The sequence below is a fragment of the Coenobita brevimanus genome, chromosome 84 (assembly GCF_032717465.1).
Source record: "Coenobita brevimanus isolate Jiangsu-jjx chromosome 84, ASM3271746v2, whole genome shotgun sequence".
NCBI lineage: Eukaryota > Metazoa > Arthropoda > Malacostraca > Decapoda > Coenobitidae > Coenobita > Coenobita brevimanus.
In genome coordinates, this window is record NC_137037.1 from 8408376 (window position 1) to 8552554 (window position 144179).

Below are 144179 nucleotides of genomic sequence, written 5' to 3' on the forward strand. Positions count from 1 at the left end.
TTGTAACAGAGGGTTTGGCAGGGTGTGTTGTTTATATTGATGACGTATTAATCTTCAGTGACAACTGGAAAGATCACTTATGCCCTGTCAGTAAATTTCTTGAGCGTTTGGTTCAGGCTAATCTTGTAGCTAATTTATCAAAGTGTGAGTTTGGTCAAGCTAAAGTTCAGTACCTTGGGTACATAATTGGTGATGGGCATGTTGCACCACCAGGAGCTAAGGTTCAGGTTATAAGTGATCTTCCCAGACCTAAAAGTAGGAAAGAGCTACAAAGATTTTTGGGAATGGTAGGTTATTACAGGAGATTTGTTCTTAACTTTTCAATTCTTGTATCACCACTTACAGACCTACTGAAAAAGGGAGTTAAATTTGTCTGGACCGATAACTGTGAATCCTCTTTCAACAAACTTAAAGCTATTCTATTAAGTCAGCCAGTGCTCGCTACTCCAAATTTTGCTAAGCCTTTTAAGATGGCTGTTGATGCAAGTGATACAGGAGCTGGGGCTGTTTTGCTGCAAGAGGATGATCAGGGTATTGAACACCCTGTATCTTATTACAGTAAGAAGTTCACTCCACCTCAAAAGAACTACTCAACTATTGAGAAAGAGCTTTGGCCTTGATTTTGGGTTTACAGCATTTTTCATTTTATTTGTGTTCTGGTTTTGACCCCATAGTCATTTATACCGATCATAACCCACTGAAATTCCTAAGTAAGTTTAAAGATAAAAATCAGAGATTGACAAGATGGAGTCTACTTCTTCAGGAGTATTCATTAGACATACAACATGTCAAGGGGAAAGAAAATGTTATTGCAGGTTGCTTATCTAGACTTTAGACAGATTGTTTTAGAGTAATAAGAAATTTCCTTTGTAAATTTCTTTTTCTTTGTGGGGAGGTGTTACATAGCTTATGATTTCATCATCCTTTGTGTAATTTTAACGCACAGTATGCTGCATGTTTGATCACGAGCGTGTTCTGCCTCAGTCCCCCCTTCTACCGTTATAGTAGAGTAAGTCGTCCTTTCTGTTGTTCAGAGTAGGATTGTCAGCTCTTTGTCCCCTATGGCTTCATTTGCGCGTCCTTCTTACAAGTTGTATCAAGCTCTGATGGCCTCTATATAATGAGCTCAGTCTCTGCATTATTGCCACTTAGATCTACTCCTCATTTTGTTCACATCTCTGTCCTCCCCTGTACAGTTATTATTGTGAGTGCTCAGGAAGTCTCCAACCATCTAGCAGCTGTGTGTAATTTGAGTATAACTGTTAATGCATTTTTTCCTTGTACTGTATAGCATAAGGTATTGATTTGTAGGCCTAGTAATTTCTGTAATTCATATTGTCGGTCATCATTAATAATATTTTGTATCTGTAATAATATATCTTGCATTCACTGAGTATTATCTGCTATCTCATTTTATCAGGGCTGACTTAGATAAATTTACTCTTGCTAATTTCGTGTTAATAGAGGCTATTTGCAGTTAACCATATATTTAACCTGTTTTTTGCCATTACATTATCCTTATGAGTCCTGAATGTTTTGTTGTTAGTTTGAGCATTAAACTTTAACTTGTAATTTTACCTAACTCTTTTGTTTTGAACCTGGAACTTTACGGGACAGTAGTGATTTTTAGTATTCTCACTTAAAGTGTACATTATCTTTCTCTGTTCCGTAACACCATACAGAAGAAGTTGTTTACCTGTGATCGACGGGTCTGCTCACCAACCGGGGTTAAGTAACAACAACAACAAAAACCTGATATGTGGGATGCCAAGCACATGAAAGTAATGCATGCTCTTCTCTTCGAGTTTTGAAATAAATCGCGGCCAACCTGCAACACCCATCTTCCCAGGGCGTCTGATCCCCACCATGACCCACCAACCACCATCACCCCACCCATCCTGTCCACTCCTCTCCACCCACCACAACGTACGATCAACAATGCCCACCATCACAGGCTATGCTTACCCTATCCTGCACCTCACACACATTACACCCATGCCCCCCACTTCACTCCACCCATCCCAGCCAGCAGACATGTGTGACTCGACATAATCGTTAGTATAACCTGATTGGATCAAGCGGATCTGAAGGGATTTGAAAGACCTACATTGTCACAGAGACCACAGCACCGGCAGGCCTGATCTTTTCAACACGTCTACAAAGACATTGTCTGTGTCGATGTACTGTGCACTGACCGAAACTGTTCTGATGGACCTGAAGTGATTTTTGAAGGATCAAAAGTGACTGAAAAAAAAAGGCTTGAACTTATCTGCTAGGGCTGTAATAAGAATCGAAGGAACAGCCAACATTTTTTCACTAAACCAAACAATATTCCAAACCGATAGGAATATTTAGATTCTCTCTCTCTCTCTCTCTCTCTCTCTCTCTCTCTCTCTCACAGACACACTCACACACACACAGACACACATGCACACGCACACGCACACACACACGTGTGTACTCCTCATCGATCTCATATATAACATGGATCCCCAGTCGCTTGTGCGGTTAAGACTTCAATACCTTTTCACTAATGCAAAGTTTCCCTTCGATGTCGCAGCAACAAAAACGCAGTAAGTACAAACGTTACTACTCCAGTGTATTGGTACTCGTTTTGTGCTGCTTTTTAGTGGGAGTTGGGATGAACATTAAGGTAAAAACAGCAGTGGTGGTGGCGGCGGCGACGACGGTGGTGATATTATAATTATTATCTTTATGATTATTATCTTTATTATTATTATTATGGTTATCATCATTCAGAAACAAGGATAATCTACCCTCGAATGATGACATAATTCTTAATCATTTTACTTCTGATATTTGTATACGTTTATATTCAATTAAGGTTTTGCTTTACATTACAAGGGATAATCAATGAACCACTAACAGCCTGACGACGACACAAACCTAACGCTGCCGCTGCCTCCACATAATGTTATTCAGTTTAGGAGATCCACCAAATAGTGAAGGGGTTAATGTTGGCTGTACCCAACCCCTCCACCTCGAAAAGGGTCTCATAAGCTGCGTAGAATCGTCTTAGATGCCAAGAATATCATGAAAAACACGTCACCTTATTCAAGCCTTTAAACTGATACATATACAGCAGGAAAATTGCATGGAAAACCAACGCTGACGTCAGCAAAGAGAATATAACCTGGATTTATAATGATCAATGATACGGGCATTAATGATCTATGTGTTACGTCACAAAATGCAGTTCTAACCACAACACGGGTCACGTGATCATGTTCGGAACGGAATCAGAATCAATCACGCCATGTTGTTATCGTCTGTACATTTCAGCAAGAGTGAGTATAAACCACAAACTTAAAAGCTGACTACAGTATTCGTCGTCTTACTATCCACTGACTATTGATATTTCTGAAATACAGCTGATACTGAGGGAGGAAGGGACCAAGAGGAGGGGGGAGCTCATGAGGGTTGAGGAATGGGTACAGCGGGGAGAAAAAGGAGGGAAGAAAAATGAGGGTAGAGAATGTGGAGTATAAATGGCGGCGAGGGGAAAGGAAGGGGTATTAAGGAGAGGGGGAGAGAATTAGAAGGGCAGAATGATACTGGCAGAGATGGGAATGGAGGAATGATGTTGAGAGGTGACGAGAGGCAGCACCAGTAGACAGAGAGGGTAATTGCAAGTTCTGATCGGCAAAAATATCATACACATTTGGCCTCAATTTTCTGATGCATATCAAGGTCGAGCCGGGGGACACAGACAGCGAGGGGGCCGAGCGCGACGATTAGGTTATGTTGTTCTGGTCAGCTGATGACCACAGAATGCCAACGTTATACACAAACTTTGCTGACCTTAAGTCGTGTAGAGGATTGCTTGTTTTTACACTTATCTTCTCTCATGCAGCCAACAAACTCTTCATAATCAAAGTATGATTATTTATGTAAACAAAATACGAAAACCAAACAATCCATGGTAACAAACATGTGTAATGGAGATCTCTGTATGCTGTAAACTGGCTGGGATCCTTTATAAACACTGACTCAGTTGAGACGCTGTCGCTCATGTCGCTGATCTTGACAGTTGCCTGATGAGCCGCCAACGCTCATTCGGATCTCATTCCCTATGACAGGTCAAGGTCGCCAGATTTTTCTCCTTTGAACAGTTCTTTTCCCACGAGGGCGTAGCGGGTTGATAATGTGCTTGAATCTACGCATACTAACATCTGCCCTGCGTAAATTACCTTAACATATTATCAGCGTTAGCATACGGAGGCCAGATAGTCATCATGTTGCCTTCTAAAGTACCAACACATCATGCAGCCAATGCTTCACAAGCCTATCACCAAACACATATTTCATCAGTGCCCGCGATGCAACAACTCCACTCACCATACAGTAAAATATAGAAAAGATAAGGTATGGTATGGGTGATAGAGCAGAAAGCTTGCAGTGTGGCTGTGTGGTGTTGTGGAGTGGATGAACACACACACACACACACACACACACACACACACACACACACACACACACACACACACACACAGTGAAGTGGTATGGACATGTGGACACATTGATGGAAAACGGGGTAACAAGGACAGTATCTAAGAAAGTTTTTGAGAGTGAGGTGCTGCTGAAAAAGAGTGACGAGAAGAGTGTTTGGGAGTCAGGTAATGATGGGTATTACAGAGAGAAGGACAAATGTTTGGGAGTCAGTGTGACGAGGACAATGTTGAGTTTCGTACAGTATTGGATATCACGGTGACAACACAATGTTTTGGAGTCAAGCAATGCTGGATAACAGAGTGACAGCACAATGTTTGGGAAAACATTACACTGAAGATAAGTACACTAATGAATCAACATTGTGTGCTCTTATACTTACAGATTTTGTCATAACTACAGCAAGAGTAGAAAACAACTTACTGGTACCCGAAAAAAATAATGTAATATTACTAACTGAATACACGTTATTATAATACTCAAAACAGTAATAACTACTTTAGCAATTATTAATTACAAAAATAGCAGCAACATAATCAACTCCAACGTGATAAGCATACTTTTATCTATCTACCTATAGCCAAACGCCTATCATGCAGCGACTTTTTTACTTTCACGCTCACTTCCCTATTTCTTATCACTCTTTCAATGAACCAGCAACTTTTCTTCCCTGCCATACCCTTTCAACCACTTCATCTTTTAAACTTCCATCCTTACTAATCACACTACCGAAGTACTTGGATACACTCACATTTTCCACTTCCTCCTCATCCAACCTCAGTTACCTCACTGTGCAGCGTGCATATAGTGACCTCACTTCTCTCGAAGGCCACAAGTTTACTCTTCCCTACGTTCACTCTTAGATTCCAGTTCTTACATACTCCCCCAAACTCACTCACTAGGCCTTGAAGTTTCCCTTCGTCTTCACTTAACAGTACATTATCATCTGCAAACAGAACAGGAAGTTTCCAAACGCTGTGCTCTCTCATTACAGCCGTTCCAACATCCACTACAGTACCTTGTGTCTTTTATAACGCCATCCATATATAAACTGAACAACCATGGAGACATGACACATCCCTGTTTCAATCCAACATTCAGACAAAAAGTTCACTTAGTTCACCAACCACACGCACCCTAGCGCCCTCGTATATACTCTTCACGACATTCAACAGCTTCCCATTCACTCAATATATGTTTAATATTTTCCATATTCCTTATCTATTCACCCTGTCATGTGCTTTCTCCAGATCCATGAAGGCGGCATACAACTAATCTCCCTTCTCTAGAAACTTTTCCACTAAACATCTTGGGATATAATGAATATCCGATCTACAGAACCTCTTCCCCTTCCTGAAACCTCCCTGTTCTTCCCCAGCTAAATCCTCTGCATTTCTTTTTCCCATTTTCCTTTGTACAGGGGAATAATTTTACCTGACTTACAATCCTCTGGGAATCTATCTTCCTACCAGGTCAGTCTGCACATATTTCGTATCCACTCTAGTACTATCTCTCCCCCATGCTTCAGCATTTCACCACACACTCCATAACTTCCTGGGGCTTTCCCCATTTTGACAATCTTCATTGCTTCCACTACTTCCACCCTACTGATCTGTTCCTCCCTTATCGTCTCTCCTTTTCCCTGCCATTCCCCAGCCACTCATACCCGCGTTACTTTCATTCTCTGTGCTTAACAATTTCTTATAGTGTTCTCTCCATCTGCTCACTTTTTCTCCCTTCTTCATCAGCAACCACAAGTACACACATTATTACGAAACTACATACATTCAAAAACGTTATCATAACATAACATGTGTATGCCATATAAGATATCACAGTCCTATTCTACACAAATGCACAAGCACGGGAAGACATAAACCACACACACACACACACACACACACACACACACACACACACACACGCACGCACGCACGCGCACACACACACACACACACACACACACACACACACACACACACAAGAAGCTAATGAAAATTTTACACACACTAATTTTACCCACTCACAACCAGTATTACTTGCTCACAAGGATTCTTCATTACTTTATAAAAATTGAAAATTAGGCTGCTACTCTTTTAACTGTGCACTGCACGTGTAGTCACCATGAAAGTCCTCTCACCTCTCCTGTTTCTCTCTCTCCATGGACTTTGACAACCAGTGTGGTAAATCTGAAGAAATTGTCACTGACGACAGTGATCTGTGGCTAAATAAAGTCATCAGTGTCAGTTGCTACGGATTAACTACACCCATTTTCAAAGTTCAAAGAATGAAATCCAGGATAGACGACAGAACTTTTGATGCCGACTGTACATAACCATCCCGACCTGTAGCTGATTCCCAGTCTTTGCATCGCACTATATATGATTCATTCTTTCCTTCCATGGAAATAAGCTGGAAATCTATACATTATCTTTCTCATTCCCGGGCAGTCAGCACATCCCAGGCTGCACAGTAACCCATTTCAGATTATATATATATATATATATATATATATATATATATATATATATATATATATATAATCAGCCGTTTGTGTGTCCACTGCAGGACCGGCCGATCCCGACCGAAGTGAGGACCATACAGCCAATGTATCTCTACCATGTAGCTTAGGCTGTCTGGTAGAGATTGTAAGTAAGGTGGGAAGTGCTTGTAAGTGTAACTGTAGTGTTGGAGTGGCTTTGGATGTGTGTGTAGTCTGTGAACCAAGTGTAATCGGCCCGCGCAAGCCGACTGGGTGCAAGCATACTTTACAGTAGGCGACTGGTTCAACCACAGCACCCCTTATGTCCGCCAACCAGTACGTGGCCAGAAGAACGCTCCCAAAGTTTATTACCCTGGCGGGATGCAAACCCTCGTTCTTCAGTGTACGAAGACGCACACTTTACCACTGTACAACAGAGGCTCCATATATATATATATATATATATATATATATATATATATATATATATCTATATATATATATATGTGTTTGTGTGTGTGTGTGTGTGTGTGTGATGTATTTCCTATGCACGCATTTTGCACTGGCTGCTGCTTGACCATGTCCATGAATCGTGATTTAGGGAGGAAATATGGAGCATAAATCTCACGTGACACGGCTCGACTGGGACCCAAGTTACTTTACTGTTTTATGGCTCAGGAAGGGAAGGAGTGGAGAGGATGAGAGAATACAGATGAGAAGGAAGAACGGGAGAGAGGGAGAGAAGGATTAGAAGGAGAACGGAGCGTGGGGCTGCGAAAGTGGGAGGAGGAAGTTGAAAGTAAATCAGCTGTGGTTGGTCTGCATGTTACGTTTCACAGCACATTTAGCAGCAAGGCATAGAAACTGACATATAAGCGTACAATTCTTGTTACGCAAATGAACATTCGAAATTAGAAAGGGACAGAGAAGTACAAAAATGGAAGGAGGTCGTTACAGAAGAGGGAAGGGGAGACAAAGGTAAGGGGAGTGTATAAATAGGAAACAGTACAGACGACGGAGAGAGAGAGAGAGAGAGAAGAATAGGAGCAGAAAGGAAGAATGAGTGTACAGGGGAAAATGAGGGAGAAAGATGGATGCTGGGAGAAAATAAACAGGCACAATAAAAACGACGAAATTCCCCACGTGCCTCATGCCTTCCTCTCTCACACATACTTCCCACCACCACAAACACACACTCAACCAAACACGAAAACTGTCCTCCCTGTATTTATTCTCTTTCCCAGACAAATGAAGACTGGCAAAATGTAACGAATATCTTACCTGGACTGATGGAAGTTCCGAATGGTTCAACTCTTCCGTGATGTGTTCAGCAAATTATGGGAAGGTGTCCATGTACTGTATCTATTTTTCTTAACCCTTTCAGCCCGAGGACGTCTTTTTATTGTATAGCAGCCCACCATATTGAGATGCAGGAGTGTCTCTTGGATCGGCTCATTCAGTCAGTCACGCCCTAAGATTTTTCAGACGCAAGCTGCATCACTTCCGTTGATTTAAGCGACGCCCATGTAACTGTCGTCGTGGTCTCTCACCCATCTCTTGTTTCTGTACTTTATATTTTTTTTAGGGAACACGTCTAGTACTGGAAGGGTCAATGCTGTAAATACAACTACTAGATCGAAACATCTTTCCAAAGAGTATTAAGGGGCAAGAATCCTATAAAACAAACATCTTGGTAGTGAAGGGATACAACAATGAATGTAATAATATCTGGTAAAAAAAAAAAAAAAAAAAAAAAAAAAGCCTACGTGAGGAAGGACTAACTTGGGTCCAGTCGGCAGTATCCTCAATAAAGTTTTCAGTACGTGGGTATCACTCTTCCATATGAACAAAGTTACAGCACTGAAAAGGACTCCTACAATCAAACCTGTGAGAGTGACGGTGTAGGCAGGTCCCTAATTTCGGATGTTCATTTGCGTAACCCAGGCGTGGTAAGTTTTTATGCCTTGCTGCTGAATGTGCTGTGTAACGTAACATGCAGACCAACCACAGCTGATCCTCACAACTGATCCACAAAAGGCGGTCAGAAAATATGGCCTTCTCTTTACTTATACACCAGCAACACAAATGGACAAAGTAATTCAAGTATACCTGGTGACTTTATGGATTGACAGTTCATATACAGGGCTGACACACACACACACACACACACACACACACACACACACACACACACACACACACACACACACACAAAGACGACAACGAAGAAGAAGGAAGGGGAAGAGGAGGATGGAGAAAAAGACGAAGAAGAAGAAAGAAAGAAATGCGATAAATTATCCCCAGCAACAAACATGTGGCCATGTTGAGAGGATGGAGGGTGAAAGACTGACGAAGAGAGTGTATGTGAGTGAGGTGGAGGGGAGAAGAGGGAGGGGGAGGCCGAGGATGAGGAGGAGGGATGGGGTGGAGAGGTATATGAGAGAGGGGTGTGTGATTTGGGAGCGGGGCAGTGAAATGGCGGGGGACAGGGCGACGTGGAGGCGATTTGTTTGTGGCCACCCCGAACGGGATTGAGGCGTCTGGCAATAGATAGATAGAACAAACATAAATCTTGCAGGAAGAACTACACACTCAGCACTCTCCTTTGTCTGGCCTTCCTGCAAAGCTAAATCAGAGTTATGACAAGGCAACGGTGGTAAATTTGTGTGCATGTCTATGCTGATTATAAGCCAATGCATCACTCCATTGGCACCTTCCTGTGTCATAATTGCCACACAAACACATACTCAGTATACAGAAGCACGTCAGCAAACACCTAAGATCATTAAGTACCGGATAGTTAAAAAAGAAAAAAATCCACTTACTCTCCTAACCCTATCAATATGGAGTAATTACTTTACTCTTGCTATCCGGCTAACTTTATTCAAATTATGAAAGACCCCTCGTAGTAAAGGGCCTGCGGACTAGTACCATTAACTGCTTCACTCCAGTGACACATTACATTTCAGTCTTGCTAATTAACAAACACCTGCTGCATCGACGGAATAAAAATCACTGTTTACACACAACTGGCTCATCTAAAAAAATCTTTGGGTCCTTCTAAGTCACACACCCACTTACCCTCCCATATTCCCCGACACACCCACCCACCCACCCCCATCTCCACATACATTATGCAATCACGCATATACACAGGCACACACAACCTATATATACACACAGGAACGCACACACCTGTACATGTTTAAAAAAACATACACGTATACACAGAGAGGATCCAGTATCCCATTAGTAAATATAATCATACAGGATACTGCAATTTACAAAGGTTACTTTGTTTTCCTGTATATTATTGTGCCGTTAATTTTGTGGTTTGTTTTTCTAACTGTATATCCTAGAATGATTTATACCATAATTGCTCTCTCTCTCTCTCTCTCTCTCTCTCTCTCTCTCTCTCTCTCTCCAGACAGAGAGAGAGGAGGACTTTGGAGATAACTGCTACTGTCGGAGGTGTCGCGAAAAAACTGGAGATACATTGCTATCCATCAGCGATTTTTGAGTGAGAGAGAGAGAGAGAGAGAGAGAGAGAGCCCAGTCAGGCTTTATGGTCTTGAACAACCCCTATATCTTATCACGTCTCTTTCATGTCATTCTGCCTAACTTCAGATGATTTTCTTCAGCTTATAAGATATATTCAGCCTGTAGAGTTTAAATAGTCTGCACACACCAATAATAGAATATTACTACAAACACTAATGGTAATATCTACACACACCGTGCACATACAATAATACAATATTACTACAAACACTAATGGTAATATCTACACACACCGTGCACACACCAATAGTACAATATTACTACAAACACTAATGGTAATATCTACACACACCGGTTCAACCCCTTTAGGACGATGCCGTGCTTATATACTATTAATATTACCACCAATCTATTCTACTTTATTAGGAGACATTTCCAAGCTGGTAGAGTCTGCTGAAAGCTTTTAACAGAGTAGTCCGTGAATGTATCTGTAGTGTAGTCTTAATACCTGATGTGTTTAGTTTAGGACAGACCCCTTGTGTTGGAAGAGTTAAATGACCTGTGGCCCACTAAACCTCCTTCCCCTTTCCAGCTCTCTCTCTCTCTCTCTCTCTCTCTCTAATAAACGACCTGTGTCCCACTACACCTCCCTACCCTTCCAGCTCTCTCTCTCTCTGTATAATTATACATACATACATACATACATATATATATATATATATATATATATATATATATATATATATATTGTGTGTGTGTGTGTGTGTGTGTGTGTGTGTGAGGAAGAAGGAACCAAAGGCAACGAGCCCGCAAAACTGTTCCTTCCAAGAGAAAAACAAAATACAAGAGAGAGCCAAATTCAAGATCCATTCATTTCTAGATAGCTGGACACACTGCGTTTGAAAGACTGAGATCATAGGCAGTAGGAAATACATACAGGGAGACAGTTCCAGAGTCGACCTGAAGCATACATAAAGGACTGGGAGTAACGGGTCCGACAATAAGAGCCCACCACAATCCTTCTTGTGATGGGGCTAAGAACAATCTTCAGTCTGCCCCCTTCAGCCAACTAAGCTCTATACAGTTACTTTTTGCTGGCCTTAACTGATTATATTCAGCTTTGGAGACACATCACAACAGTAACGCCTCCAATACAAGAGATTTCCCATAAGCTGAATAAAATCGTTTGGTTGCAACAACAGGATAACACAAAACAAACACTGTACTGAAAGGGCTACAGTAACCACTGCACTACAAGATGTCTTCCCTTAATTGACTAGAAATCGTTTTTTAATGTAACGATAAAACAAGAGACGCCATCGTACTCCGCTGGTCAAAAAACGGAAAATTCAGAAATGCTGAGGCTAATGTGTAAATGTAATTCCAGATTAAAGTTGCTTGCCTCAGTCCCCGAGCTCTGGTCGTCATCAAGATTTTTAAGAATTCTGGGACTAAACTAAAAAATTTTGGTCTTGCTCTTTTTAATCTGAAACTGGGAAGGTTACGTGCAGAATCGCTTGGCATTAATGAAATATACCGCTGGAATTTATCGCTGGATCAATGACGAACTGGAGTCCCGGAATTATATATATATTTTATTTTTCAATAGGACCGCGGAAAGAGTACAGGGAAAGAGTTAGGGAAATATAGACTGAGTTACAGCAGCGGTAACAGAAGTACAATAATATACTGTATGTACAGGAATAGATGCACCACATCGCATCGCAAAAGAATGAACAGAAACGACAGCAACAGAGCCACTGCACAGCACAAACAAAAGCAGCATAGAAACAGAAGCACCGTGAAAGAACGAAGCATATACTGATGAACACAGCACCAGCATACTAACAGAAACACACCAAAAGATGTTCAACAGAAACGTATACAAACAAGCACTGCATCACAAGCACATTAGCTGACACTCACACCAAGAGATGCACCAGAGCAATGAAACAAGAAAATATAAGAACATTAAAGAGAAGCACTTTACAGTAAAGTCAGTAAAGCACAGCAAGAGAGGCACGGCAAAACACGCACACAAAACCACAGCAACAGCACATACACACAGAAGCGGCACACAGACTCAAGCACAGGGACAAGTGGGTTATTCAGTGTGTTTTATCGTGGTTGGGAGGACACATGAGGTTGTATATCTGACAAGACCATAAGCTTGCTATCTTCACTCATGGCCAAGCACATTACATTACATTGCCCAATACTGCAGGACACTACGGCATTACACTGTACAGTATTACCACATATTACAGCGTACTAGGCCCAACTGCATCCCTGTGTTGGAGTGGAGTGTGCAGATATTCACAACACATCCCCCAGACCAAACAATACCTTGGCACCACAGTATTACCTGAGGTCATACCACACACTACCACAAACCACACCACACTGACACACTTTAGCAATGACCACAACTCGACGTCACACCAACATATTTACCTCACTCATCACACCATCATACTGCATCACACCACACCAACCCACATCACCACACTACACCAAAGCACTGCCTAAAGCGGTACCACAAGCTATACTGGAGACCACACTACCATACTTACCACAGCTAATATTGCACACCAGCACCACCCCAGAAGAACACTCAGCAAAACATAAAACACCATTACACCAAACCACACCTTCACACTACACCATAAAACACCACCTCACACTACAGCACTAATACACTACACCGCACCTTCACATTACATCACATCACCACCACACAATTGTACAGCGACACACCATTACACTAAACTACACACCCAATACTACAAAACCAACACCTTACCTCACACTTCACAATACACAAATTCATCACCGTTACCTGACACTATATCACACATCGTACTCAACACAGCCACACGACCTTGATTTTTCCAGCACAATACAGCATACCACAACGCTTTATCAACACACCGTGAACACGAAAACACGAGTAAATTACACTATCAGTCTACACCACAACATACTACAACCACGGCTCTTGCTAACTGCCGATGGTTGCGAGCCAGTTGGCTCCTAAGGTTTCAGATTTACGAGTCAAATAAATTTTTAGTTGCCAAACTGACTACGACCCGAAATAGTTCACGAGCAATAAATAAACTTATTTATATATTAACATACTGTCTATTTTTAAACATTCACAGTGGCGACAAGGAAAGACTTAATAATCGATCACAACGTGCTTTTCTGTTCATTTAAGTGAGATTTACTTATTTTGTAGTTTACTGGGTTTTGAAGTGGGCGTATCTTCTCCTCGCCAAAAGGCGACTTACATGTAAAATTTGTTCGCCAAAGGGAAAAAAATACTCGCATTTGCGAGCTGTGGCTCGCCAAACAAGAGCCCTGACAACACTATATCAACACACCATTAATTCCACAAGATGATCTGATTACACTATTAGTTTACAATATACCACAACGATACATCAACACACCATAAACACCAAACCACGATCAGGTTATATATCAGTTTACATCATCCCACTCTACCACAGCATCCACCACAACACCAGCACGCCAACCACAACGCCGCACTGCCTTGTTTCTCACCGTTGCCACCATATCTTATAAAAACTTCGTAGCTTCTTGTAGTGTGTTTCGTAGATCAGTTATACATAACAGACTCGTGGACGAGCGGTTGTTATAAGTGAGTAGTTTTGTAATTAGATAATCCTCGTTCCCTTTGGCATGTAATGACAGGAGAGGTAAAGATTAGTATGGGACTATTTTTATTTGTCTTGGAAATATTAACAAAGTCTCTCACACACGAGTGAAGTATAGAATCCTGCTATTACCTCCCCACTGTCTCACTCTATCTCTCTCTGCCACCCTCTCGCCCCTGTTGATAGCCTCCTTCTCCCTTCTCCTCCTCTTTCTTTCCGTACATAAGAACTTCCATCACGTGGGCTACACTGTCGTCCAAATGTTGTAGAAGCCTGTGTGTGTCTATGTGTGTACGAGTATGTGTGTGTGTATGGTCACGAGGCGCTGTTTGTGGGCTACTGTGCTGGTGTGAGACATTCTGAAGAGGTGCTAACGACGCTTCCTCTGGCCCCTAGGTTTGACATTGACCTAACTTCTAGACTATATTATGTATGTTGCTAGTTATTATGTAGTAAGATATTTTACAGTCCTGACATTGTGACATAATTTAATGCAACGTTACATCATCATGAACCTGCGATGTCTCCCTGGTTACCCTACTTATCCCGACACGTTGACTAAAAACGACATATTTACATTATTCTTGCTGCTGTCACACGACTTTATTCTGCCTGGGGAAGTCTCCAAGTAGGTAAGAATTCAGTGAGTCTGAGCTATTTTTCTTTTTTATTTTGCTTACAAGAATAACATTGTGTTTTGGATAGAACCAATTAGTTGCAAAGAAAAAGAAACAAAATGCTATGTTATTGAAAGGGCTTATATACTTTTTTTTTTTTTTTTTTTTTTTTTTTAAATAACAGAACGGAGGAAGGAAAAACAAATGGAGAAAAAAAAATAATCCATACACCAGATTACTGGTGTCCTCTGTTCATAAAATATCTGTAAGAATTAGACTTGAACAGTTGTAGGTTGAAATTTGGAGGAAAACAACTCTGGGGAAGCGAGTTCCAGAGAGATGCAGTTCGGGGAATGAAAGAATTCTGATAGGCAGAAGTTCTGCAATGTGGTTGAGTGACATTCCAGTCATGAGCGCTACCAAATGCCCGTGTAGCACGAGGGAAGGCATGTAGAGGTGGCACCATGGACGCAACTTCGTCTGAGCATTTGCCAAAAAAATATCTGTAAAATAATGCAAGGGAGGCAACATTCCTTCTTACTTGCAGGGGAGGTAGTTTATATGTAATGGCAGGGTTGTTAATGATTCTAACAGCTTTATTCTGAATTTTGTCTAGTTGTCTTAATGCAACCTCTCCACAACCATTCCACAAGGGTGAGCAATATTCAAGCTGAGAGCGCACATGACTCTTATAAATTATAGCTAACTGCTCATCGGCGAAGAAGTTACGGACTCTGTACAATAATCCAAGTTTCTTTGAGGCGGTTTTAGCAAGTGATCTGACATGAGAGGTCCAGCTGAGGGCACTGTTAAGTGAGACACCAAGAATTTGAATACTTTTGGAGATGGGAATATTAGTAGCACTGAAGGTAATGTACGAATCTGGCAATATCTGTCTATTAGTAAACTGTATATATTTAGTTTTACTAGCATTAAAAGAGACAAGGTTGTTTTGTCCCCATTCACTGATTGTAGATAGATCTTGATTTATGGAGATGGCTGTATTGAGTTGAGAGGTAGAGATATTAGACTTTGTAAATGGATGTCTGAGTGTGAATGAACTATGTAGTGTTGAGTCATCTGCATATGAGTGAATGGGATTGTGAGTGACAGATAAGAGATCATTAATATGAACCAGAAATAGGGTTGGCGCCAGAACTGATCCCTGTGGTACGCCGGCGTTAATTGAGTGGAAATTCGAATATACATCATCTACTTTTACTCTTATTTTCCTGTCACTAAGATAAGAAGAAATCAAAGGAACAAAAGACGTTAGTCCATAGCAAGGGAGTTTGGACAGCAGGGAACGGTGCCATACTCTGTCGAAAGCTTTAGAGATATCAAGAGCTACTGCATGAGTTTCTCCAAAAAGATCAATTGATTGATGGATGGTATGAGTTAAGAGATTGAGTATGTCAATGGTGGATCTTTCGTGGCGAAAACCGTATTGTCTATCATTAATTAAGTTGTTGGATTCAAGATGTTTAACAATATGCTTATTAATTAAAGTTTCAAATACCTTACCAAGAGAAGATGTGATAGCTATTGGTCTGTAATTGGAGGGGTCAGACGAACTTCCTTTCTTCGGAACTGGGTGGATATTGGCTTCTTTCCATGAATTTGGGAATAAAGAAGTACGTATGAATAGTCTGAATAATTTAGCTAGGACAGAGGCAAGTTCAGGGGAACACTTTTTCAAAACAATTGGCGGAATTCCATCTGGACCTGGAGCTTTGTTGGTAGGTAAATTGTCTAGTATGGATTTTACAAATCTTGTCTGTATTTTAAGTGGGGCAATTTCGGGAGAATCAAGTTCCAGTACTGAGACATTCTGGCTGGTATCATCTATGGTAGAGTTTCTTGCAAAGGTACTAGCAGATATAAGAGCACCGGTCAACTACAACTGCTGAAAATACGATAAACGGTGTGCAGTGTGAAAATATAAGCCTCTTAACCGATTTACTCGTGTAACTCTGTTATACAACTGAATTACTACATAACCACAGACACAGTAGAAAGTCCTGTGCACACAACAGCCTGGTCAGCGAGAGGATACAGTAATGGCCTTAATTCTATCAGCTCGTGCAACTGTAAATAATAAACTGATAAGATCAAGGATATGACCCCAAGGCCTGTATTCCACTCTGTATTGACAGCTTTCCAGTTTCTCTTCTTTCGGAGCTTGTTTCTGGATATCTCTCGCAAATACTATCTTTTATTCTAATTTTGCTAACCACGTCGATATTAACTTCTTACAAAACGACGCCCTTTACTTCTCTTATATTCTTGCTAACACAGACGATTCCAAGAAACCCTTCTCGTGTTGAGGGGGTTAATGAAGTGTGTATCTATCTCCTCCAGTGTGAAGTATCTCCCAGTCGTAGCAACACTGCCTGGCGGTACAACAAGAAGTATAAACAGGTGTCAGAACGTGTGTAAGCCCACCAGACTACTGTACGGCCCCCAGTGACCACCAAAGCATTACTGATACATGGCTAACACCAAATTTGTGTCCACATATGGTGCTTTAAAAAATGACACAAGTTTTATATGATAAGGAAATTTGTATGCGATTTACGTGAAGGGTTATCACTTTTCACGCCTCTACTCTCACCACAACCTTTGCATCCTTGAAAACACTTGATCCATTACTGACTATATTCTTCATCCCTTTACTACGAGGCCCTTTTCAGGCTAAATAACACTGGCTGGCTATAGCAAGAATAAACCAATGGACATTTAAAGCGTTTAGGATGACGGTTTCCAGCCACTTCACCAAGAGAAGTCGTCCCTAAGTCTAATATACCGTCAAGGTTTTGGTGATGGTAAAAATATAATTTAAAAAGGCGACATCTTTGAGATGAGAGCTGTGATCATACGGTTATAGTCGCTATTCGTGGTCTGCTGCCTTTATCTCGTCAACCATCACTATTACAGAACCACAAACACGGTAATCATTCCCACCTATACTGTCTATCCCTCGATTGCTGCTATGGTAATTGCCAGTGGTCTGGTTCTAAGATCATCAACCATCACTATTACAAAACTACAAACCCGGAAACCATTTCCACATGTCTCCCTCAACTGCGTATCTCATCAACCATCTCTTGTACAGAACCACAAACATGGCCGTCATTCCTACCAGTACTGTATATCCCTCAATTACGGCCATGGCCGCTACTTGTGGTCTGCTTCTTATTATCACCATAAACCAATTTTGCAACCGCCAAAAATCCTTATGCTAAAATCCTGCACTCAGATGTGGTCATACTGGGCAACGGGGAGACAGGGAGAAGGAGAGGTGCAGCGGGACCAGGAGTGGAAGAAGCGAGAGGGGAGGGAGGGAGAGGGATGCATGAGCAGGAGGAGAGAGGACGAGCAAGAACGACGAGGAAAGCTATGAGAGCAGTGTTAAAAGAGGAGGAAAAAGACTGAGTGGGCGGGGGCAGAAGCGGCAGGAGGAGTTTCACAACATCCATCACTGCAAATCGCTCCTCCTTCCTCCCTCAACCCCTTGCACACAACTTTTCTTCACCTTTATCACCCTGATCCACTTTCCCTTCCCCATCTCTCTCTCTCTCTCTCTCTCTCTCTCTCTCTCTCTCTCTCTCTTTCACACACACACACACACACACACAAACACACACACACACATCCCCAACTAATTCATTGCAAACACTAACTTTCACCATTATTGTACGTTCACTCTACAGCGTTAATGGTCTCCCAGATTACAACAAAACACACAGCAAAATTACTGCTTCCTCCTTCACAGTGTGTTTTCTGCAGCTATGCTGCACAGTCTGTTTTATATTTTTCAGTGGGAAGCAAGCGGAAATCACGAAAAACGGTGATATATCTTATATTATCTTGGCCTTTAGGGTTTTGGGCACAATCGTTTTTGGTACTTAGTGGAGAACTGCCAAACAAAGGTATACCTAAGGGTACATTATTAGGGCTAACACCAGACAAAGCTGCTTATCTTAGCGAAATGCAGAAAAAGGCATCAGAAGAGGATTTGCATACTTTTTCCTCTGCTATGGAACCCTTCGAAAATTGCAGGAAATAAATGTTGGCCAACAGGAGACAGTTTTGTTCGTTTAAACGAAAAATCATCTAACTGTGGGGGAAGGAAAACAAATGTAATCTTGTTGGGAACTAAGCTAAACAAAGCTAAATGGACAACGCTGTACGCTGCGGGTATTGGTGACTGGTGGGGGCGTATACCCAGGGTCTGTGCTGTGTTATGAAGGGATAATCGTTCATCTGTTAAAATAGTTGCAACAGTCAATTCAACGCTAAAGGAAATTACCGATAGGAGGAACTGGTTCTCTCTCTCTCTCTCTCTCTCTCTCTCTCTCTCCAGCTGTCTGAATGTCTAGAGACAATACAAAGCAGTCTGTCTATAGTCAAATGCTATAATCCCGGAAGGGGTTACCATAAACGAATAGCCTTCATGTCACCCTGTTCTCACCCATCCGGCTGCCCTCTCTCCAGCTCACATCCCTCACCAGCATACCTTTCCATCCCACCGCTCCATCTCATCCTCGGTCTCCTCCTTCCCACTCCTCCCACCCTACACCTCACTCAAGCACACTCTCCTAGTCAATCTCTCATTCTTCAATCACAAACACTTGTCCGATCTATTCCCTCACTTCACATCACCACCATCACAAGAGGCACGACAGGGGGTTACAATGAGGACTGGAAGAGGGGAAGGAGAGGGAGAGACGGGGAGGAAGAGGAAAGAAGGAGACACACTGGGGAAGCAGTAATGGAGAAGGGAGGTGATGGAGAGGGACAGACTGGGAGGAGCAGTGAAGAAGAGACACTGGGGAGAAGAGGAAGAGGAATTGGGAAGGGAAGCGGTAACGGAGAAGGAAGGGGATGGGGAGGGAGAGACTGGGAGGAGGAAGGAAGGAAGAGACACTGGAGAGGAGTGGAGAGGAGAAAGAGGAATTGGAGAGGAAAGCAGTAATTGAGATGGAAGGGGATGGAGAGGGAGAGACTGGGAGGAGGCGGGGGAAGAGAAACTCGGAAGATGGAAAAACAGAAAATATGGGAAAACTAGGAGTGTAGGAGAGAAGAGGAAAATGAGATGGAAAGAAGGCAAGGTACAGAGATAGGGAAAATAGAAATGAAAGAGAATTAATAATATGAAGAGATGAAAGATAAACTTAGGATATGAGGAAGGTGAAAAAAAAACAAAGATGAAACTAAGATTTTGAAAGAGAGAGAGAGAGAGAGAGAGAAACAATGAAAAAACAAAAAGGGTAGAGGGAGGGTGAAGGTCAGAACGGAGCATACGAGAGGGAAAGAAACGGGAAAAAGGAAAATGACCGGGAAGAGGGAGCCGAGGCGAAGCAACAGTGAGGTAAAAGGGAGACAAACTCATCAAAGGAAAAACCAGGAAGTGAGTTGTTGCAGTTGTTGGCCCAGGTTCATGTGAAAGGTAAACCCGGTGGACTTCAGGCTGCAGCAGCCCTTAATTCCCCGACAGTCCAACATCCCCTTTTCCGGGGATAGGGATGGAGCTGAGGGACGTGTGTATAACTGGACAGCAGCGTAGGCCAGGTATATCGGTGCCACCACATGAAGGCGTCCCTCTCCATCACCCAGGGAAGAGAAAGAGACGATAACAACACAAACAAGATAAAGACCCCATATCGTTGGCTACAATAAACCCCTTCACTACGATGACGTATTTACAATGAAGTCAGGTCACCACCACACGATTTTATTCGACAGGAAGGATGTCACGTGATGGACGGGCCAATGACGGCTGTATCTAACCCGCCCAATTCGACAGTCTCCCTAAGTTGAAGAAAACGGTGTGTCGGGAACAGGAAGAAATATATACACCATAATGAAGGGGTTAAACAGGTATAAATGTATATTTGAGGTCACCATACTGAAGGGGTTAAACAGGTACAACTGGTGAACCAACTCACTGGCGTTGATACCCGTGTGATGCCAGCAGCGGGCCAGACACACAGGTCTTCAACCTCCCTATCCCAGACAAAAATTCAAACGAATACAGTATCTAAACTTTTAAAGGAGGAGGAGGAGGAAATGTAAAACGTAAACCGTCGCTGCTATGGTCAAGATAAGAAGAGGAGAAAATTAAGATGCATGGACCCAAGGTTGAAACTACACAGTAAAAATAATGACAATTAAACTGTAAACTAATTGGCGTGGTTGTATTAGGTATAAATGTCATCCTCTGCTGCCCCCACTGATGTCAGGCGCCGTGACCAACCTTTCCACAACATACAAACCTACTGGACCGCATTCCGCTTGGTGCTGTACACTACGTAGCACCGCTTACTGACTAGTTTTCTTCTCCCTGTACTTAGCACATTAATATTCTCTAGTGTAATACATAGGTGATGGATATCTGTCCTAAAAAAAATTAAACAAAATAGGATAACAAAGAATAATATGCAAAATAAATCGCCAAGGAGATATTTAACCTCCTTACCTAAATATGGCGCCGAATTCTTGCTGACACAGGACACTTCGTAGCACAATATCCTCAGCGATTTCTTAAGCATAATTATTATATTTACATTCTCTTAATCGCTGTTTATATCTGTAATATACACTATATAGTGCATCTGTAACACAACATGACTGACTGGCTCACGAATTCACTATCATCATTCCCCACTCTAACCTACACAACCGTCACTTTACAATCCAGGTTCCTATCTCAGTTACAGGTGCAAAGAAACATGGTTTAAAAAATCTTATTAAAAGTATATGATCAAATGAATCGCTGAGGAAAAATTATAATAACAAAACTAGCACAATGGTCTGGTTCTTATATATCGTCAGTGACCAATTTTGCAGCCACCAAAAACCCTTATGCTAACATCTCGCACCCAAATGAGGTCATATTGGGCAACGGGGAGACAGGGAGGAGGAGGAGAGCAGGGGGGAGGAGTGGAGGAAACGAGAAGGGAGGGAGGGAGATGGAAGCAGGAGGGGGAGCGAAGGAGGAGTATGGAGAAAAAAAAAAAAAAACAGGAGAGCCAAGCTTAGAATAATATTAACGGAGGACAAGGAGGGAGGCGGGGAAAGGGTAAAGATCACAGAGGGAGGGAGAAAGGAAAGGAGGTAGGAAGGAAGGAAGGAAGGAAAAGGAAAGGAGGTAGGAAGGAAGGAAGGAAGGAAAAGGAAAGAAATGGAAGGGAAGGGAAGGGAAGAAGGAAAGAAAGAAAAGAAGAAAGAAGGAAGGAAGGATAAGGAAAGACAGGAAGAAGGAAGGGAGGAAGAGGAAAGAAAGGAAGAAGGAAGGATGTGGGGAGCGAAGAGACAAAATAGTAATGGAGAGCAAAGGAAGAAAGATGATACATGAAACGGATTACAGGAGCGAAAGAGAAGAGGGTACGAAGAAGGAAGAAGTAGAAACAGGGGAGTGACGGAAACAAAAAGTGAATAAGAAAACTTGAGATGAAAGGAGCATTGGAATGAGAAGAGGAAGGGAGGGAGGATCGACCAATGATGGAAGAATGGGGGGAAGAGGGGGGGGGGAAAGAGGCAGGGTGGGAAGGAAAGTAGGGAGGGAGAGCAATAAAGAGGATGAGGAAGGCTGAGATTACAGAAGCACTAGCATTAGAGGAGGAGGACGGGGGAGGGGAAGAAGGGGAAAGGGGGGAGAGGGAGAAAGGAGAGCAAACGGTAAAGAGTACGAGTACAGGAGGAGGAGGAGGAGGAGGAAAGACTCGATGGCATGAACACAAAACAAACGAGAGAGAGAGAGAGAGAGAGAGAGAGAGAGAGAGAGAGAGAGAGAGAAATCCATTCACTCATTTCCGACTGCGACTGTATAAGATATAAAATACTTGGGTGAGAGATACAGAGAAAATTGGACGTAGGTGGTGTGCGGTGGAGAGAGAAGTATAAACATTAGATTATCTCTTACCGTGGTGGTGACTGTAAGGGAAGGGGGGGAAGGAGAGTGGAAAAGGGGGTTGGAGTGAGGAGCAGGAGAGAGGAGAAAGGGAAGGTTAGGAGAAGAGAGAAGGAAGGGGAGGGGTAGACGAGGAAGGAGGGGTAGAGGAAGGAGTGGAAGGGAGAGCAGGAAGGCAAGAAGAGGCAGAGTGAGGCTGGAGTAGGAATGAAGGAAAGGGGGAGAGGGAAGGAGAAAAAGGGGGGGGAGAGGGGAGGGGAAAATGGAGGGGGGAAAGGGGAGGCGAAATGGAGGGGAAGAGTAGATAAGATAGGGGGAAGAGAAAAGATGGAGAGGAGGACGGAGAGAGAGGGAGGGTAGGGGGAAGGGAAGACAGTAGGGAAGGAAAGAAGGAACGGGAAGGGAGAAGAGGGAATAGAAAGACGAAGGAGAGGAAGGTGAGAGACAAAAATGGGAGGGGAGGGGTAGATGGGTAAGGGGAAAGTGGAAAATGAAAGGGCAGAGATCATGGAGATTCGAAGACAAAAAGAGGGAGAAAGGAGAACAGAGGTATAGAGGGACGGTGGAGGGAAGGGGATAAGCAAGGGGAAAGGGGAAGCTGGAGGGAATGTGGGGGGGGAAGGATAAGGTTGGGGGAGGGGACTTTTTTTTTTTTTTTTTTTTTTATAATGAGAGGTTGAAAGTGGACAACAATATTAAAAAGATGAAAAGGTAAGTAATGGGAATCATGAAAAGGAGGGGACAGGAAGGGGGAGAAGAAACAAAAGGAAGGGGTGGATGGTCGGTTGTACTGTGGAGAAAGGACGAGGCTTATGGATGTGGAGGCAAAAATACTTTGGAGAAAAGAAGAGGCGGACAATGAGATTCACGAGAAAGGGAGTTGTCTGTCTATTTCAAATGTTATATAAACTCACCACGGAGAACTGAACGATTTATACTCATATACCGGTATATACAGAAACAAACAAATCTATATAGTATTTCAATTTTTCCTTTAGTTTTTTCCTTATACAGTACATGACCACAGATTTCCGTCATTAAGGATAACTAATATCACACAAGGATCTGTTTTGTCCCCTACACTCTTTAATCTATACATGCACGACATACCCACACCCCACACACCACAAATACACATAGCTTCCTATGCAGATGATATAACAATTACATGTACACACCAAAACTCAAACACAGCTGCACACATCATTCAACCTTACCTCAACACTACACGAATGGTTCACCACAAACAGGCTCAAAATAGCCCCAGCCAAATCTACAGTTACTCTTCTCACAAACTGGACAGCAGAACACAGTCACATCCCACACCTCACCATAAACAACACTCCACTACCACACACACACACACAAAATCCTTGGTGTAACATACAATACATCAGTGTCATTCAAACAACACATCACAAACATTAAAAATAAAATAACACCAAGACTCAATGCTTTAAGGTCACTTGCCCATACAACATTCGGACACAACAAAGAAACCACCACCACAGTATACAAACAATACATACGTTCAGTGACGAATTATGCAAGCCCTGTCTGGGCTTCTAACCTCACCAAAACACACTACAACACTCTTCAGACCATACAGAACAAGGCCCTAAAAATAATCACAGGCTGCACAGCTACTACACCCACAGACCACCTACATCAAGAAACCAAAGTCCTCAAGGTCAAGGATCACCTAGACATGAGAGGCACCCAGTTTCTTGCTGCAGCCTCCACAAGCCCACAACATCCACTACAGTACATGGCAGCACATCCACCCACACCAAGGAACATCAAAACAACACCCAGCACACGATACCATACACAAATACTGTCATCTCTCCCCCTTCGCCCACCTCAGACCAGCTTCCAGAAGCATATCCACACTCAGATCACTCGCCACTCCATTCAGTCACTTAAAGACAACACACAGCTGCATGCACGACCTCCTGACATCCACCCTTCTGAATCCTATCTTCCTCGTGAGGTCAGGGTCCACCTGGCCAGGCTGAGATGTGGGCACCATCCAGCCCTCTTAAGCTACCAGAAGAGGCTGGATGACTCCGTCGCTGATTCCTGTCCAGGATGCAATACAGCACCCCATACTATTAAGCACATTATGGAAGACTGCACTGCACACAATCACCTACGTCAACAACACAACAGACACTCTTTGAGAGCTCTGTGGGAAAGCCCGGTCTCGGCGATGGCCTTCCTAAGGGACTCGGGGCTGTTCGGCCAGACTGCCTAGGGAACAACAACTACTACTACTACTAATTTCACATACATATCCACAAACAAATAAATTTATATATTTTCACTCCTTTGGTCTGTTTATAAAACACGGCCACATATTTCAAGACCCAAAGGTGAAAAAAATGCATGAATATAGATACCAGCTGGAGAAAGGTTTGGCACGCCACAATTTATTGCCGGGATGTCAGAGGTGAACCCCACGAAGATACACCACTGAAATTTTGTACGTTGCTTAAGGGCAGTTCGCAAGTTTATTAACATATATTTTTCAGAGAATGTCGTGGAAGCAAAGCCAACCTATACCCCCATTATTATCAGTTTAACTGTTTTTACCAGTATTTTATATGAACCAAGCAACCAGGGCCATGTCAGGCTACCCGACTAGTCTAGAATTAGTCCGCACCAAAGGAATAAATAAGGATGTGGTTTTGTGATCAGCCAAGTGTGTCAGATTAACTTAGCAAGGAGAAATGAAATGAGTACAAACACAGACAACACGACATAGAAGAATGAAGAACTGTTCAGAATTATAAAAGTGTATATGGCTGCTATGAAACGGGGTTGTATGGCCAAAAATAGTTTTGTGTAAGTATGAATGAAACTACGAGAAAAGAAAAACAACTATGTCAGACCAGACGAATGGCGAGGGAGACGGCATAGAAGAGAACTGCTAAAAGGCTATGAATCACTGGCGACTGAAAGAGAAAGAAAACGAAGAAAAAGAAAAAGAGACAAACGAGAAACAGAAAAGACGAGAAACTGACGGCGTATTGACTACTGGAGGGTGAGGAACAGAGGGGATATACGAGGATATGATGTGGACTCACAGCTCCAAAATGAGAGAGAGAGAGAGAGAGAGAGAGAGAGAGAGACAGACAGACAGACAGACAGACAGACAGTCAGACAGTCATTTCGTATGTCTGCCCAAACACAAACGAAAATAATACCGCAGGTCATTCTTTGCCACATAACAAACAAGGCTACTACTGCCCATAACATTTTGACCACCATACTTTTGGCTGTCAATACCTCCATCAGCCTCTGTCAGCTCATTCAATACAAGTAATTTTTTACACCCACTTCTCGTGTAACGAAAGCGACTGTTATATTTATACTGGCGCGCGCGCGCGCGACCAAAATAGCTCAAACAATTTTTAACCGACTTTTACCAAACTAGGCGGAAGGGAGGAGGGTCAACCCACACAGAAACACTTTTTCGAAAACAATAGGTCAAACGTCAAGCTCATAGGATAAGAAATGTTGACCTTGCAATATCATCTTAGATATTTTATCTCATTCCGATAAAACTTTGGGAAATGATTGAGGGTAAGGCAAGAAAGAAGTTATTCAGTCAAGAAAACATTCAGTCAAAGATAAAGGTCGCAAGGCAAGGTCAAAGCCCGACCCCTGCGAGTGTCTGCTAACAAAACAAACAGTTTTCATCCAATTTTAGCTAAATTTGGTATAAGGCTTTAGGGTCTGAGAAAGATTGGACTTACAGTTTTTCAGAAAAATAGGTTAAAGGTCAATGTCAAACGGAAGGGTCAATTGAAACAGTTCTGAACCGATTTGCACCAATATTAAAGGGAAGGTCACACGGCAGGGTCAAACTTTGTCCCGTATGTCTATAAGTGAAGAAAATAAATAAAACTGTTTTGATTTCACCTCGATGAAATTTCGTGGGTGGGTGTGTGTGACCTATTGATTTTAAAAGAGATCAAAAGACAAAGTCCCGCATCAAAGTCAACTTAAGCATTTTTTACGTTATGCAGACTAAAAGATACATATATATATATATATATATATATATATATATATATATATATATATATATAATATATATATATATATATATATATATATATATATATATATATATATATATATATATATATATATATATATATATATATATGAAACCACTATCACCCTAAAAAAAAAAAAAAAAAATTAACCGAAATACTTTCCTCCTGGTGCGGCCAAACAAGAATATGCAAATGGAACGACTAGAAACACACACACACACACACACACACACACACACACACACACACACACACAGTCTCACCATAGTTAACTCTTTCACCAGCATTCCAGTACGGCCTAACCTGAACTCGTCTCTCCAATGCCACTACACCCTCCACCATATCACCAAACACCCACACTGGATCAGCTACGCAAATTATAACTACTGAACTTTTAAATAATGGTAAGCTGTTGCACACCATATTTCCATGGAAAAGCAAGGTTTTATTAGCTAGACGTCTATCTATCTATCTATTGCCAGACGCCATAATCCCGTAAGGGGTGGCCATTTGACTCTGAGTTATTAGTTTAACGGGGAGGGGCACTAACCCTCCACCAACCCACTTGTTGACACGTAGGGAGTACGTATGGTTTGGTTATATGATTACCACCCAGCGCTGTACATGGTTTCTTGGCATACAGGAAACCATTTGGGTTGTCACTCAATGTAAAGCCACCTGTAAAGGAAAGAAAAGTAATAAAGAAATGACAGGAAAGATGGGAGAAATAGGAAGAGAGGAGGGCAGGCACAGAAAAAGAATGATAAAGGCTAAGGAAGAAGTAGGCAGCACTACATCAAATGAGTGGATGATGGTCGCCACCACCTACCACTACTTAACTCAACGAAAAGAAATATAAGCGGATGGGAGAAAATGTTTACGGCTTTGCACAGCTCTGCTTCCACCTACCCATTCCACGAAACGTTTACCACATTCATAAACGCGTTACCATACAAGTGCACAGCATTTAGAATATATATATACTCCTACGCACTGTCAGCCGTGTGGGATAGCCTAAAAGGTCACGTCTCTATGATTTCACCTAATATTTCTGTAAAAAAATGAGTCCCAATACCTTTGCCATTAGACGCGGTGTGTGTGTGTGTGTGTGTGTGTGTGTGTGTGTGTGTGTGTGTGTACTATCTCTCACTGGTATTGCAGCTACACTGCCACTATATTCCAACTAACACCCAGTAATATTATTCACTACTGGGATATCCTTACCAGTCAAAGGGTTAAGAAAATATAAGTCAGAGAAAGCGATGTTTCTTAATTTTGAGCAACCCCCCCCAACACACACCTCGTTGAAGTGTCCATTCATCACCTTATTATACACTCCACCTGCAGCCATGAAGCCACGGCAGTCCCCTCCCACTCCACTCCCGATGCACATATATGTATCAGATCAATGGTCGTGTGCTGATGTAAACATGTGTAGGTCTTGGGTCACACTCCACGCTCATCGATATGCTGAAACAAACTGTGCAGATCAATGGTCGTGTGCTGATGTAAACATGTGTAGGTCTTGGGTCACACTCCACGCTCATCGATATGCTGAAACAAACTGTTGAATCCTCATTATGCAACTTATTGTATGTGCAACAGCTGGATGATAAAATTACCGGGAGAAGATGTAAAGTAGCTAAAAATTGCTTCACAGTCGTTGACAGTTACAAATAATATTAATGATGTAGTATTACAAAGCCACTCATATTGCAGCGTCAACCTTGCCACTCACCCCCAGGCCAAAACGGTCACTAAGCATACGGACAAACAAAGAAGGTGAATCACGCCGATCACACGATATGCAATGCCACTAAAATCATTCAACCCTATCACTCCGAGTATGTATTATTCATTTTATTCCCGTTATTACCAAGCGATTTTATTCACCACAGGAGAGACTTCTTTGCCTTGGAGAGATAAATACAGGTCTCATTCACCACTTCGATTTTTCTCCCTACACAAAACAAAATCGCCTGTTGAAAGCAAGACTATAACAAAGTACACCACCGGAGTGCAGGGGCTAAGCATACGACGTAAAGATCGTATGCCTGAAGGATTTTTGTGGCATTCCGCATCTGTGCCACCGACGCACTCTGATTACACTATAAATTTTTACACTCACTTCGCCACGATTTGTACTGTTTTGCAGCTAATTTCACGTCATTCAGTAGCAGAAAAAGACAGTACTAAGGCTCAGCATCCTTTTCATTACACTTCTTCGTGACTGGCACCGTATTTTATTGTTATTCCACTATCATAATTCAGCATTCAAGATGGAGATATGGAAAACTTATGGTTAAAAGCAGTATTATTATCCACATACTTAGCCACAATACTGACAGGAGGTGAGACTGGTGAGGCTGACGGTTGACAAGCAGTGAGACTGACACCTGGGAGGAAAATTAAATGCATCTCACATTATTTTATATTTACGAAAGACAGCGAAGCACCCTCTAGCGGTTCAATTGTTCCTGATAATTTTTCCACCTGCCGAGCGTACCATATCTCCCATCACATATATTTGGATCATACAGTTTAAATATATCGATAGTATAGCGCGCAGCGTCACATTATTAAAAGGATACGATCATAAATTTCAATCAGTACATAGGCATGGCTGCGGGGGGGGGGGGGGGGAAAGGAAATGGATGAAAATAACCTGCTCCGTTGCTACCCAGCTACACGCAACGTACAGCCGACGTCAAAAGTCCTGTTCCCTTTCCTGCTTTTCTCTCTCTCTCTCTCTCTCTCTCTCCATGGGCTTCGAAGGTCATTGTGGTGAATCCGCAGCAACCCACCCTGATAGCACAGATCTGTGGCCGAATAAGGTCATCAGTGTTGGTTGCTGCGGATTTACCACAACGATCTGCGAAGTTCATCGAAAGAGCAGCATGACAGATGACACGATTTTTGATACCGACTGTACCCCCACTCTCCTCCCATAACCCCCGCTCTCATTCCACGGGTCCCTTCCCCCAGCTGCCCTTCTCCACTCCACCTACTTCTCCCCCCCTCCATCCCAAGACACCCTATCCATCCCGCCCCTCCAACGAACCCCCTCCCTCAGCAGCCCCTTTCTTACTGCAGCCTCCTCCAGTCCAACCCCCTTCCCTGCACACCCCCTCCATGGCAGTATATGCTGTATATCACAACCTCAGTCCCTGGAGAAAAGAGAGGGAGAAAAAGCCACTCCATTATACCTTTGGCCATCACTCCTGTAGTGACACACACACACACACACACACACACACACACACACACACACACACACACACACACACACACACACTGTTATCAAGCCCAATGGGCTACGGCGCGTTGCCGAGAATTATACCACCCTGCTTCACAGGACTCATAAAACAAAGAAACTGGGACATAAAAAAAAAAAAGTCAACGGTGTATGAAGAACAAGAAAAAGTGTATATAAAAGAAGGACACATTCAGAGAGAGAGAGAGAGAGAAAGAAAGAGAGAGAGACCAGTAGCTATAAATACAAATAATAAAACACAGTGTTTACCCTCAGCACAACCCCGCCTCACGTCGCAGCTCGCTCGGGGCAGACAGTCTTAGAAATTCCACTCATGCCGGAACAAAGAACATGGCAACCAGAAAACAGAAATGATGTCAAAAGTTGATGAAATATGAAAGGTAGGGAAGAAAAACAATTCTGGGAGGAATCAACGTACAGAATTTGGAAATGAAATGAAGAAGAACGCTTGGAATACTTGGAAGTGGGAAGTGAAAGTGAAAGATGTAAACAAAATTAAAAACAAGAGAAACAGTCAGGATGAGATATCACAGGAAAACACACACGGAACTAGAATGGAACTCAGTAGAGCGCATACCTCGGCCAAGGTATGGATCCGCGCCAAACTGTACACATTCGTAGATACCAACATCCTAAATATGCCTGATTTTCTTCATCAAGATTCATGCAATATTCACTGAAAATTTTACGAAAACGTCGAAAAACGCCCTATCTCGCAATGTTAAGCTGAAAAAAATTCCTGGATTCGCACCTTTATCCGGATCCGCACCAAAATTTAATGGAGTCTATTCTGGGCCAAGGCCCAGTCTTGTTTAGTGGAAATCCGTCCAGTTGATTTTGTGTAATCTTGCTCACAAACCAACCAACAAACAAACTGACAGGGGTGAAAACATGACCTCCTCGGCGGAGGTAATAAAGCAAGACTGAGTTTCTTTTGAGATAAAATCACCTGAATGCAGCAAGAATAAAATTTAAACATTCTTAGGGCACCACTGCTACTGCTCCTACTTATGCTACTACTACCACTACTACTACTACTAACAGCAGCAGCTAGCAGTAGTAGTAGTAACTGTAGCCCCTGGCTCATGTGAAACGTGAACCCGGTGGACTGCACGCTTAATGTGACCTGCTACTGCAGTTCACCATCCTCTTTTTTGAGGGATGGTGAAGGAGTTGAGGGACGTTTGTACAACCAGGCACTTGAGTGACCTGGTTATATCAGCGTCACCACATGAAGGCGTCTCTATCCATCACCCACTCTCGGGCTGGAGGGGTTAATCGCCTTCAACCCCTTCCACACTCTTTTCCGCCTCACAGTTTTCCGACGCTGTGGTAAAAACATGAACGGAATATAATTTTCCCAGGACACGCTTTTACGGCACTGAATAAAGCAAAACTTAATCCCTCGCCAGCCATGACAGGGTCACTGAATAAATAAGGAAGCTGCTGCACCTGTGAGGGATGGAGAGTGATTTATTTATTCATTTATTTATATTTATTTTTCTTATACTTACTTGGTTAAGACCGCATGAAGCACAATTTCTGAAAGTGAAGCGCATTCCCTCTTGATGTGTTCTGGCAGAGATGATTGCTTATGACTGAGTTTACCTGGTTTAAGTGGCCCTCTCACAACTTACATGTCTTAACTGCATGGAATGTGAGAGAGAGAGAGAGAGAGAGAGAGAGAGTGTGTGTGTGTGTGTGTGTGTGTGTGTGTGTGTGTGTGTGTGTGTGTGTGTGTGTGTGTGTGTGTGTGTGTGTGTGTGTGTGTGTGTGTGTGCACTATCAATAAACACACACACACACACACACAGTCAGGTGGTACACTGTCAGTCGCTATGCAAATATTGTGAGTGAAGCAGGTAAAACATGAGTGAAGGTGAAGTGGGTGATGGGGGAGGAAGTGAAGCATGTGTCAGGGTGGAATATGGGTGACAGGATGGGTGAAGAGGGTGAAGCATGTGTCAGGGTGGAATATGGGTGACAGGATGGGGGAGGGGGATGAAGTATGTGTCAGGGATGGAATATGGGTGACAGGATGGGGGAGGGAGGTGAAGTATGTGTCAGGGATGGAATATGGGTGACAGGATGGGGGAGAGGGGTGAAGCATGTGTCAGGGATGTAATATGGGTGACAGGATTGGGAAGGGGGTGAAGCATGTGTCAGGTTGAAGTGAAGACTTCGGATAGTTATTTTTGAACCTCATGGACCTTGTGGTAATGACGGTGTTTTCACCTCTGTACTCGCGTGGGCAGCTGACTGTGCCATTAGCAGCTAACTGTCCAGCTACAACAGGAAGCTGACAACCTTGGAATTTGTGAAACTGTGACTACCACCTTATGCCTGGTAAAGACTGAAGGAGCAATTTGGATACTAAACACCATAACATGAAACTGAAAAACATCACGTAAACTTTATACCCTAGTGATGTGGAACATTTCCTCGTCTCACATCTGCCATTTTTACATATTCCGTCTTGCAGTTGACAGGGCGTGTCCGGTGCTAATTTTTTAGGGGATTAAGTCAAGCCCCCAGTTGCTGTGGTTGGTACTGGTCCCTGGTACTGAAATTAACCCATGCCTAACTGGTTACCACTTCCACCAACTACACAGTCACCACGCCAAAACAACTGCTAAAAGGATGAGCCGTTCTTTGATTCCTCGTCCCCACGGTCTTCCATAACTCAAACGATTGAGTTTCCGAGGTAAGTATCCCCAAGGCACGGTATAACAGCATCCACAGATAAAGGATGGCAGTGTAAATAAGATACAATGATTATTATGGAGGAGAAATGAACATCCCTCTGATTTGGTCACCCTCGCCAGGCTGCTGATATGTATGTGTTGGTGTGTGGAAGGAAGAGAAGACGGAGGGAGGTGCAAGGAACAGCGTGGTGGACTGAAGAGGTGAGACAGGCTGTGGCACAAAAGAAGAGCACATACAATGAATGGATGAGAAATAGGGGCGTGGAAGATGTTGAGAGGCGGAAGAGAGAGTTATATATAGAAAGAATGAGAGAGGTGAAAAGATTAGTAAGAGAGAGTAAGAAGAGAGTGGATGAGGAATTTGGAAGGAATTTGAGTGTAAAGTGGAGGGACTGTAAGAAAATGTTCTGGAAAGAGGTGAAAAGAGTAAGACAGGGTAGAAGTGAAGTTAGCAGGGGAGTGAAAGATAAAAATGGTAGATTACTAGTGGAGAAGGGAGAAAAAGTGAGCAGATGGAGAGAACACTTTAAGGAATTGTTGAACATAGAGGATGGAAGTAATGCGAGTATAAGTGGCTGGGGAATGGCTGGGAGAAGGAGGGAGGTGAGAAAGGAAGATATCAGTAGGATAGAAGTTGTGGTAGCAATGAAGAAAGTTAAATTGGGGAAAGCCCCAGGAATTGATGGAGTGTGTGGTGAAATGCTGAAGCATGGGGGAGAGATAGTAGTAGACTGGATGTGGAAGATGTGCAGATTGGCCTGGGAGGAAGGTAGAGTCCTGGAGGATTGGAAGTCAGGTATAATGATTCCCTTGTACAAAGGAAAAGGGGAAAAAGAAGTGTGTGGTAATCATAGGGGCATTTGTCTTCTTAGTATAATTGGAAAAGTGTATGGTAGGATACTTACTGACAGAGTTAGAGAAAGAAGAGAGAAATTAGTTAGAGAAGAACAGGGAGACTTTAGGAAGGGAAGAGGTTGTGTAGATCAGATATTCATTCTTAGATCTTTAGTGGAAAAGTTTCTAGAGAAGGGAAAGAAGTTGTATGCGGCTTTCATGGATTTGGAGAAAGCATATGACAGGGTGGATAGACAAGGATTATGGAAAGTGTTAAGAATGTATGGAGTAGATGTAGATGAGAAGTTGTTGAATGCTGTGAAGAGTATGTACGATGGTGCGAAGGCTGCAGTGCGTGTGGATGGTGAACTAAGTGAATTTTTCTCTTTGAAAGTTGGGTTGAAACAGGGATATGTCATGTCTCCATGGTTGTTCAATCTGTACATGGATAGGGTAATAAATGAGGTACAAGGTAGGGTAGTGGATGTTGGAGTGGCCCTGGTGAGAGAGGGTAGTGTTTGGAAACTCCCTGTACTGTTGTTTGCAGATGATACTGTGTTGTTGAATGAAGACGAAGGGGAGCTGCAAGACTTGGTGGATGAGTTTGGGAGAGTGTGTAAGAAACGGAATCTAAAGGTGAATGTAAGGAAGAGTAAAGTGATGGTCTTTGAGAGAGGTGAAGTCAGTGAATGTACAGCGAGGTTGGATGGTGAGGAATTGAAAAATGTGAGTACGTTTAAGTACTTGGGTAGTGTGATGAGTAAGGATGGAGGTTTGCAGGGTGAAGTGCTTGAAAGGGTACAGCAGGGAAGAAAGGTTGCTGGTTCTTTGAAAGCAGTGATAAGAAACAGGGAAGTGAGCATGGAAGTGAAAAAGTTACTACATGACAGTATTGTGATACCAACTCTAACGTATGGAAGTGAAGCTTGGACGTTGTTGGAAGGACACAAGTCAAAAGTGAGAGCAGTGGAAATGAGTTATTTAAGAGGAGCCTGTGGAGTCACATGGAGAGACAGGCTGACGAATGAGGATATAAAGGAGCGTTGTGGTGTGGCTGTGGATGTGATAGGAAGCGTTATAAGGAACACACTGAGGTGGTTTGGCCATGTGGAGAGGATGGAGGGTGAAAGACTGAAGAAGAGAGTGTATGTGAGTGAGGTGGAGGGGGGAAGAGGGAGGGGGAGGCCGAGGATGAGATGGAGGGATGGGGTGGAGAGGTATATGAGAGAGGGGGGGTGTGAGTTGGGAGCAGGGCAGTGAAATGGCGGGGGACAGGGCGACTTGGAGGCGATTTGTTTGTGGCCACCCCAAACCGGATTGAGGCGCCTGGCAATAGATAGATAGATAGATTATTATGGAGGAGAAATGAACATCCCTCTGATTTGGTCACCCTCACCAGGCTGCTGATATGTATGTGTTGGTTGGGTGAGAGGGAAGGGAGGGCGCCACCAGCCCTTGCTGATATAAATGCGTCAGAGATGTGAGACGTCTTGGGATCGTACCAGTTTTATTCCATTTTACTTCACATTTATCACTCCTGCTAGAAGGTTATGTTTTGGCTTAGTTTGTCTGTCTGTTATTAGCAACATTATGGATTTTTTTCCCTGACAGATTATCACCAAGTCTGGAATAATGACTGGGGGTTATCAGAGAAATAAGTTGGCAAAAGGGAGGCAGTGCTGCCTTGGTGGAGGTTTGCGCTCTTTGAGTGCCCTTGTCTGCATTTGTCTCTCTCAAGAGCATGGAAGCAGGACCTAAACCCATCTGTGTACAAAGCGTCTTTTTATTCACGTTCATCAAGTACTTTTGAATAACGGCAGTCATTTCCTTCTTCTATCATTATCTGTAAAAATATCAGTGCTCATTTACCATCATCAGCCTTGTTCGTCACTAATCAGTCTCAATTCATTATGGATTCCGTTATTCATCACCAGTTATCTTATACATTACTTCGGTCGATTAATAATCTCATCCACTGAATCATTGTAAATCACGTTAAATATACAACACCTTCAGCCAAATATCAATCAGTGTACAACATTCTATCAACCACAGCCAAAATTACGGCAACCAAACTCAGTTAAATAGACTATTTACTCAACAGGTAACTCCGTTTCACATAACCATCTTGTTTGTCAATCGTACAGCTGGCATCACTGAACTCAATATCTAACCTAACTCAACCCAATATCTAACCTAACTCAACCCAATATCTAACCTAACTCAACCCAATATCTAACCTACCTCAACCCAATATCTAACCTAACTCAACCCAATATCTAACCTAACTCAACCCAATATCTAACCTAACTCAACCCAATATCTAACCTAACTCAACCCTATATCTAACCTAACTCAACCCAGTATCTAACCTAACTCAACCCAGTATCTAACCTAACTCAACCCGATATCTGACCCAACTCAACCCAGTATCTAAACTATGTGATTTTCACACATCAATCTCGTCTACTGTGCACCTGGCAACCTGCAGTGAAACTCCAGTCCAGTCTGTTTGGATAATCTATTTCATCAACATTCCAAGAAAGACTCATTCCAGCTGAGTAAATTACAATAATTTCCTTACCGTAAGTCAGGGAAGTATTCCAAATGTCACTTTTTTTTTCAATACAACTGGTGGCGTAAGCAGGGGAAGCAACAAAACACCATTTCAAATATTAATTAAGCTTCAACGTGTAACTAATTTATGTTACTGACTAAGGATCTGGTACTATTAAGCAATGTCACTCTGTTTACAATTGCAGTTAGACTCTGTAGTCCATTCCAGTCAACCCACAATCACAGCCTTCTCCACAATCAACTCAAACCCAAGGCCAGTCTTTCTTTCATAAACTCGCCTTCCCACAGCCTTACTCTGTCCACAGCCACAATCACTTCCCACAATCCACTTGAAATTACCATCAACCAAAGCCAGTCAGACCGGAATCAGTCACATTGTAAAATCCACTCCAGTCTATTTAAATTCATCCACATACACCTCAATACTCATCAGTCTATCCACAATCACAGTCACACTCCATCACCCACTACCATCCATCCACACCCCCAACCAGTCAATCCAGTCACACTTCACAACATACTCCAATTTTCGCCATCCATCGCTAATCTTTCTATATGAAGCCCATCAACAATATCACTATCTAGTCACAATCACACACCACAATCCCCAACAATCATACACAATGGCACTCCATCACCCACATCCATCCATCTATCCCCACCCATCTTCAGTCCATCCATCATACATTCTCCAGCTACAATCACACACAATCCCCTATAGTCATCCACACACTCATTCCACCACCGACATCCATCCATTCACTTAACTCCCTCCACTTTCAGTCAATCCATCACACACTCGCCAGCACGTAGCAGTGATATACAAGTCAGACGGCGCCTGAAAAATTTTCAATGGCCAGAGACTTTGCGCTCATCTCACACCTCTACGACTTTGTATTCACATCAGTACCAACACCCTCCCTCCTACCTCACTACCTACTTCCCTACCCTTCTCTCTCCTCAGTCTGCTGTTATTGCATTTTTGCCTTCCTCTACTCTCTTCTCTCTCCCTTCCCCCCCGACTACCAACATTCCTAAAGTCATCCAAAATTCCAGTCTTTCGCCCCCCCCCTCTCTTCTCCCTACTCCCACCTCTTCTCTCTTCCTTCCTCCTTACCTACCAACCTACCTACCGCTTTCCTCTACAGTTCCAGTCTTTTAGCCTCCCCCTCTTCTCTCCTCTCCTCTCTAGCTACCTATCTTCCTACCACTACTCTCCAACCTCTTCCTCCTTCCCGCGTTCTCCTCTACAGACACACTGCATTAAGCCCTCCTCTCTTAGCCCGTCTTCACTATCTCTTTTATCCATACACACACTGCTCTTCCCTATTCGCTTCCTGCTCTTGCTATCTCGTTCGCTTCACTATCTTCTTATCTTTTTCTCTCCGACCACATAACGTTTATCCCTTCTCTCTTATCGCCTTCCCGCTCCCCCCTCCCCTGCTTCCACTCTTTCTCATTCTCTCCCTATTCCTTCCTACCCACCTCTTTCCAAACCTTTTTCCTTCTCCTTCTCCTACTCCTCCTCCTCTTCAATACCCGGCTGACCCAATACACGGATATACATGGAGCCACTGCGTCTTGTGTCTCAATATTTCCTAGTCATGTTGTTTTATGCATGACATTCTGGTAGCCGGGTAACTCTCGTGTGTGGGTGGTTTGGGGAAAGTGGTGTGCGTGCAATTAGCAGTGTTGGTGAGTCACTATGAGTTACTGCGTGAGTGAGCCTGACTGTGTGTACGCATGTCAATGGTTGTATAATTATGTCACCCTGTTGATGTTGCAATCTGTCTGGTGTGTGTGTGTGTGTGTGTGTGTGTGTGTGTGTGTGTGTGTGTGTGTGTGTGTGTGTGTGTGTGTGTGTGTGTGTGTGTGTGTGTGTGTGTGTGTGTGTGTGTGTGTGTACCACAAACTACATATAAACAAACAAAGGCACACAGATCCACCACTGATAAATTCAATAAATCCATAACACCCTCCCCCACCTGCTGTGTGTATGTGTGTGTGTGTGTGTGTGTGTGTGTGTGTGTGTGTGTGTGTGTGTGTACCACAAACTACATATAAACAAACAAAGGCACACAAATCCACCACTGATAAATTCAATAAATCCATAACACCCTCGCCCACCTACTGTCACTGTCACGATGCAGACACCAAGTTACTACCATTATGACCGTAAGGAAACAAATCCTTTACCTCTGCATCCGACACCATACAACATGTGAGATGGGTATATAGGCATGACCATTTCCCACACCTTAAAAGGCCTCCATGCACACTACCCAATACATTAATACCTTGTACAACCATTTCCCACACCTTAAAAGGCCTCCATGCACACTACCCAATACATTAATACCTTGTACAACCATTTCCCACACCTTAAAAGGCCTCCATGCACACTACCCAATACAGTAATACCTAATACAACCATTTCCCACACCTTATAAGGCCTCCATGCACACTACCCAATACATTAATACCTTGTACAACCATTTCCCACACTTTAAAAGGCCTCCATGCACACTACCCAATACATTAATACCTTGTACAACCATTTCCCACACCTTAAAAGGCCTCCATTCACACCACCCAATACATTAATACCTTGAACAACCATTTCCAATCCAGTTCTTATTTATTTTTGTTAACCTTAACTTGGCCCAGACTTTCGCCTTTTTGTTGCTTTTTTCACGCAGTTCAGTGGCAGATAAATATAATACTATGGCTATATCGAACATCCTTTACACAGCACTTTTTCGTGACTTGTAACGTATCCTAATGTTGATCTACTGTTCCATGTCGGCATCCAAGATAGGGATGGCAATTTTAGGTCAAGTTAAAGTGAAAAGCGTATAGTATTGTTAGTAGGATGGTGTTTATGTGTAGGTACAGTGGTGTCCTAATGGTTACTGGGTGCAGGTGAACCCAATAACCATAGAATACATATTGGGTGAACCAAGGCTGTGTGGGATTATGCCGGATTATCAGTAAGGGACGTACCGAAGCAGCCAATGATTCAGACAACAGTACAAAAGGTGGTATTATTGTTGGCTCTCGTGGTGTGGTAACGCGTCTCCCTTACTGATATATCCTGTCTGCTGTATCTTAACCCTTTACCTGCGTAACCATGGTCTCGCCTGAATAAAATCGCCTGCGGCCAATAAGAACACAGCAGTTAAGTTGAACCATCGCAGTGAAAAGCTTACACAGATGCCCCTTACCTGCATACTTATTCTCTCCGCTAACAGAATGGTCTAATAATAATAATAATAATAAATAATAATAATAATACCCGGTACTACTACTAATAGAAATATCTAGGTCGAATGAAACAAACAGATTAACTGATTTATATTAATTTCAGTGTTGGTTATACAAACTAAGACGATATTAAAACGATATGAGCAACAAAGAACAAAGATTAAGTTGTACAAAGGAATAATAAGTTGCTATGGATGAGGTGGTAGTAAATCTGCTAATCCAACGAGTGAAAGGTTAATTAGGGTGGATGAAGAGAGGACGGATCCACTCAGGTGATAACACAGTAACACAAAATAAGGCGTCCTGACACAAGTATTGGACGACACCAGACACACCTGTACTACTCTCTAGTTTATTTAATTATGTATGTAGTTATTATTATTATTATTTTTTTTTGAGGAGACAGGTAGAAGGATGAGTGAGGGATGGGAATAATGAAGGGAAGGAGGAGGAGGCAAAGGATAAGGGGAAGGGGGAGGGTAATAAGTATGGAAAACAATGGATGATGAAAGAGAGAAAAGGAAGAGGACGACGAAGACAGAAAGATAGGAAAGACAAGACTGAAGGGAAAATGGAGGGAAAGTATTGGGAAGAGATAAGATGGAGGGGAACTAGAAGGAGGGAAATTATGGAGGGGGGAAGTGGGAGGAATTATGAGAGAGAGAGAGGTAACGAGTGAGAAGATGAACGTTAACAATTGGGCGGTGAGCAATTACCGAGACGTGAGTAAGGAACTGGTGCGAGAGAGACCAGAGTTGGGGAAGTGAGGGGAGTTATGATTTACAGTCGGGCACAGGCAATGACCGTGGGCAGGAGGTGCGAAGGTGTGGAGAAAGACATAAAAATGAAGAGAAGCTATTGGGCAGTGGAGAGTAAAAAAATAAGGTGGTATGACACAGAATGTTAGTGAGAGCGGCTGGGGACAGGTGGCGAAGGATACAGAGAAATAACGAGAGGAGAGGAAGATGAGATGGAACTGAGGAGAGGTGGGGAAGAAAAGGAATAAGTGGAGAGGTGGAAAAGATGGACGTGAGGAGCGGTGAGGAAAAAAAGAGGAAGGAGGAAAGGTGGCAAGGAAAAGAGGAAGGTGAGGAGAGTTGGGGGATGAGAACTAAAAGATGAGGATAGGTAGAGAAAAAAGTAAGGATTGCTTTGGAAGAAAAAAGAAAGGTGAAGAGAGAGACTGCCTTGGGGATGGTGGTAAGAACAACTGTGATGATCCTTGGAGGAGTGGGGTGAGGACTGCCTGAGGGGAAGAGTTGGTGAGAGGTGGGGGAATATCAGGGTACTGAGGGTAACGGATGGGGAGAGTGGGGAAAGAAACTATACTAGCAGAGTACAATACACTGATGGTAATACTATATACAAAGACTGTGTATTCTGAGAATCTGAGGCGTCGTGGATGGCCAAGATGGTGGTGGATGGATGAGGTACGTGAGTTCGTGGACAGGGTACAAAATATGTGAGCTTGAGGCGTGCTGAGTTATATTGTACGTGCATTGTGTTAATTCTCTCTCTCTCTCTCTCTCTCTCTCTCTCTCTCTCTCTCTCTCACCTTCACCTGATGTCCTCAGAGATTTGGCAGCATTTTTCTTTCCAAACTTAGTGGCACCTCGGGTTTAAAAGTTAATGTGCGTCACAAGAGCGACGGCTGCCATTCCACTGAGTAACTGCATCAACATCGTACCATTGCCTATAAACTCTATAGGTTTTTACTGACAGCCTATTATGCCTTGTCTATACATTTGTAAAATTAATACCTTGATTATTATTCCATCGGTACATCATCATTACTGCACAAAGTCTATTAATTCTACTGGTATCCATAGGTATTATAGTTCTTCCACTAGGTCTGCAAAATAAACTCTTCACTACGATGACATTCAGAGTTGTTTCCTTCTTGCTGTCTCCAGTAAAGCCTATAAAACTTGGAAAAGAAAATTCTTAAGGAAGTACAAAGCAATAACTACTGGTTCCCTCAGTGCCAAGACATTGGCTAACTATATTCTTGCTACCTCAGACTGATTTGTTTTTTGTTAATGGTTTATTTATTGTAATGAAGAGGTTAAATTCTGACATGTTTATGGATGAACAAATCTCGTTTAACCAATTCCGTTCGGGAATGTCAGCTTCAATTCTCGCCACTTCCACACGAATTTCTTCAGGGTAGAAGAGCCTCTCAGTGTGAACAAGTTAATGTTATTACGTAGTGAAATAAGCTTTATAATCAACTGCTTAGAGAGGAATCTCTTTGTGAGAAAACATTCAGTACTAAGGCTTGAGTTCTCGTCAGTCACAGAATGTCAACGTCGTAATAATTTACTGTAAATCAAACACAGTGAATGTGGCAACTTATATCATAAATAATGACTATAAAATACAACATCGAACCATGTATATTTATGTAAAAAATCGGCATTTCCATAAGACCCCCTGCCTACACAGACTCAACAATACATGGTACACTTGCCGACAGAAATATCAGTCCAATTTTCAATCGATCAGTTATGAACTCCCGATACAATACTCTGAAAAATCTGCTGGGCTCCACAGATCAAACAACTGAGTTTCGAAAGTCATTGTTCAGTGTCTGGTAATTTATGGTAGTGAAGTGAAGGCTATTTATGCCGGGAACTGTACACAGCAGTGCCATCAACTCTACGGTGCCGCTCATCCATATTTACCTTACTCCCACGCTCACTCCACACGCTTCCCATCCCGGTATATTTGAAGGACACACATACCATCTGCAGGACGTACCTCATTTGTTTGACGCCACAGGGATAGTATTTTCAGGACACTTATCGTTCCTATACCGGGTACACAGCACATTATCTTACTCCCACGCTCGCTTAATAATTAGCCTCTGCAATACGTAAGTCATTAGCTTTACACCACAGTAATATTATGTTCTTTCCGACATTTGTCGTCCACCACAGTAGGGAAGTGGTGAAAAACAAAACAAATGCTGGCAGGGTGCATACCGACAAAAATGTATAATGCATGTGTGATACCCAGCACAAACACCTACACCAAAGAGACGCACTTGGTTAATAGGAAAACTACACCTTAATCCCCCCAACACTTACACTCAGGTATATATACGAGTCTCTTCACAGGTGCTCTTTGGTCGCCGCGCCTTGAAAGTCCAGCTCGGGATTACAGTCAAGAGAAATGGAAATGTGAAGACGTCTTGAGGCAAGGCGGGAGGGTGAGGGGGCTGGGGCAGGGTCCACATGAGCGCCACCTCATCACCACCCAGGTCTGACTCTTTCTGGGAAAATGACACTCGTGGCCAGTATGGAAAAGGGAGATGAAAGGCGATGACTCAAGGTGGTAAAAGGAGAGACTGGGAAGATGGAAATGGCGGAGGGTGAAACAGAGAAGAGAGTCGTAATGGAGGTTGCTACCTCAGCATTTCTTAAAATCACAGAATGCTTGGACAGAGGAATGGAGAAAGTGTGTCGAAATACACTATAGCTGAGAAAAATGATGACAGAGGAGGGAGGATAAAAACGAAAATCTCACATCTGGGGAAATCAGGAGAGGATGCAACACGTCCTGTTTTCCAAGACATGCATGGAACTGCAAAATGCAAAAATTTATCATAACTGGATGGAAAGATGGCAGAGGGTGAATGAAGGAGAAACAGCCAAGCTGTTAGCCCGCTCCAGTAAATATTTTTGACAAGAAGCCACTAGTGGCCATATGCAGTGGGTAACTGATTCCAGAACACAGTTCAAAGGTTAAGGATGCAGTATTCCCAATATCATTTAATACATGTATTCCCAATATAGTATAAAACAACCTAAATATTTAGGGTGTTTGCCATCTTTAAAGTCTCGCCTGAATCACGAACTCTGAAGCAGAACGTTACCAATTTTCACGCAAATGTGATGAACAAATGCTTTAATAAGGTCGGTCTATTCCAAGCGTTTCCATAACCTACAACCATACCAAAACGGCCTTATTATTGTTTCACAGATTAATATTTTCAACCTCTGTGGCACTGTTTTGTGGCACACCACTCCAGATACCTCCAGCCACTTCCTCCATCCCGTCTTGACCCTCTCACCAACCTCCTCCTCCACAACCAACCTTTTCCGTTACCATCCATCACAGGTATCTACGCTTTACCACCTGTTTCATTTCCTGGCCACTTACATCTTTAACCTGTGTTCCATAACCGCACTGAACGGGTTGAATAAAAAGAACAAGAAATTAAGAATGGTTCAGATAATAATACTATTTCAATAACATCTCATTATTGGGAAACTAAAAAAGAATTATAAGTAAATAAATGGACTACAGAGCTTTATCAAAATTATAAAAGGTATATGAAAAATTAAGTAAAAGGACTCGTCAACCTTTGAATAAAACATAAAGAAAATGGACTGGATAATGTTGGTACTTACATACGGAGACCAAACACTACACACCAGGTACTGCACAACCATTTACCTGAAACAAGAGAATATTATTATATTAGATACCGTTATATAATTACACAGATATCATACGAGTGGGTTAGTGGTGTTCTCGTAAATAAAGAGAATGAAATATCGGAAGAGAAAGAACTTGGAAGTTAATTGTATACGATAATAGTCCTATACGTATTATAATATGAGTTTGGGCGCGCATCATTCAGTCACTCGATGAACAGATACATTCAGATGACTCTACACTGAGTGACATGTCAAATGGTTTCTTGTAAACCAGGAAGTCATTTAACGGTATGTTGGACGTCAACCACATAAGCAAAGAGAAGCCTGTGCAAAATAAAGTTCAACAGAAGTTGATCTGGTTCCCCGAGTAATAGGTATGGGTGGGATGGGCGAAGACGAGTGGGTGAAGATGGCTGGGATGGTGATGGGTGGGTGGCCATGACCCTATGGCCTTATGATGCTCGTACAGTCTAGAGATATATACAACTTGACATCTTCCACATCATGTTTCTTAGTCATCATCATCTCCTTCCCTGATGAGTCCTCCCAACACGTGCTGGTTCTCCTCCTCCCTCATTGGCCCCCTCACCCACCCCTGTCGTGTCCCTCACCAACCTCTGCCATCTCCCTGCGCCCTTACCCACCTCCGCCGTGTCCCTGCCTCTAATCACATGCCGGTTTCCCTCCTTCCGGTCCGGCCCCCTCACCCACCTTAACGTGTCCCTCCACCCAAACCGGCCCCATACCCACCCCTGTATTGTCGCTCGCCCACCCCTACCGTGACTCTCATCCACCCCACCCGTGCCCCTGCACCCTTACCCACCCCCGCCGTGTCCCTATCCTCTCACTGACCCCTTCACCCAGCCGTGCAGTGTCCCTGCCCCCTCATCTACTCCTGCCGCCTCCCGCCTCCCTCACTTGCCCCGTCACCCACCCCTGCCGTGTCCCTGTCCCCTTACCAACCCCTGCCGTGTCCCTGTCGCCTTACCAACCCCTGCTGTGTCCCTGTCCCCTTACCAGCCCCTGCCGTGTCCCTGTCCCCTTACCATCCCCTGCCGTGTCCTTGTCGCCTTACCAACCCCTGCCGTGTCCCTGTCCCCTTACCAGTCCCTGCCGTGTCCCTGTCCCCTTACCAGTCCCTGCCGTGTCCCTGTCCCCTTACCAGCCCCTGTCGTGTCCCTGTCCCCTTACCAGCCCCTGCCGTGTTCCTGTCCCCTTACCAACTCCTGCCGTGTTCCTGTCCCCTTACCAACTCCTGCCGTGTCCCTGTCCCCTTACCAGCCCCTGTCGTGTCCCTGTCCCCTTACCAGTCCCTGCCGTGTCCTTGTCTCTAATCAAGTCACCGTGATTCATAAAACTGCTGAACTGGCCCAAGACCCCTTGAATCCCTCTGAGCAGCCAATATGATGACTTCATGACTCCACTTTTTTTTACCTACTAAGAGATCAGAGAGAGAGAGAGAGAGAGAGAGAGAGAGAGAGAGAGACAGAGAGACAGACAGAGAGAGAGAGAGAGAGAGAGAGAGAGACAGACAGAGAGAGAGAGAGAGAGAGAGAGAGACAGACAGAGACTGACACACACACACACACACACACACACACACACACACACACACACACACACACACGACAAGGGGTGGCGAAGCAAGAAGATTAAAGGAGTGTGTAAGGATGTGAAGAAACGCAGATGTACGAGTAAGGAAGAAGCATCAAAGAGCAAAGAGGCAACATGGAAAATTAAGAAGGCAGTATGAAAGAGGGGGAGTAGAGGTGAAAGTTGAGAGGTGGTGACAGAAACGTAAAGGCAGAACCAGAATGATTAAAAGTGAAGTATGGAAGTGATGTAGGTGAAGGATGAGAGGGTGCATCGTGGAGCATGTGAGGAGGCATGGTGCAGCATGTGAGGAAGCATGGTGGAGCATGTGAGGAAGCATGGTGCAGCATGTGAGGAGGCATGGTGGTGCATGTGAGGAAGCATGGTGCAGCATGTGAGGAAGCATGGTGCAGCATGTTCAGGTGTAAAGTCTGCTCGAGTGAACTTGGGAACTTCCAGATGAAATTACGAGGAAGCAGAAAACACAGCATCACAATCACCGTCCTCTCCTCTCCACGCATCTCCTTCTTTCCTCACCTCTTTCATCTCCACCACACTCGGATCCTTTCATCTTTTGTCCACTCCTCTCCACTCTGCACTCTTCAAGCTACTGTACTTTAATGGCTTTACTTTTTTCTCTTCTACTTTATGCTCTTCACTTTTCGATTTTCTCTTTTCTCTCCTGCTTTCCTCTCGTATCCTCAAATACTCGTTTTCTTTCTTCTCTCCTTTCTTCGCCACAGCTCTATTTTTAACACCACTACATCCCCCCCCCCCACCCTCTCTCTCTTCTTCTCTCTCTCCCCCCCCCCCCCCAGGCAGGAGAAAGAAACGGCCCCATGTTTTATTCTTAAGGCTTCTTTCCGGTGGGTAAGATCTGCTGATATCGGAGACAGAAAGGTGACAGGCGCACCCAAGGTTTTTGGCTTTGTTTACATGGGTGACTCAGTATGCCTGTTTCTCCCACAATGTAAGGACCAGCGGTGCCCGAAGGTGACGCCTGCATGACCTCACTCCCAGTCCCATCTGCTTGACTTCACCCTGACCTCGTGTTTATGATATTCACCCCTACCCCCCTGCATGACTCCATCCATACTTCTCTGAATGACGCTACCCCAACCTCTCTTCATGAATCCACCCCAACCCCTCTGCATGACTTCACCCAAATCATTTCTGGATGACTTCATCCCAACCGCTCTGCATGACACTCCATTCACCCATACTGCATTATGTCACCCCAATCTCCTCTGCATGATGTCATACCCACTCAACCCTGCAAGACCCCATCCCAACCTCCCTCTGCATGACACCCCATCCCACTCCAGCATGATTCCACCCCAACCCCCTCTGCTTGACACGACACCCACCTTCCCATCCCCGCAAGGGCCCACCCCTCTACAAGTTGTGATCAGACCTCACCTACCTACAAGCTGTAATTACTCACCCCACTTTCTACGTGACCTCCTCCCCTGCATTATCTCACACCATCACCTGCATGACACCACCCCTGCCTCTGCATGGCACCACACCACTCACCCTGCATCACCCTCACCATTCGACAAGGCATGATCTCCCCCCCCCCCTCCCTGACTGCCTCACACTACCACCTGCATGACACCAAGCCACCCTCTACCTGACCTCATCCCCCTTGCCCTTTGGATAACCTTGTCCCTAATCACTGCACGACCTCACATGAGTGCTGTATGATAATAACTAACAGTTTTAATGTACCATGAAAACTAGACCCTAAAGTACAGAGCGACGAATTAGCTATATTACTCACGCCATCGCCAGACGGTTTTAATATTACAAGGAATCCTCCCGACATCTGACGACTCATGTTTTATTCTCATGGTAGACGATTTTTCCCGGCACAGGTAAACCTCTCGTCGTCCCTGGCCTGATAAATGTAACAATACACTCGTTATTCTGAATCAGTTATGATCATACTGGGATATAACCCAAAGAATAATAACAGAGAACATTCTCACTTGACATGTGATAAGGAGCACCCATTGAAACATGCTAAAAGTACGTTTTATCAATGACAAATTGCAATTATACGATTAATTACTGCTTGAATACTGAAGGAATGTTTAATAGTAGCTGAAGTGGAAGCACACAACGTAATACTGGCCAGTGCTAACCCTTCCGTATGATGTGTTATACGGTACTGTATTCCACTCGCCGCCTGATGTTGTCATTTAGTCAAGGCTTACTCCTTTAGGAGTTGGGGTTATAATATCTCCTTTAACCCCTTCAGTACGATGACCTCTTGATTCACTGTTGCTATCACCAGATGTAATCATTCCACGGATGATTAAACTCATCGTGGTGGGAAAGAAACTGTAAAAACTCGTAACTAATCACAGCTAAGGTAACTATTACAACATTATACAGTAGAAAAAACTGTTAACAAAAACCCAGCACCTAATACTGAAACCTTTGCCTTACAAGGTATCGAAAACTCCCAGAAAAACAATGATCTACCACCAGTTTACCTAAACAAAAGCAACAACGATTAATAAACAGCTAATGATCATCACCGTAACACAGTGATCTAGTTTACTCTTATTACCGCCAGACAAATTAATATAATATTCTGCACTTTTGAGTGATTGCTATCGTAGGATTCTTCTCGTTAGTGCTGAGGCTGAGCATTTCGAAAACTGCCTGGAAAGATAATGATAAAATCGTAGTTATGGTTGGGGATATTAATGTTTGTGTACAGCTCTTACATTCCACAAAATTTGTGATTTTTCATCGATAATAGCGATTCCATCGAAAACAAAAACACCGCAGGGTATTTCAATGTAGTTTCAAGTATCTATGAGAGAGAGAGAGAGAGAGAGAGCAGCACACCTCACACCACCACCAAAGCACCCCCATTTATATGCAGCAACACCAAATAACTGTCCAACAAGTATTCCCTACGAGAAAACAAGTGGGTTGGCGGAGGGTTAGTCCCCCTCTACAGATAACAACTAACTAAAACAAAACCAACAGGTGACGACTAAGGACCGAACAAAGGACATCGTACGGATGGCGACATGGAATGTAAGGGGTGCAAATGATGAGGTGAAAGGGAGAGAGATTGTCTAGGTGCTTTAGGGTACAAAAGTGGATGTATGTGGATTAACTGAAACTAAATGAAGAGGTGAGAGTGTGAAAGAATGGGAGTATGGATGGAGTATATGCTCGGGAGCGGGTGAGAATGAGAGGGCTAAAGAAGGAGTGTGTATTGTGTGCAAGATCTGGAAGGAGAATATAAGACTGTATGAATCAGTTGGATCAAGAATTGTGTGGGTAAGACTGAAAGTTGGACTACAGATGTGGGTGACTGTGTGTGTGTATGCGCCAACGCAAGATCGTGCAAGTAAAGTGAAAGAAGAGTTCTGGACAAATGTGGAAGCATGCATGGAAAAGTCTGAAAGGAATGAGAGAATGTTTTGGACCGAAGATATGAATGGAAATGTAGGGAATATGACGGTGGATGGAGTAGTGGGTGAGTGGGGTGTGCCTGCAGAAGTGGCAGTGCTCCAGTGGATATTTGTGCCGGCAGGGGGTTGGTGATAGCCAATACCCTCTTCAGACACAAGATGATTCACAGGTATCCGTGGCGAGTGATGAGAAGGGTGGGTGGCGAACTGAATGAACGAAAGGCAATGACTGATTATGTGTGTGTGGATGATAGAATGAGAAGGTGTGTAATGGATGCAAAAGCATATAGAGGTTGGAAGAGTGGACTTTCTGACCACCACTTGATGGTGGTGAAAGTCGAGGTTGAAATGAATGGAGGAATAGAAGAAGGGAAGGACATGAGGAAGTAGTTCTTACACGGAGAGTGGAAAAGTCACAAGAGGATGGACAAAGGGCAGAATATTAGAGAGAAGTAGAGGGGAGATTGGGTAAATATGATTTGGAGTAGCTGGGGGACGTGGAAGGCGTGTGCAAGATATTCACAGAAGAAATCTGTGCAGCATGTGAGGTGGTGTGTGGGGTGAAGAGAAGACAAAGGGGGGTGCAAGGTACAGCATGGTGGAACGAAGAGGTGAGACAGGCTTTGGCACAAAAGAAAGCATATAGTGAGTGGATGAGAAACAGGGGTGTGGAGGAAGTTGAGAGACAAAAGAGAGAGTTATATGTAGAGAGGAAGAGAGAGAGGTGAAAAGATTAGTAAGAGGGAGTAGGAAGAGAGTGGATGAGAAATTTGGAAGGAATTTGAGCGTAAGGTGGAAAATATTCTAAAAAGAGGTAAAGAGCGTTAGAAAGTGTGTTAAAGAAGCTAGTCGGGGAGTGAAAGATAAAAATGGTAGACTGCTAGTGGAAAAGGGATAGAAAGTGAGCAGATGGAGAGAACACTTTAAGGGATTGTTGAACACAGAGAATGAAAGTAATGCCAGTAGAAGTGGCTGGGGAATGGCTGGGAGAAGGAGGGAAGTGAGAAACGAGAAAGAAATCAGTAGGATGGATGGTGAGGAAGCAATGAAGAAAGTAAAAATGGGGAAAGCCCCTTGGAATTGATGGAGTGTGTGGTGAAATGCTGAAGCATGGGGGAGGGAGAGAGGTAGAATGGATGTGGAAGGTGTGCTTGGCTAAGGAGGAATGTAAAGTCCTGGAGGATCGGAAGTCAGGTATAATTGTTCCCTTGTACAAAGGAAAAAGGCAAAAAGAAGTGTGTGGTAATCATAGGAGCATTTGTGTGCTCAGTGTAATAGGAAAAGTATATGGTAGGATACTTATTGAAAGAGTTAGGGAAGTAACAGAGGAATTAATTGGAGAAAAACAGGGAGGCTTTAGGAAGGGAAGAGGTTGTGTAGATCAGATATTCATTCTTAGATCTTTAGTGGAAAAGTTTCTAGAGAAGGGAAAGAAGTTGTATGCGGCCTTCATGGATTTGGAGAAAGCATATGACAGGGTAGGTAGACATGGACTGTGGAAAGCATTAAGGATATGTGGAGGAAATAGGAGGTTGTTGAATGACGTGAAAAGTATGTATGAGGGTGCTAAGGCTACAGTGCGTGTGGACAGTGAACTGAGTGAATTTTTCTATTTGATGGTTGGATTCAAACAGGGATGTGTCATGTCTCCATGGTTGTTCAGTCTGTATATGGATGGGGTTATGAGAGATACAAGGTAGGGCAGTGGATGTTGGAGCGGCACTAATGAGAGAGGGCAGTGTATGGAAACTCCCTGTACTATTGTTTGCAGATGATCCTGCGTTGTTAAGAGATGATGATGGGGAGCTGCAAGGCTTAGTGAATGAGTTTGGGAGAGTGTGTAAGAAACGGAGTCTAAAGGTGAATGTAGGGAAGAGTAAAGTTATTGTCTTCGAGAGAAATTAAGCCACTGAATGTACAGTGAGGCTGGATGAGGAGGAAATGGAAAATGTCAGTGCGTTTAAGTACTTGGGTAATGTGACGAGTAAGGATGGAAGTTTAGAGGGTGAAGTGCTTGAATGGGTACAACAAGGGAGAAAGGCTGCTGGTTCTTTGAAAGCAGTGATATGATACAGGGAAGTAAGCATGGAAGTGAAAAAGTTACCGTACTGCATGACAGTATTGTGATACCAACTCTGATGTAAGGAAGTGAAGATTGGACCTTGTTGGAGGGACACAAGTCAAGAATGAGAGCAGTGGAAATGAGTTATTTGAGAGGAGCATGTGGAGTCACATGGAGAGACAGACTGACAAATGATGAAGTGAAGGAACGGTGTGGTGGGGATGTGATAGGAAGCGTTAGGAGAAACAAACTGAGGTGGTTTGGCCACGTGGAGAGGATGGAGAGCGAGACACTGACGAAGAGGGTGTATGTGGTTGAGGTGGAGGAGGGGAGAAGGAGGGAGAGGCCAAGGATGAGATGGAGGGATGGAGTGGAGAGGTATATGAGAGAGGAGGGTGTGAGCTGGGAGCAGGGCAGTGACATGGCGAGGGACAGGACGACGTGGAGGCGATTTGTTTGTGGCCACCCTTTACGGGATTAAGGCGTCTGGCATTAGACAGCTAGATAGAAAATCAAAATGGAGGCGAGGCCACTTAGTTTCCCTCATTTTTGTACTTATTCCATGCTATAAACACACGTAGGTTGGCTGTTATTTATGTGAACTACACACGAGTTTCTTCATCTGACAGATATGCTATCGGTAAGTTAAAAACAGTCCTTGGTATACTTTCCAAAACTCTGACCCTATGTTGGTATTCTATTAGGGTTAACACCAAGACATTTTCTTTTAAAGGACATTACCTCACCCACAGTAGGAACCGGCTGTTCATTCCAGTGTCCATCAAACAATTCTGTTCACATGAGGGGGAAACACTGTCCTATGCATAGTTTGAGCCTTATTAACTAAAGCCTATTTCAATTAATCCTTCAGTAGGCTGGATCTCATTTAATGATTACATTTAAGTTGCAAACAGCCGAGCCCACTCAGGTGAGGAAAACTCTTGCCCTTTAATGTTCGAGAAGCAGTGAACGGTTTAATTATCCAGTGACCCCGGAAGTTCACCACCACCACCAGGCCTGCCCTAAACCTTTACTGGCCATTACGCGGGAGTCCATTAATTTTTCCTCTTAAACACGGCACCGTAATTAAGTGCTTTTCTAAACTACCCGCTTATCAAGGAGGATAAGTCATCACCCTGACAAAAATACAATAAACGTGTAATACAATACACCTCCCACCCCCTATCCACCTGTCCGTTGTTTGTTTGCGCCTTAATCCCATAATTACACTTTCGTCGGCTAAATATACAAATAATTCCCGTGGTTCATAAAAGCTCTAATGTGGATTAAAGTCTTGCTGGGATGGTGGGAGGAGAGGATGCTAGAAAGGAACTGAGAGACAAACCGAATGAGGACAGGACGAAACGCAAATGGAAAAACTAGACACAGAAAAAGGAAACAAATAGAGGGAAAAACAAGAAATAAAGCAAGTGAGGAGAGAACAAAATGAGGGGAATGAGCTGGAATGAGAGACTTGGAAAAAGAAGTGACAAGGAAAGAATGCAAATGAATAAAAGAAGACAAATGAAATAAATGATGAGACAAGGAAGTGGAAAGGAAAGGACATGATGGGAATGGGAATATGAGAGAAACAGACACGAGGAATTGGTTTAAAAGGTCAACAAGTGGAAGGAAGGGAAGGAAATGTGGAGAGGGAGAAAATGTAAAACAATGACAACAAAAGAAGTGTATGGGTATAGGGAGGGGCGGACAGGATAAAACAGGAGGAGGGAACAAAATAAATGGAATGGGTACATACAGAATGGTTAGGCTAAGGACGGAAACATAATAGGAACTTGATGGGATGGTAAAAAGGAGTGATAGTGAAGAATAGAGATCGAGGGATACCAAGGAAGGAAATACGAATATCAGCTTTGCTATACCGGTACTACTTTTCATACATGTAACTGGCTTCATACCTCATCTACAGTGACAGATGCTGCCATATACGGATTTTGAAGGCCTGAATGATGCGTGAATTATTCTGTGGGCCATTCATTAGGCATGCTGCTTCACAGCTCTACTTTTTTTACTTATTTGTTTCTGGGTCATACGCCACACCATCTATTCGGAGGAAATTGAGGTTGGGATGATGATGATGATGATGATGATGATGATGAAAACGAAGACGACGACGATGATGATGATGATGATGATGATGATGATGATGAAAACGAAGACGACGACGATGATGATGATGATGATGATTACTAATACTGAAATTACTTATTCTACTACTAATACCATTCGTTGTAAACTCACATTAACATCCCACAGTGACACACGCACCACTTTCATAGAAACAACAGTTAACAAAACTCAACCACTACAATACGAGGACCCTTTTTTCATTTTATGCTTGTCTGCAATTAACTTTATGCTCAAGGGAGTTTTTGCACTGGAGGAGTACGCTACTCTTTCATAACAACTTCTCATCTACGGTACTCTTAACTCTAAATAACATCGTCAGGTGAAATAACGTTTCGGACTGAAAAGATTACCAGTAACATCCAACAGTCACGTACACAGCTACTACGTAACTACAACAGTCGCATATCCAACACTCATAAATTTGTCACATTATACAAATCACACATCTATTTGGCGTTTTTTTTTTCTTTTTTTTTTTCATATCGATCCCTGCTACATCCAGTACATCACTTAATAATACAATCATCATAATCTTCATCATCATCATCACCAACCTCACCATCACCATCATCAACCCCTCTTACGCAGTCACACACCACGATCACTAACACTCTCTCTCTCTCTCTCTCTCTCTCTGGAGAGGGGAGCAGAAAGGCGGGAGGGGCAGTACCGTAAATATGAACAGAGGGACAGGAGAAGGTAGAAAGGTAAGAGAAGTTAGAAAGGAGGAGGCAGAGAGGGGCCGAAAATAAAAGGGAGGAGGGAATGGGGGCAGAAAGCAAGAAAAATGGCGACGGCAGGTGACTGGAAGGTGAGCAGGCCGGCAGGAGAAAGTAAGAGGGTAGGAAGAACAAAATTATAAGCCAAGGGGAAAGACGAAAAGTAAGGAATGTATGGAGTCTAAAAGGGCAAAGGGAGAGGGGCTGGGGGAGCAGAAGAGAGCATCCACACGCATGAACGGGTAAGGGAAAACAACCTGATCCAGCCAGCTCACGGAGCATTGTTAGCAGAAGTCAACACCAATTCTTATAACTTCGTAATTACCGCTTCAGAGTAAACGTGGTAAAAGGCAGTGGCAGAGTGTAGGGGGGTGAGGGGAAGGGGCAGGCTATATGTGTGTGGTGGTGGTGGTGGTGCGGTGGGGCCAGGTGTGGGTAATGGGTGCTTGAATGAATTGCTTGTGGGTTTGTGTTTTAGTAGCAGTAGGTGATTTAATATAATTTCAAAGCCTTGTTATGTTATGGAAAAATGTTGGAGTGTGACCTTTAGGGACAGAACTAAAGTAATGTGGATAAGTGTAGGGGAAAAGCTTCATTGTGAGTGTGGTGGTGTGGTATGCAATGTTTGTGGAGTGTGTCTGGCTTGCGTTTTTGTGGTTGCGGGTGGTGTGCAATATTTTGGGATAAAATTTGTGTTTAGGAAAATACCAGCAGCGTGGAATATTGGGAAAAGATTGGTTTTGTGTGTTGCATGTGAAGTTGTTTGTTCTTGGCTGATGGTGTGCGTTGCATGTGGAGCTGTGTGTGTGTGTGTGTGTGTGTGTGTGTGTGTGTGTGTGTGTGTGTGTGTGTGTGTGTGTGTGTGTGTGTGTGTGTGTGTGTGTGTGTGTGTGTGTGTGTGTGTGTGTGTGTGTGTGTGTGTGTGTGTGTGTGTGTGTGTGTGTGTGTGTGTGTGTGTGTGTGTGTGTGTGTGTGTGTGTGTGTGTGTGTGTGTGTGTGTGTGTGTGTGTGTGTGTGTGTGTGTGTGTGTGTGTGTGTGTGTGTGTGTGTGTGTGTGTGTGTGTGTGTGTGTGTGTGTGTGTGTGTGTGTGTGTGTGTGTGTGTGTGTGTGTGTGTGTGTGTGTGTGTGTGTGTGTGTGTGTGTGTGTGTGTGTGTGTGTGTGTGTGTGTGTGTGTGTGTGTGTGTGTGTGTGTCTCCATTCAGCACATCTTCGCCTTTTCTTTTCTCCCTCCATTCCTTCTTCATTTCTTGTACTCATCTCCCTTCTTTTCCTCTCGCACAACAGTTTTTATCCCGCCCAGCACTTTTTCAAACCACATGGGTTACATAAATTCAGAGAATTGCGATTACAACGGACTATACTTAAGCCTGATGCCTACCTGAACTTACCGGTACTTGCTTTCTTTTTTCTCTCATTTGTATTAAACTGCTGAGGAAAGCCCTCTTAAGTGATAACACATTATTACATATAGGCTACTAATATCTATAATACAAATGTCCTTTTCGCTTCTTACGGCTCCCTCTCCCTATTCAGTCATTTTCTGTCCCCACCTCCCCCTCTCTTCTTTCCTTCACTTTTCCTCCTCTTATCTCCCCTCCTTCCTATTCCTTCTCCTTCCCTTATGTCCCTCTCCCCCACCTCCCTGCCGCGTCAGGCCCCTTCACCAGGTTGTTAGCCCAACCTGGCGGCCACCTGAGGGCACCAAACCCACACAAGATATATAATACAAACACCGGAGTGGAATATCTCGTCTTATGCCACCAGCTGCCTTTTTGCATTTTTTAACCTCCTGTAGCTTCTGGTGCTCACCTTTTTATGTCTTCCCTTCTCCTGTGTCTTGATCTCTCTTTGTCTTTTTCTTCTTTCCCCTTTCATTCACCTTTCTTCTCTTCCCTCTCTTCTTCTTTGTTCTGTCTCTTCTTTACCCTCCCCCCCTTCCTCCCATGACTTTTCTGCCCTCTCCCTACTTTGTAAGTTCGGCAATAGCGTCTTCATTTCTCAATTTCTTCTGTTTCTTTTTCCCTTGTTTTCCTTTTCCTATCTCCCCCTTTCTTCTGCCGGCTGTCTTCCAGGAAACACAGCATAACCATGAAAAGTGAATCATTCTTCTTGACCCTCTACCCACCTATGAACTTTCAGAGTTTTCCTTGTCTCCTGTCTATCCCTTTTTCGTATTTCTTCCCACTCTTCTCCTGATGTTTTTTTTTCTCTCCTCTTTCTAAAGTCTCTTGACTTACTTCTTTGTCCAAGTCTTCTTATCTTCTTGTTGCCTCACAGGAGTACTGGTTAACCACGAAAAGGAATCACTGTTTCAGCCCCTGCACCTACCCTCTGTCTTTTAACTCTCTTGCCTTCCGTGTTCCCATATTTTTTTCCTGTCTTACCTCTTCTTTAATACTTCCCAAAGCTTCTGTTGTGTTCTTTTTCCTTCCTTCGTGTTTTTCGCTCTTCTCTTTTCTTACTGTTTGGTAAAATATAATACAGTAACAAAAAATGTACCGTATTTACTAGGTAACATACCCGGCCAATCTAATTATACATCAGCTTTTTGCATCATCCTTTCGTCCTGTCTCCTCGTTTTTCTTTATATCCCTTCCTTTCTCCTTTTCACATTTTATTCCACCCACTCCCTCTCATTTTTTCTCTTTATCATTCTTCTTCTTCGTGCCTCCACTAACCTTCTTGACTCCAACATCTTTCTCAATTTTCCTCCTGCTCTTTCCTATTATTTGATGGTCTCTACCTCTCCTGCTTCTTCCTCTCTTCCTTCCTCACGTACGGGTATAGCTGTGGAAGGATTGTTGAGTGTAGTGTCAGAAGTGCAGTGAAAGTCAGTGTTTACGCTGCTGTGTTTATGAGTTAGAAAGTCTGTGTAGTACTGGGGGAACTTCGACAGGATACGAATATAGAGAACACACGAACGGACACGTGGTACTACCGCAAACTTATATAATCACCCGAGGGAAAGACAGGGATCGAATTAAGTTCAGGACACCGGAACACACACGCACTACAACCTGGCCATCGGAGGCTCCACCCAACACAATGAAAGAATTACACAGATAACTCTTAATCCTTCAGCTGCGCAGGCGTGGTCTCAGCTGCATACACTCGTCCAACATTGGCTAAAGTATAATCCCTAGTTTAGCCATCGTAATGGAAGGGTTACGCAGTGAATCGCAATAAATCCTAAAAACTTATAAACTACAATGAAAAAGAGGGAGATGGACTGAGAAACTAAAGGGAAAGTAGGTAGAGGGAAGAGGCAGATGCAAGAGGTAAACACAACAGCCACTCTTAGAAACTGAAGAGGAAAAGAGCAAACCTAAATCAAACAAAATCAAACAAGAAAACAATAATAGATAAGACGGCTCACTAGTGCAACACCCGCCTCTGACAACTGCTGACTTTGCTCTGTGACCCTGACCTTCGACTGACTCGTTAAAATCTGCTTCTTACTTACCTCCTCAACCTGTCCATCAAGCTAACCCAACTCGGATCAAAACTGATCTTACATTGCCCAGTGACCATGACCTCTGATGTATTATTCTCAAAATCGAACATCATCCTTGCCTGACCTTCACCGCGTCCACCAAGTTGGTCCAAAGCGAATCGAAACTTAATGCGTTGCTCTGGCTCAGCCCTAAGGCCTTGACCTCTGACTTTTTTTTCCAACAACAAATCACGTAATCCTTGCGTTACTCTGAATCATTCCACTAAGTTTGGTTTATACCAGATTAAAACTGTTAAAACTGACCGTGAGCTGTGACCTTGACCTATGACCTACTGTTCTCAAAGCAATATGGCGATTCCTTAGCTGACCCTCAACCTTTCACAAAATGTGATTCAAATCAGATCAAAACTGAGTTGTTTTGTTCCCAAACACACACACACACACACACACACACACACACACACACACACACACACGCGCGCGCGCCAAGAAAAACAATACAGCAAGCACTCTATCGCATGCATGTGTGTGTGTGTGTGTGTGTGTGTGTGTGTGTGTGTGTGTGTGTGTGTGTGTGTGTGTGAGAGAGAGAGAGAGAGAGAGAGAGAGAGAGTCGTAGCGTACTTTTAACGGCGGGAAATTAAAAAAAGGGGCCCCTCTCCCCCCCAAAAAAAAAAGTAAATAAAATGGAAAGGAAAGACATCCAACAAAAAAACGGAAAGAAAAATTAAAAGTGTATCAAACTCTCCCAAACTGAGGGAGCAATAACGGGCGAGAGCGATATCGTGTGGTGTGGCGTGTCACAAGTTATCGCTCAGGCTGCCAGATTCTGGAGTAAGGAAGTGAGGCACAAAGGTGTCATAAATCACGGCAGCTTTGGAAGCAGATTAAACAAGAGTTGCAAAGTTCATAGGGGGAGGGATGAGGAGGGTTCTCTCTCTCTCTCTCTCTCCTTCCTCAGCACCTTCCCTTACGTTCTCTGCTATCTTATTCCACCCTTCTTCACAACTTCATTTATTTTTCACTGGCCTTTTACATCTCTTTCCACACTGTCTCTCCCTTCACCTCGCCTCTCTTTTCCTACATCAGCCACCCATCTCTACCCTTCTCAACTACGCTGTCTCCTCTACCAGCTCTTTTCCTTCCCTACCAACCCCTCACTCTCCTTCACACTCCCTCTCCCCATCTCTCTCCTCGTGCTCTTCACTCCTCTTCTCTCCTCCCATCTTATTTTCTCTCTCGCCGAACTCTCATCTCTTCCTTCCACGCCTCATGCACCTCTCTTCTTCTTTGCTGTCTTAAATTCATCAACTTTCTCCTCTCCTCTTCATTACGGAGTTGGATGATTCACAGCACAGCTAACTTTTTCCTGCCGACTTCGGCTGGAGGGACCGATGGACTGGGGGAGACTTCCTATCCCTCTCTTGAACATATGAATATAAACCACAGTCCTCGTCTCTTCTGCAACAAACAACCTACTCCCTCTCCTCATCTCCTTTTCACTCCTCTCTCCCCCTGGCTTTTTCTCCCTCTACTCTCCCCCACACATCCAAACCAATAGTCTTTTCACTCCCTGCCCATTCTTTCAGTCTATTTTATCGCGCCGCTCTCAACGCCCACTCCATTTTCTTTCCCATCCACTCTTCTTACATTTCTTATCCACTCTCCACCTCTATCCCCCAGCTCTTCTCTCTCTCTCTCTTTCTCTCCTCCCCACCCACTTCCTTAATCTGCCTACCCACTCTACCCACACACTTATCTTCAATTCCCCACCCACTGCCCACCCACTTCACACTCAGTCGTCCCACAAACTCTCCACCCAATCCACCCGCATGCTTTCCTCCTCTCCCCACCCACTCCCCCATCTTCTTTCTTCTTCCCACTCACTTTCTTACTCACTCTCTTCTTCTCCCCGCCCACTCTGTCCTCCCACAATCAACCTAGCCCCCCTCACCCCCATCCAACAGCCGCCTTATGAGCCCCGCCACTGCTGTTAATGAGAAAAGATGGGAAAACTGTCCTCCAATTACTGAAGTCTTTGTTGCGCTCTTTACCCCAAGTCCTGCCTCCAAAACTTTACTGCCTCTCTCTCTCTCTCTCTCTCAGTTCATTATCACTATATTTTGTATCTAGCTGACTATCTCAGACATGCCACTCGTCACTTCTCACTTCGCCGCAATGGTTCCCTCCGTTATATGTCACCTCTCATCTGTACACCTGTCTCCCGCACTTCATCTCTTACCCTGCTGCCTTGCCTCTTCACCTCCCTGCCATGAACTGTTACCATCCGTATTAGGCAATGGATGCACTTTTATGGTATATCTACGGACCAGAAAGGAAGCAGAATCAGCAAAAGGAAAACACAAAGACACGAGAACTACCAGCAAAGTACCCAGTAAAATGGGCCATACCTCCATTCATTCCTCATTCATGCCATCGAAATTTTCGGCTCCGCTTCACAGGTCAAATGATCCATTCAATAATATGCTTCATAATGCTTGAGGGGTGGAGTCTGGCAAGTTAAGATAATGAAAAGCCCTTGTTGTGTGCATGTCAATACATACTTCATATATTTATACTTCAATATTATACTGTACTTCCGTGACTTCCACGATTCGCATTTTCACATATTCACTCCTTAATTCCAGTCACTTTCATTTTAGACATCCACGCCTCATCCTACACCTAAACACACCCATACACACCCCTTTCACCATCAAGTGCATTTCCATTTACTGTGACATACCATCTAAGGAAATTCTCACCTACCCTTTGAATAAACCAGCTTCTTATTCTACTTGTATTACAAATCACAATTTTCCTTTTCTAATACTGAAACTCACATGTACTCCTTAACACATCCATTTTTACTGCTCTCACTATCTTAGCGTACGTTAATGTGGATACTAATACATCTAATGGCCTATATGCAGTACTCTTGCATACACTATGCTCAGTCCCTTGCCCTGTACCAAGGCTTTCATAACACCACCCACTCTACTTCTTAAGCCACTCTACTCCCAAAATTATTTTTACATTAACTTCCCGTTTTGTATCACTGCACCCAGGTATTTAAAATTTTACATCAATTCAAGTCTTTATTCACTAATGCATCGCACAGTAAGTCACCTTCTATGACACAATCTTCACTACAATGTCACATACACTTTCAGACCTCGTCACTCAGCCACAAAACTCTGAATCAGTCTGCAAAATCCCGTTCACTGTTGGCAACGCAACAACATGTGCATATATCAGATCTAAAATATTCCATCTTTCACCATCCATGATCATTCCCGTCTTCAAAACTCCTGCTTTTCTTTCCCTTGTAACTCCATCCATCACACACCCTAGTGTCATTCTACGGGTAATATTGGCACTGAACTGCTCAGTCAAACCTCCTTCCACCCCAACACATACATCACTACCATTAAAAAAAAAATAGCAGTCGGGAATTAACGCTCCACATCATACATGCAGTGTATAGCATGTTTCCTTATACATTACTGTTAACTCTGGCATACTACTTTTCTCGGAACAGTAACTGCTGCTTTCTTGGTAACACAATCTTTCTCAACAACTTGTGTTACTGGTAAGTACTATGATGAACGGCAACTTCGGTTATCAAATTCTAAACTGCTTTATGTCTCGTCTATACAACTATAGCATGTGTGCAACAAAAATCCAACTGCAAGCGTCAATCAGGAAATTAGACAGAGATAGAGAGAGAGAGAGAGAGAGAGAGAGACAGACAGACAGACAGACAGACAGACAGACAGATAGATGGATAGATAGATGTACTCGTATATTTTACCACTAAACACACCACAGTCCTGGTGTACTTGGCTTTCCTACTCACCTGACCAGCAGGTTCCCATGTCACTCCCTCCTGGCGTGGACCCGTTCCTGCCGGGATACAAAAACAACAGTTATGCTCAATTACCCTTCAAAATTAAAAATAATAAAATTAATATCTATTTCCTTCATATTTGGTGACCTTTAAATTTTTGGACCACGGTAGGAATCCTCCGTTCATGAACAACGGTGACTTATTCTTACACAATAATCAAAGAAATATACAGTAAAGTCCTTTTCACGTAGCAGCGGCCTTACATCTTAGCAGTAACACTGACTAACCTATACCAAAATGGTTCCCTTCCTATAAGAAGCAAACACTATGTTGACCCAAAACATACATATAAGCAACAACAAAACGTTTCAAATCAACAGAGGCAGTAGAGTTGCCTGGCTGGGTGTGGGACTATAAATATACAGGGTGTAACGCGACGTATGACAAAAACTTACACCAATGATCTATCATGTAGTTTTGAGTATATTTTGTTCTATAGACATATGCTTTCTGCGATCCCAGTTCAGTACCCAGCATTCGGCTGTTTTGTGTAAAATCTTCGTCTCTTTCATGTGTCATTGGGTGAGAGCTTCGCAGGGCGACGGGAGACGAGTATTGTTAGCTTATACTGTACTGTACATGAAAATCCCATATCCTATCAGTACACACGAGTTTTAAGAAGAAACTTTACGTAGTCTATTGATTCTTTAACATCAAGGCATGCATTCATGCAATTCTTTTGCACAAATCGACTGTAATTAAGGATTAAATTCAAATTTTATGGCTTGCAAGGGAGTAGGGAGGGAGGGAGGACAGGCTGGTGTGTTGTGCCAGTTATGTAATATTTGGTTTGTAGGATGTAGCTACCAGCATTATCATAACACCCACAGCTCATTCAGTGAAAGAACATTACTGTATCGAGTAACTAGCATCATTCTAAGTCAGGAGTAATATTATTATTCATTACAATTTTTCTGATGCAAGTAAACGTGGCACCATTTTTTTCATATGATGTTGACGTGAGAACAGTGACACAGGCTTGCCAATGTAACGACTATGCAGCTAGACCTATTTTTTGCTTCTACTTGCAGCACTAACGTCTGGCAACATAATATCTAGCTACATTCTGGATATTTTTACCATTTTTAGGCGATATTCTAGAGATTTTATCGTATTTTCTAGCGATGTTTTGCAGTGTTTATTATCTAGCGACATTCTAGCAAATTTTCAGGACTAGACTAGCGAGATTGATGAGAAGGACTTGGCAATCCTGCGTCCAGTCATTTGAACGGGAACATTTGCAGGGGAGGCACACATTTCAAATACTGTTCTCCGCGTTCTGTTGTTCACCGGGTTCAGCTTCACATGTTCATGAAACAGCATGCCACGTACGTACAGCAATGAAGAATATGCAGACATCGTGTATTTTTTAACGGATTCTGCGATGATAATGCCAGTTCTGCAGAGAGGAACACAGGTGGAGATACCCAATGGCGCCACGTTTACTTGCAGCAGAAAAACTGTGGTACCCCCGGTAAATAAAATTCTTCCTGACATAAAGTGAGGCTAATCTCCCTTTAGAATAACGTTTTTTCACTGAATGAGCTGTGGGTGTTATGATAATGCTGGTAGCAACATCCTACAAACCAAATATTACATAACTGGCACGACACACCAGCCTGTCCTCCCTCCCTCCCTACTCCCTTGCAAGCCATAAAATTTGAATTTAATCCTTAATTACAGTCGATTTGTGCAAAAGAATTGCATGAATGCATGCCTTGATGTTAAAGAATCAATAGACTACGTAAAGTTTCTTCTTAAAACTCGTGTGTACTGATAGGATATGGGATTTTCATGTACAGTACAGTATAAGCTAATAATACTCGTCTCCCGTCGCCCTGCGAAGCTCTCACCCAATGGCACATGAAAGAGACGAAGATTTTACACAAAACAGCCGAATGCTGGGTACTGAACTGGGATCGCAGAGAGCATATGTCTATAGAACAAAATATACTCAAAATTACATGATAGGTCATTGGTGTAAGTTTTTGTCATACGTCGCGTTACACCCTGTATATAAACAATAAACAAGTAACAAAGTCTCTCTGTCACAAAGGCTGCGTGGGAGCTAAAACCTTTGAAAACAGAAGCAGGAGAGAGAGCGGCAGTTTCAGAGAACGAAATAAAAACTGGACGAACTGACAAAGATTACACACGCAAGAAAAAATCGACCCCGTCCTCCCCTTCCCACCCACCTCTACTAGCTATCTTTTTCCCTTTTTGAGAGAGAGAGAGAGAGAGAGCGAGCTGCTTGGAATGAAAGCCATTGTGAGTTAAAACCTTACAGGGGCCATGATAACCCAGTCGGTCATCATCCAAGTTACAGAAGGTAGGCACAGGAATGACTGTGACGGAGGACTGAGAAAAAACTGAGGAAAAGAGGAAAAGAAAAAGAGAAGAACGGTGGAAAAAAGAGGACAAGGAAAAGAGGGGCAAAGGGGGGAAGAGGGGAGGGTAAACGAGAAGGGGTGAGGGAAAGAGGGGAAAAGGGGAGGGGCAAAGGAGAGGGGGTTAGGGAAGGAGAGGAAGAGGGGTAAGAGTGGAGGTTAAAGGAGAGGGGGTGAGGGAAGGAGAGGAAGAGGGGTAAGAGGGGAGGGTAAAGGAGAGGGGGTGAGGGAAGGAGAGGAAGAGGGGTAAGAGGGGAGGGTAAAGGAGACGGGGTGAGGGAAGGAGAGAACGAGGGGTCAGAGGGGAAGGTAAAGGAGACAGGGTGAGAGAAGGAGAGGAAGAAGGGTAAGAGAGGAGGGTAAAGGAGACGGGGTGAGGGAAGGAGAGGAAGAGGGGTAAGAGGGGAGGGTAAAGGAGACGGGGTGAGGGAAGAAGAGGAAGAAGGGTAAGAGGGGAAGGTAAAGGAGACGGGGTGAGGGAAGGATAGGAAGAGGGACATGAGGAGAAAATAGGAAAGGAAGACAAAATGAGGGGAAGAGGAACAGAGAGGAAACGAGGTAAGGAGAAAAGAGGGAAACAGGGTAGAATGGGTAAGATGGGAGGAGTGAAAGCGGGAAAGGGGTGAATGGAAAGTGGAGAGAAAGAAGGGGAACAGGGAGGCCAAGAATGAAAATTATAAAAAGACGGATAGCTGATGGAAAGGCAAGGGAGAGAATGAGGAAGCACAGAAAAGAGTCGTGGTGACAAAGGAGTTAGGGACAGTAAAGAATGGGAAAATGGAGAACAAGGAAAGTGAGATGGAAAACACTAAACAAAGTAAGGGAGTAGGAGACTCGGTGGCTACAAAAAGGGAGAAGGAAACTCGGTGGCCGAAAAAAGGGAGAAGGAAGCTCGGTGGCTCAAGAAAGGGAGAGGGAAACTCGGTGGCCGAAAAAAGGGAGAAGGAAGCTCGGTGACCGAAGAAAGGGAGAGGGGGTAAGGTGGAAAAAACATCACGGTAACTGAGGGTTGACTGACGGAAGACGGGGAAAGAGGGGAAGTTGGAAGAAGCAAGAAAAGGAAGAACGAACGAGTGGAAATGATGGGTAAAAAGTGCAGTGGAAGACAACATAAGTGAATAATGGCTACTGAGAAGACTGAAGATGAACGACAGAGCAAAACTGTGGGAAGAGATGAAGGAGGGCCAAAGCGGGGGAAAGGCAAGAATAGAAGATGTGGGAAACTGAGGAGAATGAGAAGAAAAACGGGAATACTTGTAACGCTGAGGGTACAGAGGAGATGAGGCGAAGAAACTTAGAAAAAAGGTAAAGAATGAGACAATGGTGACGGAAAAAAGGGTGTAAAGGGAGGAAGGAGAGGAAAAGACAGCCACTTCTATCGAAAGTAAAGAAATATATACAGGATAACCGCGAAAAGGAGCCAACAAATAAGGGGAAAAGTAAATAAAGTGTGGAGAAAATTAACTCCTTCAGTCCGATGACGTATTTTCTAATTGTTGTTGCGTCCAGATGATTCTGCTCAGCTTAGGAGAGACATTTCCAACTGAAGGGGTTAGATGCAGCATTTAGTAACTTCAATGTCTTGACCTATATCCTAGTTCAGTAAAATCGTCTCGAAATAGCAAGATTAAGATAAAAGTACATCGTCGGATGGTTAGAACAAAAACAGAAAACATAAAGAACTAGAATGGCACTCAGTAGAGCGCATACCTCCGCCAATGCCCACCATGCAGTTCCTTTTATTCAAGTCCTATTTGTTACTTTACGGCAGCTGGAAAAAGACTACCCCCCCCCCCCTATAAAAGCATACTTGAATCCGCTAGATCCGTAATATTATATGGATCCGCGCCAAACTGCACACATTCGTAGATACCAATATCCTAAATATCTGATTTTTTTCATCAAGGTCCATGCAATATTCACTGAAAAAATTACGAAAATGTCGAAAAACGCCCTATCTCGCAATGTTAAAGAAAATGAAAAAAAAAAAAAAAAAAAAAAAAAAAAATCTTGGATCCACACGTTTCTCCGGATCCGCACCAAAATTTAATGGAGTCTATTCTGGGCCAAGGCCCATTCTTCTGCCAAGTTTCGTGGAAATCCATCCAGTAGTTTTTGTGTAATCTTGCCCACAAACCAACCAACCAACAAACAAACAAACGGACAGTGAAAACAAAACCTCCTTGGCGGAGGTAATTGCAATGCACTGTATGAATACTGTACTGCATATGCAGCGGTCGACATGCACACGCCTGACATGGGTGGGCAGACCTACTATCCAGGTTCATGTTTTACGGGGCCTAAATGGCAACTGACCCGTAGAGCCGAGAAACACCACTGTCACTGGGGAAGTAAACAGCCCCCACCCAATGCTTCACGCACGGCAACAGGTATGGAAGGCTTAGGAAGTGTGGAGTGTGGACTGAATGTGGATATGTGTCAGAGTGGCTATGTTTGTGAGTGAGGGAATCGGTGTGTCTCGTGAAAGGGATATAAAGGAGAGGACTAAAGGGATTAAAAATGACAGGTACCGTACAGCAGATGGTAACTGCAGGAGTCTTTACACTGAGTAAACGAAGGTACAAACCGATGATTTTTTATGGTCAACTTTAAAACTCTTGCGAGGATAAGTAGCTGGTTACTGGACTGCATCCCACTTTACACAACACAGCCACCTACGAAACACTAAAGTAAAAGTTTTGTTCTTCAAAATGTGTGTCAATTCCGATATCAGAGCTGGATATTTGTGTCCCTCCTTTACGACTTCAGGTTTAATACTACGGGAATACGACTTTACAATGATGCAGGCAGACTGCAAAGAGTAAATTCTATGCAGATGGCTGAGAGGATAAGCTATCTATTGTACCGGTATATATTTATTTACTGCCAAGCCTTAGTTCTATTAGGGATGGCCGCAAACAAATCGCCTCCATGTCGCCTAGTCCACTGCCATTTGGCTGCTCTCCCTCCACCTCACACATCCCACACTCATATAGAGCTCCACTCCATTTATCCATCTCATCCTTGTCTACCCCTTCTCCTCCTCCCCCTCCACCTCACACACATACTCTTCTAGTCAGTCTCTCAAACATAAATAGCTGCTGTACTGATGGTCAGAAATAGGCACTGCAGTGTTAGTGAAGCCTGTACCTGACCCCTTCAGTACGACAAATCTCTAAGACGAATAAAATCGCCCAAACCGAGCATGAGTAACCGAAAACATTTTCGAAGCGAGCGGGATGATGGCTGAATGGCTGGTCAGGAGGAGGCAGGTTTGGCAGACATGAGGAGACATAAAAGGGAAGTACGTACCATAAACCAGAATCAGTAAGACAGAATATGACTGAATAACAATAAATGTGATACGGTACATTAAAACAAGAGGGAAAGCCAAAAACACTGATTAACGACCAACACAACTGAAATGTAGGGAAGAGAATCGAGTCAGGGGCAGTATTATTAACAGACGAAAAACCACGACAAATAAAGCAAATGGAAATTGGATCTGAGTGGGGAAGTTGTTTTGAGCAGTGGAGGAGAACGGCAGATGTTATGAGAAGGGTGGTTGAAAGGAGGGTATAAAAGAGGGAACTGATACGACCTGAGAGAAAAGGAGAGGTGAGATGGAGGGGTGAAGGAAGGAGGGGTGAGGGATGAAGAGGTGAGGAAAGGAGAGATGGAGCGGAGGGGAATGGAAAGGTGGGGGGGAAGGGGAGGTGAGGGATGGATAGGTGAGATGGAAAGGAGAGGGATGGAAAGGTAAGGGATGGAGAGGTAAGGGATCGAGAGCAGAGGGATTGAGAAGTGAGGGATCGAGAGGTGTGAGATGGAGAAGTGAGGGATGGAGAAGTGAGAGATGGAGAGGTGAGGGATAGAGAAGTGAGGGATGGAGAAGTGAGGGATGAAGAGGCGAGGGAAGGAGAGGCGCGAGGTGGAGAGGTGAGGGATGGAGAGGTGAGAGAGGGAGAGGTTAGGGGATGGAGAATTTAGGGGTGGACAGATGACGAATGGAGAGGTGAGGAAAGGGGAGATGAGGGATGGTGAGGTGAGAGAAGGAGAGGTGAGGGATTGCGGGGTGAGAGAAGGAGAGGTGAGGGATTGAGAGTTGAGGGTAGGAGAGGTGCGGGATGATGCGGTGAGGGATGGAGAGGTGAGAGGAGAGGTGAGGAAGAAAGTACAAAGGAAAGCAAACAGCAGCTGATCTGCTGGTCCTTTCGTGGCTGTTGTTATATGACTTGTTGTAATTAACTTGCAACAAAGCAAGAAAGTGAGGTGAGGGAGGGAGAATAAGTGTGTGAATGAGAGAGATGTGAGAGAAGGAGAAACAGGCGAGGGAATGAGAATACGGGAAAAAGATGCGGGAGGTAGAGATGAATAAAGAAGTGAGGGAGGGGAGGCAAGGATAGGAGGAAGGAGGGAAGAAGCCGGAGACTGAGACCGAAAGAGAAAGGTTGAAAGAAGGTATTAATTTAAAATACGCTGAATATTATAAGGGGAGAGGAGAGGGACGGGGGAAGGGATAAAGGGAGGAAGGGTGGAGGATAAGGGAACGTGAGGAAGGGGGATGAGGTGAGGTGAGAAAGGGGGTGAGGGAAGAGGCATGAGTGGGGATGAGGGGGAGGGTGTGAGAGGGGTGAGGGGGAGGGTGTGAGAGGGGTGAGGGGGAGAGTGTGAGAGGGGTGAGGGTGACAGTTTGAGAGAGAGGTAAGGATACGGGATAAAACTGGAGGGGAGTGGGAGGGACTGTTATGCTCCTCACGTGCTGGGTATCGACACTCGATATTTACCATCACCTGACTCGCTTCTGTTACCATACCTTCCCTATTACTAAAGAACAGCAGAACTTTTATGAGTAAATTTATATTATTATTATTTTATTCAGTTGCGTATGTGAAGATCAGGACTGTATTTCTGATTTTAGTGATATAATTCCTCACGAGTCCCCAAGTGACAGTAGGCACAGCGGTCTCACCCTCATCATCTTGATTATCTCCTGAAACTTTCGACAATAAAATTCTAATTAGCCAAACTTTCATGTTTTACTTATCTTCCTGGGCACTTCCTCCCCCATCAAAGTTGGTGGCAGTTTTCTCCTCGGCCACATAACCTGGTCCTCGTCAGTATAATTTGGTGCTGGGTGGGTGTGAGGGAAGGTACTTGGGTCTTACGCCTTGCTCACCCTCACACACTCACCACACTTCCTTTACCCATCTTATTATACACTACTTTACTCATCTTGATATAATAGTATGTGGATCTGAATTAAGACTTACCATGTTCACTGTTCATCGTGTGGCCCCACACACGTTATGGAAACACCCCAGCTAATACGATAACACCAGATCTAAATGTGATATCCCTGGTGTATCACAGTACAGATGGTGGGTATTGGTGCACAAGTGTCGGGTGACGTGTGAGGGCTGCACAGGATCCGCCCTTTGTTGGTGTATCGTAGGTGAAGTACTGCACCTCGGAAACGGGTTTCCTAGCCTATATCCATGTCACAGGCACAAATTCGTATATTAAGTTATGGTTGAGGGAAACATGTCCAGGAAGAGGAAAGACAATGACTGAAAACGGTAATGGGGTGAACAAGACACAATGGACGAATAAAGAATTTGGGAGGCAAAAGTGGGAGAATTAAGTGGAGGGGAAAACAGACAACAATGTGGGAGTGAAGCAGTGAACAGAACGAACGAGGGTAACAAGTAAATTTTATTCTTTTCCCTGTCCACACGTCACACTTGCCCCCCCCTCCCTACCCCCGTTTCACTATTGCCATCACGATCGCCATCACCATCACCGGTGCCACCGCCATCATAATCACCATTCTCTCTCTCTCTCTCTCTCTCTCTCTTTATCGTGTTGGCCCTCAACTTTAATCATACACATTACTTTTTTCTCTCTAACTCAGCACACAACTTTCCTCTTCGTTCCTCGATACAATCTCCCTTTTCCTTTTTCTCCTTATTAACATCTTTCCACCTTTTAATTTATCCCATCTTAACTTCAGTCTTTCCCTTTCATTCCTCTTACAAACTCATTCATCACTTTCTCCCTCTCAAAATTACATTTTCATCCCCCTCATTCTCCTTCCCATCACACTCTTTCATTCCTCTTTCATTTTTTCCCTCCTCTCAAAACCATTTGTTCCCATTCTCTCCTCTTCCCGACTCTCGTTTTCCTCACACTTCATGCATTTACATGTTCATTATTTCCATTCCTCCGCTCTTTCAAACTCATACATCGTCCCCTTCCCCAAGCAACGTAATTTCGTCTACTTAATCTTCACTCTCCTGGAACTGTTAAAAGTTTCTCCTTCCCAGTTACCTTCTTCCCTTCGTCTTTTCGCTTACAAGGTCAGTACTATCGCTCTAACCAGACACTCAATCCCTATCACAATCGACAATTTAGCTGCCCAACACCTACTCTGCATTTTTGTTTCGGCTAAAGTCAGACAGTCTTACAACGCAGAAGAAAAACCTGCACCAACATAAATGTTAAAAACTATATATTTTTCCAGCCTACACCGGATGGTTATATTCATCTCAGAAAAATCGTCGCAGACAAAGGGTCAATAGACAGTCCTATACCGTATTATTGTTCCCATTTCGCCTTGACTCCGGTATTTAATACTATATTACGTCATCTTTTCCAGTTTGGTAATTCTTTCTTTCATTCCTCTTTCCACCCTTGTCTTTCCTTTTTGTCTTCTAGGCAAAGGCAATAATTTTTCTTCCTCTCCCCCTTCCCCCCCACTTTGGCTTTGCTGTCTCTTACAAATCCACTTTCTCTTTTCTTCTCAACTTCTTTCACTCTTCTTTCCAGCTTCCTCCTCCTAGCCTTCTCCCCTGCAAACACATAAATTCCTATTCCTCTATCACTAATACATCCCTTAATTCTCTCTTCCTCTCGCAGTTAACATACTTTCATCTTTATTCCCTAGTTAGCCATCCCTTCCCTTGTTCCTTCCTTCCATCCTCCTCTCTTTTGTCTTCTCCCCCGTAAGGACACAAATATTGAACGCTCTATTCCTTGCCAAAACGTTCCCTTTAACTCCTCCTCTAACAAATTTATAAACTTTCCTCACTTTACAACTCTCTCTCTCACATCAGTGCTACCCCTCCCACAGCGAGGTAATGGTGCAGTAATGGGGTGGGGTGGGAATGCACTGACAAGCAATCACCAGGGACACTGTATGAGCCCTCCACTAAACATCCTACATTATATCACAGTTCATTCCACACTCTGTACAATACACCATACACCTGACCACGCTCCACCTGCCATGCCACACCACGCAACATCACACCACATCACACCACACCACGTCTCACCAAACTACGCCACCCTACACTACGCCACACCACACCACACCACGCCACGCCACGCCACGCCATTCCACGCCACACCACACCACAGCACAGTAAGGTAAAGTACACTACGCCACGTCACGTCACGCTACGCCACACCACGCTACGTTATGCCACACCACACCACACCACACCACACCGCACCACGCCAAGCCATGACATACTACGCCACGTCACGACGTTACACCACGCCACGCCATGTTGTCAGGCCACGTTATGCCACGCCACTCCATACCGCGACACGCCACCCCTCCCCTCGGCACAACATACCAAACCGCCGCGCCGCCGCGGCCATTACTCTGTACTGCTGTAATTATGTCAGATGGGTCAGATTTCCTGGGAAGTGTGTACGATCTGGCTGCGCTGAGAGAGGTGGAATTACAGCATGATGTTGCAGCTGATATCCCCCCACCCTCACTTGCTGTCACCACTGACACCACTACCCTCAATTATGACACTACTACTTCCGCAATCCTGCTAACACCCTCAGTTCTGCCACCACCGCGCCCTTCATCCTTCGAACAATGCCATTACCACCGCTACCTGCCATGCCACCACTGACATCACCGCCTTCACATCTACCGTCACCACCCTCAGTCCTGCTACCACGACACCATCGCCCTTACATCTGTCACCACCAAACTCAGTCCTACCACCAGTGACACCATCGCCCTTACATCTGTCACCACCATACTCAGTCCTACCACCAGTGACACTACCGCCCTTATATCTGTCACCACCAAACTCAGTCCTACCACCAGTGACACCATCGCCCTTACATCTGTCACCACCATACTGACCATCGACTTCACATCTGCCACCTTCACCCTCTATCCTGCCATCAGAGACACCATCGCCATTACATCTGCCACCACCGCCCTCAGTCCTACCACCAATGGCACGATTGTCCCACACCTACCACCACCAAACTCAGTCCTACCACCGCGTAAGTGAAGATCCGAAATACACGCGTACATTCGGCCACAAAAACCAGGCGACACGGCCACAGCCAACACAGTGGCGTTCTCTGGGCCGCTGCAACCCGTCCAGGAGTTTATGTTGCCACTTTATATCACTATAAAATTGTGGCTGGACCACTTTACGGGTTCTGCACTGCCAGCTTAATCAGGATTAGGTCAGCAGTAAATGGTAGAGCAAATTTTCAAGCATATCAAATAAACTATTTTTTTTTTTCTATAGCCCGACGCCCTAATCCTGCAAAAGGTGGCCGCAGACAAAACGCCTCCAAGTCGCTCTGTCACCCACCATTTGACTACCCTCCCCCCAACTCACCCCCCCCTCCCTCATATACCTCTCAACTCCATCCCTCCACCTCATCCTCGGTCTACCTCTCCCTCTCCCTCCCTCCACCTCACCTACATACACCCTCTTAGTCAGTCTTTCATTCTCCATTCTCTTCACATGTCCAAACCACCTCAGTGTATTTCTCCTAATCTTCTCAACCACATCCACATCCACCCCACATCGTTCCTTCACTTCTTCATTCGTCAACCTGTCCCTCCACGTCACTCCACATGCTCCTCTCAAGTAATTCATTTCCACTGCTCTCACTCTTGACTTGTTCCCCTCTTGCAAGGTCCATGCCTCGCTTCCATACGTCAGGGTAGGGATCACAATACTACCATGCAGTGACTTCTTAACTTCCATACTCACCTCCCTATTTCTCATCACTGCTTTCAGTGTACCAACGACCTTCCTTCCCTGCTGTACCCTTTCACGCACTTCATCCCCCAAAGTTCCATCCTTACTCATCACACTATCCAAGTACTTGAATGCACTCACATTCTCCATATCCTCACCATCCAACCTCACTGCACACTCTGTGACTTCATTCCTCTCAAACACCATAACTTTACTTTTGTTTACATTAACTTTCAGATTCCTCCTCCTACACACTGTCCCAGATTCATTCACCAAACCTTGCAACTCCCATTCATCTTCACTCAAAAGTACTGTATCATCAGCAAACAGCAACACCGGAAGCTTCCAAATCTCACCCTCATTCATTAGAGCCACCCCAACATCCACTGCCCTACCCTGCACCTCCTTTACAACCCCATCCATGTATATGTTAAACAGCCATGGAGACATCACACAACCCTGTTTCAGTCCCACACTGAGATCAAAGAACTCACTCAGCTCACCATCCACTCGCACCGTAACCCTAGCTCCCTCGTACATACTCTTCACAGCACTCAACAATTTCCCCTCCACTCCATATATTCTTAATACCTTCCACATACCTTGCCTATCTATTCTGTCATAAGCTTTCTCCAAGTCTATGAAGGCAGCATACACTTTCCTTCCCTTCTCTAGATACTTCTCCACTAAACATCTTAGAAAAAATATCTGATCTACACACCCTTTTCCCTTCCTAAATCCCCCTTGTTCTTCTCCAACTAGCTCCTCTGTCATATGCCTAACCCTATCAATGAGTATTCTACCATATATTTTACCAGTCACACTAAGTAGGCAAATACCCCTATGGTTACCACATACTTCTCTCTCTCCTTTTCCTTTGTATAAAGGAACAATTATACCTGATTTCCAGTCCTCTGGAACCCTTCCCTCTTCCCAAGCCAATCTACACAACTTCCATATCCACTCCACAAAAATCTCACCCCCATTCCTAAGCATTTCACCACACACTCCATCAATTCCTGGGGCCTTTCCCAACTTAATACTCTTCATCGCTTTCACCACTTCCGCCCTACTGATCTCTTCCTCCCTCCTCTCATCTCTTCTTCTCCCAGCCATTCCCCCAACCACTTATACTCGCACTGCTCTCACTCTCCACATTCAACAAATCCTCAAAGTGCTCCTTCCATCTCCTCAGTTTCCCTCTCTTCTCCACCAACAATCTATTATTCCTATCTTTCACTCCCCTACTATTTCCCCTTTCACATTGCCTTACTTTCTTTACCTCTTTCCAAAACAATTTCTTACTCTCCCTCCATTTCACACTCAGATTCCTCCCAAACTTCTCATCCACTTTCTCTTTACTCTCCTTCACCAGTCTCTTAACCTCCCTTCTCCTGCTCACATATACCTCTCTCTTCTCTCTCTCATCTTCTCCCCTACCTCTACCCGCTAACCATTCACTATATGCCTTCTTCTTTTGTTCCACAGCTCGTTTCACCTCATCATTCCACCATGCTGTCCCTTGCACACCCTTGCATCTCCTCCTCACTCCACAAACCGCCTCACACGCTGCGCCTATCTCTTCCGTGGATATCTTACATACGTCTTCCACCCCTTCCATCTGCTCTAGCTCATACCTTCCCAGTCTTTCTTCCACTATGCTCTTATACTCAGTCATTTTCTCACTATCTTGCAATTTCTCCACTCTTCTCACAGGAGTTGCTTCCTCCTGTCTTCCCCTTTGTCTCCTCAACCACTTTCTTTGCAGCTCTACCTTGGCCATCAGTAAGTGATGGTCCGAGACTCCATTCCCCCACCCTCTCCACACTCTTGCATCCAACACTTGTCTTCTCATTCGCTCATCCACACACACGTAGTCTATCATTGCCTTTCGTTCAACAAGTTCACCATCCATCCTCCTCATTACTCTCCATGTATACCGGTGGATCATCTTGTGCCGAAAGTAGGTGTTGGCTATTGCCAACCCCTTACAAGCACAGATGTCCACCAAAGCACTTCCATTCCCATCTACGTCAGCTGGCACACCCCACTGACCAACCACTCCATCCACTCGTACATTCCCAACTTTGCCACTCATGTCTCCAATCAACAGCACTCTCTCGCTCCTCTCACACTTGTCCATACACGCTTCTACACTCACCCAAAACTCATCTTTCACTCTTGCCACTCGATCCTCTGTCGGGACATACACACATACAATCGCCCACGCTTGTATACCTACTTTCATCCTCTACTCCCTCTCTTGCCCTCTCATTTTCATTGACTCCCGCACATATACCTAAACCATATTCCCATTCTCTCACCCTTTCACCTTCCCATTTAGTTTCAGTCAATCCACATATATCCACTTTTGCATCCTCAAGCACCTGAACAATCTCTCTCTCTTTCACTTCATCATTCACTCCTCTCACAACAAATGTAATAAATATATAATTACTAAAAGCACGAAAAATAAAAGGACCATGCATTGTTTAAACTAGTATGGTGACGTCGTCGCTCGTCACAGTTATTAATGGTCATGTTACTTTCATCTGCACCAATCAGACTGGTATTATACTACAACCCTTTACCTAAACAATACCCTGGCTATGCGGATGGTCAGGGAGTTAGTCAGTTTGACGTTTCTATGTAAAGTGATAAAGACTTGACAAAAACTGATCTTTATATGTCTGAATTTATTTTCCGTAAGTACGGAGAGATCAAATACATATTTACCTATCCGATTCTCGAGATGGCAACATTCCTACTGCAGGATAAAACAGCTGGAATAACAAGATGAATTATCCAGAAATGCCATGTTATCCAGTCAAAATAAGAACTACCAACCAAGCACGTAGCCTAGACGCAGGGCAGAGAAGAACGTGAGGTGAACACAATACCTCTGAACCACTATGGCACCACTTCTTTACACAGCGGTGCTTTTATCAACTATACAGCACATAATGAAAAGTTTAGCAGACTGGCTCATGTATCTCTGTCTCTGCTCAAGAACGATTCTCAGCATCCTATCCATTACCGCCCCATTAAGAGCCTACAGACCCGAAGTTAAGCTTTTTAGTCCCGACATTAAAGACGATCGTGATCGTTACTCTCTCTTGAGTGGCATTATGAGAGCAATATATCCTAAACTACCCTTAACCTTAAACCTTATGGTCCACAAGGGGTTCTGGCGCCTTAACCCCCCAGGTACCCATTTGTTGGTTGTATGTTACCATCCAATACAGTAAATGCATTACTACTTTACATCAGACTATTTACCTTGTTATGCTAGAATACAGGCCCCTGACGGCATCACTACATAATGTGTGTGGATGGACTGAGAGAGAGAGAGAGAGAGAGAGAGAGAGAGAGAGAGAGAGAGAGTGTAATTAATGTGAAACTCAAGACACTTTAAAGACAAACTGTTGAATGAACGGTAGAGTTGTAGTCGTGAAATAAAGGCCAGCATTATCAGTGGCACAGGAGGCCTCGTAGCAACTCTTCCTTAGCGATCTACTCTGCACATTACACCTCAATATCCACTTGTGTGCTACAGACGCCAACCATGTCGATATCAACACTATATAAATAACGTACAAAAGAATGTTATGGCGCACTATACAAAATAAATCACTTACGAAGAGATGCTACGAAGCCTCCTCAAGAATGACAATGGAACTATGATACAAGCAAGCCTCGTGTGATTACGCTTACCCTCACAGTTGTCTATTACGCTTACCCTCACAGTTGTCCATTACGCTTACCCTCACAGTTGTCTATTACGCTTACCCTCACAGTTGTCTATTACGCTTACCCTCACAGTTGTCCATTACGCTTACCCTCACAGTTGTCCATTACGCTTACCCTCACAGTTGTCCATTACGCTTACCCTCACAGTTGTCTATTACGCTTACCCTCACAGTTGTCTATTACGCTTACCCTCACAGTTGTCTATTACGCTTACCCTCACAGTTGTCCATTATGCTTACCCTCACAGTTGTCTATTACGCTTACCCTCACAGTTGTCTATTACGCTTACCCTCACAGTTGTCTATTACGCTGTGTTGTCATAATCTTGTTGTTACATACCTGCAAGAAAATAACACAAATATAACTAGAGCAAAGTCGCCGGAGGTCACAACACTCTGCCTGCGCCAGCTGAATTGGGGCCAAAGCCATTTTGGGTGAAAGGAAATTGGGTTAAATGAAGTTTTATGACTTGATAATAGCACTATTACCTAAAGAAATGGCAATTTCTAATATTTAAAACTTTAAATTTTCACTGATCTTGAGTTTGTCCTTTGAAGGTCACATCTTATGTTGCCAACATAATCTCCATATATGACTTCGTATTAGTGACTAACGGTAACCATGTGCCCGTCTCTCACCGTTTGGCTGATTTAAGCAGTCAAAATGTGACCCTGACTTTGACTATTCAAGGTCACCCAAGGTCAAAAATAATGGTGTCAAAAGAATCCACATATATGACTTCCTATTAGCGATTAAGAGTAACCATGTGTCTACTGTATCTCTCACCGTTTGCCTCCTATGGACCTTTGAAAAATTTGTCCCCTATCTTTATTATTGGGCCCCAAATGTGGGTCCCCCCTCTCCCGCCCTTATCCCTGGTGTATTTTCACCAAAATCGATGATCTTTCTCAGTTCCACATACCCAACACCTGTGCAAAGTTTGAAGATGATACGTTCATTGGTTCAAGAGTTAATTGATGCACAGACTCACAAATAAATATATAAATAAACGCCGACCATCACATACACCCCTTCCACAATGAACTGCGGGCCGGCTGAATAAGTCAACAAGTGATAAAAGAAATGCCAGAAGAAAACACAGCGTCCAGTAAAGGTGAGTTAAGTGTTGGTAACGAAGCACTGTGAAAGGCCAGGCCAGCAAGTGCAATTCAACAGACATTTAACTAATCAGCCATGGATTATGTGCTGACTGACATGACACTGATGACTGTATTACCCTAATTACCACTAATTAACCCACTTGACATGACACTGATGACTATTACCCTAATTACCACTAATTAACCCACTGACATGATACTGATGACTATTACCCTAATTACCACTAATTAACCCACTGACATGACACTGATGACTGTATTACCCTAATTACCACTAATTAACCCACTGACATGACACTGATGACTGTATTACCCTAATTACCACTAATTAACCCACTGACATGATACTGATGACTATATTCACCTAATTACCACTAATTAACCCACTAACATGACACTGATGACTATTCACCTAATTACCACTAATTAACCCACTAACATGACACTGGTGACTGTAGTCACCTAATTTTTTTTATGAGAGGAAGAAGGAACCAAAGGTCAGCAGCCCGCATTTACAATTCCCTCCAAGAAAAACAAACAAACAAACAATACAAAAGAAAGCCAAATTCAAAATCCGTTCATTTCGAGATGCCTGGACACACTGCGTTTGAAAGGCTGGAGATCATAGGAAGTAGGAAATAGAGACAGAGGGAGGCAGTTCCAGAGTTGACCTGTTGCATATGTGAAGGACTGGGAGTAATGGTTAACTCTTTCATTAGAGAGCTGGACAGAAAAGGGATGAGAGTTTGTTGCTAGACGGATGCTAGCACCCGTCGTAGAGGTGGAGGGACGCAAGCAGACAGTTCAAAGGAGCAGTGACCATTGAGGTAGAGATAGAAAAGAGATAAAGAGGCAACAGTGCGGCGAAGAGACAGAGGTTGAGGGAAGCCAGTAAGAGGAGCAGAGTTAATGAGACGAAAAGCCTTTGACTCCACCCTATTATGAAGAGCTGTATGTGAGGAACCTCCCCACACAGGAGAGTTGTACTCCATACAGGAGCGAATAAAGCCCGTGTGTAAAGTCAAGAATGGTGCAGGGGTAAAGAAGGTACGGAGCTGGCTTAGCACACCCAATCTCTTGGAAGCAGATTTTACAAGAGATATAATATGATCTTTCCAAGATAAATCCCGAGTGAATGAAACCCGAAGCATGTTCAAGGATGATGCTGGATTGAGCTGGATATTATTAAACTGTAGTGGGTACTCCTGTGGAAGATTTTGTCGGGCTGATAGGTGTAAAAACTGGCTCTTTGACGCATTAAAAACAAGATTATTTTTACCCCAGTCAGAGATACGAGCCAGGTCAGACATTAGGAATGCCATAGACTCATCCCTTGTTTGTTGAAGTAACTGCTGGGATGGACGTTCCAGGAACCGAATGGAAAGGTGAAGGGTGGAATCATCAGCGTACGAGTGGATAGGGTTAGATGTACAGCTTAGAAGGTCACTGATGAATAAAAGAAAGAGAGTTGGTGATAGGACAGAGCCCTGAGGAACACCACTGTTGATAGATCTAGGGGAAGAACGATGGCCGTCTACAACAGCGGCTATAGAACGACCAGAAAGGAAGCTGTAGAAGAAGGCACAGATAGAAGGATAGAAACCGTAAGAGGGCAGTTTGGAAATTACAGATTTATGCCAGACGCGATAGAAAGCCTTTGAGATGTCAAGTGCAATGGCAAAACTTTCGCCAAAGTCCCGAAAGGAGGATGATCAGGAGTCTGAACTATAGGTGAGAAGATCGCCAGTGGAACATCCCTGATGGAACCCATACTGTCGATCAGGAAGAAGGATGTGATAGGAAAGATGCTTTAAATTTATCCTGTTAAGTATAGACTCGAAAACTTTTGACACAAAGGATGTTAAAACAATTGGATGGTAGTTATAGGGTTGGGAATGGTCACCCTTCTTTGTGATTGGCTGAGTGAGAGCAAACTTCCAGCAAGAAGGAAAGGTACAAGTTGATAAACAAAGGCGAAAGAGTTTACCTAGGCAGAGTGTAAGCACAGAATCACAGTTCATGAAGACAACAGGAGGGACTCCATCAGGCCCAATGCCTTGTTAGTATTGAGGCCAGTGATGGCAGAAAATACACCAGCTGAAGAAATTTTAATGTCAGCCATGAGGAAGTCAGAGGGGGGAAGTGATGGAGGAACAGCACTGGAATCGTCTAAGGTGGAATTGAAGGAGAAAGTCTGAGCGAAGAAATCTGCTTTATCAGTAGAAGAAATAGCTACAGAGCCATCAGAGTAGAAAAGAGGAGGGAAGGATGATGAGGTAATGTTGTTAGAAAGGTTTTTGGCAAGGTGTCAGAAGGAGCGGGAAGAATTCAAGTTGGAGAGTTGAGAGCATTTATTACAAATAAAATTATTTTTTTTTGCAGCGTGAAGAACAGACTTAGCACGATTCCAGGCAGAAACATAAAAAAAAAATGTGATTCAGGGATGGGTTGGTTTTGGTACCTTTTATAGGCCCTCTCCTTGTTGCGGACAGCATTAGAACAAGTGTGATAAAACCAAGGCTTCCTTGCATTAGTCAAAGGATATGAGAAAGGAATGTATGCTTCCATGCCTGAGAGAAAAACCTCTGTAATGTGCAAGGCACACTCAGATGGCCCCCGGCCGTCGAAACAATAATCATTCCAGGGAGGCCTGAAGGCCTCCCTGTCTGCAGCTCCAAAGTGCCACAGTCGCTGTTTCTTTGGAGGGTCCACAGGCCATACCGGAGCAATAGGACAGGTTAAGGTAATAAGGTTGTGATCGGAGAAGCCCAATGGAGAGAAAAGATTAACAGTGTAGGCAGAAGGATTAGTTGTAAGGAAGAGGTCAAGTATGTTGGAGCTCTCTCCAAGGCGGTCAGGGATACGGGTAGGGTGCTGTACAAGCTGCTCTAGGTCATTAAGGATAGAAAAGATGTAAGCTTGTTCACCAGGTGGATCAGTGAAAGGAGAGGAGAGCCAAAGGTGGTGGTGAACACTGAAATCTCCTAGAATGAAGATTTCAGAGAAAGGAGAAATGGATTGAATATGTTCCACTGTAGAAGTAAGATAGTTGAAGATTTTTGATAGTCAGTAGAATTAGGGGATAAGTAAACAGTGAAGATATATTTAGTCAGAATGACAGGAAAGCCGAAGCCAGAGTGTAGAGAATTCAGAAGAATCAAGTTCAGGAATACAAGAGCAAGATAAGTCATTGCGTACATAGACACAACAGCCACCTTTGGCTTTGAAATGAGTATAGAAAAAGTAGGAGGATACAGAAAAGAGTTTGCTGTCAGTTGCCTCAGACAGCTGAGTCTCGGTTAAAAAGACAAGGAGAGGTTTAGAAGGTTTAGAAGAGGAGAGGTGATGTTCAACAGACAGAAAGTTAGAGGAAAGGCCGCGAATGTTGCAGCAATGAAGAAGTGAGTCAGACAGTGGTTCCAGGCAACTCATAGAGTCGTCACCGGGAGAGAGGCGGATGGTGGGGGCATTTGTGGTAGTCCCCCCATCCCCCGCGGGGACTCCAAGGCAAGGTCTAAGTAAGCCATTTTTCTTTTATTAATTTTGAAAAGGAAATGTACTGTGTACTGTGCATGTAGTTTGGTGTTGACAGAGAAACTTGTATTGGAGAGCATGCTGGCCTACTCTCTGTGTTCCTGAAACACTAAAAAAGTTCAGCTAAGGGGGATGGTCGGGAACTAGTCCCGAGGGCTGATGAAACGGGATATGACACTGATGACTGTATTAACCTAATTACCACTAATTAACCCACTGACATGACACTGATGACTGTATTCACCTAATTACCACTAATTAACCCACTGACATGACACTGATGACTGTATTCACCTAATTACCACTATTTAACCCACTGACATGACACTGATGACTATTCACCTAATTACCACTAATTAACCCACTAACATGAAACTGATGACTATTCACCTAATTACCACTAATTAACCCACTGACATGACACTGATGACTGTATTACCCTAATTACCACTAATTAACCCACTAACATGACACTGATGACTATTCACCTAATTACCACTAATTAACCCACTAACATGACACTGATGACTGTATTCACCTAATTACCACTAACCCACTGACATGACACTGATGACTGTACTTTATTCACTTAATCACCACTAATTAACCCACTGACATGACACTGATGACTGTATTCACTTAATCACCACTAATTAACCCACTGACATGACACTGATGACTGTATTCACCTAATTACCACTATTTAACCCACTGACATGACACTAATGATTGTATTCACCTAATTACAATTAATTAACCCACTGACATGACACTGATGACTGTATTACCCTAATTAACCCACTAACATGACACTGATGACTGTGTTCACCTAATTACCACTAATTAACCCACTGACATGACACTGATGACTGTATTCACCTAATTACCACTAATTAACCCACTGACATGACACTGATGACTGTGTTCACCTAATTACCACTAATTAACCCACTGACATGACACTGATGACTGTGTTCACCTAATTACCACTAATTAACCTAGACGCAGATAATTACTGACATCAAAGGCCAACACTTGTCCCGCATGGCACGACATTTTCGTCCCTTTGCGGTCTATTTCACGTGACTCAGTGGTAAAGTAAAATAACGCTACTTCTGAACGCCATGTCCACAGCACTTCTTCATTATTAGCACAATATTCTGGCGTTAATATCTTATAACGGATTAATTTCGAAGATGGAGAGAGGGCAATTTTGCATCTGGATTAAGTGGCTAGAATAATGCGATGGGAAGTGCTGACCTCACACTTCAGTACAAGTATCCTCGTACCTCCTACAGCACAGAAAGAATGGTGGAAACTGGAGGCCTAATTATGCTTTCAGGTCTCTTGTTTCACATCCCTTGAGATCTGCGGCAACAGTTTTAGTCTTTCCAAGTCAAGTTAATGTAGGAAACAGATTTCGACTGCTTTGATGATGATGATGATGATGATGATGATGATGATGATGATGAGTAAGAAAACGGTGACTGTGTTAGTGATGATTAGGAAGAATTATACTGAATATCGGTACAGCAAGGTCCCGTACATTGTTTACTGAAATAAGTAATATATATTGTACATTACCAGTAAATCATCGCAGCTCATCCATCACAAGAATGATCTGAAGCCCGGATCATTTGGGTTAATTATAGTGTTAGTGTGGAGCAAACAATTAATTACGTGCTGTCCTGGTAATGTCGTAATGATTCACCTGACTTTTGTAAACACATCCCCAGTCCACCCAAGTGATTGCTTGACGACATTTACGTTAAATTACACCATCATTAATTGTAGTGTTTTACTTTGGTGGAAACCAGCCTGCTGAAGAACTGATTGTTTAACACACACACACACACACACACACACACACACACACACAGATAGAGAGAGAGAGAGATATGAAATCCTAAAAATTTTCTGTAATCCAGGAAACTACTTATAACGTCGGACACTAACCATGTAATCAACAAACTGTAGTAATGAAAGTTACTCTGATATGTGTGTGTAAATCTTGAGATTTGGTTTTAGTTATCATGTAGTCGAAGACAGGAGAAGTTAAAGATGAATTCAGGTTCTTGATCGTATCTTCAAGGAAAAGTTTAAGTTGAGCAGTGTATGTATTACACAGGAACGTAATTTACTAGCCAAGTTCTCGCTGGACCCCTCTTCTCTCTTCCTCTCTCCACAACCTCTCGGTTCTATGGTTAGTCCCTTTCTGACTCTCTAACTCTTCCTTCCCTGTCTGGGACGGCTTTTGTGTCACGCGTACAACCCATAGGTCTGGGTTCTAGAAGCTTGTGTGTGTCTGTGTGTATGTAGCGCTTCCGGTGCCATAGTGTACGTGTGGCATTCCTTACAGAAATGCGGACACATTTAATTTCCCACTGAAATCGCAAACACATTTCCTTTGGTTAACTCATGCTGACCTATTTCCTATTCCTACACCTTGACTGATGTTCCTATCTATTACACTGTCTATCTATCTATCTATCATGCTATGAGTTGTATTATTATAATATGGAGTCCTGACAACTCCAACCGGATGTGTACAAAAAAAGGCTTCCACTGGAGGGGTGGTTAGGCTTTATTTCTCACACTGCCAGTCAGGCGTGAGTGACTGATTACTCTGTCTTGACTGTCTTCACTGAGTAGCCTTGCCCCATGTCCCTTTACTTCTGAAGGGGCAATAAATGAGTGAATGAAAAACAGATAGACAGACAGACACATACAGGGCATATTAAACACGCACTCCCGTATGTAGCTGTAGTTATTTATCAACATTTACCGTTTACCGATACCGTGTTCTCATGTAAGAGGCTGTAAGACTAAATGAAGCAATATCGACCCAACACGGACCCGGCCCAACACCACAGCGTCCAGAGGGGCGGCGGGTGTGTGAGGATATTGAAGATTCTGAGGTGGTCTCCAGGCACCAACCTCAGCACACCAGTCTTGATAAACGCGCTGACTCCTTCCACTGCATCAGTTTCAAGCAGCAATTCCGCCTGGCAGTGACTGAGAGGAAACCATCTCACAGAGTTACACAGCCAGCACCACATGGCATGAAATAATATCTGGCACTGCACCACACCTCCATGGTGAGGTAGCCCGGCTGGGGTTAATTAGGTATTACCGGGCCATACTGACATTACCATGGGTTATACAGCCAGCACTACATGGAATGAAATATATCTGGCACTACACCACACCTCCATGGTGAGGTAGCCGGGCTGGGGTTATTTAGGTATTACCAGGCCATACTGACACATTACTATGGGTTATACAGCAAGCACCACATGGCATGAAGTATATCTGGCACTACACCACACCTCCATGGTGAGGTGGACCGGTTGAGGTTAGCCTAATTAGGTATTACCAAACCATACTGACACATTACCACGGAAACACCACACATCACCATACTCGTTTTACTCTAACGTGGCTTAAAATTAATCTCTTCCCATCTGTAGTGCTTAATTCCAACAAAATACAAACACAAAAAAAAGTAGTACAGAAGTGCTATGGGAAGAATGTAGAGCTTCATGAAGCAGGCTGCAAAAGGACGAAAATCTGGGCAAAGTTAAAGTAAAACGACTATAACAGCTTCATTACCTTCCATGCCACCAGTGTTTCATTAAAGATAACTTATAAATCACGTCAGTTTTCACTGTTCCACACAAAATTACGATATAAATTACGTACTGCATACTATCTCCCTCAGGCTACAGGTATATTCTTTTTGTTCTAGGTAGGTCTAAAACTGCCGCCTCTTCATCTTCAATGCTCAGCCTTAACAAGAGATTAGCACTAGAATATGATACTAGTCACCTAATTCTGCCACAGAACTGCGTGAAGTAAGCTCCCAAAGGACGAAAATCTGGATCCACTTAAGGTGCAAGAACTATAGTAAATTCCATTGCACACAAGATCACAGGATGAATCACTTCACATCGCACACACTTAGGCAGATACCAGCTTCCACTCCAGAGCATCCCACTCCATACCATCACTGCTCCATACAAAGTTACATGACACACACTTAGGCAGATACCAGCTTCCACTCCATAGCATCCCACTCCATACCATCACTACTCCACACAAGGTCACATCACACACACTCTCAGGCAGATAAAGATTCCACTCCACACAATCCCTGCTCCACACGTTGGTACACATCACAGTTTCTGGCAGGTGGAAACTCCTTAGGATTCACAGTGAAATGCTCATCTCATGTTTTCAAGATCGATACAAGTATCTCACCGAAAAGTTTAAACAACTGAATGTATGTTTTCAAACGTGTCTCTTCTGGACGACCATTACGTTAATCTCTTCACTACGAAGACATTCTTTTCATTTAGCTAATTATACTGCTATAAAACGATTTTGATCCGTTTAGGAGGGCACCCGAGAAGTGGTGTTAATAAAAACATTACCCAATCCATCTGATTCAAAAATGTGTCCTTAGATGAATGCAATCGTCCAGGTTACTCAAAATATTACAAAATAAAAAAACATCAACACTGTAAAATGATCAATATTCGTGTAGGGAAAACTGTCACCGTCACAGTCAAACCCGATGTCACAGATTATTATCTACGACTCTAACAACTCTGATGGCAACTACTGATATACAGACACCCAAGTTAACTGGCCATCCCACCGTGGGTCCATTAACACACGTAATCACTGTTCAATTAGCCAACACCATCATTTCCATAAACCTGTTATGTATGAGTAATATCCCCACCCTGCCATAAACCACCACATAACCACCTCTGTCACAGCTTGGATATACACAAACCACCCTTTCCCTCAAACGTTAACCACTTCTGTCCGAGGACGTCTTTTTGTAACTTTTCCTTGCAGCAACCATACGATTATATCCAACTTAAGACAGCATGGTATTAGCGAAGGTATTAATGAAGGTAATATCTAACTTCCCCAGTTCAAGGAAAGATCTTTAGTGGTTCAAGGGTTAGCTAATGGAGTCTATAACCTCACCAGTTCAAGGAAAGATCTTTAGTGGTTCAAGGGTTAGCTAATGGAGTCTATAACCTCACCAGTTCAAGGAAAGATCTTTAGTGGTTCAAGGGTTAGCTAATGGAGTCTATAACCTCACCAGTTCAAGGAAAGATCTTTAGTGGTTCAAGGGTTAGCTAATGGAGTCTATAACCTCACCAGTTCGGAAAACCTCACTTAAACAGAATATAATCGTGTGGATAAAGCCAGAATAAATAATAACAGATCCTCGTGGTGAAGGGTTTAACACCACCAGGTAACCACCTCCATGACGGCTTTGATCTACACAACCCCTCCCGTTAAACTGATAATCCGATTATCATTAGTATTTACAGCGGCTCCATAATACAACTAACCACAACATACCATCCCTAAAACTAATAGGGCTAAATGGATACCACTTATCCCGTGTGTGTGTGTGTGTGTGTGTGTGTGTGTGTGTGTGTGTGTGTGTGTGTGTGTGTGTGTGTGTGTGTGTGTGTGTACAGATTTATAGATAGATATAATTAGTTAGACACAGATAGATATAATTAGATATACACATAGTTGAACTAATGCTGATATACAGGTACCGGTAGATAGACAGATAGACAGACAGATATAGATATACAGATACAGAAATACATAGACACGTCCTCTGGGAGTGCAAGGTTTAAGCACCTGCATGTTACGTGTGAAGCACCATAACTGCACACTTCCAATCGTGAACCAATCTGGCGTTCTCCCATCACTCCCTACCCCATCAACCCATCCACCATCACAGTTTCTCTCTGTCTCTCTCTGTCTCTGTCTCTGTCTCTCTCTCTCTCTCTCATCAGATGTCAACACAGCTATGCTAATGTCAGCCACATGGTCCACAAATAACCTTATATTACCAAGTTAACTACACGATTATGGCCAAGCTAGCTCACTATCACCGCCCTTATCCCCCCGTCCCCAGCTTCCCTCGCCCCCTCCACCTCCCTGTCAACCCCTACCCCAACACCTCAAACACCCTGGCTCAGCGACACAGTGGAGGGGTTTAAACTGTACACATTAAAGGGACGCCAGGCTTTATCCTTTTGCTTTATTTATTTCCGTTATTTCTGTGTCTAGATACTTCCTTGCTTTAACTCGATTTATTTAAGATTCCCTTTGGTATTGCCTTTGCTTGGTCATCTGCTCTGTTACGCGTCACATATGCACTGCCATTTGCTGTATTTGCTGTCACTCACAATATATGGTTTGCCACTCCCTGTATTTGCTTTGCCACTGGCTTATTTACTTTGCCACTTGCTATATTTGTTTTACCACTCGTAATATTTGCTTTGTCACTCGTTATATATTCATGACTTATTTCTATATATGGTCCGTATGTAGCTTATTTTCGTTACCTCTCGTTATATTTGCTTTGTCATTCGCCATATTTACTTTGCCACAAGCGATATATGCTTTGCCGCTGGCTATATTTGCTCTACCACTCGCTTATTTACTCTGCCGTTCGGCATATCTGCTATGCCACTCAAAATACCTACTATTCTTCAATCACTGTGCCACCCCATACCTAATATCTATTCTTTACTTCATTCGTTGTTATTCGTCATTCAGTTAGGCACTAGTTTTGTTTATTCATTCAACCATTTGCTTTAATTCACCACCACTCTGCATTATGCACTGACATTCAAACGTCATTTCATTCATTCACTCAACCCATCTCTCACTCCACTTCCTCTCACTCTATCACTTACTTCATTCATACTCTTTGCCCACCATTCAACAATACCATTCACTTTCACAATCACTCGCATCACTCACACACTCAACTCCTATTCCATTCTCTTCACTCAGTTCACCACTCATTCCCCCTGCATCACACCCAATTTTATTACATCCCCAACCACTTCACTCACACACACACTTCCCACTTCGCCAACCACCTCACTTCACTTGCTTCACTTATTTCAGCTAACCCAGTTTTCTCCCTCCACTCGCTCCCGTTCACTTCCAACTTTTCTCCTTCCGTCTCTCAGTGGTGTGTGGTTCTGCTCTCTTCTTCCTCCTCCTTTACCACTCACTTTATACCCCTTCACTGTGAGGTCGCTCTCTCTCTCTCTCTCTCTCTACACACACACACACACACACACACACACACACACACATACTTTCAAAGTCACACCACGCCTTCGTCCTCACAACCCCTTGCTTGACTGCCCTCCTTCCAGCCCCTCTTGCACCCCGCCCGCCTCTCAAGCCCACCTAATTTATTTTTTAAGGGCAGTTTTGGAGAGAGAAAGAGAGGGGGGGGGGGTTGTGATGGAAGGGAGGAAAGAAAGGAGACAGACTAAAAATGAAGAGAAGTGGACAAAAAATCGTTACATGAATACACACAGCACACACACACCCATCCACACACTCATCGCTACTAATGAGGTGCTCTGCTTCCCACTTCAAATTCACAGCACTCCCTCTCCACCTATCTACCAACCCCTACAGAAAGCCAAAAACCTGACCCAACACACACTAGAAAGTGTAAATACAAAATAAAAAAATTACGCTGGATGGCATGATACAATTGGAATGTACCGTAAAATACTGTGAAGTACTGTTAACAGGATAGGGATTGTGCAGCGGTTGGTAATCGAAGCAGTCAGTTTTTACTAAATTCACCTTATCAGCAGAAATGGTTAGAGTGGGTGACAGGAGTATAGTGGCTGGCTGGGATGATGGACTCCTGGGTCACGAAAGGGCAAGACATCCTGTGAAAATGGATTTTGTAGGTAGGTTAGTGAGGTGTAAATCAAAGGGTTGTTTGTTGAGCAGAATGGAGTTGACTGGATGGGCTGGGATGGTGGAACTGACATGCCTGAGGAAGATGCCCTCTGAGAATACCCTGTGCATATTGTAGGTGACGCGGTAAAATGCCAGTCAAAGGTTTCTGTGGTAGGCAGACAGGAGTGGATGGGTGTGTTGGATGGGTTAATATCGTGGTAGGTGATGGGGCTGGGTATGATTACTAGAACCTATAATGAGGGAAGCTTTATGAAGCTGGCATTAAGGTGGAAACATAGCTACTCTACTAGAAGTTCGATGTGAAGAGAGGGTAGATGAAGTGAGGGGTGGGCAGAATGGAGTGAGTAGGACAGACTGGGACTGTGTCATGACGGAATAAGTATACCCTGTGAAGATGGGTGTTTGATATGGAGTGCCATAGGCGGTGGGAGGGTGTAATTAATACATTCATCTTTAAATGTGAGGAGCAGAAAAAGGGAAGGGTGGGTGGAAAGGAGTGGGATGGGCTGGGAAGGTGGTGGATATTGAGCCAAGGCGGGGCAATGCACCCGGTCAAGATGTGCGTTGTAGACTGAACAACACGGCGTGAATTTCAAGTTTTCTCCAACAACAAAGGAAATATACATATACAGATAGATAGATACATACATACATAGGCTACATAGAGAGAGAGAGAGAGAGAGAGAGAGAGAGAGAGAGAGAGAGAGACTACAGTGGTAAAGTATGCGTTTTCGTACAGTGAAGAACAAGGGTTCGCGCCCCGCCAAGACAATAAAATTTGGGAGCGTTCTTCAGACCACGTACTGCATTGGCGGACACAAGGGGTGCTGTGGTTGAACCAGTGTCGCATATTGTAAAGTATGTTTGCACCCAGTCGGCTTGCGCGGGCCGATTACAGTTGGTTCACAGATTACACACACATCCAAAGCCACTCCAACATAACAATTACACTTACAAGCACTTCTCACCCTACATACAATCTCTACCAGACAGCCTAAGCCACTTGGTAGAGATACATTGACTGTATCGTCCCCGCTTCGGTCGGGATAGGCCGGTCCTGCAGTGGACACTCAAGCGGCTGATGAGATTTTATATATATATATATATATATATATATATATATATATATATATATATATATATATATATATGCACACACACACACACACGGCATGAGAAACCCGAAGGAATTAAAAAAAAACACACACACACAAATCAGCCTGAGTCTTCCTCTACGATTATTCAAGGTGACATGGAAGCTCTAATACTGGCGTGGGCTATGTGATGAAGCGACATTATCAGACATATATTAAACCCTGAGATCTCGAACGGGAAGGCAAACACCAGACCACTTGTGGTACATCACTGCTTATATATAGGAAACATAGACATATATAGATGTACAGAGAGAGAGAGAGAGAGAGAGAGAGATCTGACCTATCTTACACGTTGCTGATTCATTGCTGCACAGAAGAATGAAGCCTGACCTTTTCCTATCTTAAAAGGTGTTTTGAAACTGGCCTACCTAAAATAGATATTTACCTGCTGCACCTTCGAGTACTCAGTGTTAAAACTATGGCCTTTTATATTCGCTTCTTGGAGATATTGAAACGGTCTCTCTCTCTCTCTCTCTCTCTCTCTCTCGTTTCATGTTTTCTCAAACTGGTAAGAAGGAAAACAGGCTAAGAAAGGAGGCAGAATGGGAGGAAAAAAAAAGTGAAATAATGAGAGGAAGGGAGAGAGGGGTTAAAAATAAGTTTTAAAAAATGTAGCAGGAGCAGTGTTAGGAGACTGTGGGAATGAGAATATAGAGAGATGGATTGGAGAAAGAATGGAATGGATGGAAACGAGGACGTGAGGGAAGGGAGGGAGATGGGAAGGAGGGAGGGAGGGAAAGTTAAGGAAAGAGAAGCAGAGAGATGGAAGAGAGAAAGTACTAAGGGAGGCAATGTAGGAAAACAAAATAAAGTGAAGGGAGAAAGACGACGGGAGAGAGGAGGGAAGGAGGAAAAAATTGACAGAATGAGATTATACGGAAGAAAAATTGGAGGGAGGATGGGAGAGAGGGAAGGTGTTTGGGAGGAGATAAGAAAAACAGAGGTTGTGAGAGAAGGGAAAACGAGAGGAAGAGAGGGAAGGAGAGGAAGGGGGAGGTGAAGTGAAGGGAGTAAGGATGAGAATAACAAAACAATTGTAACGAGAGAGAGAGAGAGAGAGAGTCAAAATCCCCCTGGGTGAACTCTCCTCTACGTGCAGTTTGTCGGCCTCTCAGTAAAATTGAAACCACTCCCAGAAGGCCATCACCCACACCAGCCGGAGGAAGGAAAAGAAAGAAGGAAAGAAAAAGCAGTGTAAAGGAGAAGGAAGAGGAAGGAGTGAGGCAGAGATACTGACACCATACAGATCTTACTCTTGTTAGTACCAGTACGTGGTTAGCCCTAATATTAATTGTGTCTAATTTTCATGTATAATTACAGAATATGAACGGCCGCACACGCACACGCACACACACACACACACACACACACACACACACACAGTCACAGCAGCGTGGGATAAAAACCAATCTCCCAGGCTGATCCCGCTAATGGATGGGGTGACACTACCACTAGAACGGATCAGCACCAAGCACACCAGGTTTTTCACTTCAGTATCTAAAAACTGAAAAGTGAAATAATAATGAAAAACATGAGGAAGACTTGAATGATGGCGAATGATGGGGAAAAGCAACAATTTGAGCATTCGTGTGTGTGTGTGTGTGTGTGTGTGTGTGTGTGTGTGTGTGTGTGTGTGTGTGTGTGTGTGTGTGTGTGTGTGTGTGTGTGTGTGTGTGTGTGTGTGTGTGTGTGTGTGTAGTACTTGAAGGAATCGTATCCACATTTAAAACTATCATTAATTACCTATAAAATGTCTGTTGGATTCGTAGCCAATTATTATTATTATTATCATCATCATCATCATCATCATCATCATCATCATCATCACAAAGGTGGATGGGATACAACAAACAGGAAAAAAGAGCACAAAAGAACTATCAACAAAGTTCCCTGTGCAATAAACCATGTATCTATTCGCTCATCACTGAAGCTTTGGCAGCTCCCTGCTTCACCTCACAGGCCAGACTATGCACACGAAATAAGGTGGTTCATATTGCCTTTGGGACAGACACCATTCCTTCACTGCTAACCTATGTAATGAATGCAAAAATGTCGTACGCATCTGCATACATGCATTCATTTCTTTCTATCCATTTATCTTTCTATATTACTGTGTGATGCCGTATCGTATGAGGTGTGGCCTCGACTAAAGGACCTTATCATTTCTGTTCCTACTCAGTAACGACCGCTTTTCTTACGATAGGTCCCATACAAAACCATACTTTCGCGCACTTATCACCTCCCTTCGTTCTAGGTCGCCCGCTCCTTCTTTCACCTCACTGTCAATTCTTTTGTTTCCTTTCCATGCACGTGTTGAGAAGCTTGGGAGCAAGGACACATCCCTGTTTTATTCCTGTACTTACTGGGAAGATGTCGGATGTTCCTCATCCACACTTGACAGCATCCTCAGTGTTTGAATATAGGCCAGCAATCAGTCGGATTATCCCTGCGGGGATCCCACAGAGTCGCGGGACCACCCACAGTGCCTCCCAAGTTACTGAGTCAAACACTTTCTTAAGATCCACACAGGCTGCAAGCAGACCATCTCGATACTTAATGCGGCGTTTCACGCGAACTCGAAGAGCAAGGATGTGGTCAACTGTAGACTTCTTGGGTGTGAGTCCGGTCTGGGACAAATGCGTCATGTGGGTTATTTAGTTAATCCTCAGTATGTTGCATGTGAAGCCCCACAGTCACGAACTTCCAATCCTGAACCAATCTGTCCTTCATTCATCTCCTCCCACCCCATCAACTCTCTCTCTCTCTCTCTTAGACACGATAGTCATACTCTGCAACAAACAGCTCAAAAATTCCCTGTAATATCTTAAGTCCTTCGAGTTTGTTTTACATAATTTCAAACTCCCTGGTATTGTTTGCCACTCTGCATTCCACTCCTCTCTTTTCTCTCCCTCACCTCTCCCATATTCCCTCCGTCTAACGTATTTCTCCCCGCCTCCCTCCTGTCTCTCCTTCTCCTCCATTTCTCTCCCATCTTCCCCTGCCCTCATCTCTCTCCCACCTCTCCCCTACCCCCTTTCCTTCTCCTACTCTCCCCTCTCCAACCTCTCTCCCCCATCAGATGTCAAGACAACTATGCAAATCCCAGCCACATAACCCATAAACAGCCTTACATTACCAAGTTAACTGAGCGGTTATGACCAGGCTAGCTCACTGTCACCGCCGTTACTCCCACCCCCCCCTCTCTCCCAGGTTAAAGCTTCCTCCCTCTCTTTCACCCTCAGCCCCCACCCCCACCCCTCACAACAACACGGCTCAGCGTCAGAGTGGACGGGTTTAAAACTTTAAACTGTGCACATGAAAGGGACGGCAGGCTTTATCCTCCATTCTGCTTCATTCAACTCCGCTTCCTTCTTTGTGTAGAGGATTCCTTGCTGTGTCACTTGTCTTACTTGCTTTAGCCCGCTCTATTTCCCATTCTCTTTACCACTCCTATTGCTTTCTTATTTGCTTTACTGCTTGCTACATGTGCAATGCCACTTGCTATACCTGCTTTGCCACTCGTAAGACTCGCAATATTTACTTTGCCTTTCGCTGTATTTTTTTTTTTCACTCTCCACATTTGCTTTGTCACTCGCTTACTTACTTTGCCACTAGTCATATTTGCTTTCCCACTGACTGTATTAGCTTTGCCACTCCATATTTGTTTCGCCACTCGCTGTATTTGCTGTGCACTTTCTACAGCTGCTTTGCCACTTGCTATATTTGCTGTCATTCGCTATATATTTATGTTTTGGCACTGTAATATCGGCTCTGTTATTTGTTATATGTGTGCTTTGCCACTCACTGTATTTGGTTCGCTGGTCGCTTATTTCCTTTGCCACTCGTCATATTTTCTTTGTCACTCTCATTAACTACTCGTCTTCCCTTACATTACTCTGCCACTCGTTCCATACCGTAATATGCATTCTTTTCTCCACTCACTGTCACTCGTCATTCACTTAGGCACTTGTTTGGTTCATTCATTCTATCACTTGCTTTAATCTACCACCCATTCTGTATTATACACTGTCATTATTATTGAACGTCATTATATTCATTCACTCACTCCACTCCCTAGTTCATCACTAGCTTCATACATACTCTTGTCCCACTATCCACTCATACATCTCACTTTCACTTTCCCTAGCACTCTCTTCACTCACTCACCCTCAGTTCCTACTCCACCATTCTCTTAACTCAGTTCGCCATTCATTCCACCTTTGTCACTCTCAATTCTGTTACATCCCCAACCACTTTATTCACACACACACACACACACACACACACACACACACACACACACACACACACACACACACACACACTTCCTACTTCACCAACCACCTCACTTCACTTGCTTCACTTATTTTAGGTCACTCAGTTTTCTCCCTCCACTGGCTCTCTTTCACTTCCAACTTTTCTCCTTCCGTCTCTCAGTGGTGTGTGGTTCTGCTCTCTTCTTCCTTCTCCTTTACCACTCTCACTTTATACCTCTTCACTCTGAAGACGCCTCTCTCTCTCTCTCTCTCTCTCTCTCTCTCTCTCTCTCTCTCGCTCGCTCGCTCGCTCGAAGTGTCACCACTCAACCCTCACCCTCCCCTTTTTAATTGCCCTCCTTCCAGCAACTCTTTCACCCAGCCCGTCTCTCGAGCCCACTTAATTTTTCCTCGGAATGAACAGTTTTGGAGAGAGAGAGAGAGAGAGAGAGAGAGAGAGAGAGAGAGAGAGAACGTTAAAAAAAATCTCCCAGTTGGATTACAGCTAATGGATGGAGTGACAGGCGCATATGATGGATCAACACTAAACATATCATGTTCTTCACTTAAAAAAAAAAAAAAAAAAAAATGGACAATGGCTACCAGGTCAAAAGTAATAAAAAATGAGGGAAAGACTTTAATGATGAGCGAATGGACGGGTAAAAGTATAATGTTAGCACTCTGTTGCTAGATCTCCAGGTTCTGTACTTTCCGCTTCCTGTTTCTGAATCCCTCCCATCCCATGTACTCGTATTACTGGGAAAAGGATTACAGGATGATAATGATGATGACTGTGACGTGTGATGATGACGATGATGATGATGATGATGATGATGATAAATTAACCTGATAAAAGTTTCAATGAGGAGCAAGCCGGCAACGAAGCCTGAGGGTACTTGGGTTATGCCCTTTGTATGGTGTGGTGTGAGAGGATGATTTTTGTGTCATGTGGTGTGAGAGTATGGTTCGGAATGGTATGGTGTGGTGTGATGTGGTGTGGTGTGATGTGGTGTGGTGTGTTGCATGATGTGGCGTGTTGCGTGGTGTGGTGTGGTGTGCTGTGCTCTGGTGTATGATGGTGATTTTTCTGTGCAATGATGTGAGAGGATGATGTGTGGTTTGTTGTGGTGTGTGAGGGTGATTTTTGCGTACACTGTCGTGAGAGGATGTTGTGTTGTGGTGTAAGGTGTGCTGTGGTGTGTGAGGGTGATTTATTATGCCGTGGAGAGAGACGATGTGGTATGGTGTGCTGTGGTGTGTGAGGATGATTTTTTGTGCCGTGGAGAGAGACGATGATGTGGTATAGTGTGTTGTGGTGTGTAAGGGTGATTTTTGTGTGGTGTGATGTGGTGTGACAGAATGGTATGGTATGGTGTGTTGAATGATGTGGTGTAGCTATGCATCTCGGGTCCTAAAATCGTTAGTAAGAGACAGAGGGACAGTGCCGCTCCCAGAGGTACTCCTGCATCTGTAAAACAAATTAGGGAAAGTGTTGTGTTATGAGTGAATGAGAGCCATGGCCCCAGCTGCCAGCAGCGACGGAGCAACTGGCCAGGACGCGCTGACACACGGAGCAGATGGCGGCTCGTGAGCTGGAGGGAGGGGAGGGTTGGGAACAGAATTTGATTTAAGGAAGAGAATGGGGGAGAGGGAAGTGTGAGGAAGAGGTGGACAGAACTCGGACACACACACACACACACACGCACACACACACACACACGACCAAAATCATTAGGGAACTTACCCATTAACTGGGCGATAAATACAGCAATCACAGAACACGGCTAGAATAAAAGCATAAAGCAATGCCAACATTAAGTCAGGATAACAAGAGCTACCATAACCATCACAACATCAACACTCCCCTACCAATCACAACAATACTAAAAACGAGTCTGATTAACAATAATTACCACACCATATAACAATAACATCCAAAACGACAATCACATAAACAACTCCAACAGTCACCGAAGAAACTGTCACCCAAACCACCACCGTGACAACAAAAACAGCCACAGCTGCAAAAATTACAAAAACACTATTGTATCTACAATAACAGTCACCACTACAACAATCATACCACCACCAACAGCTGCAATATCAACATGACACATCCCTGTTTGAATCCAACTTTCAAACAGAAAAATTCACTCAGTTCAGTGTCCACACGCACTGCAGCCTTAGCACCCTCATCGGGGAAGGCGGTGGCTCAATCGGTAGAGAGGTGGCCTGTAGTCCTAACGGACCCAGGTTCAAATCCCGGTGTGGCAGGGAACAGTTTAAGGATTTAAATTTCATAGAAATCAGACTTTACTGATCTACCAGAAGACCCGCCGACATGTCGTAAAATACCCCCGCTAATACCAGTACACCAGTCCTGTATGAGACAGCCCTAGCATGTATTCAGTATGGACGGTGGGTGTTAGTGCCGAAGTGGTGATATGTAGAGGTGTACGGTACGTAGGAGGACTACTGGGCCTTGAAAGCAGGCTGTGAAGGCTATGCCCAGAGTCGAACACATAAACACACACACACACACGTTAAAAAAAGGAGGGGGGGGGGAGCTTTTCATACTAAAAAAAATCATTTTAATTTTATTACCACTAGATGATGTCAATCAACAGGTGCGGGAGACTGAAAAGCCCTGTGCTGGAGGTCTGACTCAAATCTTAATCACGTTAGGCTACACGGCGACATGATAACCAAGTTACCAGCTTCCACCCTGACACAGTCTCATTTCAATTGAGATTACCTTAATTACCTCGGAATCTTATTGATGATCGGAAAAAGTGGAAGGACAGTAAGGGTGAGAAGGGAAATGAGAGACAGACTAAGAGATGTGCTAGAAGTAGCGAGGCATATTGAGGGAAACAAGGGGCCGAGAGGAAGGGATGGGAGGGAAAAGGAAGCTAGGAGGGAAAGGGACGGGTAGAGAGGGAAGGGCTGTAATGAGGATGTGAACAGAGGGAAACAATGTGTCAAATGGAAAAAAGGGATAGAGAAGGGAGAGAGGGGGACAGAGGGGGTATGGAGGAAGCGGACAGTTTCACAGATAACAGTTCGCCGAACCTCAAAAAAGGCGCCATCTTGTCTCCCTGATTCTTTGGGCGAGCGTCGTGCATTCGTTATTTCCAATGCTTCATTACTACAGCTGTCATGATAATTATCCATATTTTCCTACTTAGTATTATTTCCTTGGTAAAACTGATGCCATACTTACTAATGTTTTAGTAAATATCAAATGTTGTAGCTCTCTAATGTCTTGTCAAATAATCATACGTATGCTCTGGTTGTAAAGCACACCTTTCTGCCTATGGTTATTGGTGTAAGTGACGAGATATTAAAACAACAATGGCCTCACTCGCTATTCATCCTGTTTGTGTACCATTAGCACCCACAGCACACAATATGTCACCATAACACAGTAAGCACCCGCATCACATACCATAAGCACCCACAGCACACGTCACCACAACACATTAAGCACCCGCATCACATACCATAAGCACCCACAGCACGTCACCACAACACATTAAGCACCCGCATCACATACCGTAAGCACCCACAGCACACGTCACCACAACACATTAAGCACCCGCATCACATACCATAAGCACCCACAGCACACAACATGTCACCACAACACAGTAAGCACCCGCATCACATACCACAGGCACCCACAGCACACAACATGTCACCACAACACTGTAAGCACCCGCATCACATTACATCACATCACAGTATCACCGGCAAATACTCATACATTTCATCATGGCATCACAGGTGTACATACTAGGTATCATAACACCTTAAATATACAGCTACATCGTCAAACAAATTATCGTAACACCTAGGCTACCACAAACACATTATTTCAAAACCACTTACATCTAAACATGTCACTTTAACACAAAGTAGCTAATAACAATTTTATGACACAATAATATTAAGCACTCACAACCTGCATTACTTTATCACACGCACTCTAAAAAAACGATAATATAAAGGCTGCTACTCTTATTATTAAGCACTAGCCTACACGTGTACAGAACCATCCTAACCTGCTGCTGATTCCCAGTCTTTGCGTCTGACTTTAATTTTCCATTCATACCTTCTTTTGGAATTAGCTGGAAATCTGTACATTATCTTTCCTATTCCTGGGCGGTTAGAACATCTCCAGACTGCACCGCAACCCACTCCACAGTTTAATGTAGACTGAAAAATAGAGAGAAAATGTGTGATGTAATTTACATGCTCGTGGGCTGCACTGGCTGCTGCTTGACTAAGTCTGTAAATCATGATTTAGGGAGGAAATATGGGGTTTATATCTTACGTGACACGGCTCGACCTGGACCCAAGTTACTTTCTGTTTTATGGCGCTAGAAAGGGAGGACTGGAGAGTGGGGGGAAAATGCAGAAAAGAAGGTAGAGCGGGGAAGGTGGGGAAGTATGAAGGATTAGAAGAAGAGAAAGTAAAGCGGAGACGGAGGAAGAGAGGGGAGAGAGTAACACAGAAAGAAGGATGGGGTAGAGAGATAAGAAAGGGATAAAGAACTAAAAAGGTCAGAGGGGAAAAGGCGGGAGGGATGGCCAAACTAGAAAAGGTGAGGGAAGCGTATTACGAGGAGGGAGCGGTACAGAAGAGGGATGCAGTGGGGTAATGGAGATTGAGAGTACGAGAGAGGAAGAAGGGATTCGAAAAGAAAAAGAGAAGGGGCAATGAGGGAGAAAGAAAGTAAAGGAGAAAAATGAGGAAGAAAGAAGGATTCTGGGGGAAGAAAATAAGCGGACGCAATAAAATCAACGAAATTTCCCACGTGTCTCCTCCCTTCATCTCTCACACATGCTTTTCACCAACACAACGCACACTCCGCCAAACACGAAAACTATCCTCCCTGTATTTGTCCTTTTCAGGATAAATGAAAACTGGTGAAAGGTAACAAACGTCCTGTCTGGACTATTGGGAGTTTCGAATCGTTCAGTTATTCCGTAATGTCTTCAATATAAAATGGAAAGATTTAGTTATTTTGTTTAACCTTTTCAGCTCGAAGACTTCTTTTTATTGTACAAGTGATGAGTGCACATCATTTTTAGATGCAAGAGTGTCTCTTGGAGCGGCCCATTCAGTCAGTCACGCACTGAGATTTTTCGGACGTATATTGTTCACTGCTGTAGACATCAGCGACGCCCAATATGACCGCCTTCATGGTCTCTAATCTATCTAGTACTTCTGTACTTTTTTGTTATCAAAATTTAGGGTTGTCATCTAGTACTGCAAATAATACCACTGGTTCAAAAGTTTCATGATGTCAATAAGATCGTCTGGCAACAGCAAGAATCATATATAATATACGTCTTGGTAGTGAAGAGATACAACAATTTAATAATTATAAATAACAATATTAGTATAATCAGGCTACCTGACGAAGGTTTAACTCGGTCCAAAAGGTAATATCTTCAGTATAAACTACCTTAATACGTGGGTATCATTTTTCCTTTTGAACAAAGCCACAGCATGGAAATAAAAACCTGCGAGTGGGACGGTGTAGGCAGGTCCCTAATTTCGGATGTCCATTTGCGTGACCCAGGCGTGGTAAGCTTCTATGCCTTGCTGCTGAATGTGCTGTGTAACGTAACATGCAGACCAACCACAGCTGACCCTCACAACTGATCCATAAAAGGCAGTCAGAAAATATGGCCTTCTCTTTACTAATACACCAGCAACACAAATGGACAAAGTAATTCAAGTATACCTGGTGACTTTATGGCTTGACAGTTCCTATCCAGGGCTGACACACACACACACACACACACACACACACACACACACACACACACACACACACACACACACACCATGTCTCGCGACAGCATTCACGCAAACATACACACACACACACACACACACACACACACACACACACACACACACACACACACCATGTCTCGCGACAGCATTCACGCAAACATACACACACACACACACACACACACAGCCTGTATACCTATATAAACGCAAGGGAACGGAAATACCTGAACAGGCTTAAACAAGCAACACACACAGGAAACAGTATCCAATTAGTAAATGTATTCATGCAATATAATGTATTTTATCGTGAAGATAATTTTGTGGCTCCTTTTTAATTACATTGAGTGACAAGCCAAATGGTTTCCTGTAGGCCAAGAAACCATTTACAACGCTGGGTGGTAACCATATAACCAAACCAGACCTGCTCCCTACGTATCAACAAGTGGGTTGGTGGAGGGTTAGTGCCCCTCCCCGTAAAACAAATAACTCAAAGTCAAATGGCCACCCCTTACGGGATAATGACGTCTGGCAAGAGATAGATAGATAGACATCCCGAAATAGTGTGTATTCTCTCTCTCTCTCTCTCTCTCTCTCTCTCTTCAATCGAAAGAAAAAGAGAGAGGGGGACTTTGGAGATAACACTGAGCTGCTGACGTCGGTGTCGCGAAAAAACTGGAGACATATTGACTTCCGTTAGTGAGTTTTGAGAGAGAGAGAGAGAGAGAGAGAGAGAGAGCAAAGAATGTGAGAGAATGAGAATATTATTTTTCACGAGAAAACAGGAGAAACCATAACATTAGGAAAATGTAGGACAGACTGCGACTACAGGTGACGAACTAATTCTCTACCAGTGTACCTGCTGCACCAGCCTTCCTTGTACTGACGGGTGTTCAACAGCAGCGTGTTCTGGTAAATCATTCACCCTCCCTCCTCTCCATACCCCCCCTCCCCCTCCTGTCTCACTCATCTCCAGTGCTCGACAACAGGTGACCACTTTAAGCCTTCGTTTTTATCACACTAATGACAGACAATTTTGCTTACTATAAATAAACCCTCGGAGTGAAGGGGTTAAGAACAAACTCCAATGCGCCCCCTTTAGCCAGTTAAACTATGTTCAGTTATTTCTTGGTAACTCCAAATAATTATGCAGTATTCAGCCCTGGAGAAACATCTGATGAAAACAGTAACCCCTCTAATTGGAGATGTTTCCCATAAGCTGAATAAAATTGTTTGGTTGCAAAAAAGATTTTCGAAAAACATTATAGAAATGAAGCTGAAGAATAGTACTTGTAACCATTACAGTCAAAGAGGTTTTGCGTTAACTGAATAAAAATTGTTTTGCTGTAACAACGATAGGATACAAGAGACGCCATCATACTTCGCAGGTTAAAAGCTGAAATTCTCATACAAACTTTCAGAAATGAGACTAATGTGTATATCATATTCCAAATTAAAGCTGCTTGCCTCAGTCCCCGAGCTCAGGTCCTCATCAAGATTCCGAAGCATTTTGGAACTAAACTGATTTTGTTATTGCTCTTTTTAAATCTGAGACTGGGTCGGTTATATGCAGAGTCGCTTGCCATTAATGAAATATAACAGGACTTTATCCTTCTTGGAGTCGTGTCTAACTAGAGTGCAGAATGATGATGATTCTTTTTCTACAACAACAGTACCTCGGAAAGAGTACATGAAAAGAATTAGGAAAATACAGACCGAATTACAGCAACTTAATTAAGAGAAGTACAGTAATTTATGTGAAGGATGTGAGACATTACATTACATCGGATAGAGGGAGAGTAACTAACAGCAACAGAAGCACAGGACAGCACTGAAACAAAGGCACCGAGAAAGGACGAAGCATATAATGACGACCCAGCATCAGCATACTAACAGAAACACAATGAAAGATGCTCAACAGAATCATATACAAACACAAGCATGACACCAGAAGCACATTAGTTGATACTCACACCAAGAGATGCACCAAAACAACGAAACAAGGAAACAGAAGAACATTATGAGAAGCACTTCACATTAAAGTCAATTAAGCACAGCAGCAGGGGCGCGGCAACAAAACACGCACACAGAATCACAGCAACAGCACACAGACACAGGCAGCACACAGACTCAAGCACTGGGACAAGTGGGTCATTTAGTATGTTCTACCGTGGTTGGGAGGACACATGAGGTTATAGGAGACCATAAGCTTGCTCTCTAACATACGGCCATCCACATTACATTGTATGCAACGGCATAACACTCTATAGCATTAGCTCAAATTGCAGCATACTGGACCATGCTGCAGCCCTGTGTTGGAGTGGTGTGTGCAGAAATTCACAGCACATCCCCCAGCCCAAAATAACCTTGCTACCACAGCATTACCTGGGGTCATACCACACACTATCACACACCACACCACACTGACATGCTTTAACAATGACCACCACATTATATCACACCACCAAACTTCACCACAGCACGCCATCATCCGAATATATGTACAGTATATAAATTAGAATATTGGTCTGTCTGTTTGTTCTCTATGGAATGCATATAACACTGTCTAAACACTTCTAACAGGTGTAACTTTTTACGACGAGTTTTGATGTGTACATTACAGTTGCTAAAGTGGTGTTTCTGACAGCATGTTTGATTTGTGACTAGATATAGTGCTTTAAAAAAATGACACAAATTTTATACAATATGGAATTTATGCATGCAATTTATGGTAAGGGATATCACTTTTCACGCCTCTACTCACCACAACCTTTGCATCCATGAAAATACTTCATCCATTACTGACTATATTCTTCATCCCTTTACTACGAGGCTCTTTTCAGGCTAAATAAAACTGGCTGGCTATAGCAGGAATAAACCAATGGACATTTAAAGCATTTAGCATGACTGTTTCCTGCCACTTCACTAAGAGCCATCCCTAAGCCTAATATACCGTCAAGCTTTTGGTGGTGGCAAAAATATAATGCAAAAAGGCGACATCCTTGAGAAGGTCAGGTGAGATTATACAGTTGGTCGCTACTCGTGGTCTGCTTCTATCTCGTCAACCATTACTTTTACAGAATAACAACCACGGGTACCATTCTCACCTTAACGTCTCCCATTTACGGTTTTGGTGACGATTAGTGGTCTGCTGGTTCTGTTATCATAACCACCACTATTACAAAACCACAAACACGGTAACGACTTCCTCTATTACATAGCTCATCAACTATCAGTTTTACAGATCCACAAACACAGCCACCATTTCTACCTATATATCCCTCAATTACGTAACCTGTACCTCATCAACCATTCCTCATACAGCACCCCCCAAACAGAAACCTTTTCCACCTATACTGTATATCCCGCAATTACGATTATGGTCACTACTATACCTCTTTTACTTTAATTTGGCCTAAAACTGCCACCTCTCCAACTTGAATGCTGAATTGTAACGAAAATTTAACCCAAGAATATGATGCTAGTCATGTAAAGGCGCTACGGAAAGGATGCAGAACTGTAGCATTGTTCTTTTCAGTTACAGAGCTAATTAAATTAAGCTGCAAAAGGACCAAAATCTGGGCCAAATTAAGGTGCAACAAGTATACTGGTCTGCTTCTTATACAAAGCCAAGGACTAATTTTGCAGCCAGAAAAACCCTTATGCTAACATCTCTCACCCAAATGAGGTCATATTGGGCAAAGGGGAGACAGGGAGGAGGTGAGGAGGATGGGGAGGAGTGAAGGAAACGAGAGGGGAGGGAGGGAGAGGGAAGCATAAGAGAAGGAGAAAAGGAGGAGGAGAAGTAATGACCAGAGGAGACGGCAAGCAAGAACGAGGGGGTAGAGCGAAGATCAGAATAAAATAAAAAGAGGATTAGGAGGAGGGAGGCGGGAAAGGGCAAAGAGCATACGAGGAGGAGGGAGGGACGGGAGGGAAGGTGGAAGTAAGGACTCTGAAGGAAGTAAGAGAGGGCGAGAGGAAGTAAGAACTGAAGGACGAAAGGAAGGATGGAAGGAAAGAAGGAAGGAAGGAAGGAAGGAAGGATGATGGAAGGCAAGGAGACCAAGAACGAGGGTGATAGTAACTAAAAGGAGTAGAGAAGAATAGGAGGGGGAAAGGGTAGGAAATAATGGGGAAGAGTAGAAGCCGGGATGGGAGAGGGGAGTGCAGGAAACGAAGAAGTAAGAGTAACATACAGGATAAGGAAATCTGATATGAAAACAGCACTGGAAGAGGAGCAGGTGGAATGAATGAGGGAAAAGGAGAGGAGAGGAAGGCAAAGAAAGAAGGGAGGGAGGAGGAAGGAGACAAAGAAGGAAGGAAGAGAGGAGGAAGGAGACAGAGAAGGAAGGAAGAGAGAAGGAAGGAAAAGAGGAGGAAGGAGACAAAGAAGGAAGAAAGAGGAGGAAGGAGGTAAAGAAGGGCAAAGGGAGGAGGACGGAGAAAATGAAGAAGGAAAGCAGGGAGGTAGAGCAATAAAGAGGGAGAGGAAAGTTAAGATTGCTGGAGCACTGAGGAAGGGGGACGACGGGTGATGGTGGGGACGGGGTGGTGGGGGAGGAAAAGTTAAAAACCACAGGGGTGATTTGAGAGATATATATATATATATATATATATATATATATATATATATATATATATATATATATATATATATATATTATATAGATTGATAGATAGATATAGATACACACTCGTATATGGACACACTCCACCATCAACCTAGAAACAATAATGTTAACATTTTCCTCTTGGTGTGGGGAAACAACAATATGCAAATGGAACGACTAGAAACACACACACACACACACACACACACACACACACACACACACACACACACACACACACACACACACACACACACACACACAGTTTCACCATACTCGTAACTATCACTTTCACTCGCATGTACGCTATTGTTTCTCTAGCATCATCTAATGCTACCACAAATATGCGTCACAGTACTTTTGGCTTTAAAAGTGAAGCGCGTGCTTGTAGGCAAATCATGGGGCCATTTACCACAGCAATTATCACTTACATGAACCTGAACCTCCTACTGAGCACAAAATATTTCCTTTTAAAGCTTCTGAGTATGCAATTGCACTTGGCCATATCTCTAATTAATTAATGGACCAACTGCTTATACCTTATTATAACAACAAATTTAAATGTTTACGCAGACAATGAATTTTCCCACCAAATGTGGTTGACTCACTTACAACTGGGCAAAGTAATTGGGAGGGAAACACAGGAAAACCAATAAATTCTTATTTTCTCTAATGTTTCAGACTGCATACATTACTGAAGTTCCTGTGCTTGCCTCTTTACTGGATTTCCCCACAACGCAGCAAAGTGTTGTATGGAAAATAATTTGCTATGGAAAAGGTATCAGAGCTCTCTCTCTCTCTCTCTCTCTCTCTCTCTCTCTCTCTCTCTCTCCTACCTCCTTACCTTCCCTCTTGCAGACCTCCCTGTCTCCCTCTCAAGATCCTGTTCGTGCCACTCTCACCTTGCCTCTTGACTCCCACACAGACTGCTGCCTCCCCACCTGTCTGCCACGCCATCTGTCTGCCACGCGGTCCGTCTTCTTCCTCACTTGTCTGCCTCTTTGCCTTTTCCTGCCCGTTACCTCCTTTCCTACCCACAAGTGAATCACCTCCCCTGCCTACCTACCTGTCTATGTCTGTCTTCCTCTCAGCCCCTTGCAAAGCTGCATGTTACTTCCATCTCTGTTTGTTTGTCTGTCTGTCTTTTGCTTACCACCTGTCTGAGCACCTTCCCCCCTGCCAGAGTCCTTAGGCATCTTATTCCTGCCTGCCACTTTGCCTTCTTAATCCCTTCCTTTGTGTGTGTGTCTGTCAGTCTGCCTGCCTGCATCATGTCCTCGTAACCTTGGCCCTGATGGTACTCCTGGGTGGGCGGGTCGTAGCTCCCCCCTTCCCCCCATCTCTCACCCCTTACCTCGCCCGGGGGAGCCACCTCAAGGGGGGTATCGACCGAGGCCTTTGTCACCTGTCACTCTCACACTCACCATTTCACGCACTCAGCCACGCACTCACCAGCACACACTCAACTACACACCACCTCACACACTCAACCACACACCACCTCACACACACACACACACAATCCCGTACTCATCATCACACCACTCCCAACCCATAACACACCCTCACGCACTTTCTGAATTTAGAACCTGTTTTCCATACTCACGCACTTCGTCATTCGCCTCAAACCCCTCACGCTTCACCATCCACCACCACGCACTCTCATCTTCCATTTGGTTCAAGTTTATCATCATCACACAGTCATTCAACCCACACTTCATTCACCCAACACTCCATCATTCACCACGCACTACTCAACAAACGCATTTTCAAATCCGCACTTTATTCACCGTCTTACGCACTCGCATCTTGAATTCTGCTCGTAAGTCCTCATCCTCACGCACCTTATCATTAATCTGGCACTCGATCATTCATCACGCACTTCACCACCGCCGCCCTATCTCAGCTTCAACTCAGGCCAAATTTACCCGCTAAAATACCGGCATTCATTATACCTCTCCCCCTCTCTCTCTCTCTCTCTCTCTCTCTCTCCTGTAATCAACTGATTCGATGTAGGAAGGCCGTCTTGTACTGAAGCCTATTTAACTACGTAAAGACACCTCGTAATGAAGAGATAAGAAAAGTCTATTTCTAAACCATTCCGTCTCTCTTAAGATGAATGAAGTCATCACAAACAATAAAATATACGGTAAATGTATGGTTTAAAGCTGTTTTATGTAATGCATTACCTGCGACAGGTGACAGACTGAATGTGGCTGAATGAGGTTGTTTTCTCCTGTATTCGGCGCTACCCCACTGGAGGAGATAACAGAAAGCACACGTGTGTGTGTGTGTGTGTGTGTGTGTGTGTGTGTGTGTGTGTGTGTGTGTGTGTGTGTGTTTTCAAAGAAATCCCAGCAGACTAAAAGTTATTATTTTTTTGTTAATTCTGGTTTCCTTTGTTAAGTTCAGTCGGCCTTACATATTGTCTAAGAGGGGTTAGAAAATATCTTGTTCAATTCTCCTAGTGCACTGAAATCACTTGGAGGAGGACATTCAGGCTCACACTCCAGTATTTTGCGTGGCTCAGGAAAATCATAGTTGACAAAAGGCAAATGGCAGGATGAAAATAATATAACATGAAAACAAAGTTTTTATAAAATTTTGTTTCAAACAAAATGGTATATGAAAAAAAAAATTATGCCATGTCAAATAAGCTGGAAATCAGCCACAACCTAAACAGACATAACCCACTGTAAATAAGGACAAAATATATATCTACTAATACCAAAATACAGAATAAAAATCACTGAGTACGCTAGCATAAAATGGCCAGGCAAAAATAACCCAACAAAAATAATTAAAATTCTTGTAAGGGGACGGGTGGAGGGTGAGAAAAGAAAAGGAAGAACAATGAACAATGCACAGAGGAAGCATATACAGGATTTCTATGCAAAGGCGTGGAGATCGTGAGAGAGGGATGAGGAGAGAAGAACAGAGGAGGAAAAGAAAAACAACATAAAGTCAGGAGTCAATACACACAACATTGTTTCTTTCTTCTCCCATTTCTCAATCACCTTCATTTTTATTTCTCTCTTTTTTTCCTCTGGTATCTTTTCTCTCCTCCCTCACTCCCCCAGTTCCTCTTTCTCTTTCCTCATTCCATTCCAACAAAATTTCCAACCTTTCCTTCCTGTCTCCCTCCATCATTCACTCTCCTCCATCCCTACTTCTCTTTACTCACTCTATTTCTTCCCTCATTTGCATTCTTCCCTCCCTCCTTCATTCATTTCCTTTCCTACCTCTCTTCTTCCATTATTTACTCCATTTCCGCTATCCCTAGTTCACTACTTTAATTTCCCTCGGCTTCCGTCCTTCCCTCCTCACCCTTTCTTTCCTTACCCTCTTACACTATCTTCCTTTCCCCTTTTCCTTCCTGGTAAATTATGATACAGTAATAACATTTAAAATCGCCTGCATAAATATTCAGCTTCTGATCACCAGCTATTGCAAACATGTTCTCTCCTGAATGTTACAGTTAATGATTATAATTCTTTACAATGCATAGCATGGAGGACACAAACAAAAAATTATTTACATTTGCAGTCAGGAATATCGCTCCGCCATTTAGTCGGAAAATTACGAAACTCAAACACAGTATTCTTAAGTTTTTTGTGTTCCGACGATAACATCACTGCATTTCAAAAGTCACTGCTCACTGTCTCGTTGTTTATCGTAAGGAAGTGAACTGCTATTACTGTCTGCAATAGTACATAATGTTGATAAGATGTTAATTCCCTTGACATGTTAAGATGCCGTAGAAATTTTTCTCCATTTATCCTGTCCAATAAACTTCCACTACAGCTTGTCTATGGTGCATGGTAGCTCCTCTCACTTTTTCCTGCCGGCTAAAACTGGGGGAACTGGTGGGTGATGGAAGCCTTACTGCTTTGGCATCCTTGTTTCAGACTAACAGAATGTACCTTAGTTTTAACCTTCCCTACAGAAATACAGCCTCGACATCACACATAATGTGCTGATGTTTACTTTCCTTTGTACTCCCATTTCCTCCCTCTTTCCTACCCTCATTCCGTCGCTTTCTTCCAACCCTCAAATTTTTCCTCCCTTTGCATCCTCAGTTCCTTCTCCTACTCCTCCCTTCCCTCACTTCCCACAGTTTTTCCTTCCTTCCTCCTTCCTTCCGTCCCCCACTCCATTTCTTCGACACCTTTCCCTCCTTCCCCCGCCCATTCTCCTCTTCCACACTTTCACCCCTCCTTTCTTCTTCTTCCCCTCCTTTCTCTTTCTCCCTCCCCTGTACTCCCTCCTTTCCTCTATTCTCATCTCTTTTCATTCTTCTTCTCCTTCAACCCCTCCCTTCCTTTACTTACTCCTTCCTTTCTTCATTTTCCATAATTCCTTCCTTCTTCCCCTTTCCTTTGCTTCCTCCCTCCCATATTGTGTTCCTACCTTTCCCTCCTCACCACTTTATTCCTCCCTCCTCCAACCACCTCCACTTCCCCCTCTCCTTCCAAACCTCCCACCCTCACTCCTGTAATTTTCTAACCCCTTCTTCCCTTTCCTCTCCTCCTCCGTTCCCGCCTTTTACTGTACTTCCTCATTTCCTTTCTTCTTCTTTCCCTTTCCAATCCAGTCTTACTTTTCACTCCTCCAATCCCCATCTTCATCCCAACTTACCGAAACAACCAAACCATAGTGTAATATAAGCAATATAAGAAAAAATACACAAAAAATAAGTACAATAAAACAAGAATACATCGCAAGTAATCTTTGCAAGTGTTCATCTTCCGTAATGTTGCAATTTTCCTTTCTTCCTACGAGGAAAGAAAAGTGTTTGTGTGGGGGGTAGGGAGGGAGGAGAGAGAAATAAATGAGGAGGAGAGAAGGGGAGAAAGAGAGGGGGGGACAAGACGGGGTAGTACGGAGGAAAAAAGACAGCGTGGTTGGTGAGGGGGAGGGGTGAAAGAAAGGGAGGGAGGAAAAGAGGGTAACAGATGAAAAGAAAAGGAAGAGTGGAAGGGGATGGGTAATGTGAAGTTGAGGTGAGAAGGGTAGGAAGGGGAAGGAAGAGGAGGGAGAGGAAAGCACTGGGTGAGAGCGGGGGGAATGAGAGAACAGAGGAGGGGCACATGGGGAGGGGACTAAGGCAAAGGTTTAGTGCTGTAATTCTATTCTTTCGGGGGAAAAAAAATAAACGAGATTGCAGTGAAGGGAAGAAAGTGTGTGTGTGTGTGTGTGTGTGTGTGTGTGTGTGTGAGAGAGAGAGAGAGAGAGAGAGAGAGAGAGAGAGAGAGAGAGGAGGGATCAAGGTCAAGCTCCATATTCAGCAAGACCATCCCCTTAAATTCTGAAACCCATTGTCTCAGGCCGATAAGGATAGATGACATGTGTGTGTGTGTGTGTGTGTGTGTGTGTGTGTGTGTGTGTGTGTGTGTGTGTGTGTGTGTGTGTGTGTGTGTGTGTGTGTGTGTGTGTGTGAGAGAGAGAGAGAGATTAAGTGGGTACATAAGTGACAATAAATGTTAGGTATGATACAACGTGCATGTGCGTTTGCGTAAGTTGTGAATACGTGTATGTGTTTCGGTGCTTGAATGTGTGTGTGTGTGTGTGTGTGTGTGTGTGTGTGTGTGTGTGTGTGTGTGTGTGTGTGTGTGTGTGTGTGTGTGTGTGTGTGTGTGTGTGCAGGAAGGTAGAGGGGCGCTGCATGTCTGCTGTAATTAGTGAGGGATGCGAGAAGACAGTTCAAAACAGCAGTGATAAATAATGCTTATTCGTTATTCAAGGGTCAATCAGGCGGAGTATTCAACTGTGAATGCATTCTTCCTCTAAAACACAACCCACGTGAGTCCAACTCCATCCAGGAACTGTACCAAATTATATTGCTGAGTGAACTGGAATCAGGACGAAACAGATATTGTTCATCAGTCTGACCAGCTCAGGAATCAACCTTGGTGTTCTCTAATCATGAGTCCGATAGGTTACCACTGCCATCTAGGCCCCCTATGAGAGAGGTGACAAGATGGCAGGAGAGGGAAGACTGAGAACAAGGTAGACAGCAGCAACATAGGCAACCATGGCGATATCTTCCAATATGAGAGATCATTAAGAAAAGGATGACTCAGTCAATTTTTATACCCCTTCCTCCAGCAGCCTAATACTCGTGGGTGAAGGGGCTCGAGACCGCTCCCATCACAAGACAGAACAGCGAACACAGAGCAGGATATGCAACCATGGCAATATCTATAATTTTGAAAAAAAAAAAAAAAAAAAAAAAAAAAAAAAAAAGGTCAGTAAAGGATGATGCAGTTATTAGAGTACTCGTCCTTTCCGCCACCAGATCAGTGAATGGCAAGGGTCGTCTGCATCACAAGGCACAATGGTGGCCACAGGCAGCACACAAGGCACAATGGTGGCCACAGGCAGCACACAAGGCACAATGGTGGCCACAGGCAGCACGATGACAATACTCCTCCACTACGTAGGCGGATGACGTGAATAAATCAACAGCAGCAGATGGGTTTAAGCACACCTGCATATCAAAATGACAGGCAGTGACTGGACTATTTACACTGCTGTCTGGCTGATGTACAGCAACTTGCACAACGATTTGCAAAACGATATTACACTGTGGGGGACAATCTACTGGGCTTAAAAGGCTCAGTGACACATACTTTTTTTTTTTTACAATGTATTAATATTTTCTTCTGTGGTATACATTCCCTTCATCGATAATAACAGATTAATATGGTTCAGTACATACAAATATACACATCAAAGGAGGCAGAATGACCCCTACGCCTGTAAAATGGGTAGGATGGAACACACGACGTCATTTGTGTTTATTCTTGCTACAATCAACGATGTTTATTCAAAATTAGCGAGTTTCCAGAAAATGAAAGGGATAATAAAAGCTGCATCTGAGTCCATATATTTTGAAAATTCTCCACAAAACTGAATAAAACTGTCAGGAAATAGCCTGAATACAATACGAGACGTCGTGGTGTTTTATACTGTATTCTCCAGTGTACAGAGGGGTACTTTGGTTTTGTTGGCATGCTGCTGCCTCTGACGGATCCACTAGAATCACCAGCCCTGCCAGATCCACCACTGGCCATCAGAACTTGTGTGCACCCAATACATCATTTAATGGGCCACCTTTGTGCTAATCTGCACATATAATACACCCGTGGTTAAAAGAAAGTATTTAAATTTTCAGAGTTTTATTTTATCACTCTTCCCTCCACCGCACCCTTCACAACACATCACAGTTTACTGACGCTGTCTGGCAGTAACCAAGGCACCTTTGGCTGGTCAACTGTACACACACAACACGCCTATGGTGCAAACAACCCTTTGATTTTCAAGGTTCTAGATTCCCACCCACCCTTCCCCTCTTCCCCCCAAGATCTCTAATACAAAACATTTTATGGGTGCTCTATCTCTGTAGCCACCACACCCATGCTATTTTTTGTTGTTGTTGTTGTTAATATGTCTATGCCAAAATGAATCTTAACAACTTTCACGGTTTTAGGTCCCTAACCCCTTAGATCATCAATGTATTAAACTTTGTGGATACCCTACCTATTAAACCTGGATACCTATTGTTGTGTAACCTTACATTTAATACAAAATGATCGTACAATAAAAATGTAAGAGGCGCATATTTCGAGAGAAAATGGTGGATTGCAGAAGAAAAAAGCTTAAAGTCAATTCCAGCTACTAACACCTCAAGGCCAGAGATAAATAACAGTTAGTCAGTTAACTGATCAGTCAATCAGAATCCCTACCCCCTCCCTCCCTCCCTCTCTCTCTCTCTCTCTCTCTCTCTCTCTCTCTCTCTCTCTCGGGGACAGACAGGGGGATGATCGTGACAAAAAGGGAACTGTCACAAGCCCGTCAGCTGATCCTCGCTAACGACCCGTGGGATATTGACTAAAATGGTGGCAAGAAAACGTGTCCGAGCATGTACACACATACAGACGAACCCCCCCTCCTCTCTCTCTCTCTCTCTCTCCTTTTACGCTCCAGTAGCTGAGCAGAGAAAGAGAAGAATGTGAAAGATACAACGGGAAAAAAGGCCGTAACATCACCATCACCTTTCCATTCCTCTTCTCTCACTTCTTTTTCTTCTCCCCAGAAACATGACAAACAGAACATGATGCACAAACAAATACACCTCATACACCTCTATGTTTCTTTGTGTGTGTGTGTGTGTGTGTGTGTGTGTGTGTGTGTGTGTGTGTGTGTGTGTGTGTGTGTGTGTGTGTGTGTGTGTGTGTGTGTGGTACGACTGAAAATAAAAAAAGTATTTCACTAACAACTCCTACATTTCTCTCTCTCTCTCTCTCTCGGGATGGAACTGCACAACTAATTCTCTCTCTCTCTCTCTCTCTCTCTCTCTCTCTTTCTCTCTCTCTCTCTCTCCCTCGTCTTTAAGCAGCTGCAGACTCATGGGATCAGGCGAGTCAAGACTCTGCCGGGGAAAATTTTCGATCTCATAAATTCTTAATGAACTTGGAGTCGCGAATGAAAGGCGCCGAGACCGTAAGCGAAGGAGAGAAAAATATAATTCAACTTAGAGATGCTGGAAGAAATGGCTTTGAAATGATGGCGACAAATTCTTCTCTTGGTTCTCTGCTAAGACACACTGTGAGGCACTATATTCTTTTTCACTTCAGCTTGGCCTAAAATTGCAGTCTCTCCATCTTTAATGCTGAGTTGTAACAAAAGATTAACATCAGAACATAATGAAAGTCTCGAGGGAGTGCTATGAAAATAATGTACAACCGCAGAACTGCCCTTTTCTGCCACTGAGTTACGTTCAATAAGCTGCAATAGGACGAAAATCTGTGTCAAGTTAAGGTGAAAAAACTACAGCGGCGTGTCACTCAATCCTCAGCCAAGCTAGGGAATGGGCAGGTTGGAGTGAGGACTTTGGATAGTTATTTTTGAACCTCATGGACCTTGTGGTAATGACGGTGTTTTAACCCCTGTACTCGCCTCGGCTGCTGATAATACCATCAGCAGCTACTGTAAGTGTCCAGCTACAAAAGGAAGCTGACAACCTTGGAATCTATGAGGCTAAGGAGACTGTGACTACCTCCTTAAGCCTGGTAAAGGGAGTAAATTGGATACTAAACGCCATAACATTAAACTGGACACATCACGTAACTTTTATACCCTGGCGATGTGGAACAATTCCTCATCTTACATCTGCCTCTCATACAAATACCGTATTACTGTCTTACAGCTGACAGGCCGTGTCCAGTGCTAATTAATTAGGGGCCTAAGTCAAGCTCCCAGTTGTTGTGGTTGGTACTTAAAAACCTGGTTACCGGTGCTGAAATTAACCCATGCGTAACTGACTACCACCTTCAGTAGTTTCACGGTCACTACGCCAAAACAACTGCTAAAAGGATGAGCCGTTCTTTGCTTCCTCGTCCCCACGGTCTTCCATAAGGCAAGCGATTGTGTTTCCGAGGTATCCCCAAGGCACAATATAACAGCACCCACATTAGATACAGGATAGCACAATAAAGAAGACACAAAGGATTATTATGGAGGGGAAATGAATATCCCTCTGATTTGGTCACCCTCGCCAGGTTGCTAATATGTATGTGTTGTTGGTGGGGTGAGAGGGAAGGGAGGACGCCACCAGCCCTTGTGGATATCAATGGATCAGAGAGGAGTGACGCTGGCTTTATATTGTTTCGTCTTGGGATCGTACCTGTTTTATTCCATTTTGCTTCACATTTATTACTCCAGCCAGAAGGTTATGTTTTGGCTCGGTTTGTTTGCCTGTCTGTTATTAGCAACATTATGTTTTTTTTTTTTTTTTTTTTTTTTTTTTGGACAGACTTTCAATAAGTCTGGAGTACTGACTGGAAGTTATTAGAGGAATAAGTTGTGAAAAGGGAGGTGGTGCTGCCTTGGTGGAGGTTTCCGCTCTCTGGTTGCCCTTGTCTGCATTTCTCTCTCCAAAGATCATGGAAGTGGGACCTAAACCCATCTTTGTACAAAGCTCTTTTTATTCATTTTCATCGAGTACTTTTGAATAACGGCAGTCATTTAATTCTTTTATTATCATCTTTAATCATATTAAGTTTCATTTACCATCATCAGCCTTATTCATCACTAATCAGCCTCAGACAGTTCATTATGAATTCCTTTTTTCATCGCCAGTTACCTTATATATTATTTCGGTCTATTAATAACCTCAACCATTGAATCATTGTAAATCACGTTAAATATTCATCACCTTCAGCCAAATATCAATCATTGTACACCTTCTATCAGCCACAGCCTAAATTACGGCAACCTAACCCACTCAAACAGACTATTTACTCTACAGGTCACTGCGTTTCACACAACTGTCTTGTCTGTCAATTGTACAGCTGGCATCACTCAACCCAATATCTAGCCTAACTCAACCCAATATCTAGCCTAACTCAACCCAATATCTAGCCTAACTCAACCCAATATCAGACCTAACTCAACCCAATATCTGACCTAACTCAACCCAATATCTGACCTAACTCAACCCAATATCTGACCTAACTCAACCCAATATCTGACCTAACTCAACCCAATATCTAGCCTAACTCAACCCAATATCTGACCTAACTCAACCCAATATCTGACCTAACTCAACCCAATATCTGACCTAACTCAACCCAATATCTGACCTAACTCAACCCAATATCTAGCCTAACTCAACCCAATATCTAGCCTAACTCAACCCAATATCTAGCCTAACTCAACCCAATATCTGACCTAACTCAACCTAATATCTGACCTAACTCAACCCAATATCTAGCCTACCTCAACCCAATATCTGACCTAACTCAACCCAATATCTGACCTAACTCAACCCAATATCTGACCTAACTCAACCCAATATCTAGCCTACCTCAACCCAATATCTGACCTAACTCAACCCAATATCTAGCCTACCTCAACCCAATATCTGACCTAACTCAACCCAATATCTAGCCTACCTCAACCCAATATCTGACCTAACTCAACTCAATATCTAGCCTACCTCAACCCAATATCTGACCTAACTCAACCCAATATCTGACCTAACTCAACCCATTATCTAGCCTAACTCAACCCAATATCTTGCCTAACTCAACCCAATATCTGACCTAACTCAACCCAATATCTGACCCAACTCAACCCAGTATCTAGCCTACCTTAACCAAATATCTAACCTAACTCAACCCAGTATCTAACCTAACTCAACCCAATATATCTAGCCTAACTCAACCCAATATATCTAACCTAACTCAACCAATACATCTAGCCTAACTCAACCCAATATATCTAGCCTAACTCAACCCAATATATCTAGCCTAACTCAACCCAATATATCTAGCCTAACTCAACCCAATATATCTAGCCTAACTCAACCCAATATATCTAGCCTAACTCAACCCAATATATCTAGCCTAACTCAACCCAATATATCTAGCCTAACTCAACCCAATATATCTGACCTAACTCAACCCAATATATCTGACCTAACACAAGCCTAACTCAACCCAATATATCTGACCTAACTCAACCCAATATATCTGACCTAACACAAGCCTAACTCAACCCAATATATCTGACCTAACACAAGCCTAACTCAACCCAATATATCTGACCTAACTCAACCCAATATCTAACCTAACACAAGCCTAACTCAACCCAGTATCTAACCTAATTCAAACCCAGTATCTAACTTAACTCATCCCAATATCTAGCCTAACTCAACCCAATATATCTAGCCTAACTCAACCCAATATCTAACCTAACACAACCCAGTATCAAGCCTAACTCAACCCAGTATCTAATCTAATTCAAACCCAGTATCTAACTTAACTCATTCCAATATCTAACCTAACTCAACCCAGTATCTAATCTAATTCAAACCCAGTATCTAACTTAACCCATCCCAATATCTAACTTAACTCAACCCAATATCTAACCTACGTGAGTTTCACACATCAATCTCGTCTTCAGTGCACCTGGCAACCTGCAGTGAAAATCCTGTCCAGGCTGGTTCCGATAATCTATTTCAGCAACATGCCAAGACAGACTCATTCCAGGTGAATTATTTACAGTAATTTCTTTAAAAAAGTTAGGGAAGTATTCCAAATGTCACAGTTTTTTCCACACGACTGGTAGTGTAAGCAGAGGAAACAACAAAACATCATTTCAAGTATTAATTAAGCTTCAACATGTGACTAATTTTTGTATTACTAAGGATCTGGTACCATTAAGCAACGTCACTCTGTTTACAATTACAGTTATACTCTACAGTCCATTCCAGTCAACCCACAATCACAGTCTTCTCCACAATCAACTCAAATCTATACCCATCCAAGGCCAGTCTTTCTTTCACAAACTCGCCTCCCCACAACCTTACTCTGTCAACAGCCACAGTCACTTCCTACAATCCACTTGAAATTATCAACAACCAACGCCAGTCAGATCAGAATCAGTCACATTGTAAAATCCACTCCAGTCCCTTCATAATGAACCACAGATTCCTCAATACTCATCAGTCTATCCCCAATCACGGTCACATTCCATCACCCACTGCCATCCATCCACACCCCCAAACCGGTCATTCCATAATCAGTCACACTTCACAGCACACTCTAATTCTCGCCATCCATCGCTTGTCAGTCTATATGAAGCCCATCAACAATATCATTATCTACAGTCACAATCACATACGACAGTCCCTTAGAATCATCCACAGTCACACTCCACCACCCACATCCATCCATCTACCACCATCCACCTTCATCAGTCTATCCATCACACACTTGCCAGTTACAATCACACACGTCAATCCCCAAGTCATCCGCACATTCCATCCATCCATCTATCCCCATCTACCACCAGTCTATCCACCCCACACTCGCCTGCATGTAGCAGTGATATATGAGTCAGACTATGCCTGTAAAATATGCAACGACGGGAAACTCTGCGCTCATCTCACACAATTACACGATTTTGTATTTACATCAGGACCATCGCCAGCCCTCCTACCACATCACCCACTTCCCTCACCTTCTCAGACAGCTTTTTGCATTTTTGCCTTATTTCACGGTCTCCTCACTACATTCCTCTCTCCCTTCCTCCCTACTACCGACCTTCCTACCGCTTTCCTCCACAATTCCCAACTTTTCGCCTCCCTCTTCCCACCTCTTCACTCTCCCTTCCTCTTTACCTACCTACCTTCCCACCGCATTCCTTCACAGTTCTAATATTTTTGCCTTCCTTCTTCCCCTCTTTCTAATTCTCCAACTTCTTCCTTTTCCTCCTTCCCGAGTTTTCCTCCACACACGCACTGCATTGGACTCTCATGTCTTAGTCCCTCTTGACTATCTCACCCTCTTTTTTTTTCCATACCTACACCGTTCCTCCTTCCTATTCGCTTCCTTCTCCTTATCTTTCTTTCTCTTACTGCACAATTTTAAGTTCCACTTTCTATGTATACTTTCTTATCGCAATCCTCTCTCCCATCTTTCCTCCATTCTGTCTCACTCTCTTCCCATGTATCTGTTTCCAGACCTCCAGTGTCTTCTTCACTCTTTTCTTCGCCACTAACTACCTCCTCCTCCTCCTCTTCAATACTAACTACCTCCTCCTCGTCTTCACTACTAATTACCTCATCATCATCATCATCAATACTAACTACCTCCTCCTCCTCCCCTTCAGTACTAACTACCTCTTCCTCCTCCTTCTCGTCAATACTAACTACCTCCTCCTCCACCTCCTCTTCAAAACTATCTCCTCCTCCTCTTCAGTACTAACTACCTCTTCCTCCTCCTTCTCGTCAATACTAACTACCTCCTCCTCCTCCTCCTCCTCTTCAATACTATCTCCTCTTTCTCTTCAATACTAACTACCGCCACCTCCTCCTCTTCAATACTAACTACCTCCTCCTCCTCTTCAGTACTAACTACCTCCTCCTCCTCTTCAGTACTAACTACCTCCTCCTCCTCCTCCTCTTCAGTACTAACTACCTCCTCCTCCTCCTCCTCTTCAATACTAACTACCTCCTCCTCCTCTTCAGTATTAACTACCTCCTCCTCCTCTTCAATACTAACTACCTCCTCCTCCTCCTCCTCTTCAATACTATCTCCTCTTTCTCTTCAATACTAACTACCTCCTCCTCCTCTTCAATACTAACTACCTCCTCCTCCTCCTCCTCTTCAGTACTAACTACCTCCTCCTCCTCCTCCTCTTCAGTACTAACTACCTCCTCCTCCTCCTCCTCTTCAGTACTAACTACCTCCTCCTCCTCCTCCTCTTCAGTACTAACTACCTCCTCCTCCTCTTCAATACTAACTACCTCCTCCTCCTCTTCAATACTAACTACCTCCTCCTCCTCTTCAATACTAACTACCTCCTCCTCCTCCTCCTCTTCAGTACTAACTACCTCCTCCTCCTCCTCCTCTTCAGTACTAACTACCTCCTCCTCCTCCTCCTCTTCAATACTAACTACCTCCTCCTCCTCTTCAATACTAACTACCTCCTCCTCCTCCTCCTCTTCAGTACTAACTACCTCCTCCTCCTCTTCAATACTAACTACCTCCTCCACCTCCTCCTCTTCAATACTAACTACCTCCTCCTCCTCTTCAATACTAACTACCTCCTCCTCAATACCCTCTCTAAACCAATAGTTACATCAGGCTATCGCGTCTTGTCTCACTACTTCTTCACACGTCGTTTTATGCATGGTGTTCTGGTAGCTTGTTAACTCTCGTGTGTGGGTGGGTGCGTGGGGGGAGGGGAGAATGTATGCGTGCAATTAACAGTGTTAGTGAGTCAATGAGTTACTGCGTGAGTGAGCCTGACTGTGTGTACGCATGCAAATGAATGGTCGTATATGTCACCCTGTTAATGTTGCAATGTGTGTGTGTGTGTGTGTGTGTGTGTGTGTGTGTGTGTGTGTGTGTGTGTGTGTGCGCGCGCGCAAAACGAGAGAGAGAGAGAGAGAGAGAAGGATGTTCGTTTTTTCCGGACCAGACACACAAAAAGCTACACAGGGTCAGTACAAACCGCTGGGGAAAAAGGTAGATACAGTGTGGCTGAAATGCAGCTGAAAATATCACTGCTGAATAAAAAACTGGCGTGTGAGGCTGATGGTAAAAAAAAACATCTGAAGCTACCCAAGCTATTCATGGAAAGCTACACACACACACACACACACACACACACACACACACACACATACACACACACACACACACACACACACACACACACACACACACACACACACACACACACACACACACACACACACACACACACACACACACACACACACACACACACACACACAAAGCCAAGAACTAGATCACGTAAGGAATTAAGAGGTTCTTGTCCGAAGCTGAAGAGGCAGAGGAAGCTACTGGATATATATATATATATATATATATATATATATATATATATATATATATATATATATATATATATAACCAAATTTTGGCGCCTGGTGGTTTAGTGGGCAGTTATGTCACTCTAATAGGATTGTGCTGGTGAAGGTTTATATCCAAGGGATGGTTGGGATTTATTGCTCATGGAATGCCACTCAGGGATGAGTGAGGCTGGTCACGCTCATCTTCAATGTCAGGATCTACTTGCCTAGCCCCGGGCTCCAAGGCTCCTCGTGGGGCAAAGTAGGATTTGATGATGATGATGATATATATATATATATATATATATATATATATATATATATATATATATATATATATATGTGTGTGTGTGTGTGTGTGTGTATACAGTGTAAATAGGGAATGGATAGGAGTGAAAGCTATCCTGTCTTCCCAAAATACATACGAGCTAAGATAAATAAAATAACGGCCACTAAAAGCTCAAACCATTTAAAGCAAGCATAAACTGGCATGACAAGAAGGAAAGCCACTATAAACATGCATCAGAAATGCCACCAGGTCCAGCCAACACCCGCCTGACATCAAACCACATTTAACACACAGCAAAGGTCCTGCCAACACTCGCCTGACATCAAACCACAATTAACACAGCAAAGGTCCTGCCAACACCCGCCTGACATCAAACCACAATTAACACACAGCAAAGATCCTGCCAACACTTGCCTGACATCAAACCACAATTAACACAGCAAAGGTCCTGCCAACATCCGCCTGACATCAAACCACAATTAACACACACCAAAGGTCCTGCTAACGCATCTCTCTGGCAGCTGTGTGGCGCCATCTTGTACGGTGTTGGGTAAATGACTCAGTGACTAGGACAAGATGTGGATTACTTACTGCAAGACGGAGTGAAATAATATGACAGTGTGTGGAGAAATGGAAAGGGTGGGTGTGAAAGAGTAAGTGAATGCAAAGGGACGACTACAATAACTAAGTGCGACAAGACGTGATGTGAGTGCAGGAGAGTGAGGGGGTGAGTGTGACAGGGTGTGTGTGTGTAATAGAGTAAGCGAGTGTGGCAAAGTGCGTGTGAGTGCAAAGGAATGAGTGATTGTGGCAAGGTGTGTGTGTGAGTGAGTGCATGGTGTGGCAAGGTGTGTGTGAGTGAGTGTATGAGAGTGAGTGGGTGCGCGACAACGTGTGTAAAAAATTGAAAAAGACTGTGTGTGTGTGTGTGTGTGTGTGTGTGTGTGTGTGTGTGTGTGTGTGTGTGTGTGTGTGTGCTCTCTCCTTCAACACACACACACACACACACACACACACACACACACACATACACACACACCAGTCTGCAACAACATGATTAAGACCTGGGCCACGCAATGATTCTGCACCTCCCCCCACTCCCTCCCCCCATACTGGCTGCTAATGAAGCCTAGTTCCTGGTGATGTTACACCTGCCTGCTCTCCTTCCACCCCATCGGCTTCTGCTGACAACCCACCCACATCCTCCCCCTCCACCGGCACCAGGAGGGAAGAAGAGGTGAGAAGGAAGATCAATGAGGGGAGAGGGAGGAAAAAGTCTTTTAGAGAGAGAGAGAGAGAGAGAGAGAGAGAGAGACCGGGGAGGGGAGGAAGAGTTTATGAAAGGCGGGCTGGAAGAGGAAATGAGCTGAGAAACAGAAGACAAGTTAGCTATGACGCAGGCAGGGCAGGAGACAAGAAGTGAAAGAGAAAAGGGAAAATAATGATGAAGAAAAACAAAATAAAGAATAGATTGTATTATGTTAGAAAATCAAAAGGCAAGTGAATGAAGCAACAGGATGACTGAGAAGAAGGTAAACAAATACGTGGAAGAAAGAGGTGAGAGGAGATGGAACAGAGATAAATGTGGGACGGATGAAGGGAAGGACAGGAAGGGATGGGAGAGCAAAGAGACGTCAAGGAAGAGGGAACGGGAGGAAGAGGAAGAGGGGCATGTTGGAAGAGGAGGAAGAGGGAGGCAGGCATGTGGGACAGGGAGAGGGGAAAAAGGTATGTAGTAATGGGAAGGATGGAGGGAGGAAGAAACATGGGAGAGAAGGGAAGGGGAGAAAAGTGGGTAGAAAGGAATGGGAGAAAGGCAAGAAAAATAAAGGCCCGTCAGGAGGCAATGAAGGGAGAGAGGGAAATACTCGAAAAGGGGCGAGAGGGAAGAATGTTGGAAGAGTAGGGAAGGAGGCATGAAGGAATGTGGGGGAGGATGGAGGCGTGGAGGGAATGTGGGAGTGAATTAAGGCACAGCTGAGTCAGTGAGAAAAAAATGAGATGAAATTTAATGAGGCAGAACCGAGGAGAGATGAAGGCGTCAAGAGATGGAGGAAGAATGTAAAGAGGAAGGTGAGAGGGTGTGAGGGGCGATAGACGAAGGGATGGAGGACGTAGGTGAAGGGAGGAAGGAAGATGGACTGAAACTGAGTGGGAGAAATGGAGCGAGAGAGTGTGGAAGGAACAAGAATGTGTGTGAAGGAAGAGACAGTGAGGGATGCAAGGATGCTGAACAAACACAGGGAGAAGAAAGGTGTATGAAAACGGACGGAGAGAGAGAGAGAGAGAGAGAGAGAGAGAGAGAATGAAAAACCTCGCTACTTACACCGAGGTACAAGCCAGGAAGATCTTTTTCCATGGCAGATTTACGTTACATGCCAGGTAGCCAATTTCTCTCTCTCTCTCTCTTTCTTACTTGGTTAGAGGAACTGAGGGCAGTGTAGACTCAAGACTTTCCTACCGCGGCTCTGACAGGGGGAGCTGTAATTAATGTCTCTCTCTCTCTCTCTCTCTCCCCTTTACACATCACTTTCCCCTCTGTTTAACAAACCTCACTGTAAGATAATAATTTCCACTGATGAACCCTGTACGTTATCATTCTTTCCTCAGTTCAGTTTCATCTCTCTTATCGCTCTTCCTCTTTGCTATGAATAGACTTTTCTGTTATCGCATTCTGATTTCTTTTATTTTCTCTTCCTTTTTATAACTTTTCGTATGTGCTCTCTCTCTCTCTCTCTCTCTCTCTCTCTCTCTCTCTCTCAACAATTAATCATGTCTTATTTTCCTTTATCCATTGCTTTCTTTCGCATCTCTTAATCTGTTTCTCTCCCTTTTTCCTTTGCCATAGGCTGTGTGTATGTGTGTGTGTGTGTGTGTGTGTGTGTGTGTGAATATACTTGAGTGTGAATAAGTAATACTTGAGTCCAAATGCCTTGTAGTCCTCTTACATGCCATGCACTTTCACATGTCCCCACTTTGGCGCTAATTCCCACCACCCATTTCGAATACTGAATACTAACATGAAAGGGTTGCTTGATTCTGGTCTGGTGTGATTATACTGGCGGGGTGATTGTTTTAGCATCTCGGTAGACTTTGTGTAGGCCTTGAGAGGTCTCTGTTAACAAACCACATTCAAATAACCAAACTTCCATGCTCCTGCCTGGGATCAAAATCGCGTCCTTCCAGAAAGCAACCAATTTCCCTAACCACTCTTCCACCATCAGGCCTGGTTAGCTGACTGGTGTGACTCGCCTTGTGGCCCAGGCTACAGTGCCATATCTCCACTGGTGTGACTCGCCTTGTGGCCCAGGCTACAGTGCCATATCTCCACTGGTGTGACTCGCCTTGTGGCCCAGGCTACAGTGCCATATCTCCACTGGTGTGACTCGCCTTGTGGCCCAGGCTACAGTGCCATATCTCCACTGGTGTGACTCGCCTTGTGGCCCAGGCTACAGTGCCATATCTCCACTGGTGTGACTCGCCTTGTGGCCCAGGCTACAGTGCCATATCTCCACTGGTGTGACTCGCCTTGTGGCCCAGGCTACAGTGCCATATCTCCACTGGTGTGACTCGCCTTGTGGCCCAGGCTACAGTGCCATATCTCCACTGGTGTGACTTGCCTTGTGGCCCAGGCTACAGTGCCATATCTCCACTGGTGTGACTTGCCTTGTGGCCCAGGCTACAGTGCCATACCTCCACTGACGACAACTGCACCTTCCCATGGAGTCTCTGTCTGGCTGACACACCATGCGATGCCCAGTACTCGGGTCCTCGTCCTTGAGGCTAAACTCAATTACAAGAAAACCTCCTATCTTCTCACAACAATTCTACGCTCAATGCGGTCCCTCTATGCTCAACAGGAACTACTACAAGTTTCCCTGGCTGAGGTTCTCAAACACCTTTTTTATGCAGTTCCGTTCATAATTTGGATATATTATTTTAGGAAATATAAAAGACATGGCAACACAGTACACGCTTCTTTCCTTATCCTTCCCCCAAACCAAAATACAGTATAGTTATTTCAACTTTACCTGACCCAGATTATCGTCCTATGGCAGGTTACTTTCAAGCAGCGGAGTTGCAGAAATTGACAATGCTACGGCTCTGCATCCAATCCATAGCACTTCTTTGTGACTAGTATCATGTCGCAGTGTTATTAGCACAACTCTTTATTCAAGATGAAGAACTGGTAATCTGAGGGCAAAGCAGGGTAAAATGACGTGGTACAGAAAAGAAATACTGATAGAAAGAACAGGACACTGTAAGCTATGAAGGCGGCGGCAGGAAACAGAGAAACTGTTTTCGCTACAACACATTTACTGATCTTCCTCAAAGGCCACGAACATGTCATAAAACACCCAGCTAATGCCACCACACCAGTCCTAAATGCGACGGCAACAGCAAATATTCAGGACAGATGATGGTATTAGCGCCGAAAGTGATGACGGGGGAAGATGTGTGGCGCCGTTTGTTGTGTGTAGGAGGACCGCTGAGCCTCAGGGAACAGACCCATTCAGTCTATGCATAAAGTCTGATATTCATTATAATACACACACACACACACACACACACAAAACCACTGCGCATTTACTGCCGTGCATGCTCAACTGAGTTGTCATACAGGTCAGTCTTAACAAGGAACAAATTGGTGATATGCTGTAATAAACTGCTCGAATTATTACAAGAAATGTTAAATCGGTCCCGCAGGTGTTCAGACTCTCTCTCTCTCTCTCTCTCTCTCTTTCTCTGGCTCAATATCCTAATCCCTCAAGCTCCACTACGACCAATTCAGCCAGACTTAGTGCTTAATCTGGCCTGAACTGTGGCCAGAATACCAGGCACTGCAGGTGCCAGCCAGTGTAAGGCACCATTACCCCCAGTTTACGCCACGACGACAACAAACATCATCACCAGATTTACCTTAGTTGACTCCATGATTATAATTCCTTTCATTACGACGACGTGTTTGTTTTATTCCAGCTATAACTGGTCAGTGTCATGCCAGCTTACCACAAAGTATTCAAAGAGAAGAGTTTGATATAGCCTTCCACTCCTTCAGTATTGGGGGCTTTCTTAAAGTAAATAATATGTTCTGACATTAGCGAGAAAAATTACAGGACACCATGCAAGAGAAGGGAATCATTGTTTTTATACAAGATGGAAAAAATAACCATAAACTGAAAATCCCTAAATGTTCTCCCTAGAAAAAAAAAAAAAAAAGACCTAAAGAGAACCAAATTCAAGATCCATTAATGCCGAGATGCCTGAACACATGGAATAAGACTGTACGGTAGGTCGTAAGCAGAGGGAAACACGAGTGAGTTTTAAAGATGACCAGTTAGGTACAGTTCTGGACATACGAGTAAATACTCATCCACCCCATTACGATAACTAACGAGACGGTGAGTGATGAACTTTGGAACCCAGTGATGCGATCTTCTGAGCCTTTAAAAAAAAAAAAAAAAAAAAAAAAAAAAAAAAGCTATCAGGTCACTGTGTACGAGCTTCGTAACTGCTAGACTAATATCTGGAAACCATAAAACTATCGGCAACCGCACACAAATGGCTGGAAATTATTGTAGGTGTGGTGTATAATAGTGTTAATTATGAGAGTTAGAGAGGGTACAGAGGGAGTGATTGGTGATGAGCAGTGTGGCTTTAGGAGAGGGAGGGGATGCGTGGATCAGGTGTTTGCTGTGAGACAAGTGTGTGAAAAGTATTTAGCGAAAGGCAAGGATGTGTTCTGGGCATTCATGGATTTAGAGAAAGCGTAAGATAGAATTGATAGGGAGGCTTTGTGGACTGTTTTAAGATTGTATGGACTTGATGGTAGGTTACTAAAAGGGGTGAAAAGTGTTTATGTAAATAGTAGAGCGTGTGTAAGAGTGGGAAAATGAGTGATTGGTTTCCCGTGAGAGTGGGGCTGCGACAGGGATGTGTGATGTCGCCTTGGTTGTTTAATATTTACATGGATGGTGTTGTAAGGGAGGTGAATGCAAGAGTTTTAGGTAGAGGTCTGAGTCTGGTGAATGTTGATGGTGGAGAGTGGAATCTGAAGCAGCTGCTGTTTGCAGATGATACTGCACTGGTGGCTGATTCAGAGGAGAGACTGAGACAGTTGGCAGAGGAGTTTGGAAGGGTGTGTGAAAGGAGGAAATTGAAAGTAAATGAGAATAAGAGTAAAGTGATGAAGTGTATGAGGTTGGTAGATGGTAGGGGGATGAATATAGTTTTGAATGGCAAGTTGCTTGAGGAGGTAGAGTGTTTTAAATATCTAGGGTCACGCGTTGCTGTGGATGGAAGAATAAATGCAGAAGTGAAGTTTAGAATAAATGAAGTAGGAAAGATGCTGGGAGGAATGAAAAAAGTGTTTAGATGTCGTTCGCTTAGAATGGATGTAAAGAGAAGGCTATATGAGGGTGTTGTGGTACCGACTACGTTATATGGGGCTGAAACATGAAATATGGGTGTAGCAGAGAGGAAAAGTTTGAATGTAATGGAGATGAGGTGTCTGAGGAGTATGTGTGGAGTGACACGTATGGATCGAGTGCGAAATGATGAAGTGAGAAGGAGAACTGGAGTTGTTCGGAAGATGGTTGGTAGAGTTGAGCAGAGGGTGTTGCGATGGTTTGGGCATATGGAGAGAATGGATAATGAGCGATTGGTGAAAAAGATAACTAGATCTGATGTGAGAGGAAGAGGCTGAAAGGAAGACCACGAATAGGATGGATGGACACTGTGAAGAGAGCGCTGGATGCGAGAGGGATGTCTGTTGAGCAAGGAAGAGTGGCTGTGCGTGACAAATAAATGGAGAGAAATTGTGAATGAATAAGTGATGACGCAGCCTTGAGGGGATATTCTCCCGCATTTGGTCTGATCAGCTAGTCAGGTCAGGTGCGGGTAAGGGGATGGGTCTGTTATGATGTGGCAGGGGTAAACCAGTTCTGCTGTCGGGCCCTGCTGCGGATGTCACTGATTGCATTGTGCAGTTGACCCTTGTGCGGTGTGGTGCGGTGAGGATCTGTCCGTTCTCCCCTTTGGGGCTAAGATGCGAATGAATGTGTTGGAACAGATGAGTAAATGGGATGTGTGTCGTCCTGTCTCGGCTACCTCCCTCTCCTTGGGGGAAGCAGCCTAGGTATATAGATAGATAGATAGATAGACTACTACATTAGGGCTGCACAAAACAGGGGTAAGTGTTTGTGGGTAGACGGTATTGCGTACCTGCCGAAATTAGTAGGGGATGCAAGCACACAGTACAAAAATGATGAATAATGCCCATATGTTGCACTAAAGTCCTTCGATTCGTTTCGTTTCGTTTATAAAGACTCCATCGTGTCTGCATATGTAGGCTTTGGTCACCTAGTGGCGGCTTCCCACGCTGCTCGATCTCTAGCAGCCTCCCTATTCAGTCTCTTATCCCCGAGGTCACACTCTATGACCTCGTCCTAAGTCTTTTGTCGGTCTGCCTCTCACAACCCTGCCCCAACCGTCCACACGTCTCACTTTCCGCACCTAATTGTCTTCCTCCACCCTCTCCACATGCCCAGACCATCTCAATTTATCCATCCTCATCACAGCACCAAAAAGCTCTAGTGCCATGCTTCCTCTGAACGCTTCAGTCGTAAACCTAGCTCCCCCAGGCCTCTGATTCAAGGACGCATTACACATCCACCTATTGACTGTCATTTCTGCATGTTTGAGACTACGAATATCGTCTTCTGTCAATGACCAGGTCTCACAACCACACAGCATTACCAGTATGCTCCTGACATAGACAGAGTATTGATTCTTGCATGCAGTCCTCCCTTAAAACACAACACATGAGTCGAATTGCATCCAGGTCTTCAATTACCATGCTGGAGGAATTGAACTAAGATAAAAGATACTATGTTCATCGGTCTGACCGGCTCTGGAATCAACCTCGGTGTGTTCCAATCGCGAGTCCGATACGCTACCACTGCACCACCAGAAAAATACACGAGGTGATTGAAGTGACAATGGTATAAATAACGGTGCTGCCACTGCATCACCGGGCCCCTTCAGAGGGAGGTGATTGAAGTCACAATGGTATAATTAACGGTTCTGCCACTGCATCACCAGGCCCCTTCAGAGGGGTGATTGAAGTGACAATGGTATAAATTACGGTTCTGCCACTGCATCACCAGGCCCCTTCAGAGGGAGGTGACTGAAGTGACAATGGTATAAATAACGGTGTTGTCACTGCATCACCAGGCCCCCCAATGAGAGAGGTGACTGAAGTGATATGGAGTCTATAAATAACGGTGGTGGGAAAAAGAACACCGATAACAAGGTGGACAGCAGCAGTACAGTATATGTAATCGTGGCAACATGCACCCATATGACAGACTATTCAGAAAAGGATGACTCGGTTTATTTTTGTATTTGTTCCTCCAATGTCGGATATTCGTGGGTGTAGAGTACAAGACAGTCGCTTTCACAAGACACAATAGCGAATACAAAGCAAGATTTGCAACCACAGCAATATCTATCAGTTTATACAACCTCTCAGTAAAGGATGATTGTTATTTTAGTACTCGTCCTTTCTGCCACCTGATGTTCGTCTGTGAATGGCAAGGGTCGTCTGCATCACAAGGCACAATGGTGGCCACACAGGCAGCACGATGGCAATACTCCCCCACTACGTAGGCGGATGATGTGAATAAATAAACAGTAACAAATGGATTTACGCCCACCTGCACGTTAAAGTGATGGGCAGTGACCGACAGGACAATTCACACTGCTTTTTCGCTAACGCACACTAACTTGCACAGCGATGTGCAAAACGATATTACACAATGGGCGGCAGTTCACTGGGCTTAAAAGGCTCAGTGAAACCTACTGGTTGCTTTTTTTCTGTACAGGGTGTTATTTCTTTTGTGGTATACATTCCCTTCACCTACAATAACAGACTAGTATTGTATATTACATGCAAGTATACACATCAAAGGAGGTGGCAGAATGACTCCCACGCCCGTAACATGGGTAGGATGGAAAACACGACGTCATTTGTGTTCATTCTTGCTACAGCCAACGATGTTTATTCAATATTTGCGAGCCTCCTGATAATGAACGGATTAATAAAAGCTGCATCTGAGTCCACGTTTCGAATATCCTCCCTAACGCTGAATAAAACTGTCGGGAAATAGCCACAATACAACACGAGATGTCGTGGTACTTTTTACAGTATCCCCCAGTGTACAGAGGGATACTTTGGTTTTGTTGGCATGCCGCTGCCTCTGTCGAATCCGCCAGAATCACTAGCCCTGCCAGATCCACCACTGGCCATCAGAACTTGTGTGCAGCCAACACCTCATTTAATGGGCTACCTTTGTGTTAACCTGCAAATGCAATACACCTGTGGTAAAAAGAAAGCATTTATATACATTTGCAGAGTTTTATTCTATCACCCTCCCCTCCACCACACCCTTCACAAAACCACAGTTTACTGACGCTGTATGGCAGTAACCAAGGCGCCTTTGGCTGGTCAAATATATACACACAACAGGCCTATCGTGCACACAACCCTTTGATTTTCAATGTTCTAGGTCCCCACCCAAGCTTCTCCTCTTCTCCCCAGACCTCCAATACATAACAGTTTATGGTGCTGTATCTCTGTAGCCACCACACCCATGCTATTTGTTGTTGTTGTTGTTGTTGTTGTTAATATGTCTATGACAAAATGAATCTTAACAACTTTCACAGTTTTAGGTCCCTAACCCCTTAGATCATCAATGTATTAAACTTTGTGGATACCCTACCTATAAAACCTGGATACCTATTGTTGTGTAACCTTACATTTAATACAAAATGCTCGTACAATAAAAATATTAAGAGGCGCATATTTCGAGAGAAAATGGTGGATTGCAGAAGAAAAAAGCTTAAAGCCAATTCCAGCTACTACGGTTACACCTCAAGGCCAGAGATAAATAACAGTTAGTCAGTTAACTGATCAGTCAATCAGAATCCCTACCCCCTCCCTCCCTCCTCCATCTCTCTCTCTCTCTCTCTCTCTCTCTCGGGGACAGACAGGGGGATGATCGTGACAAAAAGGGAACTGTCACAAGCCCGGCAGCTGATCCTCGCTAACGACCCGTGGGACATTGACTAAAATGGTGGCGAGGAAAAGTGTCCGAGCACGTACCCACAAACAGACGAACCCCCCCCCATCTCTCTCTCTCTCTCTCTCTCTCTCCTTTTACGCTCCAGTAGCTGAGCAGAGAAAGAGAAGAATGTGAAAAATACAACAGGAAAAATGACCGTAACATCACCATCACCTTTCCATTCCTCTTCTCTCACTTCTTTTTCTTCTCCCCAGAGACATGACAAACAGAACATGATGCACTAACATATACACTTCATACACCTCTATGTTTCTTTGCGTGTGTGTGTGTGTGTGTGTGTGTGTGTGTGTGTGTGTGTGTGTGTGTGTGTGTGTGTGTGTGTGTGTGTGTGTGTGTGTGTGTGTGTGTGTGTGTGTGTGTGTGTGGTAAGACTGAAAATAAAAAAAATAGACTAAAGTATTTCACTAACAACTCACATCTCTCTCTCTCTCTCTCTCTCTCTCTCGGGATGGAACTGCACAACTAATTCTCTCTCTCTCTCTCTCTCTCTCTCTCTCTCTCTCTCTCTCTCTCCTCTCGTCTTTAAGCAGCTGCAGACTCATGGGATCAGGCGAGTCAAGACTCTGCCGGGGAAAAGTTTCGATCTCATAAATTCTTAATGAACTTGGAGTCGCGAATGAAAGGCGCCGAGACCGTACGCGAAGGAGAGAAAAATATAATTCAACTTATAGATGCTGGAAGAAATGGCTTTGAAAAGATGACAGTAAATTCTTCTCTTGATTCTCTGCCAAGACACACTGTGAGGCACTATATTCTTTTTCAGTTCAACTTGGCCTAAAATTGCAGTCTCTTCATCTTTAGTGCTGAGTTGTAACAGAAGATTAACATCAGAACATAATGAGAGTCTCGAGGGAGTGCTATGAAAATAATGTACAGCCGCAGAACTGCCAATTTCTGTCACTGAGCTACGTTCAATAAGCTGCAACAGGACGAAATCTGTGCCAAGTAAAGGTGAAAGAACTATAGCGGCGTGTCACTTCAACCTCAGCCAAGGTGGGGAATGGGCAGGTTGGAGTGAGGACTTTGGATAGTTATTTTGAACCTCATGAACCTTGTGGTAATGACGGTGTTTTCACCTCTGTACTCACCTGGGCAGCTGACAGTACCATCAGCAGCTACAGGTAAGTGTCCAGCTACAACAGGAAGCTGACAACCTTGGAATCTATGAAGCTAAGGAGACTGTGACCACCTCCTTATGCCTCGTAAAGACTGAAGGAGCAATTTGGATACTAAATGCCATAACATTAAACTGAAAACATCACGTAACTTTTATACCCTGGCGATGTGGAACAATTCCTCATCTCACATCTGCCACTCATACATATACCGTATTACTGTCTTACAGCTGACAGGGCGCGTCCAGTGCTAATTTTTTAGGGGCCTTATTCAAGCTCCCAACTGTTGTGGCTGGTACTTAAAAACTTGGTTCCTGGTACTGAAATTAACCCATGCGTAACTGACTACCACTTTCAGTGGCTTCACGGTTACTATGGTCGTACCATTCTAAAGTGGCGGTTTGGGTGAGGCACGAACCTCTGTACAGTGTTGCCACGTTTTCCATACTCGCTATGCCCCCCCCCCTCTCTCTCTCTCTCTCTCTCTCTCTCTCTCTCTCTCTCTCCTTGGGGGATGTGCATCACCCTAGGGAATTTTGTTTCTTTTATGTCTTATAAACTTGTGCTTTCATTTCTTTATTTTGTTTTTTATTATATTATTGTTTTACATATGGCGCCAGATGACCTTGGTGTTACGGCGCCTTTTCATTCAATCATTCTCGCCCTCCTTCCTTCCCTCCCTTCATCTTTCCCTCAGCTTGACAATGCACTCAACACTGCCCCTTGCCTGCCTTCTCTCTCTCTCTCTCTCTCTCTCTTCCTTGGGGAGATGTGCGTCACCCTTGGGAATTTTGTTTCTTTCATGAGTGACTTATAAACTTGTGCTTTCATTTCTTTATTTTGTTTTTATTATATCTAATTATGTTTAAAAATATTATTGTTTTACATATGGCGCCAGATGACCTCGTTGTTGTGGCGCCATGATTTGTTTTCATTCAATCACTCTCTCCCTCCTTCCTTCCCTCCCTTCCTCCATCTCTCACTCAGCTGCACTCAACACTGCCCCTGGTCTGCCTTCTCCCCCCCCCCTCTCTCTCTCTCTTTCTCTCGTCTGTGGTATTTTAGGATACATTTTGGTTATTTTCTTTTATGTTATAATGTACATATTGTAAATTTGACTTTATTTCCACACCACCAAGGAGGTTAAAGTCTTGGCGCGTTTTTTTTAAGAGGTGTCCCCAAACAGGCCTATTCCTCTATCCCTCACAGATGACCAGGTCGGACTGGGTGTGTGTGAGTGTTGCCGCTCACGAGGGTTTAATGTATATATTTTTTTTACTAAGAAACTGGCATATTTTTGCTTATAATCCTGCATATTATCTTATAATCATAATTGTAACATTATTACCAACCCCAGAAATACGGTAACAGCCAATAAAAGTGACTACTTTTTTTTAAGCAACACTGTAAAATAATTATGCCACGTTTCCGTATTGACGTATAAATATTTTACGCATAATCGGTTTACTGTTCTTTCATATATTATAATACACACGTTACCATTATATTCTTATGTGTTTATCTTATTGTGATGCCTATTACATATATCTGAGCTGTTCACATAGCGGGCATGGAACACGTGGCACCACTGTACAGAGGTTCGTGCCCCACCCAAACCGCCACTTAAGATTGGTACCACCATACGCCAAAACAACTGCTAAAAGGATGAGCCGTTCTTTGATTCCTCGTCCCCACGGTCTTCCATAAGGCAAGCAATTGTGTTTCCGAGGTAAGTATCCCCAAGGCACGGCATAACAGCACCCACATTAGATAAAGGATAGCACAGTAAAGAAGATACAAAGGATTATCATGGAGGGGAAATAAATATTCCTCTGATCTGGTCACCCTCGCCAGGTTACTAATGTTATGTGTTGGTGGGGTGAGAGGGAAGGGAGGGCGCCACCAGCCCCTGCGGATATAAATGCATCGGGGAGGAGTGACGCTGGCTTTATTTTCTGTTTCGTCTTGGGATCGTACCTGTTTTATTCCATTTTACTTCACATTTATTACTCCAGCCAGAAGGTTATGTTTTGGCTCGGTTTGTTTGCCTGTGTTATTAGCAACATATGGATTTTTTTTTTTTTTTTTTTGACAGATTTTCACCAAGTCTGGAATACTGACTGGAAGTTATTAGAGGAATAAGTTGTGATAAGGGAGGTGGTGCTGCCTTGGTGGAGGTTTCCGCTCTCTGGCTGCCCTTGTATGCATTTCTCTCTCCAAAGATCATGGAAGTGGGACCTAAACCCATCTTTGTACAAAGCTCTTTTTATTCATTTTCATCGAGTACTTTAGAATAACGGCAGTCATTCAATTCTTTTATTATCATCTTTAAACATATTAAGTTTCATTTACCATCATCAGCCTTATTCATCACTAATCAGCCTCAGACAGTTTATTATGAATTCCTTTTTTCATCACCAGATACCTAATATATTATTTCGGTCTATTAATAACCTCAACCATTGAATCATTGTAAATCACGTTAAATATTCATCACCTTCAGCCAAATATCAATCATTGTACACCTTCTATCAGCCACAGCCTAAATTACGGCAACCTAACCCACTCAAACAGACTATTTACTCAACAGGTAACTGCGTTTTACACAACTGCCTTGTCTGTCAATTGTACAGCTGGCATCACTCAACCCAATATCTGACCTAACTCAACCCAATATCTGACCAAATTCAACCCAATATCTAACCTAACTCAACCCAATATCTGACCTAATTCAACCCAATATCTGACCTAACTCAACCCAATATCTAACCTAACTCAACCCAATATCTGACCTAATTCAACCCAATATCTGACCTAATTCAACCCAATATCTAACCTAACTCAACCCAATATCTGACCTAATTCAACCCAATATCTGACCTAACTCAACCCAATATCTGACCTAACTCAACCCAATATCTGACCTAACTCAACCCAATATCTGACCTAACTCAACCCAACATCTAACCTAATTCAACCCAATATCTGACCTAACTCAACCCAATATCTGACCTAACTCAACCCAATATCTGACCTAATTCAACCCAATATCTGACCTAACTCAGCGCAATATCTAACCTAATTCAACCCAATATCTGACCTAACTCAACCCAATATCTGACCTAACTCAACCCAATATCTGACCTAACTCAACCCAATATCTGACCTAACTCAACCCAATATCTAACCTAACTCAACCCAATATCTAACCTAACTCAACCCAATATCTAACCTAACTCAACCCAATATCTAACCTAACTCAACCCAATATCTAACCTAACTCAACCCAATATATAGCCTAATTCAACCTAAAAACTAGCCCAACTCAACCCAGTATCTAGCCTAACTCAACCCAATATCTAACCCAACTCAACCCAGTATCTAGCCTAACTCAATGCATTATCTGACCCAACTCAACCCAATACCTGACCAACTCAACCCAGTATCTGACCACCTCAACCAAATATCTGACCCAACTCAACCCAACATCTAACCTAATTCAACCCAATATCTGACCCAACTCAACCCAGTATCTAGCCTATCTTAACCAAATATCTAGCCTAACTCAACCCAATATATCTAGCCTAACTCAACCCAATATATCTAGCCTAACTCAACCCAATATATCTAGCCTAACTCAACCCATTATCTAACCTAACACAACCCAGTATCAAGCCTAACTCAACCCAGTATCTAACCTAATTCAAACCCAGTATCTAACTTAACTCATCCCAATATCTAACCTAACTCAACCCAGTATCTAACCTACGTGAGCTTCACACATCAATCTCGTCTTCAGTGCACCTGTCAACCTGCAGTGAAAATCCAATCCGGGCTGGTTCCGATAATCTGTTTCAGTAACATACCAAGACAGACTCATTCCAGGTGAATTATTTACAGTAATTTCTTAAAAAAAAGTTAGGGAAGTATTCCAAATGTCAGTTTTTTTTTCCATACAACTGGTAGTGTAAGCAGAGGAAACAACAAAACATCATTTCAAGTATTAATTAGGCTTCAACATGTAACTAATTTTTGTGTTACTGACTATGGATATGGTACCATTAAGCAACGTCACTCTGTTTACAATTACAGTTATACTCTAAAGTCCATTCCAGTCAACCCACAATCACAGCCTTCTCTACAATAAGCTCAAATCTATACCCATCCCAGGCCAGTCTTTTTCTCATAAACTTGTCTCCCCACAACCTTACTCTGTCCACAGCCACAGTCACTTCCTACAGTCCACTTGAAATTATCATCAACCAACGCCAATCTGGCCAGAATCAGTCACATTGTAAAATCCACTCCAGTCTATTTACAATCAACCATATACTCTTCAATACTCATCAGTCTATCCACAATCACGGTCACACTCCATCACCCACTTCCATCCATTCACACCCCCAACCAGTCAATCCATAATCAGTCACACTTCACAACACACTCCAATTTTCGCCATCCATCGCTAGTCTATCTATACGAAGCCCATCAACAATACCGCTAATAATCACAATCACACACCACAATCCCCTACTATCATCCACAATCACACTCCATCATCCACATCCATCCACCTATCCCAACCCATCTTCAGTCCATCCATCACACACTCGCCAGTTACAATCTCACACCACAATCCCTTACTGTCATTCACACTCACACTCCACCACCCACATCCAACCAGCCATCTATCCCAATCCACCTTCAGTAAATCCATCACACACTCGCCAGCATGTAGCAGTGATATACAAGTCATACGGCGCCTGTAAAATATTCGATGGAAGGAGACTCTACGTTCATCTCACACCTCTACACGATTTTGTATTCACATCAGAACCAACGCCCTCCGTCCTATCTCACCACCAACTTCCCTACTATTCTCTCTAAACATTCAGCATTTTTGCCTTCCTCTACTCTCTTCTCTCTCCTTTCCGCCCCACTACCGACATTTCTACCGCTTTCCTCCACAGTTCCAGTCTTTTCGCCTCCCTCTCTTCTCTCCTCTGCTCTCTGGCTACCTACCTTCCTACCATTTTCCCCCACAATTCAGTATTATCGCCTTCCTCCCTCCCTTCTTTCTAACTCTCCAACCTCTTCCTCCTTCCCGCGTTCTACTCTACAGACACACTGCGTTAAGCCCTCTTTTCTTAGCCCGTCTTGACTATCTCTTATTTTCCATAACCACACTGCACTTCCCTATTTGCTTCCTGCTATCTCGCTCCCTTCACTATCTCCTTATCTTTTTCTCTCCGACTACATACCGTTTATCCCTACCCTCCCATCGCATTACCGCCCCCCCCTCCCCTGCTTCCAATCTTTCTCACTCCCTTCTTATTCATCCTACCCATCTCCTCCTCCTCCTCCTCCATCTCCTCCTCCTCCTTCTCCATCTCCTCCTCTTCCTTCTCCATCTCCTTCTCCATCTCCTCCTCCTCCTTCTCCATCTCCTCCTCCTCCTCTTCAATACCCGGCTGACCCAATACACGGATATACATGGAGCCACTGCGTCTTGTGTCTCACTATTTCCTACTCATGTTGTTTTATGCATGACATTCTGGTACCTTGATAACTCTCGTGTGTGGGTGGTTTGGGGAAAGTGGTGTGCGTGCAATCAGCAGTGTTGGTAAGTCACTATGAGTTACTGCGTGAGTGAGCCTGACTGTGTGTACGCATGTGAATGGTTGTATAATTATGTCATCCTGTTGATGTTGCAATCTATCTGCAGTGTGTGTGAGTGTGTGTGTGTGTGTGTGTCACAAACTATATATAAACAAAGGCACACAAATCCACCACTGATAAATTCAATAAATCCTTAACACCCTCGCCCACCTACTGTCACTGACACGATGCAGACACCAAGTTACTACCATTATGACCGTAAGGAAACAAATCCTTTACCTCTGCATCCGACACCATACAACATGTGAGATGGGTATATAGGCATGACCATTTCCCACACCTTAAAAGGCCTCCATGCACACTACCCAATACATTAATACCTTGTACAACCATTTCCCACACCTTAAAAGGCCTCCATGCACACTACCCAATACATTAATAACTTGCACAACCATTTCCCACACCTTAAAAGGCCTCCATGCACACTACCCAATACATTAATAACTTGCACAACCATTTCCCACACCTTAAAAGGCCTCCACGCACAACACCCAATACATTAATAACTTGTACAACCATTTCCCACACCTTAAAAGGCCTCCATGCACAACACCCAATACATTAATACCTTGTACAACCATTTCCCACACCTTAAAAGGCCTCCACGCACACTACCCAATACATTAATACCTTGTAGAACCATTTCCCACACCTTGAAAGGCCTCCATGCACACTACCCAATACATTAATACCTTGTATAACCACTTCCAGTCCGGCTCCTACTGTTGCTAGGTCTTTTTTCATACTTTTCAGATTTTCCTTGAGCTGACTCAGATTTTCATCGTTTCTGCGATTTACTTCCCGTAGGCCAGTGGTAGAAAAAGACAGTATGAAGGCTGCACAGAACTTCCCTTCCACTGCACCTCTTCGAGACGAGCACCATATTCTGTTGTTGATCTATTGTTACAAGTCGGCATTCAAGGTGGAGAGATAGCAATTTTAGGTCAAGTTAAAGCGAAAAACGTATAGTACTGTTAGTATGGTGGTGTTTACGTGTGGGTTAAGTGGTGTCCATATTGTTACTGGGTGCGGGTGAACCAAGGCTGTGTGGGATTATGCCGGATTATCAGTAAGGGACGCTCCGAAGCAGCGAATGATTCAGAAAACAGTACAAAAGGTGGTATTATTGTTGGCTCTCGTGGTGTGCTAACGCGTCTCCCTTACTGATATATCCTGTCTGCTGTATCTTAACCCTTTACCTGAGTAACCATGGTCTCGGCAGAATAAAATCGCCTGCGGCCAACGAGAACACAGCAGTTAAGTTGAACCGTCGCGTTGAAACGCTTACACAGATGCCCTCTACCTGCAGACGGATTGTCTCCGCTAATATAATGGTCACTTACTACTACTACTACTACTAATAGTAATAATAATAATAATAATAAATTTTGGCGCCTGGTGGTTTAGTGGGTAATTATTGCGCTCCAATCGGATTGAGCCGGTGACGGTTTATATTCAAGGGATGGTTGGGGTTGATTGCTCATGTAATGCCACTCAGGGATGAGTGAGGCTGGTCACTCTCATCTTAAATGTCGGGACCAACTGCCTAGCCCAGGGCTCCTACGCTCCTCATGGGGCAATGTAGGATTGGATGATGAATGGATGAATAATAATAATTGTGTTAATAATAAATAATGGTAATAGCCGGTACTATTACTAATAAAAAAATATCTAGGTCAAATGTAACAATCATACTAACTGATTTACATTAACTTCTATGTTACTTAAACTATGACGATATTAAAGAGAGAGAGAGAGAGAGAGAGAGAGAGGGGGGGGGGTAAAGCCTGAGAAGAAGAAAGTTAAGAATTGGGATGTGAGGAATTACTGAGGCGAGAGTAAGGAACTGGTGTGAGAGAGACCAGAGATGGGAAAGTAAGGGTACATATGATTTACAGGTTGGCAGACACAGTGATGGTGGGCAGGAGGTGCGGAAGTGTGGAGAAAAAGGGACAAAAATGAAGAGGAGTTGTAGGGCAATGGAGAGTAAAAAAGTAAGGTGGTAAGACACAGAATGTTAGTGGGAGCGGCTGGGGAGAGTTGACGAAGGAAACATAGAAATAACAAGAGGAGAAGAAGATACGATGAGGAGAGGTGGGGAAGAAAAGAGAAAGGTGGAGAGGTGGAAAAGATGGACGTGAGGAGAGGTGGGGAAAAAAAAAGAGGAGGAGGAGAGGTAGCAAAGAAAAGAGAAAGGTGAGGAGAGGTGGCAAAGAAAAGAGAAAGGTAAGGAGAGATAGGGATGAGAACTAAAAGGTGAGGATAGGAAGAGAAGATAGTAAGGATAGCTTTGGAAGAAAAAAGAAAAGTGAAGAGGGAGACTGCCTTGGGGATGGTGGTATGAAAAACTGTGAAGATCCTTGGAGGAGCGGGGTGAGGACTGCCTGAGGGGAAGAGTTGGTGAGAGGTGGGGGAATATCAGGGTACTGAGGGTAACGGATGGGCTGAAAGGGGAAAAGAAAAACTGGCAGAGTAAAATACACTGATGGTAATACTATATAGAAGGACTGTGTATTTTGTGACTGAGGCGTCGTGGATGGCCAAGATGGTGGTGGATGGATATGGTATGTTAGTTCGTGGATAGGATACAAAATATATGAGTTTGAGAGTGTCTATCTATCTATCTATTGCCAGACGCCATAATCCCGTAAGGGATGGCCATTTCACTTTGAATTATTTGTTTGACGGGGAGGGGCATTAACCCTCCACCAACCCACTTGCTGACACGTAGGGAGCACGTATGTTTTGGTTATATGGTTACCACCCAGTGTTGTAAATGGTTTCTTGGCTTACAAGAACCCATTTGGCTTGTCACTCAATGTAAAGCTACCAGTAAAAGAAAGAAAAGCAATAAGAAGTGACAGGAAAGATGGGTGAAATAAGAAGAGAGGAGGGCAGACACAGAAAAAGAATGATAAAGGCTAAGGAAGAAGTAGGCAGTACTACATCAAGTAAGTGGATGATGCACTCTCTCTCTCTCTCTCTCTCTCTCTCTCTCTCTCTCTCTCACACACACACACACACACACACACACACACACACACACACACACACCTTTACCTGATGTCCTCAGAGATTTGGAAGCATTTTTCTTTCCAAACTTAGTGGCACCTCGGGTTTAAAAGTTAATGTGCGTCACAAGAGCGACGGCTGCCATTCCACTGAGTAACTGCATCAACATCGTACCTTTGCCTATAAATTCCATTGGTTTTCACTGACAGTCTATTATGCATTGTCTATACATTTTAAAAATTAATACCTTGATTATTATTCTATTGGTACATCATCGTTACTACACAAAGTCAATTAATTCCATTGGTATCCATAGGTACTATAGTTCTTCAACAACTCCTGCAAATTAATCTCTTCACTACGATGACATTCAGAGTTGTTTCCTTCTTGCTGTCTCCAGACAAGCCTATAAAACTTGGAAACGAAAATTCTTAATGAAGTACAAAATAATAATCCCCATTGGTTCTCTCAGTACCAGGACATTGACCAAGTATACTCTTGATACCTCAAAGCGATTTTTAAATGGTTTATTTATCGTAATGAAGAGGTTAAATTCTGACATGTTTATGGATGAATGAATCTCGTTTAGCCAATTCTGTCTGAGTATTTTAGTTTCATTTCTCGCCACTTCCACACGAATTTATTCAGGGTAGAAGAGCCTCTCAGTGTGAGCAAGTTAATGTAATTACGCAGTGAAATGAGCTTCATAATCAACTGCTCAGAGAGGAATCTCTTGGTGAGAAAACATCAAGTATTAAGGCTTGAGTTCTCGTCAATCACACAATGTTAACATCGTTATTATTTGCTATAAATTAAACACCGTGAACAATGCACCCTATACCATAAATAATGACTATAAAATACAACATCGGCAACCATATATAATTATATAAAATATCCAGCATTTCCGTAAGATCCCCTGCCTACACAGACTCAACAATACATGGTACACTTCCCGACGGAAATATCATTCCAATTTTCAATCGAAAAGTTATGAAACCCTGACACAATACTCTGAAAATTTTGTTGCGATCAACAGATCGAACAAATGAGTTTCGAAAGTCATTGTTCAGTGTCTGATAATATATGGCAGTGAAGTGAAGGCTATTTATGCCGGGAACTGTACACAGCAATGCCATCAACTCTACGGTGCCGCTCATCCATATTTACCTTACTCCCACGCTCACTCCACACGCTTCCCATCCCGGTATGGTTGAAGGATACACATACCATCTGCAGGACGTACCTCATTTGTTACGCCACAGGGATAGTATTTTCAAGACATTTATGGTTCCTATACCGGGTACACACCACATTATCTTACTCCCACGCTCGCTTAACTCTTCAATTCCTGGTAATTTCTAGGAATAATTAGCCTCTGCAATACGTAGGTCATTAGCTTTACACCACAATAATACTATGTTCTTTAGGTCATTTATCGTTCCTCCACAGCAGAGCAGCGGTGAAAAATAAAACAAGTGCTGGAAGGGTGCACACGACAAACATGTATAATGCATGTGTGATACCCAACACAAACAACTACACCAAAGAGACGCACTTGGCTAAAAGGAAAACTACACCTTATTCCCCCCAACACTTACACTCAGGTATATATACGAGTCTCTTCACAGGTGCTCTTTGGTCGCCGCGCCTTGAAAGTCCAGCTCGGGATTACAGTCAAGAGAAATGGAAATGTGAAGACGTCTTGAGGCAAGGCGGGAGGGTGAGGGGGCTGGGGCAGGGTCCACATGAGCGCCACCTCATCACCACCCAGGTCTGACTCTCTCTGGGAAAATGACACTCGTGGCCAATATGGAAAAGGGAGATGAAAGGCGATGACTCAAGGTGGTAAAAGGAGAGACTGGGAAGATGGAAATGGCGGAGGGTGAAACAGAGAAGAGAGTCGTAATGGAGGTTGCTACCTCAGCATTTCTTAAAATCACAGAATGCTTGGACAGAGGAATGGAGAAAGTGTGTCGAAATACACTATAGTAGAGAAACATGATGACAGAGGAGGGAGGATAAAAAAGAAAATATCACATCTGGGGAAATCAGGAGAGGATGCAACAAGTCCTATGTTTTCCAAGACATGCATGGAACTGCAAAAGGCAAAAATTTATCATAACTGGATGGAAAGCTGGCAGAGGGTGAATGAAGGAAAAACAGCCAAGAAGTTTCACTGTTTGGTTTTAAACGATGGAATAAATAAAACCTTGGAGAGGGACGGACCCGGTAACAGACGTCCGACGATCACCACAACAGTGAAGCTGCACAGAATTAAAAAATATACTATATCTGACTTAAGAGATGAGTGAGAGAGAGAGAGAGAGAGAGAGAGAGAGAGAGATGGCGGGAAGGGAGGGATTCACCCGCACTGTAAATACAAGATCCTAAAAGGCAGTGTTTACCCTCAGCACAACCCTGCCACACACACCAGCTCGCTCGGCAGAGTACCTTATAATTTCCGCTGATGCTGGAACAAAGAACATGGCGACCGGAAAACAGAAAAGGTATTACAAGATGATGGAGAAAATATTTTTTTTAATAATCAACGTCTAGCAGCAAACTCTCATCCCTTTTCTGTTCAACTCTCTAATGCAAGAGTTAACCGTTACTCCCAGTCCTTCATTTATGCAACAGATCAACTCTGGAACTGTCTCCCTCTGTATTTCTTGCTGCCTATGATCTCCAGTCTTTCAAACGCAGTGTGTCCAGGCATCTTGAAATGATCGGATCTTGAATTTGGCTCTCTATTGTATTTTGTTTTTCTCTTGGAGGGAACCCTTATTAAGGGCTCATGGCCTTTGGTTCCTTCTTCCTCGCATAAAAAAAAACATAAACTCAAAAAGAAAAGAAGAATAACGATAGAGATACATGGAAGTGGAAAACGAATGTAAAGAAAACACAAAATTACGAACAAGAAAAGACGAGGAAACAGGAAAAATAGCGTTGGAAAACACACGTGGGATGAAGCAACAAGGAGGCTCTTCTGATATAAACAAAATCACAGGATGCAGCGAGGCAGTAGTAGTTGTCGTTGCAACCCCTGGCTAATATCAAACGTGAATCCAGTGGACTACAGGCTTAAACTGAGCTTCTCCTGCAGTTCACCATCCTTCTTTTGGGAGATAGGGAAGAAGTTGAGGGACGTTTGCATAACCAGGCAGTTGAGTGACCTGGTTATATCGGTCCCACCACATGAAGGCGTCCCTTTCCACCACAACATGCTGGGGGTGAAAGGGGTTAATCGCCTTCAATCCCTTCCACAGTCTTTTCCACCTCCCAGTTTCCGGTGTCGTGGTAAAAAGGGAACGGAATAACACCTTTTTCCAGTGACTTTCATGGCTCTGAATAACACTAAAGCAAATCCCTCATCAGCTACCGAATCAGTGAGGAAAGGCGAGCGTTTTTTTTTTTTTTTTTTTTTTTTTTTTTTTTTTAAATATAACCCCGCCTTACTCAGTGGAACAACGAGTAGAACTGGGCCACACTCACAGCTTGCGTCGTGACTGTATGAAATGAGAAAAGACAGACAGCTGTTAGCCCGCTCCAGTAAATATTTTTGACAAGAAGCCAATGTATGGCCATACTGTATGCAGTGGGTAACTGATTCCAGAACACAGTTCAAAGGTTCAGGATGCAGTATTCCCAATATCACTTAATACATGTATTCCCAATATAGTATAAAACAACCGAAATATTTAGGGTGTTTGCCATCTTTAAAGTCTCGCCTGAATCACGAACTCTGAAGTAGACCGTTACCAATTTTCACGCAAATGTGATGAACAAATGCTTTAATAAAGTCGGTCTATTCCAAGCGTTTCCATAACGTACAAACATACCAAAACGGCCTTATTATTGTTTCACAGATTAATATTTTCAACCTCTGTGGCACTGTTTTGTGGCACACCATTCCAGATACCTCCAGCCACTTCC